This window comes from Aotus nancymaae, unplaced genomic scaffold (assembly GCF_030222135.1).
Source record: "Aotus nancymaae isolate 86718 unplaced genomic scaffold, 86718_ANA_hifiasm-v0.15.2.pri h1tg000014l, whole genome shotgun sequence".
NCBI classification, from domain to species: domain Eukaryota; kingdom Metazoa; phylum Chordata; class Mammalia; order Primates; family Aotidae; genus Aotus; species Aotus nancymaae.
The window spans coordinates 88,505,986-88,650,164 of NW_026988425.1; the positions used below are offsets into that span (position 1 = coordinate 88,505,986).

General features: G+C 38.7%; 1 protein-coding gene across 3 annotated transcripts; it reads right to left on the bottom strand.

Moving 5' to 3' along the window:
• Positions 1–54,480: 54,480 nt before the first annotated feature.
• On the bottom strand, positions 54,481–103,088 carry PCSK1 (proprotein convertase subtilisin/kexin type 1). 3 transcript variants are annotated; one of them, XM_012477576.2, is made up of 14 exons: positions 102,703–103,088; positions 99,104–99,208; positions 95,683–95,793; positions 93,316–93,462; positions 91,905–91,981; positions 85,958–86,046; positions 82,564–82,736; positions 80,643–80,855; positions 78,105–78,205; positions 64,383–64,616; positions 63,314–63,471; positions 61,756–61,889; positions 59,261–59,422; positions 54,481–57,306 (listed from the first exon to the last, which is right to left on the bottom strand). In XM_012477576.2, exons 1-14 carry the CDS (start codon positions 102,880–102,882, stop codon positions 56,929–56,931), a joined length of 2,262 nt encoding a protein of 753 aa, XP_012332999.1. In that variant the 5' UTR covers positions 102,883–103,088; the 3' UTR covers positions 54,481–56,928. The 3 variants fall into 3 exon arrangements, with proteins under 3 accessions (XP_012332999.1, XP_012333000.1, XP_012333001.1); XM_012477577.3 differs by lacking the exon at positions 102,703–103,088 and adding an exon at positions 102,098–102,220; XM_012477578.2 differs by lacking the exon at positions 102,703–103,088 and adding an exon at positions 101,922–102,000.
• Between the last annotated feature and the right edge of the window lie 41,091 nt (positions 103,089–144,179).

Genomic DNA, 144,179 nt, shown 5'->3' on the forward strand with positions numbered 1-144,179 from the left:
GGCTGTTTTATATCACCTTCATTAACTTTGCTGGAATCATTTTCTTTCTTTAAATTGATTCAGCCTTTTAAAAAAAAATTTAAGTAAAATTTTAAATGATAAATAAAATTAGTATTGCTCATCTAGGTAGTGGGTGATGATAAAAATAAATATATTAAAATAAAAATGATTGTGTACATCTAATATCATGTTGCATGCAGAATATTGTGCCTTCCTTTGAGATACCTGGTCTTAAAGGTCCCAGAAACTGAGATGTCAGTCCAAACTTGAGGACAGAGTGATGACATGGAAATCTACGAATGTGACATGATGGGGTGGTTTTATCTCTAGGTGCAAAGCAGGGAGAGGATAATGAAGAAAACTGTTGGGCTCACACTTCAAAAACTGATGACACTGTGTAGGCTCCTTAGCAGCTTCACAAGGACCTGCTGAGCTGTCTCACACCCCACACACCCCACACACCCCCATTGGGGCTTGAATTTGCTGTGAAGGTATCTGCACAGCCTTTTCTGGTTCTGCCCAGCCCTTTTTTTTTCCTTTTCCACATAACTTGGTCTCCTGGCTTGGGTTGCATCTGTACCTTTGTCTCCAGCCAGGTGGTTTCCTTTTGGCCGCTGTCACTCAGCATGCTGATTGCTGCCTTGGCCCTTGTTGCTTGGCCTTTCTCTCTTGAAGGACCTGGGGCTTGAGCTGCTAATTTGATAAGGCAAGCCCTTGTCTTTTTATAGCGTCTCTCCTTGCCATTCCCTGATTCCGTTAATACCCCATTAGCGAAGTGCAAATTATTGCTCTTCCCCTCCCACTTCTCAGTGTGAAGCGATGACACAGTTAACAGGGGCAGGGGCTCAGGGCTCCTCTGGCTCTGTGTGCACTTCCAGGACTCAGTGTGTGCCCGAGTTAGAGAGACCTGTACAATGTGTTCCTGGTGGGACTTTAATACAGGGAGGCTTTTGCTGTTTTCTGCATAGACAGATGAGGAGCTCTATGTTTGGAAAAGAGGCTTGGAAAAAGAAAAACCAGAATGAGCAGCCTTTTCCTGTTGACTTAGACGCCCCAGGTGGCTGGGCAAGTCCCTGACCTGCTGGGAGGCCTCAGTTTCCTCTTGTGTGAGTGAAGTGGATGGGAAGGAATGGGAGCCCATGAGCCTTCTCACTTCTTTTTTTTTTTTTTTACTGACTCTTCCCAGCTGAAACCAGCATCCTCCTGGTTCTGATCTGGACAGCCTCCTGGAGTCAGGTGGGGCCAGGAACCAGGCCCAAAAGCTGAGCCTCCTCCTTTCTGTTGCCGGAGGTCAGCTGTGGGTAGGGAGCTGGACTGCTCAAGTTTCTGTGGTGAGACCTCTGTGTGGAGCAACAGGGTGGGCAAGGGGTGTACTCAGCACAGTGATCCCCCATGGGCGCTGCTGGAAAGGCTGTCTCTTCCAACTGAAGGCAGAATAAGAGAGAACGGGCTGAAGCTCTGCTAAGCCGTGTGGCCCTGGATGCAACCCTTGGCCTCTCTGAGCTTCATTTATTCTCATTTTAAAAATACACGCAAAGGGGTACAGTGAAGCTTCAACAGGAGTGAGCAGCAGGTCCCTTCCAACATCAACATTGTTTGATTTCATGAGTCTGAGACTCTATATTTAAAAAATGATTTTATGGGTCTCAGACCTCACTTCAATACCCGTTCCATACACTCCTCACTGTTAGCAAATTTGTACCTACTTTGTTCAGAAAATTGAGTTGTACTGGGGCTGGAGATTCTTTATAATACTCAGGTGCAAGAAATGTCATATAGCACAGCTTTGTTGTTGCTGTTGTTCATTGTTAATTCAAGTTTAAAATTCTCCTTCCAGAGTGTGGCAAGGGTCAGTAGCAGTCATTATTGGTGGTCCTGCTCTCCAGGGACAGTCAGGCATCCTTGGAGGATTGCTCAGAGCAGAAAATTCTAGGAGAGACCTCTTTTCTCCAGCCTATCACAGTCACTGCTTAGTTGTTTATTGTCTGGGCCAGAAAGGTCCATTTAATGGCTGGAGGTTGTATTCCTAAGCCTGCCCACCCACCTCCAACCTTAGTGCAACTTGGGTGCGGTGGCCTGAATCTCACGACTGGGAAACTTGAGACCTTTCATATCCATAAGCCACCCCATCAGAGGTCCTGCCATCTTCAGGGAACTGTATTGGAAGGGCCTGGCTTTCAGCCTTGTGCACAACTTGCTACCACTGGCCCCTTTCTCTTTTCCAGATAAGTCACCACCATGGTCCTGTCACTCACTTCCTTCAACTACAATGCCACTTCCTCAGGTATGAATATAGCCACACAGTAGGCATAGTAGTGACTATTTGTAGAGTCCCAATTAAATAACCACTTCAAACAAAACCTAGGATGGAGCTGCTACCTCAGTGTCCCAGAAACTCATTTTTCACCCAGAAGTGCAAAAGTGATCCTCACCCTTGGAGGCAAGATCAGGAGCTCACAATACAAAGGCCTTGTTCATTCACTGGAGACTGTGCTACAGTATAAATGCAATATCAAAAATGATATCTCAATCCATTATCGTGCTAAAGAGGCAAATGAGCACGAGCTCTTTCCATTTCTTGCCTCCTCCATCCCTACAAACAGAGCTCCACTCACACCCTGGATTATCTTTCTGCAGTTTCAGAAGATGCAGTGTCTCCTTTTGTTCCAGGCTGACTCCAGTTACACATGCCAAGAGCAGGCTCCACAGCCATCCTCCCTCTTGAAACAACCACCTTTCCTCTTGCAGGGGTGTGTTCTCTTCAGACTACAAACTTACTCATCTCCTTCCCATTCATTAAAAAAGAAATCTACCTTTGACCCCCATGTCCCCTTAGTAATGTCCTATCTCTTCTTCTATTTCATCCAAACATCTTTAAAGAGTTACCTATATTCGGTGTGCACATGACCACTTCATAGGCCATTCACCCTTCACCCCCTGCAATCTGGCTTCTGCTTTTGATAAAGCCACCCATGTTCTAGCTGGAAAATCCAGTGGACGGTTTCCAATCTTTGTCTCACTGTATGTTTCTGGGGCATTTGGCCATGTTGCTGTGTACACCACTCACCGTCCGTGGTAGTCATGTTATACTCTCAGTTGGCCTTGTTTGTTTCTGTTCTTTCTCAACCGTGGGCTCCTCTCCCTCCACCCACCACCTACATGCTGGGGTTACCAACCTGTCTGTTTTAGCCTACTGCTCTTATTACTGATACTCTTCTTGGGTGGATTTTTCTACACTCAGGATTTCAGCTAGCACCTGTATGGTAATGACTCTCTAATTTCATCTCCATCACCAATTTCTCCCCCAATCTTTAGGCTCACCAATTCCATCACCTGCTAGGCAGCTTTGCTTGAGCACTCTTCAGACATTTCAGATTCAATTGCTCAAAAGCTACATGTATCGCTTCCCTCCAACCTAAACCTCTATTTGTTATGTTACCTTCTCTTTACCCAGTGACAAAAGTTATAAAATGTCTGCCTTGACTTTTCTCTTCTCCTCCCTCCTTTTATCCAACTGATCATTACATCCTGATGGATTCCCCTCCTATGCATTTCTCAAACCCACCCCCTCAACTCCACTCCTACCACCACTACCCTATCTCAAATGCACCTTCTCTTACCTGGACCAATATGACAGTCTCCCAACTGGCTTCCCGGTTTCTAGACTTGGCCTGCTCCACTCTCTCCCCAGAGCTACCTGAATGATTCATATATAAAACACTAATCTGACCCAGTCCCTCTCTTGCTAAAGCCATTCTGAATTTACACGAGGAAATTCAACCTCCTTTGCTGTGCCTGTCTCTTGTCTATCTCTTAAACCTCAGCTCCATCATCTGTTGCCTCCTATTTTGACTCCAACTCTCAACAGACAGTAGTTCTCTGCAAACCTCTGTTCCCTCTCTGTTCTCTTTGCTTCCTCTTTTACTAGCAAATATGTTTTACTTCAGCGTGTTAGGTTAGTATTATAAGGGAAGTTTCAAGTTCATTTTGTATTAAATATTAGCGCCTTCATTCTTAGGGAGGGAGGGAAACAGAGAAAAAGCCCATAGCTAAATACACATTTAAATGACGTTCTTCTCCAACATAACCAAAAATTGTACTGGGCCTGAGATATTTGTGTGCCCTGTTTGATTTAAAGCTGTTAGAAAGCATGTCAAACATTTTAGGTTTTTACTCCCAGAGTTGTAAACCCGGCAGAACCTGTCTGTTATGAAGAGTGCACTGCCCTCTAGAGGTTCCCATTAGGAGGAGCACATCAAATCCACAGCGTTGAGGCATTCTGCAGTTTATTGTGAAGTGTTACTGCAGACCTTTACTATTACTGTTCTTTGTCACAAACATGCTTTTCTAGATATCTGATTCTGAGTCACACATTTTTAATTTACTTTGGGTATAGCATTTTGGGGTAAAGCACATGATGGACCTCAAAACACTCAATTGGAGTCAGGAGACATGACTTTTAGTTCCAGCTCTTCCTTTAATATCTGAGAACATAAATTTCACGTCTGTTAATCATGTAGTAGAAGATCACACCTCAAAACTGTGAATCACTAGAAAGCATATTTTGGGAGTAAAACTGCGAAGAGTTTCATAAATTCAGTAAATATTTAGTATGCAAGATACTAGGATAAGAGCTGTTTTGCAGAAGTTAGGAGTTTACATTTGATCTTTACAATGTTAGATGAAAAGTTTTTTTTTTAAAAAGGCGCTTAGGAAACTTCAGGCTTGCAATTTAAGTGGATGAATTTAACCCTGATGCCATGGAACCTTGAAGATGAAACTGAGCTAAAACAAAACAAAACTTCCTTTGATTCCAAGAGTCTTCCGACATGAGAGTGGAAATGAGTCACACAACCACACACACACACGTGCACACACACACGCACATACACACACTTTAATATGCCATTAAGCTCTAATGCAAACCCCATTTAGCCTGGTTTTGCCTTTCCTATTTTCAATCAAGAAAGAAAAAAAGGAAGTCTTTCATTTAATGGTAAGAACCAACTATGGTCTTTATATATTTGCATAATAGTGACTAATTATAGGTAAAATTATATTTTGCGTACTTTATTATCTTACCATGTCAATTGACATCGAGCTTCATAGTATACTGAAGAAAGGAAAAAAATATTAGGACACCATTTATGTTCGTAATTACACTGAGAGTAAGATGCCACAAAGCCCAGGACACAGTTCTGGGAAACAAGATGTCTGAATTCCTGTGATTCCATCCCTGTTTGGAGGGATCTGGGGACACCAGGTGGATCTTCTGTAATGCAGGTAGCCACATCTGTGCACCATGGTTATGATGCTCACTTCTGTGGAGTTCAACGTTGATGTCCTCTTTGGTATCTGCCTCCACCAAGTTCAAAGCTGGCCTGCTGTGCTGGGAATCCAGCAACCTGAACCTTTTTCTTTATTACAGATCCAGACAGCTTTGGACCTGGTTTCTGATATCAAATCAATCGTTTTACTTCTCTCTTCATTAGTTAGTTTACTGTCTGTGTCTTTACAAAGTCCTCTGGGCATTAGCAAAGACATGAACCTAAGAGAATACCTCAAACATTTTGAACACATATAAAACATTAGTACTTGAAATTTTTTTTTTTATGCTTCTATAGCTAAGGAAAACTTTTCATTTTTTTCTGTCTTAGCCTAGTCTACCCAGCATTCCTTGCTGGAGGCACAGCTAGGGTGAAAGTTTTGAAATGAGAAATGAAAGGAGTAAATAGACTTGAGTTTACTAACAGTGTCCATGTTTTCATTCCTGAAAGTTATGACACAACAATTGTTAGACCATAATCATTAAGAAATTCGCAGCATCATCTTCTCTTAGGCTGAAACATTCAACTAATAAACAAAACACCAGACCTATTTTTATTTTAATCTCATATTTCAAATGCATTTATGCACTTCAAATTTCGGTTTCAAATATTGTTAGGGTAAGACTTTGCATAGTTCTTTGACTTATGACTTAATGCTAGATGCCACCTTATGCTGTTTTACTTCTGCTTTCTTCATGCTTTGCTTCATTCATTATCCTATTCTTTCCTTCCTTCTTCTTTGTAATCCTTGTTTATGTATTATTAGAACTTGTAAATTTCACTGGGTAGTGGTTACAATACAGGTAACTCATAAGGCCTAACGGGTATATTTAAATAATAAAAATATTGAACTCTGAGTCTGGAGTGGGAAAAGCTGATCACATCACTTCTCCCCCAAACAACATTGCTCTGAGATTTAGTCTAAAGAGATTCACTTTTCAATAAGTAGAAATGTATTTTGTGGATAGCTTGCTGCTCATTCCAAAGTATATTATAATTCTCTTTCTGGAGGTAAACCCCTGGAAAGCGGGTGCTTGGTGAGCAATGGACACCCTGCCCAGAGGCCACGGGTTCTCGGAAATGCCGCAGAACATCCTGTTCCTGGGAGCCCTTGTGCCTGGTTGTTTGTGCTCTAGAGACTTGGCTTCTGGTGTTCTTGCTCAGACCTTTGGACTTTGGCAAGGCTACTTCTCGTGTTTCTGTCTTGCTCTGTGTGCCATTCTGGCTCTGTAGGTGGTTTGGTTTTTTGTGTTGTGACAGTGGAGGCTGCTTGGAGTGAGCTCCCGGGCACTGGCTCATGGGCACGCTGCTACATTTCAGTAACAGCAACAGAGCCTGCATTTGACTGGGAAATAATAACTATTACTGGAAGAGAAAAGTAGCAAAACATTATTTCCTAATATGTGCGAACATAATGAGGGGCCAGGTCTCCAGCTTTAAGGGTGATTATTAAAGTTTTTGACTATTGTCAGGTACCAACACTAAGTACTTTAGCTGTGCAACTTGATTTGAATAGCATTGCCAGAAGAGCACCATCAAAGCCTTTTGATAACATGCTACCAAGAAAATATGATAACATATGACCCCAAGAAAATTATTTAATCATCTTGGTACATCTATAAAAATAGAACCAAATTAAAAAAACAGTATAAATAATCAAATCTTCCTCACTGGGGTTTTGTGAAGGATACCAACTAGCCCTCATGAAGTATTGTGAGTTTCCTGGAAGGAAGGCCTTTTGTAAGTTCAAGGTATTCCAATTCACTAATTGTTGGTGATAACATTGCACATGATAGATGGGAAATGGGAGAGTGGGAGAGTTAAGTAATTAAGCTAAAATCACCCAGTGAGCTGGGGAAAACCCAAAAGTATAAAGAGATCTAAATTTGTTCATTGGAGGAATGCAGAAATATCTGGACAAAGCCCCAGAGTTTAAGTGACAAGGACACCTAACATAAAACTTGAAGTCCTAGGCATGTAGCCAAATAATACAAATATCCTTGTTAAATGCAAGTGTATCCACACCAGTCAGTCCTTGACCTTGGAGGAAAGCTAAGGTGAGTCCTACTGAGGACAGAGACTCTTCTGTGTTTGATTTGCAGGTATAGCCAGTAGTTGACCCTCTGAGCCCAACGCTGCAGAGAACACAGTAAACCTAGTAAACTGAGTGTGACTGTCTCCCCAGGGTGGCCCTCTGAGAATTCCTCCTAGGTTCCTGATAGAGATAGGTAGACGGGTTATACGTGGAAAGAGAAAAAGTGCCTTGAGCTCTGTGGGTTAGGATCCTGTCTTCAACTCCTAGACACTTAAAAAGTCTTGCCTACACTCATGGCCTTTCAACCAGGAAAGCATAACAGAAGACTTTATAGTAATCAAATGGGAAATACAGGGCAAGATTTTTTAAGCAGTCAGTGTTAAGAGAAAAAAAGAAAGCCATGTCTGTGCTGTCTAACTCAAGGTTATATTTTGCAGCACCTAATGGCAACTATTAAACAAGGACATACTCTTATCTAATTTGCACTGTTATCTTCCCAGGATCTGGAACATTTTCTGTGAGAGTCCACCTTTATCTCTAGAAGCCTCTGGCAAACAGTCCCTTTCAGCTCAGGTCCTTTTGTAGAAAGAACTTGATGCTGAAAGCAGCTCGCCCCTTCTGCCCTCATTCCCGCTCTCCCCCTACCCTCCCCACTGTGGTTAACTTGTTTTTCATCTTTGTTCTGAGTCGCTGTAGGCTGGTTCAATTTTTATTTCTGTTAACTTTTAATGAGTTAGTAATTCAGTGATCTTGGCTTTGAATCTTTGGAACTGCAGGTTGTTAGTAAGGATTGAATCAGCTTGTTGGCTCCTAATAGACTCTGAAATTCAGTAACATTCACAGTGTATTTGTTCATTCCGTTGACTGCCCAGTCCCAGTAGGAGCAATGACCAACAGAGAAGAATCCAGGTAAATCCTCTTTGGTTGCCTAAGAGCTGTTGTCGTTTACTACAGTTGTATAACCTCTTCTCATTGAAGCATTGCCCTTCAAAGGAGGATGTTACTCCCCACTTTATCACTTACTTGACTTTATAAGAAACTTCCACATCTTCCTAACTAGTCAGCATGTAAGATTTGCTCCAAGCTCTACACAGTATATGCTATGACCATTTTCCATTTAGAAATTAACTTACATTACAGCTATAAGTCTATATGCCAAATTTATGATGCTCATTACTAAATGAATGATAATGGACACAAATGAAATAGTCTGTAATTCATATTCAAAATCTGTCATTGCTATGTTTGTCTAAGGAAGCTTCAGTGAGTATACTTGAGATGCATATGAAATGAGGAAAACAATTAACAGAAATAGTTCAGTAGAGAAATCCTGATCCTAGGACTAATAAAACTAGATTTTCTTAAATCCAAACTCCTGTAAGATTATATGCAGAAGGACAATCTGTGTCCAGCATGTCAACAGTCATGATTCTCAGAGGGAATTATTTGCACTTTAACTGCTCTTAGTAATGGAGAGTTGTGTCCTCTTATTTGTCCCCTTGTCATTAGAAAATATAACTTATCATACATTTAATTCAAGCTGTTCTCTTTAAAAACATTATTCTAGAAATCTTGATCACAATCTCCTTTTATTTCTGCCCACTCCCATCCCCCCAACCTCCATCCCACTCCTCCACCCTGCCCCATTTTGGTTTGTTGTTTTGGTTTTTACAAATCGATATATAACTCATTAAGGCTCAGGATACTATGCTTGAAACCTGAAAGCCAGCATGAAGGTCAAATTAGAAATAACAATTTTCTTTTGAATTTGAAGTCTCATTAGTGTAAGTGCCAGGATAACAACCCACAGTCTTCTTAATATAGTGGCTCCCATTTATATGCTGTATCCTTAAACCACCTCTATTATCACTTTCTGAGTGTTTTTCTTTCAAATGGTGCTTGTTTCACTTAAATAAACTTTCTTTAGATTGAACTTTCAGATAATGACTTCAAGTGGAAAACCAGTATCTTCTGTCACAGTAAATGATATCCAGGAAGAGAAATAATGGTGAAAACAAGAAAATATTATTGAATTCTAGCTAGAAACATGAGCCTACCAAGGCATTGAGCCTAAATCTTTCTCTCATTTTGTTAAATGTTAAAGATGTGTTGAATACACTAATGGAGACTTTATGATGAGTACAGGGAACTTTGAAAAGAACTTTCTCACAATGTGATTTAGTGGATTTAATACCTTCTCCCAACCAAAAATTACCTTTACCTTAGAAAAAAATGCCTTGATAAAACCAACTCAAATCCCCTAAGTTTAACAAGTGATGGTGGTAATGTACAATCCTCCACGTGAGACCAAGCTGAACCCATGGCTCTGGTACCCAAGATTCTTCTTCCTCACTAATTCTCACTAATATAGAGTGGCTGCCACCACCACCACCACGATGCCCCTGGACATTCTGGCTCAAGCAAACGCAGGCCTCCTTCCTTAATTCCTCTGGGAACACCTGGGAAGAGCCTGGACTTCATAGAGAAATAGGGTTATAAAAAGGAAATAAGCAGAAAAACCTAACTCATGCTTTTTCGTTGTTGGTTAGGGATTTTTTGAGGCAATGGTACCCCAACTTTTAGCACATATTGAAATCAGCTGGGGGCTTATTAAAACACTGAGTGCTGGGCCCACCCCCACACTTCCCAGTTCTGCAGGGCTGAATTGGGGCTTGAGAATTTACATTTTGAACAAGTGCCTAGGTGAGGCTGGGGCTGCTGATCTGGAAGCCACACTTGGAGAACCACTGTCCTTAGGAGACCCTTTGCTGCCTGGCTTCTTCTGCTTACCTGCCTTTAAGCCAGGTCCATATTTCAGGTCTCTTTGGAGATTTGTCAAGGGAACCTAATTATGAAATGGAAAGGCAGCTAGTCCCATACATAAGATTGAATCGAATTCTCTCTTTTTCTTGTAAGCTAGCATAGATTGGCTCTTCCCTCATAGCTATCCATATGACTCCTTCTCATTCAGATCTCCCAACCATATCTCCTCAATTCTAAGTGGTGTATTTCAGACATTTTCACATCTCTGAAAATGGGATGTGTCTCACAATCATGCTGCAAACACCCTGCGCCTACGGGAATCACGTTGTACTTGTTCATAGTATCATTGCTTTCATTGAGTTATGTGCATTTTTGGTAATGCATAAGTTGATTTCATTGCCATTTAAAATGTCTTTAAAATTATGATGCTGTAATTGAGCATTGAGACAAAAAGTTATTGTGTATGAAGAAAGGCGTGGGAATAGGGCAATGAAGCTTACATTTGGTATTGAAGGAAATATTTTGTTTCTAGAAGAATGATCACAATTTCATATTTTTAAAAAGAGCTATAACAGTTTTATTTTAAAACAGCAACATGTACAATACACCCATACATAGTTTGCAATTATTAACATGATGGTGAAAATCTTTAACCTCACTAAAAAAAAGAAGACATTTATAGATTTTTAAAATTCTTCTAGGCAGTACACAAGAGAGAAATTTGAAGACCTCAGCTGTAGATTGCAATTTCCCAAATGGATCTCACCATATGGGCACCTAGACAAAACAAATTCTTTTTTTTTTTTTTTTTAATAGGATCTGGCACATAGTAGGTGCTCACTAAGTAGTTTTTTTTGGCTTGTTTTTTGTTTTGAAAGGTTTTTTAAGTTTTATTTATTTATTTTTTTTGAAGAAAAAAGGAAGAAAGAGAGAAAGAAAAAAAAGAATGAAGAAGAGGAAGAGAAAGAGAGAGAGAGAAAGGGAATATTGCTTTATTGCCCAGGCTAGAATGCAGTCTAAAAATGGGAATTGAAAACCTCTTTTATGCCAATAATTGTGCTTAACAATGGAGACAGGAAGGAATAAGGGAAGAAAATAACAAACAAGCAGCCAACCAATATTTCATTTAAACCTTTGAAATGCTATACAATTACTGAGGAGTGATTTACTTCCCATTATGTAGTCACTTTTGGAATAGGTGTGATGTGGTACTGATAAGAATGTATGTTTTGTGTATTTGAAGTGGAGAGTTCTATAAATGTTTATTAAGTTTACTTGTTCCAGGTCTGAGTTCAAGTCCTGTATATCGTTGTTAATTTTCTGTCTCGTTGATCAGTCTAATATTGACAATGTGATGTTACAGTCTCCCACTATTATTGTGTGGGAGGCTAAGTCTCTTTATAAGTCATTAAGAACTTGTCTTATGTATCTGGGTGCTCCTGTATTGGGTGCGTGTATATTTAGGATCGTTAGCTCTTCTTGTTGCATTGATCCTTTTACCATTATGTAATGTCCTTCTTTGCCTCTTTTGATCTTTGTTGCTTTAAGGTCTATTTTATCAGAGGTGAGAATTGCAACTCCTGCTTTTTATTTATTTATTTATTTTTGCTCTTTGGTTGGTTGGTAAATCTTCCTCCATCCCTTTGTTTTGAGTCTTTGTGTGTCGTTGCATGTGAGATGGGTCTGGATACAGCATACTGATGGGTTTTGGCTTTTTATCCAGTTAATAATACATATGAGTTTAATACTGCCATTTGATGCTAGCTGGCTATTTTGCCCATTAGTTGATGTAAGTTCTTCATTATGTTAATGCTGTTTACTTTTTGATATATTTTTGGAATATTTTTGGAAAGGCTGATACTGATTGTTCCTTTATATGTGTAGTGCTTCTTTCAGAAGCTCTTGTAAAGCAGGTCTGGTGATGGTGAAATCGCTAAGTACTTGCTTGTTCACAAAAGATTTTATTTTTCCTTCGCTTGTAAAGCTTAGTTTGGCTGGATATGAAATTCTGGGGTGAAAGTTCTTCTCTTTAAGTATGCTGAATATTGGCCCCCACTCTTTTCTGGCTCGTAGGGTTTCTGCTGAGAGATCTGCTGTAAGTCTGATAGGCTTCCCTTTGTGGGTAACCTGACCTTTCTCTCTGGCTGCTCTTAGTATTTTCTCCTTCATTTCAACCCTAATGAATCTGACGATTATGTGCCTTGGGGTTGGTCTTCTTGAGGAATATCTTTGTGGTGTTCTCTGTATTACCTGGAGTTGAATATTGTCCTGCCTTACTAGGTTGGGAAAGTTTTCCTAAATAATATCCTGAAGAGTATTTTCCAACTTGGATTCATTCTCTTCGACACATTCAGGTACACCTATCAAACGTAGATTAGGTCTTTTCACATAGTCCCATATTTCCTGGAGACTTTGCTCATCCCTTTTTATCCTTTTTTCTCTAATCTTGACTTCTTGTTTTATTTCATTAAGTTGGTCTTTGACCTCTGATATCCTTTCTTCTACTTGATCAATTCGACTGTTAAAACTTGTGCATACTTCACAAAGTTCTTGTGTTGTGTTTTTCAGCTCCATTAATTCACTTATATTCCTCTCTAAATTGTCTATTCTAGTTGGGATTTTGTCAAACCTTTTTTCAAAGTTCTTAGTTTCTTTGCATTGGGTTAGAACAAGTTCTTTTAATTCACAGAAGTTTCTTATCTTCCACCTTCTGAAGCCTACTTCTGTTAATGGAATGCACTTGTTCTCCATCAGGCCTTGTTCCATTGCTGATGAGGAACTGTGATCTCCTGTAGAGGGGAGAGGCATTCTGATTTTGAGTATTCTCAGCCTTTTTATGCTGGTTTCTTCCCATCATTGTAAATTTGCGCCAGCCAAAACAGCGGTGTTAAGATTGACAGTGCTTTTCTGCCTGGGAATCTCCGGTCTGGCTCTCTTCTTGAGTCTGTCCTTCAATCAGCTGAATAGGTGACTCTGCCTTCCCAGAGCTCCAAACAACATCGGCCAAAAGGGGACCCAGTCCCAGTCACTCTGCACCAAGAACTGCCGTGCCAGCCACAAGAGTCATGCTGGCGACCGTGGGGCTCCTCCGCTGGGAATCTCCTGGTCCATGAGCAACAAAAATTCATCTGAAAGTGTGGCGTCCTCTCGTTCTCTGCACTTTCACTGAGAGCTACAATCCCAAGCTGCTAGTGATCAGCCATCTTGGATCTCTCTCCCAAAACAAATTCTTTAACCAAAGACAGGAAAATGAGAAAGTAGGACAACTTACTGATTTTTTAAATAAAACGATGTTAAATGTTTTCAGTTTAAAGTTTTGTTCTATATTCTGAAATTAAGGTGCTTTCTACTTTTTTGTGGGGTTGGGAGGAGTTTAGTTTGAAAATAATGATGTTAATATATAATGTGCTCTTTTTTTTCGTTTCTTCATTGCCTTTGAAAGCAACAACTATATGCTTTATGTGCATAAGGAGGCTACCTATACATCGATGAAGCTGAGTTTCATTTTGCTACTGAGAAACACACAAAAGCATGGCATATAACTTTCTAAGCATTGCAACTGACAGCAGAAGAAATTGCCAGATCCTGCTAATTTATGAAATGCATTTCAAAGCCACTGAACTTACATTTTAGGCACTGTAGCACAATTTAATTGGCATTATTTTTCTCAGTGGTCCAGAAAATAATGCTCTTCGTATTTTTAGTGAATACAAATGTTGATGTCTTCAACTTGATCAAACACTGTATTTAAAATTGTACCTCTTCCTGCTGATCTACTTTATCCTGCTTTACTGCACTATATAATTCACCAATTTACTCTAAATTTACCATCAGTGTCCTTGAGCTGGAATATGAGCTCCATGAAGGCAAACATCTTTGTTTATTCATCCTAGGGTCTAGATAAACCAATGTTCAATGCCTATGTGTTGAATGAATTAATGACGGAAGGAATTTGACTGTAACCCCTACTGGAATGTAATTTTACACTTACCCTTGTGACCTTGATAAAACTAATGACCCTGACTTTGTCAGGCTAGCAGCTTTACAGCAAATCTACATTTTGGGTGTGTAGAAGACTGGCCAAGGGACAATATCAAAGACTAGTACCACAAGCCGTAAAGCAATAATGAAGAATGACATAGATAGTTTCTAGTGATGAGTGCCTATGTATAGGAGGAAAGTGGGCATTGGGAGGAGGAAGGAATCAAGGATTATTCTCTTACAGCCATGCATATAGTCAAATGTGTGAAATGAATGGATTAGTAAATGCAACGCTTGACAATTTCTCTAAATATGATTTTTTCTCTTGTAATAATAGTCATATCTTTTAAGTGGTAATCTCATTACCTCTCCAAGACCAAGCAAGACATCAACCAAATAGTGTGAGAAACAAATTCATGTATTAACTTAATCATAGAAGCAAGCAGTGACTCATGTGCCATGCAAAAAACTCAGATTCAAAGGAATGAGAATCAGGTAGCAGGTCGTGTAAATATTCTCACAATCAGACCTTGACCTAGTGAGAAATTAAACATACTCTACTTTTCCTTTAGTCTTCATTATTTTGCTTAAGTTTGTGGGGATGTATTGGCTTAATTTGCTTCTGACAATTTTATTTCTTCTTGGGAAAAATGGAACAAGTGACTAATACCTACCAGGTGCATGGTAGGTAGGCAGAGGTGAATGGAAGCAGAGCCAACACACTTTCTGTGCCAAGTAAAATTCCCCAGGCTGAATTATATTTTAAATTTGTTTGCATTGGTTCTTTCATTATCACTTACACAAATAGAGCTGAAATACCAGATGGTTAAGTACAGAATATCATGATTTAATGACTTGTAGACACAAGGGGTCAGCATTTGAACACAGATGACTTGGTTGAAGTCTTGCCTTGTTCCCTTCTGTTGCTCTATTCTGGCTTGATGTGCTTATCTGTATGAGGGTAGAAAGGGAAATGAAATTATATTTGTATTTTGAAAATCGCTTTCTTTTCCAGTTTAGAATTTTGAGATCTCTCTTTTAGAACGAATCAGTCTGTTGTTGTCATGGGAGATGATATATAGCAATGAGTCTTACCAGTCTCACTGGTCCCAATGGTTTCAGCAAACTTCAGTGACCTCCAGATATACGCTAATTTACCTCTTCTCAAAAAAGCTCCTTAACTTGAAGAGTCCTTAATCTATGCTTGCTTAATAAATATATTGGGTGATACAATATTTTACTGATGCAAATCTGCCAAAAACAGGGGTATGTGGTTAGAGAGATTGTTTCTTGATTCTGAGCTTATTCTGAGCTTTTGCCTTTGCATCAGGCTCCATTATAATTGCTCTATCATTGATCTGTTCTTTCACTTGCTACTCCTAACTCAGTGCAAATCCATGCTACAGTATCTCTTAAGAAGAACTACATCATTCCCATAATTAAAAAGTATTACTTACAGTAAAACTCACTTTTTTGGGTGCACAGTTCCTTAGTTGGGTGTTACTGGCTCAGGGTCTCATGAGGCTCCACTTGAGATATCAGCCAGAGCTGCTCTCCCATCTGAAGGCTAACTAAGGGAGAATCCACATTTGTTCATGTGGCTATAGGTGGGATTCAATTCCTCATAGACTGTTGGACTGGGGACTTCAGTTTCCTGCTGGCTGTTGCTGGAGGCTTGCCTCAGTTTCTTGTCATGTCTCCATAGGACAGTGACCCACATAACACAGCTTGTTTCCATGAAGGTGAGAAAGTGAGAGACTGAGAGCAAGATGAATGTCAGGGTGTTTTTGTAACACATGTAGAAGTGACAGCGCATCATGTTTGTTGTATTCTATTTATTGAAAGAAAAAGTAGAAAGGATTACATAACAGTGTGAACACCAGAAGGCAGGGATTACTGGGGACCATTTTAGAGATTGTTACCATAAAGGCTGTCACAATGGTCCAATTGAGAAATGATGGAGTTTGAATTTGGGTGGTGTCAGCAGGCTGACATCCCCCCATTGCAAAATATGAGTGACATTTAGAAATATAGAATTACCAAAACTTGGTAGTTGATTGGCTATGATAGATAAAGGAATAACAAATTTAAAAGAAGACTCCAGATTTCAGGCTTGAGCTCCTGAGTAGATGGCAGTACTATTTACTTATAATGATACCCTGCAGAAAGGGAGAGATGGCGACTGTAGTTTTGGATATATTATCTTGCAGGTACCTGTGCGGTATCTAATTTGAATATCAGGCTGGGGGTTAGATATTCAGATTTGGAGCTCATTAGAAAGTTGTGGATCAGATGATAGATTTGGCTTTTGTCACCATAGAGATTACAATTGAAGTGTGTCTTAGTTTCTAGGAGCACAAGTTTCCCAAATGACAAGTGAGTTAGTAGGAATGAAGTAAATGAACTCTTTCTATTTCTACCTCTTGGCTCCTGTATTCATATATTCTACCATTGGATTCTACCATTGGATACACAGTACCACATAATAACCATTGATATAAGGTATATACTGCATCCTAAAGCAACATCCAAACCTCATAATGTATCATCTCTAAGCTGGCACCTCAGTTGTGACTTTAAGAGACTGTTCCAATCTCTGTCAGAATAGCAATGTCTGGGATATACAGTATGTGGGAATTGGTGGATTCCATACTCATGTACCAGTTCTGTGACCCCCCTCTGTCATAAGTTGGCTTCTTGGTCTGATGCAATATTATTCAGAATTCCACGTCAGTAAATCAAGTACTCTGTGAATCTTTGAATAGCAGGTGTGAATTGAGGCACTGTGGGCAGAAAGGCAAACCTATACCCAGAAAATGTGCTATTCCTGGATAAGACAAATCATTTCCCTTTTCAGGGTAGATAAGGAATTATTTGCAACTAAATGATGTCTTCTTGAGAGATGGTGGCATACTGGTCATTTTTCAGACAGGTTTCAGCAGTGGCAGTGACTAGATCAGCATTGGTGGGAGGGAGACCCTTCCACTGTGCTCACACAGAGCCTCCATTTGAATATCCATGACTATTCTTTGAGGAGGCCCAATGTGCTAGCCCTGGTGTGGCCAGGGAGACCTGACATTTACCATTAAGTTATCCTGTCCAACCAGTTTTGTAGAGCCCCTTCTCCAGTGAATAGTCTCTGATGGACAGTAATGCATGATACACAGTTTTCCCCTTCCTATAGGTCCATGAACCTGTTTCTGCTCCAGATCTCTTTGTTCCCAATTTTCTAATTCAAATGTTACAATTCCAAATGTTCCATTCTGCACTGCTCAGAAGTCCACGAGAGTGACTTCCTTCAAGCCACTCTCTTCACACAAAGTGGATGACCAGGTGCACTGCTGTTCAAAGCTGGGACCTCTATAAGTGGGGCTGTCATGCAGCAGCAGTCTATTTTTGTTTGTACTAGCATGCCAAGCTGGTCTATTTGTGAATCAGACCTTGATTTCTTTCTCTCCTTCATCTGTGCTGGGTCCTCAGTTATTATATAGAACCATTTTGGCATAACCACATCTTGGGCCTTTAAATCTCCTCCTTAGAACTCTGGTGAAACTACTCTGGTATCTCCACCTCATTAAATGTGAGTCAGACTTATCACCCCACATCAAACTCCTAAGAGTCATCCCAGCAATGGAATAGGACCAATTCTAAAGCCCACAGGAAGTCCTCTGAAGGGCAGTTGGGAGCAAAAGTGAACTAAAACTAGTGAAGAGGCACAGAGACTGATAAAGATGATTTGAAGAGAGTTGTGCAGCCACTAATTTGTCTACTACAAAGTTATAAGGGTAGATGATGTGTAGAGAGGGTGAAGTGAGAAGAGCACAGTACTTAAGACAGAGCCCTCTCTACAAAACCCCAATAGTTAATGATTAATAGAGAAAGTATTGCCTACAAATAAGAAAGAAATTGAGTTGCAAAAGATGATGCCAGACAGTGTTTTAAGTAAAGGATTATTCTACTGAACTGGCAGATGCTGAGTCATTAAGTAAGCTGAAAGTTCAAATGCATTCGTTGGATGTAGTATCATGGAGGTCAGTGATGACCTTGGTAAGGGCAGTTATCAGTGGGATGGTGGGCCCAGGAGCCAGATTTAGAGTGAAGAGTGGGAGGAAAGTAAATAAAGCCAAATAAAGAAAGGTACCAGAAGGGAAGGGAAGAAATAGGATGATGGATGGAAAGGACTATAGGATTAAGGTAATATTTTATTCTACTCTTTGTTTACTTTGATTTTAAGTTTGGAGAGACATGAATAATGCCAGTTTGAAGAAGGTTTGGGAGAGAAAGAGAGAGGGAGAGATAGAGAGAGAGAGATTCGTTGGTGCCATATTCCTAAGAAGACTCTAGGAGAAAAGATTCTAAGTCCAGATGAAGGAATTGCTTTTGATGATAAGGAACAATCTTCACATTGGAACAGAAAGGTAGAGAAAATAATAGTTTTGGGATTTGGCGGTGGGAATTTGAGGCTATATAGTTCCAATTGGATGGTTTATTTTCCCCAGTAGAAGACAGGGTCATTTGCTGAGGGTCTATGTGTTGGAGAAAGTAAGAGGATTGAGGATGGCAGACAATGTCTGAAATAAAGGACAGATGCTATACAGAGGTGGCAGGTGATAACAGCAATGAGGAAGATGACTGTAAGGCTAGGCTCAGCACACCCAGAATTTACAGAAGGTGGAAAAATACTTGTCTGGAACATGAACCCACTTCCAGCCCTGAGGTACTTAGGGAATTGGGAAATATGCCACTTCTATTAAAAGGGCTGTAAAGAAAGTGGTACTCCACATGGGAACTTAGGGTTAGTTATGAGCAGGAAGTGCAAGGAAGATACTTTTGAGAATGTCGAAGAATTGTTTATCATAGTGCTGGGGTTTCTGAAGAGTAGGGAGTTTGGGAAGGATTTGAACATTAAGTCAGGAAGGAGAAAACACAGAAATACACAGACCAACAAAATATTCTACAATTTTTAACCTGTGAAGGTGTATTGAAAAATAAAGACTAAAAAGTAGATTGACCTGTAGTTGTCGGGAAAGGGTGTGCTTGGGAACTGACCATGATTCTGTAAGTGACAGGGAGCCAGTAAACTCCTTTCTGTTGGTGTAACTTTCACCATCAGGACTGAGCTTTAGTAAAATAGCTGCCATGTGGAAGTTGGAATGGAGAGAGGGAGAAATTGGAGGCAAGAAGGAAACAAATAAGCTAGTGCAGTGGCCTAGGTGAGAAATAACATGAGTCTAATCCACACAAACGACCAGGAATAGAAACGTGGTGATGGAGTAAACTGGATAAATGGCATACCCTCGATTGGCAATCAACTAAACTGCGTGATTTGTCAAATTATACTGGAAAGGTCATAATTCCTGACCTCATGTTTGTAAACCAAAAAGTGTCTGAGACAGGTCTCAATCAATTTAGAAAGTTTATTTTGCTATGGTTAACGACGTGTGTTCAGGAGGCAAATGGTTGGTTTCTCCAAAGATAATTTTAAGAGCTTCAGTATTTAAAGGGAAAGTGCAAATATTGGGGAATGAGAAATAAATTGTTAGAACATATGGGTAGATAAGAGACAAACAGTTCCACTGTTTTGAGTCTTTGATCAGTCTTTCACCAAATACACCATTTACATGTGAGAAGGAGGTAGAGGAATAGTCACTTATGCCTCCATCTAGCTCAGTGAATCTGCATTTTACATCAGAGGAAGCATTTAGATATACGTTTGTCTCAGGTGAGCAGAGGGAGGACACAGTTCTGTCCTTTGTCACCCACCTGTGAAGATAAGCTATCAATTTACATTGTCAGGGTAAAATTCAACAGAACTGTTTTAGGGTAAAGCTCTTGGAGCCCACAAGGAACTTCCTAGTGGGTAAATTGTAAGGGACATAAGGGACGTATGTAGCTTTTTTATCTTTGTATCTGTCTTATTTAAAAATAAAGTTGGCAGGTTTGCCTAACACAATTCCCAGCTTGACTTTTTCCTTTGGCTTAGTGATTTTGGGGTCCCGAGATTTCTTTTCCTTTCACACGGTTTTCACTATTCCCACTCCAACCTCATCCTTCCCCATGTGCCCTCAAATATCTTTCTGAGCCATAGAGAATTAATGTTAAAAGGAACAGCACATTTCCTGACATCCATAAAACTAGGGAAGAGGAATAGAACACAATTGCATAATTATCATTGCACAATCACAACTGGAACTGATTCTTCCAGCTTGAAAATGGCTCTTGGTTTCCCCTGGTGACATTTTCAGACCTTCATTATAAGTGAAGAACCTTGGTAACCATGTCATACATTTTTCCATGGCCTGAAACATATCCATTTAATGAGATGATGACCTTTATTTATCTACAAAATGTGAAACCATTAGCTGTTAGCCAAACATACAGAGTGACGTTGAGACAGTAACTTGGGACTTTGAATCTCAGAATTTAGATTCTTTTCTAAACAACATTTGGACAAAGTCAACAAAAATTTTTTCCATTACTAGGGATTTTGATATAAAAACACATACATCATAACTCCGTAGTTGAGTGTGTATAATAGATTATATAACTGTTTACTAATATTCAGTGCCCCACCTGTAAGAAAAATTTTTATTTATCTGACCCTTAGGTTTGGCCATGTGACTTGCTATGGCCAAAGAGATATAATGGCAGTGGCATGCATGTCCACTTCCTGTGGAAGTTTAAGAACCAGTGCATTTTTTTGGCCATACTGTCTCTACACATTGCCTCAGCAATGGGTAATTTAGATTGCATCCACTCTCTCAGGCTAGGTCTCTGGGTGAGGACAAACTGACAGAAAGTAGAGCCTTCAACTGGCACACAAGGGAAATGTATTATAAGCAAGAAATAAACTTTGCTGCTTTAGGCCACAGAGATGTAGGGTGGTTTGTTAACACAGTATAATCAAGCTATCTCAATTTGTTAAGGGTATATGTCTACTGCACACCTGTATTGCATATCTAGAATAATTTTTATGAGAAAGAAATACTGAGGGGAAAGGTAGTGTGGGTGTCATGAGAAAAAACTGGTAGAAAACAGTCTTTAAATTGTCACTAGAAATTGGGGGAAAACTCACTGTTCTTTTTTGTTTAACTATATACTGCTATAAAAATGATCAAATATTTTGTTTTAAGTGCTTAAGGATGGAGAAGGTGGAGAAATTGGAAGTGCAAAATAATAAATGTAGAAAGAAAGGGAAAGTTCTCCAAATTTTCTAAAAGCCTCAAAGAAAAGTTAACTAACAGAAATGCCTCTAACTGCAGAGACCAGAATAACAGTTGGGTGAGTATTTTTGTTACTCCTTGACTGGAATTAGCCTCTAGGTGTGTACCTCACCATGCAATCACATCTTAGAGGAACATTCCAACACTTAGAATATTGAGAGGTCTATCACATCTGCTCATAGTGTGATGGCCAAAGACTGGCTAGAACTCAAGACAGTTCATGAAGAGCCTTTCTCCAAGGTGCTTAAGACTTTATCATGTCAATACATGTCTTTTTAGTTAGAAAGAATTTGTTCTGTGTCTCTTGTTGTGTTCTTCAAAGTGAAATGTGTAATGTGAATTAAACAGTCTGATGAGAAAAAAGTCTACCAAGAGGATAAAATCAGGACCTTACTTTAGTGTTACTTTGAAAAAAATAAGCAAGAGTTATTTCACCTGATTCATGAAATTTGTTTATTTTTCATTGCTTTGCACATGTGTTTGTGGAAGGGGCTTCAAGAAATTGGACATAATGTAATTGACTAGCAATGTACCAGGCAACTGTTTCCAGGGATTTCTGAGGGTTTTAAAAATGCTGTTGCTTGAGAAACTTGGCATCCATGATTCAGTGCCATAGATCTGGTATCAGCTTTTTCTCTATGTAGGCAGTATTTGTTTCCACAAACAGGGGTAACAACATTCCTTTTAACACAATTATCAGAATAGAATAAATCTGCATAAAGGAACCAACATCTTCATAAGAAGCACTTGGGTTTTCTGAACAGCTATGCAGTTAGTGTGGTTTGGCTCTGTGTCCCCATCCAAATCTCATCTCAAACTGCAATCCCCGCATGTCAGGGGAGGGACCCAGTGAGAGGTGATTGGATGATGGATCTCAAACTGTAATCCCCGCATGTCAGGGGAGGGACCTGGTGAGAGGTGACTGGATGATGGGAGGGGATTTTCCCCATGTTTTTCTCTTAATAGTGAGTGAGTTCTCATGAGATCTGATGATTTAAAAGTGTGACACTTCCCTGCTTGCTCTCTTTCTCTTCTGCCACCATGTAAAACGTGCTTGCTTCGCCTTCACCTTCTGCCATGATTGTAAGTTTCCTGAGGCTTCCCCAGTCATGAAGAATTGTGAGTCAATTAAACCTGTTTTCATTATAAATTACTCAGTGTCAGGTAGTTCTTTATAGCAGTGTAAAAGTGAACTAAACAGCAGTCTTACAGGGGCATGGTCAGGATTTGCTGACAATACCAGAAAGAGGCAAAAACTTACAAATACTGATTGATAAAAAAAAAAGTCAATACTTGAAGACTTATTTTTGAACACGCACATAAACAAAAACTAAGACTTAGTTTATTATTACCTATAAAAGCAGGTGAACAATAACCATACTATTTAGATGGGAAGATAGGGAAGTGGAAAAAAAACCCCAAATTTTATCTTCAGCTTAGCTAGGACAGCACTCCAGACATGTGTATATAACTTGCCTACTAAATCACTTCCACTTAGATGTTTAAGTGGCATCTAAACTTATATGACCCAATTGCACTCTTGATCTTCCTCGTTCCTTATCCTGCTGTGATGGTTAACTTTATGTGTCAACTTGACTGGGTTGCAGAATACACACATCACTGGTAAAACATTGTTTCTGGGTGTGTACATGAGGATGTTTCCAGAAGAGATTAGAATTTGAATCTGTAGACTGAATAGAGAGAATCCACCCTCACCAATGTGAGTGCACATCATCCAGTCTTTTGAGGGCCTGAATAGAACAAAAGGATAGAGGAAGGATAAATTCACTCTTGTCTGGAGCTGTGATTTTCATCTCCTTTTGCCCTTGGATAGCAGTGCTTCTGGCTCTCAGGCCTTGACTTTTAGGACTTAACACTATTCCTCTCCTTCCCCTACCCAAGGCTTTCGGCCTCAGACTGAATAACATTATCAACTTTCCTGGTTCTCCAGCTTGCAAACAGCATATTGAGAATCATCTCAACCTCCATAATCGCATGAGCCACTTGTCATAATAAATCCCCTCTTGTCTATCTATCTCTATCTTCTCTCTATCTTTATCATCTATATATATATCTCCTGTTGGTTCTATTTCTCTGGAGAATATTGACTCATGCCTGCTTTTCTTATAGTCTTCCACACCTCAGGATACTGAAACTTCATCCTTCCAGCTTCTTAGGCCAAAAAACTTGTAGTCATGTTTGATTCTCTTCTTTCTCTCATATTCTACATTCAATACATTGGTAAACTCGGTCAAGAATCTGACGACTTACCACTACCTCCATTGTTATCACTAAACTATCACCAGTCTCCTGAACCAAGCAAGAACCCCTGCTCATTTCCCCCTTCCCAATCTTGTCCTTTTAGTGATTCTTTTTCACAAAACAACCAACAGGATTTTAAAAAATTTTCTAAACATAATTTTAAAGTTTTTTTTTTACATAAAGCACACATATACATAAACAGTTACATAATTTCACAAGGTTGTTACTACAATAGCAGCCCCTTACCACCCTCACCACTCCATCTATGTAGCGTCTCAGAGGCAGCTATTTTGAACTCCATCTGATTGGTATTGGCTGCATTTCATCAAATCAATAATGCCAGTGATTCTATGATGCAACAAATGCTGCCAGTAAAACTATGGTACACAATGAGTTGAAACATATCCTGATTATGGAGATGTTGAAATGTAAAAAAAAAAAAAGTGTGTCTCAGAATTGATAAAATATGGTATTTTCATTTCTTTGAGTAACATGCTTATATATGTGTGTGTATGTATATTTACACATGCTTTTGTACCTATAGATGATATATATTATGTATATTATGTATAATATAAATTATATAACGTTATTGTAATATATGTTAGGCATATTATTAAGATTACATATACTTATGTATATATTTCTTTATTCTTGAGCTTAGGCTTTAAATGTTAACTTCCCATTATGGAAGATGAAGGTCTACTATGCTTTTATTTATTTACTTATTTATTTTTTAATCAAACACCTAATTTATTTTTTATTTTTTCTTAAAATTTTTTTATATTACATTTTCAATATCAGAGTATTTTTAGACACTAAAATATATTTTGATCATTTCAGATTTCCAAAATTTTACCAATGTCTCCGGATGATTCTCTTTTCATTCTTTATAAATCTTTTTTTATTATTATTATACTTTAAGCTCTGGGACACATGTGCAGAAAGTGCAGGTTTGTTACATAGGTATACACGTGCCATGGTAGTTTGCTGCATCCGTCAACCCATCATCTACATTGGATATTTATCCTAATCCTATCCCTTCCCTACTCCCTCACCCCCCAACAGGCCCCAGTGTGTGATGTTCCCCTCCCTGTGTCCATGTGTTCTTATTGTTCAACTCCCACTTATGAGTGAGAACATGCAGTGTTTGGTTTTCTCTTCCTTTGTTAGTTTTCTGAGAATGATGGTTTCCAGCTTCATCCATGTCCCTGCAAAGGACATGAACTCATCCTTTTTTATGGTTGCATAGTATTCCGTGGTGTTTATGTGCCACATTCTCTTTATCCAATCTATCATTAATGGACATTTGGGTTGGTTCCAAGTCTTTGCTATTGTGAACAGTTCCACAGTAAACATACATGTGCATGTGTCTTTATAGTAGAATAATCCTTTGGGTATATACCCAGTAATGGGATTGCTGGGTCAAATGATATTTTGGTTCTAGATCCTTGAGGAATCACCACACTGTCTTCCACAATGGTTAAACTAATTTACACTCCCACCAACAGTGTAAAAGTGTTTCTATTTCTTCACATCCTCTCCAGCATCTGTTGTTTCCTGACTTTTTAATAATCACCATTCTAACTGGCATGAGATAGTATCTCATTGTGGTTTTGATTTGCATTTCTCTGATAACCAGTGATGAAGAGCTTTTTTTCATGTTTGTTGGCCACATACATGTCTTCTTTTCAGAAGTATCTGTTCATATATTTTGCCCAGTTTTTGATGGGGTTGTTTTTTTCTTGTAAATTTGTTTAAGTTCCTTGTAGATTCTGGATAGTAATCATCTGTCAAATGAATAGATTGCAAAAATTTTCTCCCATTCTGTAGGTTTCCTGTTCACTATGATGATAGTTTCTTTTGCTGTGGAGAAGCTCTTTAGTTTAATTGGATCCCATTTGTCAATTTTGGCTCTTCTTGCCATTGCTTTAGGTGTTTTAGTCATGAAATCTTTGCCCATGACTATGTCCTGAATGGTATTGCCTAGGTTTTCTTCTACAGTTTTTATGGTTTTAGGTCTTATGTTTAAGTCTTTAATCCACCTTGAGTTAATTTTTGTATTAGGTGTAAGGAAGTGGTCCAGTTTCCGTTTTCTGCATATGGCTAGCCAGTTTTCCCAACACCGTTTATTAAATAGGGAATCCTTTCTCCACTGCTTGTTTTTTGTCAGGTTTGTCAAAGATCAGATGGTTGTAGATGTGTGGCATTATTTCTGAGGCCTCTGTCTGTTCCATTGGTTCATATATCTATTTTGGTACCAGTACCATGCTGTTTTGATTATTGTAGACTTGTAGTATAGTTTGAAATCAGATAGCTTGATGCCTCCAGCTTTGTTCTTTTTGCTTAGGATCGTCATGGCTATATGGGCTCTGTTTTGGTTCCATATGAAATTTGAAGTAGTTTTTTCTAATTCTGTGAAGAAAGTCAATGGTAGCTTGATGGGGATAGTGTTGAATCTATAAAATACTTTGGGTAATATGCCATTTTCATGATATTGATTCTTCCTATCCATGAAAATAAAATGTTTGTGTTCTCTCTTATTTCCTTGAGCAGTGGTTTGTAGTTCTCCTTGAAGAGGTCCTTCATATCCCTTGTAAGTTGTATTCCTAGGTATTTTATTCACTTTGTAATAATTGTGAATGGGACTTCACTTAAGATTTGGCTCCCTGTTTGTCTATTATTGGTGTATAGGAATGCTTGAGATTTTTGCACATTGATTTTGTATCCTGAGACTTTGCTGCAGTTGCTTATCAGCTGAAGGAGATTTTGGGCTGAGACAATGGAGTCTTCTAAATATACAATCATGTCATCTGCAGACAGAGACAATTTTACTTCCTCTCTTCCTATTTGAATACCCTTTATTTCTTTCTCTTGCCTGATTGTCCTGGCCAGAACTTCCTATATTATGTTGAACAGGAGTGGTGAGAGAGGGCATCCTTGTCTCATGCAAGTTTTCAAAGGGAATGTCTCCAGCTTTTGTGCATTCAGTATTATATTGGCTGTGGGTTTGTCATAAATAGCTCTTATTATTTTGAGATACCTACCTAGTTTATTGAGAGTTTTTAGCATGAAGAGGTGTTGAATTTTATCAAAGACCTTTCCTGCATCTATTGAGATAATCATGTGGTTTTTGTCATTGGTTCTGTTTATATGATGGATTACATTTATTGATTTGCATACGTTGAACCAGCCTTGCATCCCAGGGATGAAGCTCATTAGATCATGGTGGAAAACCTTTTTGATGTGCTGCTGGATTCCGTTTGCCAGTATTTTATTGAGGATTTTCACATCAATGTTCATCAGGGATATTGGCCTGAAATTTTGATTTTTTGCTGTGTCTCTGCCAGATTTTGGTATAAGGATGATGCTGGCCTCATAAAATGAGTTAGGGAGGAGTCCTTCTTTTTCTATTGTTTGGAATAGTTTCAGAAAGAATGGTGCCATCTCCTCTTTGTACCTCTGGTAAAAGCTGGCTGTGAATCATCTGGTCCTGGGCTTTTCTTTGTTGGTAGGCTATAAATTACTGCCTTGATTTCAGAACTCGTTATTGGTCTATTCAGGGATTCTAGTTCTTCTTGGTTTAGTCTTGAGAGGGTTTATGTTTCCAGGAAGTTATCCATTTCTTCTAGCTTTTCTAGTTTATTTGCATAGAGGTGTTTATAGTATTCTCTGATGATAGTTTGTATTTCTGCAGAATCAGTGGTGATATCCCCTTTATAAATTTTTAATTGTGTCTATTTGATTCTTCTCTCTTTTCTTCTTTGTTAGTCTGGCTAGCATTCTATCTATTATGTTGATCTTTTCAAAAAACCAGCTCCTGGATTTATTGATTTTTTTGAAGGGTTTTTTGTGTCTCCATCTCCTTCATTCTGCTCCAATCTTAGTTATTTCTTGTCTTCTGCCAGCTTTTGAATATGTTTGCTCTTGCTCTTGCAAGTATTTTAATTGGGGCATTTAGTCCATTTACATTTAATGTTAATATTGTTATGTGTGAATTTTCTCCTGTCATGATGATGCTAGCTGGTTATTTTGCCCATTAGTTGATGCAGTTTCTTCATAGTGTCAATGGTCTTTATAATTTGATATGTTTTTGAAGTGGCTGGTACCCATTTTTCCTTTCCATATTTAGTACTTCCTTCAGGAACTCTTGTAAGGCAGGCCTGGTGGTGACAAAATCTCTCAGCATTTGCTTGTCTATAAACGATTTTATTTCTCCTTTGCTTTTGAAGCTTAGTTTGGCTGGATATGAAATTCTGGGTTGCAAATTCTTTTCTTTAAGAATGTTGAATATTGCACCCCACTGTCTTCTGCCTGGTAGGGTTTCTGCAGAGTGATCCACTGTTAGTCTGATGGGCATTCCTTTGTGGGTAACCCGACCTGTCTGGCTGCCCTTAACATTTTTTCCTTCATTTCAACTTTGGTGAATCTGACAATTATGTGTCTTAAGGTTGCTCTTCTTGAGGAGTATCTCTGTGGTGTTCTCTGTATTTCCTGAATTTGAATGTTGGCCTGCCTTGCTAGGTTGGGGAAGTTGCCAGGATATTCCTGAATGACATCCTGAAGAGTGTTTTCCAACTTGGTTCCATCCCCCCGGTCACTTTCAGGTACACCAATCAAATGTAGTTTTGGTCTTTTCACATAATCCCATATTTCTTGGAGGTTTTGTTCATTCCTTTTCATTCTTTTTTCTCTAATCTTGTCATCATACTTTATTTCATTAGCTGATCTTTAATCTCTGGTATTCTTTCTTCCACTTGATCAATTCAGCTATTGATACTTGTATATGCTTCATGAAGTTCTTGTGCTGTGTTTTTCAGCTCCTTCAGGTCATTTATGTTCTCCTTTAAACTGGTTATTCTACTTAGGAATTCCTCTAACCTTTTTTCATGGTTCTTAGCTTCCTTGCATTGGGTTAGAACATACTCCTTTAGCTCAGACGAGTTTGTTATTACCCACCTTCTGAAGCCTACTTCTGTCAATTTGTCAAACTCATTCTCTGTCCAGTTTTGTTCCCTTGCTGGCAAGATGTTGTGATCCTTTGGAGGAGAAAAAGTGTTCTGGTTTTTGGAATTTTCAGACTTTTTGTGCTGGTTTGTCCTCACCTTTGTGGATTTATCTACCTTTGGTCTTTGATGTTGATGACCTTCAGATGGAGTTTCTGTGTGGACGTCCTTTTTCTTGATATTGATGTTATTGCTTTCTGTTTGTTGGTTTTTTTTCTAACAGTCAGGTCCCTCTGCCGCAGCTTTGCTGGAGTTTGCTGGAGGACTGCAGACACTGTTTGCCTGGGTATCACCAGCAGAGGTGCAGAACAGCAAAGATTGCTGCCTGTTCCTTCCTCAGAAAACTTCATCCCAGATTGGCACCAGCCAGATGCCAAGCAGAGCGCTCCTGTATGAGGTGTCTGTCGACATTGACCCCTGCTGGGAGGTATCTCCCAGTCAGGAGGCACAGGGATCAGGGACCCACTTGAGGAGACAGTCTGTCCCTTAGCAGAGCTCAAGCACTGTGCTGGGTCAGCCACTGCTCTCTTCAGAGCCAGCAGGCAGAAACGTTTAAATCTGCTGAAGCTGCACCCACAGGTGCTCCGTCCCAGAGAGATGGGAGTTTTATCTATAAGCTCCTGACTGGGGCTGCTGCCTTTCCTTCAGAGATGCCCTGCCCAGAGGGGAGGAATCTAGAGAGGCAGTCTGGCTACAGCAGCTTTGCTGAGCTGTGGTGGGCTCTGCCCTGTTTGAACTTCCCAGTGGCATTGTTTACACTGTGAAGGGAAAATGGCCTACTCAAGCCTCAGTAATGGAGGACACACCTCCCCCCACCCAGCTTGAGTGTCTCCGGTCAACTTCAGACTGCTGTGCTGGCAGTGAGAATTTCAAGTCAGTGGATCTCAGCTTGCTGTGTTCCATGGGGGTGTGATCCACTGAGCTAGCACACTTGGCTCCCTGGCTTCCACCCCCTTTCCAGGGGAGTGAATGGTTCTGTCTCACTGGATTCCAGGTGCCACTGGGGTATGAAACAAAACTCCTGCAGCTAGCTCAGTATCTGCCCAAATGGCTGCCAAGTTTTGTGCTTGAAACCCAGGGCCCTGGTGGTGTAGGCACCCAAGGGAATCTCCTGGTCTGCAGGTTGCAAAGACCATGAGAAAAGCATAGTGTCTGAGTCAGAGTGCACCATCCCTCAAGTCACAGTCCTTCATGGCTTTCTTTGGCTAGGGGAGGGAGTGTCCTGACCCCCTGTGCTTTGCTTGTGAGGCAATGCTCCACCCTGCTTCAGCTCACCCTCCTCTGTGGACTGTACCCACTGTCTAACCAGTCTTAATGAGATAAGCTGGGTTCCTCTGTTGGAAATGCAGAAATCACCCACCTTCTGTGTTGATCTCACTGGGAGCTGCAGACAAGAGCTGTTCCTATTATGCCATCTTGCCGGCCACACCCCTCTAGTATGCTTTTATAACATCTTCCTCATTGTCCTCCTTGCCCACTTATATACTTTGATTATATAAGTATCCAACATTGTCATAGTCTAATTGTGCAAACATGTTGATAACTGAAGCTTATAGCATTCTTTAATTACTTCTCTTCCCCTGCCTTTCCTTCACTTCTCTTTCTGCTTTTCCTTGGGGTTATTAATTGCCATTTTTAAAAAATTTGTTTAAGTTACTATAGAATTGGCTGGGCATGGTAGCTCATGCCTGTAATCCCAGCACTTTGGGAGGCTGAGGTTGGTGGATCACCTGAGGTCAGGAGTTCGAGACAAGCCTGGCCAACCTGGTGAAACCCTGTCTCTACTAAAAATACAAAAATTAGCTGGGTGTGGTGACACATGCCTTGCAATCCCAGCTACTTGGGAGGCCGAGGCAGGAGAATCGCTCCCAGTGAGCCAAGATTGTGCCATTGCCCCTCCAGCCTGAGTGATAAGAGTGAAACTGTCTCAAAAAGAAAAAAATTATCTCATTTCCCATGTATAAGTCTCAGACACATTCAGTTCTTCCTCTCAGAGCCGTCTGATTCACTCTAATAGGAAGTGGCTGATTTCTCAGCCTGCTGCAGAGTTGTGAGCTTGGTATTTCTGTCCACTATCTGTCTGGGATTCTTATTTTCTCTCTCAATCAGCTCCTGTTCCTTGGATCCTATGTTTTCTTGGATTGCGCCCTCATATTAAGAGAGTATCTATTATACTACTTTTCTGAAAAGGTGTGCAAAGTAATGTTTTTGAAACCTTGCATATCTAAAAATAATTTCGTTCTACCCACATCCTTAATTGGCTAGGTATGAAATTTAAAGCTGTAAAGAATTTCTCTTAGTGTTTAGGAAGTGTTACTCCATTTTGTTCCTAAAGCCCAGTATTGCTGTTGCATAAAGCCTGTTTTCACACCTTTTTGAAAGTGTTCTTTTCTTTGTGGTCAGAATTCTGAAACTTTACAATGATTTGTCAATAATCACTTCAATTATTTAATTGATTATTTCATCCATGCATCTTCAGTATTCTATATCTCTTTTTAGATATGAGTGTTGACCTTATAGATTATTGTGTTTGTATCTGTTTATTTTATATATTTTTTCTATTTCTGATTTCTCATATTTTTGTTTAATTTTCTATGTTTTTTATATCTTTTACTGACTTCTTGACTTCTGACTTCTGACTTTGTTTAATTTTCTATGTTTTTTATATCTTTTACTGACTTCTTATGTAACTTTCTTATTGAGTTTTTAATTGTTTTATTCTCCAAATTTGCTTTTTAACATTTGTAAGAATTTCTTCTCTTCTCTGTCTGAAAATATCAAATATTTTTGGAGTTTTCTTCTCCTTGTGAAGTCTTTGTTTCTTCTAAGTTATTGTTTGTGCTTGTTGGCTTTGTCTTCTAACCCTCAGATTCGTGGCTGAAAGTTGGAAGATCTGGCAGCCCTTAGCTGCCTCTTCATATTTAACTATGGAGCACCAGAAAGCTTTTTCAGAAGCTTTGCAGCAGGAATTCATTCTGACATGATCTGGCCCTCAAGTGACTCTTTATCTCTTTATTCTGTTTTGTTTCCCTTCTAAGCTCTCTTCCCTGTATGACCTACTATTTTTTCATCTGTTAAACTGTTTCTTTTCATCTTCAATTAGAATGTAAGGTCAACGAAGACAGGTTTTATTTTTGTTCACTGTTCTATCCTCAATGTCTAACAACTATGGCTTGCACATAGTAGTTGCTCAATAAAAATGTATGTAATGAATTAGGTTAAATAATATGAAATTTCTGCTATTCTTCTGGTTTTGAACTTCAAAATGGAAATTTCATACATTTCAAACTAGATAAAAGAGGATCTGAATGGCTAAGGATTATCACCATTTTCCTTGTGATATGAAACTCATTATAGGAGGTATTAATGAGGTATTAATATATTTTATAGTTTATTATATATATGTAATTTAACAAATAGTAAATGGAGAAATGCAAGCTCAGAGAAGTTAAATGTCTTGCTGACTTGCCTAAGATTACACAATATTAGGCAGTACTGTAGTAGAACCAGGACCAGAATTTTGTATGTACCAGGCACTGTTAGATATTCTGGGGATAAAACAGTGACTATAATAGACTTCTAGGGAAGAGATAGCGGGGGATGAGGAGTTGGAGAGGGATAACATGGGAAGAAATGCCAGATATAGGTGATGGGGAAGAAGGCAGCAAACCCCACTGCTATGTGTGTACCTATGCAACAGTCTTACATGTTCTTCACATGTACCCCAAAACCTAAAATGCAATATAAAAAAATTATTATAAAAAAATAATTAGAATAGACTTCTGGGTGTTTCTGGGAGTAAGAGCAACAAAAAAGAAGCAAGCACCTATAACAGGGTATTGAATTAAATTGTTCTTACTTTCTTGAAACCTCAAAGGTTGAAAACTGAGCACAATATCCAATATGGAGCCTCATAAACTAAAAAGAGCAACATGGAGCTGCCAAATACCCCTTCAGGGCCAGACTGGTTCTTTAATTTTCACACCCCCCCCCCCCCCCACCAACAGCATCCAGCCTATATACACAGAAAACTGAAATTCGCAGGGAGAGGGGCACTGATTCACACTAAGGGATAGGCCTGGGAGTCAACAGTACTGTTGCTTTATCCCCTCTCTTCATACTCAAGGCAGGGGTATGAAGAGTTGAGACTGTAAGTGCCTAGCCTGTTTGTTTTGACTACATGGTGCAACTATTGCTTCCGAGAGATATGATGTGGTGGAATTATGAGAGGACATGTAAAGCAAATCCACACACAAAACAATAGAAGAAAGCACTTGTGATTCCTATTTTCCCCATAGAGAAGCTGTGAGTAAACTTGAGGTGCTGTCTTACAGATTCACCTGTTTATGATGTAACTCAAATTGGAGAGTCCCCCAACCAGGTAGACCTAAACGAAGCTAAGTTAATGTCCATAATACATTCACTCACACTTCCAATTCCTGGTACCTGTCTTTATAGTCAAAGGAAGTGAAGAACATCTGTTGAGCAGATGGCATTCTACATAAGGACCCATGAAATACACCTATGTCTTGCAGACCCCGGTTACAAAGGAAACAGCTGTTGACCTGGACCAGCCTGTGTTAGTTTTCCATTAGCTCATAGTGTTCACTGGACCATCTGTAGCATGGAGCTAAGTAAATGGAGTCACTTTTCCATGGCTGGCTCATTTCCATAGGTCGTTATGTAGGAAGGCTGATAAAACATTATTGTGCCAATTAAAAAAAACTCAGGTTCTGGAAAAGTTTCCAGAAAGGTCATCATTAACAAGTCTAGTCAATAAGCTCTCCACCTCCTGTAGATGCTGTACTAATCCTGTGATAGCCCATGGGGGAAGGGAGCTCTACTTCAATTGCTGTCAACTGTTGATGAGGAATGGGGCAGAGGCTTAGCAAATTCACATTTATTTTCTCATAGCACACTTCCTGCCCTCTCTCCCTTTCTTCCTTTCTTCTTCCAGAAACATTTATTGTCAGTGACATGGAGATGAAGTATTTTATAAGGTATCTGGACCTTCAAGGTGCATAATTATACTTTCCTTTCATTATCTTCCCTTAGGAGGCTCTGTGTCTCTTTCACTCATTGGACTATAAATTACAGGAAAGAAGGAACCATTCTGGGTGTTGAGGTCTCATTACCTATCATAGCATCCAGCACATAGTAGGTGCTCAATAAGTACTCATTGGCTGAAAGTATGAAAAAGGAATTTTGATCATAAGCCTAGACAACCAGTCCATACTGATCTTTAAAAGCACTCCAGATTTATAGGCTGAAAATGGGATTAAAAAAACAAAGACAAACAGAAGAAAAAAAACCATAAATCGCAGCAGGATTTATGACCATTATAGAGCTAAAAGTACATATATTTGAATACTAAGGCAGTACACCAGGCCGCCTTTGTTATCTTTGATATAAACTCCTCTAGCTCACTTCCTGAGTTTTTCTTCCAATAATTTGCCCTTGATTAACTTTCTTTTTTAAAACTAACATTTATTAAGGACCAATATTGTGCAGAAATTCCATGCATTTGTTTTCTCCAGTAAATTACATGAAGCAAAGATCACCCCTATTTTGGAAATGGGAAAAATTGAAGCTCTCCTAGTTTAAGTTCTCATGGGTAGTAAATGGAATGGCTAGGATTGGAACCCAGGTTGACTGGCTGCTACAACACACTGTTAAACACCCTGTCAGGTGGCTCCTTTCCTTCAGGGTTCCCTGGCTATACCTTACCCTTTTAAATTCCATTTTGGAAAAAATTCCTGAGAGCTCTGTTTTTCAATCCTTATTTGTTTTACTTTTGTGCATGAATCTGATGACATGTAAGTTACACCCATGACCTTCCGTATTTTGCCACACCTTGGCCAGGGATGGCTCTTCTAGCCAATGGATATCATGGTGGCTGCCCTCAGAAAGCATGAGGACCTGCAGGAGAAGGACTTTGGAAATTTGGACTTCACTGACCCAGAGAAAGAAAAGAATATTTATAGAGCGGCCAGACCCACCAGGGACCGCTGCATTGGTCATAAACATGATACCGTGGGACTTAGGCAGAGAATGAACAAGTCTATTCCCAGGGTTGAGGAGTAGCCAGGGGGTTCTGGCTATTTCCAGATTTAAACACTGTCCCTGTCTCTACATAAGCAATACATCGTTCTGGGGCTCCCCACACACCTTCCTGAGAAGCCTGCCAGATTTCTGTCTTTCCTAAGGCCGCACCTTTGGAACTACTCTTTTATTTCCTTCTTCTGTCACCCTCTTTCCTGGCTTTATGGATATTTTCAGCATGAGCCACCATTGATGCTGACTGAAAAGGCCATCTTTTGCATCATCATCTAGGAAGATTGCTTCCTGGGTGTCTCTTGCATCAATTTATACTTAACCCAATGAAAAAGAGCTTCGCAGATGATAGTACAATGTCCAGACTCATCTAGGAAAGAACATTGCTAATTAGGATATATTAATATCCTCTCTCTCTTGAACTGATTCTCCAATTTTTTTTGCTATCTTTCTAATGAAAGAATCCTTAGCATCTACTTGAATTCAGGCATGCATATTTTTCTGCTATAATACTTTCTCTTCATTTGACAGGCAGGATTGTCTTACAAGGAAAAGCTGAATGCTCTGACAGCTGATTACGTTACATGCCTTTTTTATTCTGCTCCACAAAGAGAACTGGATGACAGTGATGATGACCTATGAAAAGCAATTAAGGCCTCAGGATCATTTCTACTTGTGGGCTGGAGATTAGATGACAGAGGGCATCAAGGGATTGTTTATAATGGATAATAGGTTCTTTGTGCAAGATGCAGGGTAGGACATGAAGTATCTTAGATTCTGTAGCAATGTGTTATTTTTCTTTGCCAGAATAGGTAGACAAATGCAACAGAACTCTTTAGTGCTGGTAGATCAACTTAATCTTTTCTGCTTTTGCCAACAATATTTCACAGAGGACATGTCCATTTGTCTTTTTCAGGAACAGCCAGCTTTCCTCTGTCACTGAGGTGTAGGACTTTCAGAAAATTGCTTCATACCTTGAATGCATTGCAGCCCTGTGGACATTTCCATAGGGAATAAAAGCGGCTATCCCTTCAAAGACAGATTTGTGAATAACTTAACATCTAAGAATAGAATCATAATGCTTAAGAGCATTACCTAAGCAGTTTTGTCATCTACGAGGCTGGTTGTGCTGGATATGGAGCATGTAATTTCTTTTTTTTTTTCTTTTCTTTCTTTCTTTCTTTCTTTTTTTTTTTTTTAAGACAGGGTCTCACTATGTTGCTCAAGCTGGGCTGCAGTGACACAATCACAGCTCACTGCAGCCTCAAGCTCCTGGGACTCAAGCAATCCTCTCAGCTCAGCCTCCAAAGTAGCTGGGACTACAGGTCTGCACTACCATGCCTGGCTAATTTTTGGTATTTTTTGTAGAGACAGGGTCTTATCTACTTGAATTCATTGTTTTTGCTGAAAGAAGATGTTTTGCCTGTTCTGAGTGTGGGCAGCAGTTTTTGCCATTCAGTTTAACATGTGAAGTTGGTATAAAACATGTCTAAAAACATTAAGATTGGGCACCTTGTGTAGAAAACCTGCTACACTTCAAAGCAGAATAATTGCTAGCTACTCAGATACACTTGGTGGGGAAAAGATGAGTTTCCATAACACCAAAGCAATGTCTGTCTGAACCATATGTTTTCCAATCCAAAAACAGGTTTTTGAATTCAAAATGTTCTCCCTCTTTCTTTGTTTTATTCTTGCTAATATGAAAATAGAAAAACAGCAAGAAACATTTAGGACCACATAATAGAGGGCCATTTCCAGAAAAGAAGCAAATTCATTGGGGTATCCCAGAAAATAAACCTTGATATGCCCATGGATATTTGCTCTATTCTGGAATTTTGACACAGAGGATATGTAATGGAAAGCATCCTGGACTCAGATACTTTCTGATTTCTACTCTTCAAGGTGTGAAAGGTAAGGATGGCAAACAAGGAGAGTACTGTACTATGCACGAGACTCTGCACCAATCTGAGTATTCATGTGTCAATGGGTACAATAGTTATTTGTGTCTGCTCAACATCTTTTGAAAATGTTCTCTTATGTCCTGTAGTTTTCCATCTTTTGAGTCTTGTCTCTTTAAAGTATGCTGCAAAACCTGCATCAGAATGTTTTGCTACTTAAGGTACAAGCACATGACCTAGATTTCCTCATTTGGATGCACCCCTACCAAAGACTGATGAGAAAGAGACCAGTGTTAGCATGTGGCCACAGAGAGATAGATTTTCTGGTAGTTGTGGTGGAAGGGGGTGGTTCTGGTTCTTCTGGGGTTGTGGTGCTGGAGTTTCTGGCACTCAGTCTCAGATATGATCAGTGCTGAGCAGTGAGTGGTGGTAGCAGGGCTGTTTTCACTAATACTTTTCCCCGCAGGTAGAAGATGGACATTATTTCTGTATTTCTAGCTGCTTAGCATTTTAAGTCCAATTCTCTGACTCTTCGAGATTCTGACACTTTCTCATATATTCAGTAAGTCTCATTTTGCTTAAATTAGTTAGAAATTATCCTATGATTTTCAACCAAGAGTCTTGACCTGAATAATGGAAATGAGAAATAGTAACAGAGGGGCAGTTTAACCTCAGTTATTATAGCTAGAAAGGGCGTTGGAAATGAAATATTGAATGTGACCATAGAATAAAAGAATTTGATAGAGATTTTCAGGTGTCTTCAAATATAGAAGTTGTTTTCTTGTTTAAATGAAGGGGTGTTTTTACAACTTCCCCTACAGCTGTACAAGAAAAAGCATTAAGGAAAAAAATCTTGAGCATTTACAAAAGTTTGTTAAATAGCATAAAGAAAATAAGCCCTGAATCGTCATCTGCGATAATTTATTATTTGCTTTTTGGTGTATTTTGTTTGAGTTTTTACTATGCACATGCGTAGTTACTCTTATGAGTTTACTATACAATCTAGCTTCATTAAAGAAAAATTAGAAATGTCAAGAGCACAAAACCAAAGGAAAAGTCTCCTGTAATGATTAATTCATGTGTAAACTGGCCAGGTTATGTATTTCCTAAAGTGATTTAATAAAATCTAACTTAGGTGTTACTGTGAAGATATTTTAGCAATGTGGTTAACATCCACAACCAGCTGACTTTAAGTAAAGGAGACTACTCTCTATAACATGGATTAGCCTTATCCTAGCAGTTGAAGACCTTATAAGCAAAAACTGAAGGTTGCCACAGAGGAAGAAATTCTGCCTCAAAACAGTATTATACAAATTCTGCCTATGTTTCTAGCCTACTGACCTATCCTTTGAGTTTTAAACTTGCCAGGCCCCACAATCCTATAGTGTATGTGTGTGTGTATATATATATATCTCCTATTAATTGTTTGCTAGAGAACCCTGACTGTACATACTCCCATAAGACCATCACCCTCTAATATCACATGCCATATCATGGTATCTTTACTAATTTTTTTCTTTTCTTTTCTCTTCTTTTCTCAGACCTCTCAGGGATGAATTTATATTTTTTTCTATACAGAGTCATACAATGCATAACACTATTTCAGCCAGTAATGGACCACATATACAATGGTGGTCCCATAAGATTAAAATGGAGTGGAAAAATTCCTATTGTACAAAAATGTAGCCATCCTAATGTAGCACAATGCATTGCTCATGTGTCTGTGGTGATGGTGATGTAAAGAAAACTACTATGCTTCCAGTTGTATAAAAGTATAGCACATATAATTATGTACAGTATATGTTAGACAATGATAATAAACAACTATGTTACTGGTTTATATATTTACCATACTACACTTAAAAAATTTTTTTTTTTAATTTTTCGAGACAGTCTCACTCTGTCACCCAGGCTGCACCCAGGTGCAGTGGTGAAATTTTGGCTTACTACAACCTCTGGCTCCAAGGTTCAAGCGATTCTCCTCGCTCAGCCTCCTGAATAACTGGGATTACAGGCATATGCCACCACGCCTGGCTAATTTTTGTATGTTTATTAGAGACAGGGTTTCACCATGTTGGCCAGGCCAGTCTCAAACTTTTGACCTCAAGTGATCTGCCCACGTTGGCCTCCAAAAGTGCTGGAGTTGAAGGCATTTCCCACCATGCCCAGCCCCATGCTATACTTTTAATCATTATTTTAGAGTGTACTTCTACATATATATAAAAAGAATTAACTGTAAAACAGCCTCAGGCAGCTCTTTGAAGAGGTATTCCAGAAGAAGGCATTGTTATCATAGGAGATGACAGTTCCACAAGTGTTACTGCCCCTAATGACCTTCTGATGGGATAAGATGTGGAGGTGGAAGTCAGTGATATTGATGATACTGACCTTGTGTAGGCCTAGGCTGTGTGTGTTTGTGTATTATTTTTTAACAAGAAAATTAAAAAGTTAAACAAAATAAATAAAATAGATAAAAATCTTATAAAATAAGAATATAAAGAAAGAATATATTTTTGTACAGGTGTACAGTGTGTGTTTTAAGCCAATTTATTACAAAAGATCCAAATTAAAAAGTTCAACTTTAATTTTTTAAAAAATTAAAATTTAATTACAATTAAAATTTTAATTAAAAAAAGTTAAATTTATAAAGTAAAGGTCTACAAAAAGCTAAACTTAATTTCTTATTGAACAAATAAAAATATCTATTTATGAATTTAGTGCAACCTAAGTGTATAGTGTTTATAAAGTCTACAGTAGTGTATAGTAATGTCTTAGGCCTCACATCCAATTACCACTTACTGATTCATCCACAGTAACTTCCAGTCCTTAAAGCTCTTTTCGTGGTGAGCACTTTATACAGGCATATCATTTTTTAACTCTTTTATACTATATTTTAACTGTACCTTTTCTATATTTAGATATGTCTATATACACAAATATTTACCATTGTGTTACAATTCCCTACAGTGCTCAGTATTGTGACATATTCTACAACTTTGTAGCCTAGGAGCAACAGGCTATACCATGTAGCCTAGATGTATAATAGGCTATACCTTATAGGCTTGTGTCAATATACTTCATAATGTGCACACAATGATGAAATTGCCTGGTGACACATTTCTTAGACTGTATTCCCATAGTTAAGTGATACACGACTGTATATGTGTGCAACTATTTGCCCATTTATTTACAAAAATAGGATAATACCATTCACACTGTATGTTAGTATACTTTTTCCCCTACTCAATAGTGTACCTTGAATACATTTCCAAATCAATGAATACACTTTTTAAAACATCATTTTTATTTATTGCTGCATTATTGACAATAATCAAGACATGTAAACAACCTAAATATTTATCAACCAATGAATCGATAAAGAAAATAATGTGGTGTGTGTATATATATACACACACACACACACACACACACATATACACAATGGAATGTTATTCACTCTTAACAAGGAAGGCTATCCTGCCATCTGTGACAATGTGGATAAACCTGGAGGACATTATGCTACATAAAATAAACCAGATAAAGAAACAAATACTGCCTGATTTCACTTATACGTGGAATCTAAAATAGCCAAATTTATAGAAGCAGAGAGTGGAATGGTGTTTGCTAGGGAATGGGGAGGGGGAAATTGGGAGGGAGAAATTGGGAGATGTTAGTCAAAAGATACAAAGTTTCAGTTACACAAGATGAATGAATTCTGGAGATCTAATGTACAATGTGGTGACTACAAGACTACCATATTGTATACTTTACATTTTTTAAGCAGATAGATCTTAAATATTCTCACCACACCAAAAAAGAGGAAAAAGAAAATAAGAATGGTAACTATGTGGGGTGATAGATATGTTAATTAGCTTGATTGTGATGATGATTTTATAGGGTTTATGTATATCAAAAATTAAGTTGTACATCTTTAATATATAGTTTTGATTATTATACCTTTAAAAAAGCTGAAAAAATGTTCACCAGTTTTATAAGCAAAAAAACAAACAAATAAACCTCATCATTTTTAGTGCCAGTATGTTATCCCATTGTGTGAATAGTGCAATTTCTGAAAATAGCTCTAAAGATACCCTTTAAAAGTCCTAGAATTCGAACTACTGGATGAATAAAATTTATATTTTAAAGACTTTTGGTACATACTGCCAAATTGCTCTAAAGAAAACAAATATCAGCTTAACTTTTACTTATGAGTGTCCTTTCCCCACACTTCAACCAATTCATTTTATTATCATGCGAATTATTTTCTAATTTAGAACTTTAAAAACCTAAAATATATTATTTAAAAAAATCTTTTTGTGTTGGTATATATATATTTTTACCTAATTGAGATTACAGTGTATGTACATATGTAAGTAAATATATATTATACTTTAAAAAATAGTTATTACAAATAATTTCTTATGTTATAAAACTTTCTAATTCATTTTTAGTGACCTAATAACATTCCCCATCACAGATGTACCATAGTTGATCTATGCATTCTGCAATTATACTCTCTCGTTGTTGCCAAAATTTCTATTTCCTTAGGATATTTTCTCAGAATGGGATTATAGGCCCAAAATTAGGAATGTTTATGAGCTTTTGATACCAGTGAATGTTCTCATTATTAGAGTAAGTCTTTATTCATCAATCTTGAATATTGGCTTAAAAAGTGAGAAAAACCTTACAATGTGGTATGTAAGAGCAGAGTAGGCATTGCATTAAAAATGATAATGAGGGTTAATTTTGGTCCTCATCTACATTCATTTGCTATTTCTATTTCTTGTTTTATAAATGAGAATGAGGGACTTGAAACAAGTATTTAGTGAATCCATTCACATTGGGAAAGCATTTCCCAGGTTTCTACATTTGTATTAACTTACACTACAGCATGGGAGAAATAGCTAGAGCAACAAAAATGGAGTTGATAAAGTATATAAATTGTAAATATAAATTTTGATAAATTACAGATATGCACATAGAAACCTTTTTACAATTACCTGTCTTTTAGGGCCAGAGGATCTACTACCACAGAATCATTCCAGATGTCAATTCCTGGTATGAAAGGATTGGGAGTTAACAGAAGAGCCACAGAGAGGTAGAGTTTGCTGTGTTTATATTTGCATTGAAGTTATTTTAAAATATTAGTTTATTCTCCTGCATATAATATTTTTATTTTATAGCATACATGGAATCTATATATTTGATTCTATAGCACAAATTCCTTTCTTCTCAATCAGTCTTTTTGGCCATTTTGTTAAAGATCAGTGAAGGAAAGCATTCGAATCTGGGTTAGCCCTATCCATGGTGACAGTTATTACCTGATTGCCAGCACTGGGATTGGATAGATCAGGTATACAGCAGCCTGTCTTACAGAATGGTGTCTGAACAGGACCATTTCTGATTCAATGTAACCTTCCTTGGTTTTAACCTGTATCACATGGGCTTGTCTAAAAGGAACAGTATCCCTTAATATTGAAAATTTTCTAACACAGCAATTGTCAAATTATCATCTACATACCGCTGGGGATCCTGATTATCTTTTAAGGGTGTCTGCAAAGCCAGCATGATTTACCTAATAATCCTGACATGAATTTGAGCTTTCAAATGAAATTAAAGTTTCAGAAAACTTATATTCATTACCTAAGATTGATGGCTTCTTAATACTTAGAGATTTTGTTATGAAATTGGGAATGTTAACTAATGGAATTTTAAAAATATCATATGATAAAATATGTCAATACTTGGAACATCTGTATAACTCAGTGAATCAATATAGTCCAAATAGCAATGTATGAGGTTACAAAATTATGCATGGATAAAAGCTCTATTCAAAGTTCAAGACAGACCAATGGATTTTAAGTTAAGAGAGCACAAAAAGTTTATTGGTATAGTTTCAGAGTCCACATTCTCTCTTTTAAAAAAACAACTTGTTGAATCTTGGTGTAGTATCACAGAAGAATATCCACAACTATGTTCCTTCCTTTTTCAGCCATATCTATGTGAAGCTACCTTTTCTTCATATACTTCAACCAAAATGTCATTTTGCAGCAGGTTGAATGCTGAAATATATAGCAGAATCCAGCATTCTTCTATTAAGCCAGACATTAAAGAGATTTGCAGAAATATAAAACAATGCAATTCTTCTCATTAACTTTTTTTTGGAAATATAATTATTTTTCATAAAAGTATGCTATTTATGTCAATATACAATGGGTTTATTACTGTAATTTTAGAATTAATAAATAGATATTTATTTTTTTCCATTTTAAATACAGAAAGTTTCAATAGATATAACCCACATAAACAAAATCCTTTGGGGTCTTCAATAATGTTGAGTATGACTAGTATATGAGTCCAAAAACTTTAAGAACTGCTATCCTAATAAATTGTTCTTGGATAATTTTGCATGTGAATATCATGAGGCTCTCCCAAGCAGGGTAATGTATTCAGCGATACATTAGGATGACCTCCGGCTTTGAAAATAAAATTGGGTGCTTTGGTCCATAATAGTCACACAAGTAATTAATTAAGAGAAGTCAGAAAGAAAACACAGCTTTCAAAAGCCCGTTGAGTATTTTGCTCATGTGTGCCCCACTGTTGGATGTGGTTACTGAGGTGTGCTGGTGAGTACAGCTCTCGGTCTCCTAGGGGAGCTATTTGCTTTGCTTTGTCACACACGGGCTCTTTTGATCTCAGATACTAGTCTCTGTCTGGCTTCCTTGTGGTTAACACATCTGACATATGGCTTGTTTCTTTGTCTACCTTTTATTATGTTATTTCATCGGGCTACTTTGAAATCAATATAAGCAATAATTGGCGGGCTACAATTTGGTTTTAAGTGCATTTTCTTATCAAGATACATAGAGTTATATGGCATTCTTATGATCCAGCGCTTCAACTGATGGCATATAATGTAGTATTAAATAAAACTATACAGCCTGGCATAGTTAAGTGTATTATTACCTGACATCAAACGTAAAAACAGAAGAGGGAAAAAGGTATATAAAGTGTTCATAGATAACTAAGCAGCTGAATGAAAATATGGAAAGATATTTCCCTGTTGCTTTTCTAATGTCGCTACGTCACTGTCTCTAAGCTTTGGATTTCTCTCCACACTTCCTTTTTCCCTAGGACTCTGGATTCTCAGCTAGTTTTTGATACCATCTAAGGGTACCATCAGTTTAGTGCTCACACAGCACTTATTAGCTATGCGACCTTGACTGGGTAAATTCAGCTGTTTGTGCTACTACTGTATTTCCCTCTCTGTAAAGTGGGGATAATAATAAGTGTATCTACATCACTGAATGAAGAACATGTGAAACCATCCATGTGTACCAGGCTCAGCATCCTGACTACCACCCCCAGTGGATCCTCCCTGGGTATCAGCTATTATTCTTCTCTACTTTTGCTCATTGGCACTTTCATCTCATTTGCAAAAGAACTATATTAATTAATTCAACAGACACATATTTAATAACTGTTGCATACCAGGCATTGTGCTAGGATGAGGGATACAACGATGAATAAAAACAGTGCTCATGAAAGCAGAGGGCATATTTATGTAGTATTTATGCTATTTCTGGTCTTTATCACGCTGTCTGGCACAAAATAGGTGTTTCATAAATATGTGCCAAATGAGCAAATAACCAACCTTATATTATTATTCTTAATTTACAGATGAAGAAACTGAGACAGAAAGGAAGAAAGAGTCACCCAGGTAGTTGGTCACAGAATCCCTCCCTAGGGATCTAGGAAGAAAGTGCTAACACTGCCAAGTCATGCTGCTTGAGAAGGGTTAATCTGGCTTCCCAATTGCTAAGTTCCAAAGCACATCATGGACCTGCAGATGAACTAAATGTTCAACAACACTTTCTGTAAGTATTCATTGATGTCCACCTTGTTGGACAAGACACTGTGCTAATCTTTGGAATATCGCAGTTAACCTGAGAGACATTAGAGGAGCTTCCATTCCATTCAGGGAGACAGCTATGAAACAACTGGTTATGTGTGTGGTTGCCTTGTGATAAACACTATGGAGACGTATATACCAGAGGTTCTGATTTAAGCTGGTATGATGGTCAGAAAGACTTCCCTGAGGAAAGAATTTGTAAACTAAGTGCTAAAGGGTGAGTAGGAAAAAATTAATTAGAAAAGAAATGGAGGAAAATCATTTCTAGCAGAATAGCGTGTTCAAGAACTTGGAGCATTCGCATAGTAGAGGAAGGCCAGTGTGCTATACCCAGAAGCTGAGTGAGGAAGGGAGATGACATGGAATGATGGGAACAGGTTAGGGCCAAATTCTCCAGAGCTTCAGACCCATGCTAAGCATTTTTTTTTAGATAGAGTCTTGTTCTGTCGCCAGACTGGAGTGCAATGGCACTATCTTGGCTCACTGCAACCTCCACCTCCCTGGTTCAAGCATTTCTCCTGTCTCAGCCTCCCAAGTAGCTGGGACTACAGGCTCACTCCACCACGATCAGCCAATTTTGTTTTGTATTTAGTAGATACTGGGTTTCACTACGTTGGCCAGGATGGTCTTGATCTCCTGACCTCAGGATCTGCCTGCTGCAGCCTCCCAAAGTGCTAGGATTACAGGCGTGCATTTTGGTTTTACCCTAAGTACTCTTCAGTGAGTTTTCAGGAAGAGAGTGATGTGATAAGATATGCAATTTGGAAACATCACAGTTGAAAGAAGATGGCAGTGTGGACCAGGATGGTAGAACTGGAGACAAACAAGTGAGCAGGCTTGAGAGATACTCAAGAGGTTGGGTTCATAGACTTGTGACTTAGATCAGGGAGGTGAGCAGGAGGCAGATCTGAGTTTTATGGGGTATGAAGCTCACGCAATTGGAAAGCTCTTTCAGAAATGGATACTATATATGGGAAGGGCCTAAGATGACTGTCAAGGTCTTAGGCATTTCATATAGACACAGTGACATATGTACAAGGAAGAGGAGGTATCTCTTCTCTGCACCTCTTTTTATTAGGAACCAACACTTTTCTCAGAATCCTCCCCAGAATTCCTTTGACATGTAGAAAATTGGGTAGAAACATAGATAATTCCATCCAATTCTGAGACTCAGTGATTGTGGTGGGAACAAAACATTTTAGGAAGTACATTCTCATCAGCAAGCTGAGAAGACAATCCACATCTGTGCTCTAGTGAAAAGATATAATTATTGTTCAATAAGATACTTTTGATATAATCATGTTGGGACAACAGGGATAAACGAAAGCTCTCCTGGACGAACTGGAACAATGACCACTCCATCTGTTGCGGACGTAAGTGACTGGGTGAGTTCCCTCTCTTCTTCCCACCTCTGAATAGTTTTCCCTGACCTTGTATCACTGCTGCTGGGCTCTGGCTCATCTTCCTCACTGACCACAGTTGGCACCTGTTTTCTATCAGCTGACTGGCACTGCAGCATTTTCCACTGGGGCAAGGAGAAGGCATGAGCTGTAAGTACTCAGAAGTAATCAGGAGCATGGGGGGATTGTTAGCTTTGCTTCCGATGAGACCCAGACTCAAGCTGGGAAATTATTAATGGGAGGTATTTGGCTAGGAGGTAGTGTCTTTCCAAGTGAGCTAAGAGAACACTGGTCCTTGAATATGCTCCAGGAGAAAGGGATTCTGTCTGGAGAAATGCTGATAAATGCACCCCTGAAGAGTCTTAGTGCACACTAGGATATTTAAAAAGCTATTAAGAAGTCCTACAATGGAGAAATGCAAAAAACTCAGGTTTTGTCCACAACTATGCAAGACCAGGGCATCCTTTGTAAACACACACACCCCACACCACTGATAAATATGCTGAAGAATAGACTTGGAGAAACTTTTTAAGAAGAAGACATATTAACATCAAGGCAGGAAGGCCAAGGAATGGGGAGACAAAGAGAATGGCCCAACATACTAGAATACTCCTAGAGTCAATGTGCTGGTTCTTAATATATCTTAGCATTCCTGGGACTGAGCTACACATGAATTCGTGTGATTGATTCTTCATCTAAATGTTGCTTGAGTTATTGCATTGTTCTGTTGCTTTCCAAGAACTTTGGTTCATTTCAAAATAGGTCAAGGAGTGATGACTGACAAGGACAACTTCTCTCACACTTAAATTTATTGTAGTTTCCAAAATTTGAAGTAAAGAAGCAATATAAACTCTATCTAGGTGTTCTTGGAAGCGTGAGATAGCTCACTAAGGCATCAGTTAGCAAAATTTGGAAGTAAAGTGAAATAGAGTCAAAGAGCAAAAAGATAGGGTTGGATAAACCAGTTTTAAAATTGTGGCTTAACTGTGCAACCTTTGGCAAATGATTTAACCTCTTAAATCATTTATGAATTTAATTAAACAATGCACTTTCCAAATCTCAGTGTCCATATATGTAAAAATACTTCACTTGTAGGATAATGCAAGCATTAGAAATAGTATGTCTTATTCATGAATTATTATCATTATGAAAATATAGGAAGTGTGCTTAATGCAAAGAAAATGTTCAGTTAACAAAAGCTATTTCTATTATCTAAAATGATAGAAAAGAATCTACAGTGTAAGATTCCTAAGGCCCAGGAAGGCATACTCTGATCATGGAGCAGAAGGAGCAGAGTGAACAATTTAAACTGTCATGTATATTAATGCTACTGCCTTGCAATTACAAGGCAGTTAGGAAAACATTTATCTTCCTCCTCATGAGTTTAAATTTGTATTTAATAATAAATATTTATTCCATACTATAAATATCTTCTAAAGTGTCATGTCACCTTTTTTGTCTTGCTAATGTAAGGCATAGTTTGGATACTAGAATTCCTGCTAGGTTAAATTTTCAACTCTACTCCTTGCTATCTGTATGACCTTAAGCAAGCAAACAAACCATGTTACCTCTCAGTGCCTCACTTTTTTCATCCTCAAAATAAGGACAATAATATTATTTATCTCATATTTGTTTTACAATTCTTATGAGAATGTTATTAAACAATGCACTATGCTGTGAATATAGTTAAGAAAGAAAAGCTGTTTATTATTATTATTATTATTATTATACTTTAAGTTCTAGAGTACATGTGCAGATTGTGTAGGTTTGTTACATAGATATACACGTGCCATGGTGGTTTGCTGCATTCATTGCACATCATCTACATTAGGTATTTCTCCTAATGCTATCCCTCCCCAATACCCCCACCCCATGCTATTCCTGCCCTAGTCCCCTACCCACCAGGCCCCAGTGTGTGATGTTCTCCTCCCTGTGTTCGTGTGTTCTCATTGTTCAACACCCACTTATGAGTGAGAACATGCAGTGTTTGGTTTTCTGTTCCTGTGTCAGTTTGCTGAGAATGATGGTTTCCAGTTTCATCCATGTCCCTGCAAAGGACATGAACTCATCTTTTTTATAGCTGCATAGTATTCCATGGTGTATATGTGCCACATTTTCTTTATCCAGTCTATCATTGATAGGCATTTGGGTTGGTTCCAAGTCTTTGCTATTATGAACAATGCAGCAATAAGCATACCTGTGCATGTGTCTTTATAATGGAATGATTTATAATCCTTTGGGTATATACCCAGTAATGAGATTGCTGGGTCAAATGATATTTCTATTTCTAGATCCTTGAGGAATCACCACACTGTCTTTCACAATGGTTGAATTAATTTACACTCCCACCAACAGTGTAAAAGTGTTTCTATTTCTCCACATCCTCTCCAGCATCTGTTGTCTCCTGATTTTTTAATGATCGTCATTCTAACTGGTGTGAGGTGGTATCTCAATGTGGTTTTGATTTGCATTTCTCTGCCGACCAGTGATGATGAGCGAGTTTTCATATGTTTGTTGGCTGCATAAATGTCTTCTTTTGAAAAGTGCCTGTCCATATCCTTTGCCCACTTTTTGATGGGATTGTTTGTTTTTTTCTTGTAAATCCGTTTTAGTTCTCTGTCGATTCTGGATATTAGCCCTTTGTCTGATGGGTAAATTGCAAAAATTTTTTCCCATTCTGTTGGTTGTCAGTTCACTCTATTGATAGTTTCTTTTGCTGTAAAGAAGCTCTTAAGTTTAATTAGATCCCATTTGTCTATTTTGGCTTTTGTTGCCATTGCTTTTAGTGTTTTAGTCATGAAGTCCTTGCCCATGCCAATGTCCTGGATAGTACTGCCTGCGTTTTCTTCTGGAGTTTTTATTTTGTGAGGCCTTATGTTTAAATCTTTAATCCACACTTAATTTTTGTACTAGGTGTAAGGAAGGGATCTACAGTTAATTTTTGTACTAGGTGTAAGGAAGGGATACAGTTTCAGCTTTCTGCGTATGGCTAGCCAGTTTTCCCAACAGCATTTATTAGATAGGGAATCCTTTCCCCATTGCTTGTTTTTGTCAGGTTTGTCAAAGATCAGATGGTTGTAGCTGTGTGGCGTTCCTTCTGAGGCCTCTGTTCTGATCCATTGGTCTATATCTCTGTTTTAGTACCAGTACCATGCTGTTTTGATTTTAATAGCCTTGTAATGTAGTTTGAAGTCAGGTAGTGTGATGCCTTCATCTTTTTCTTTTGTTTTTTTACTTAGGATTGTCTTGGCTATGTGGGCTCTTTTTTGGTTCCATATGAAGTGTAAGGTGTTTTTTTCCAATTCTTTGAAGAAAATCATTGGTAGCTTGATGGGGATAGCATTGAATCTATAAATTACTTTGGGCAGTTTGGCCATTTTCATGAGATTGATTCTTCCTAAGCATAAGCATGGAATGTTTTTCCATCTATTTGTGTCCTCTCTTATTTCCTTGAGTAGCAGTTTGTAGTTCTCCTTGAAGAGGTCCTTTACATCCCTTGTTAGTTGTATTCCTAGGTATTTTATTCTCTTTGTAGCAATTGTGAATGGGAGTTCACTCATGATTTGGCTCTCTGTTTGTCTATTATTGATGTATAGGAATGCTTATGATTTTTGCGCATTGATTTTGTATCCTGAGACTTTGCAGAAGTTGTTTATCAGCTTAAGGAGATTTTGAGCTGAAATGATGGGGTCTTCTAAATATACAATCATGTTATCTGCAAACAGGGACAATTTGACGTCCTGTTTTCCTATTTGAATATGCTTTATTTCTTTCTCTTGCCTGATGGCCCTAGCGAGAACATCCAATACTATACTGAATAGGAGTGGTGAGAGAGGGCATCCTTCTATTGTGCCAGTTTTCAAAGGGAATGCTTCCAGGAAAAGTTGGGGGTGTTGTTGTTGTTGTTGTTGTTGTTGTTGTTTGAGAGGAAGTCTCTCGCTCTGTCACCAGCCTGGAGTGCAATGGTGCAATCTTGGCTCACTGCAACCTCTGCCTCCCAGGTTTAAGCAAATCTCCTGCCTCAGCCTCCTGAGTAGCTGGGACTACAGGCATGCGCCACCACACCCAGCTAATTTTTATATCTTTAGTAGAGATGGGGTTTCACCATGTTGGCTAGGCTGGTCTCAATCTCTTGACCTTGTGATCTGCCCACCTCGGCCTCCCAAAGTGCCGAGATTACAAGTGTGAGCCACTGCGCCTGGCCAAAGAAGCTGTTTTGTATTGTAATTATTGGCATCTCGCTATGCTGTAGAAATTTTTTTTTGTTCAAAAACTTACTCAAATTTCTTTCTGGATGTTAGGAGAAATCCTTACCAATTGGATGTAAGACAAAATTAAGCAAATGATTTTCTTTATTCAATATCTTCTTTTCCCTCACTTGTTGCCTCTGGCTTTCCTTGGCCCTGGGGAACTGCTTTTTGAGTCTCAACTGTCACTTCAAGGACTCCTCATTGCAGTTCAGTGTACATTGGTGAGATTAACCCGTTTCCAATGTAGCGTTACAAAAGGAAGGTTCACATTGGATTGGTAATTCCTGAGGCCACACAATCTTGGCCAGAGACATTTTACAGTATTTTTGTCTTCTGCATTGATTCTTACATTTTCTCTTTTATTGGATTTGCAGATAAGAGGTACAAATTTAAATCTCTTTGGTTCTAAAGTCCATTTTCTTTTCGTAACACCACAATAAAAACAATCTCATAAATAATGAAAACTAATATTTACTGAATATTTACTTTGTACAGAAACCATACTTGCCCAGCTGCAGTGGCTCTGTAATCCCAGTACTTTGTGAGGCTGAGGGGAGCAGATCACTTGAGGCCAGGAGTTTGAGGCCTGCCTGGCCAACATTTAGTAGTGAAATGCTGTCTCCACTAAAATACAAAAATGAGCTGAGTGTGGAGGTTGGCACCTGTAATTCCAGCTAGTCAGAAGGCTGAGGCAGAAGAATTGCTTGAACCTGGGAGACAGAGGTTGCAGTGAGCTGAGATCACACCACTGCACTCTAGCCTGGACAACAGAGCAAAACTCTATCTCAAAAAAGAAAAGAAAAAAAAAGAAACCATACTAAATTACTTCCCTGCAGTATCTTATTTAACCCTAACAGCAAATGCATAAAAGGTAGACTTCATTGTTGTAAATGAGTAAATAAGGCTCAGAAAGGTGAGGTGACCTATTCAAGGGCACATAGTTAGAAGGTGGTAGAGCCTGGATTCAGATTCATTTATGGCTTACTCAAGAGTCCACACTTCTAGCCTTTATGTTGTTAATGCATTTTCAGACACTTTTTGCCCTTTAATGATTAGAATATATCATTTCCAGCAACAGATTGAGAAAAACTAAGGTTTGTGGCTATCTGGTTTCTGTAAGTAAAAATAACATCAGCAGGTTCAAGGTAATTCATTCATGTCAAGAAAGCTTAGTAAATGCTGGTAAAGAATGACCAGAGCCAAGGGCATAGATGCTCAAATAAACATGGTGGGTTTGATCCACCTCTGAGAGGCCTGATGGGATGGATAGGATGTCACAAGTGGGCTTTCTTCCTTCTAATTCTCTCTAGCAGCAGAGTTTGAAACAGCCCATAAATTTCTCTATTATTACAAGTCTCTCTTATCCTAACATTTTGAACTCAAAACTTATACTATTCAAGAAGGATTTTCTTATCCAAAACAGACTAGCATTAGGCACCCTACCATGGAATTCTCAAATGACACTCTTTTCTATGAATGTGACTATGAGCTGAAAATCATGCATGATATTGGGGGAGCACTGGACCCTCCCCAGGGTTGAGTGTTGGGCTGAGGCCTGGTGATATCTGGAATAGAGTGATGATGCAAGAAGTATTGTGAAGTATGTAAGACAGAACCAAGGCCGGAGGCTAATCTCCTCTCACCGAGACATCATCTAGCTTTATATCACCTGCCACTGGGGCTACTAGGGACAGGGATGTGGGAATTAAAGGGGTCAGTCATGACAACCCTGCAGGAATCAATTTGAGGATGTTTTCCTCTATCCTTTTCTAAGAACAAGAGTTCCTTTTAAGATTGGGGTACCTGTCCAGATACATAATCAATGAAGATACTCTCAATATGGGGGTATATAGAGATGGAGTGTATATGGATGTGGAGGAAAGAGAAAGTACCTTGTGGCATTCCAGGAAAATTGACTGAAAGTGGCACGCATGGTAGACAGACCCAGTATAAAAACCAGGAAAGAGGCCTCTGCCTCCCTGGCACATGCCATGAGAATGACAGGCACATAATGACTACAGTCACCTCCTTACTGGTACATTAATGATAGAGTAATGCTTATAAAACATGTACATCTATCAACATACAGGCTTATTTAGGCTGTTCTCATCAGGATGACCCTGCTTTGTACTATGAGTTGGCTGTGCTTAGTTCCAGAATGTGGTTTTGATTTATATCTGGTTCATATACATCTATCCTGGAAATCAGGCTTAAGGGGAAGTAGCTCCTAGGGCACACTATCCTCACAGCGCTGGGTCACTGAAAAGCAAGAGCCAAGCCAAACTGTGTAAACACATATGAGGCCTCTGCTTGCATCACATTCACTAATATTCAGTTGGCCAAAGTAGATTGCATGGTCAACATCAGTGGTCCAGGAAAGTATGCTCTGTCCACAGGGGCAGAGGGAACAGAGTGGATAATTCAAACAATCATTCATACGAATGCTATAGCCTTGCAAATTACAAGGCAGTTGGAAAGCATTTCTCTTCCACCTCATGAATTTAAAGTTCTATTTAAGAATTAATGGGTATTCTTTGTACATGTGCATGTATTTGTGTTTGTACTCACAGCATGCACGTGGTTAATCCAATAGTTACCTAAAGGACATTCAAAAGAAAATAGAGGCCATCTATAGAAATTATTTTATACACACACACACACACACACACAACTACATATACATACACACACACACACACACATACACATATATGCAATTCAGCCTTTAAAAGATCTTGCCACTTGCAACAAATGGGTGAATCTAGAGTATATTATGCTAAGAGAAATACACCAGACACAGAAAGAAAAATGCTGCATAATGTCACTTATATGTGGAACTTTTAAAAAGTCAAATAGATAGAAACATAGAGTAGAATGGTGGTTGCAGCGGGGTGGGAGAGGTGGGGGAAAATGGGGAGATATAGGTCAAAGAGTATAATGTTGTAGTTATGTAAGATAAAAGTCTAGAGATGTGATGTACAGCATGAGGACTATAGTTAATAAAAATTAATACATAATGGAAATTTGCTTAAAAAGTTTTCTTAGCATTTAGTTGCTTTTACCACAAAAGAAAAAAGAAAGAAAAAAGGTAACTGAGAAAGTGGATATGTTAATTTGCGTGACTGTAGTCATCCTTTCACTATATATTTATATATCACCACATCACATTGTACACCTTAAATATGTACAATCAATCAATGAAACAAAAATAAAGTTATATCTTCAACTAATCCTGATGGAAAGAGAGTCCTTCTAGAATTTCTGAAAGATCATTCTAGTTTGACTGAATGATTACATTTATGAGAAATGAACAGATTCTGGGGAAAAACCAACCCCCAAGGGGAGAAAGGTCAGGTTCTGAGATGGTGGATGGAAATTCTAGGACTGGAAGTTTGAAGCAGCAGAGAGAAGTCAGCCTAAAGTCCAGATATCAAAGTTGGGAATTGGGGTCCGGCACAGTAGCTCATGCCTGTAGTCCCATCACTTTGGGAGGCAGAGGCTGGTGGATCACCTGAGCCCAAAAGTTTGAGACCAGACTGGGCAACATGGCGAAACCTGTCCCTACAAAAACACAAATATTAGTTAGGCATAGTGGTGTGCACCTGTAGTCCCAGCTACTCAGGAGGCTGAGGTGGGAGGATCCTTTGAGCCTGGGAGGTGGAGGCTGTAGTGAGCTATGATCACGCCACTACACTCCAGCCTGGGCAAAAGAGTGAAACTCTGTAGAAAAAAAAAAAAAAAAAGTTGGAACTTTAGGAGTTCTAATGAGAGAACCTCTGGGAAGGATTTCAAACTTAGCTGCTTTACTATGGCCTGTCAACTAAGTCCTATTTGGTGAACTGTTGGAAATCATTTATGTTACATGTAGTAAGTCCTTTTAGTTTAGTTTAGATAGTTTGTTGGTTTTTCAACATTTCAGTTGAGGCTCAGTCATACAACTTTGCATGTTGCCATGAAAGCGAAGGACTGGGCCAGAGAGGAAAATAAAACATACCTTATGCAGGTAGATTCTTAAATTAACTCCTAAAAAGCCCAATTTCCTAAAAAGGAATTAACTCCTTAATGTAAACTTTCAGCTTTTCTTTTGTGCAGTTCATTTGGGAAACATAATAAAAGAGGGAGATCTTGTTTTTGTTGGAAACATGAGCTTTTTTTCTTTTGACTTAGTGAGAAGCAATTTATTTTTCTGATTGATAAGTATATTTTACATACTCTGGTCAATACATCAAATGTATAATGTGGAAGTTCCCTTAAGAATGCCAGGACCACACACGTTAAACTCAGCTACACATTGTATCAGGCTATTAGACAAATGTCACTTCTAATATCACAATACATACATGTATTTTTTTTCATTGACAGAGGAACATGCCTTTCAAAAAATATTTTATTAGATGAAACTTTCTTATTCTCAGGAAAACTTTTGGTTCTTTAATATAATTTATTATGCTCTCTAAAAGTTTGTTTGATAAAAGCATTGGTACATTATAAATACCTGTAAAGAAAATATAGTTTAAAATTTCAAGGGAAATAGTATATAAGTTTCCTCTTTTACATTTTCACAAAAATCCACACAGGCAACTAAGAAAGACTGACAAAACTGTTTGATATCTGAATAATATACTCCAGGTTGGAAACATTTAATATGATTTTATTTAAATATTAAAGCTTCTCGAGTGAACCTTTGGCTACAATCCAATGAGTTAGTTGGGGTTTTAACCCAGACAAGATTTTGTTAGGAAGAGCCAAAAAGAAAGATTTGTACATCTAGCACTAGATTAGGAATGGGAAAGTGATGAGTTTTAATTCTAACTCTTTCATTTATTACCATTTACTGGCCACTCTGGGCTAATCTAAGAATTCTCTGGTCCTTTTTAGTTTTAATACTTTTTGATAAGCTCCAATATTGGCAATTCTAACACTTTATATCAAACAATATGTGAAACTTCCAAGGAGAGAGTGATTCTGCAAGTCTTTTAGGAGAACCTTCTCTAAGCATCATGGGTATTGCTCTGGAAACATCCTCATTCTATACAAATTCAAATGGTAGAAGAGTAGGTGAAAGTTTCTGTTACCAGCCATACTTCAAGCTAAAGCAAGTGACAGACTCTAGTGTCCTTTTCATGTACTTTTGAGGTCATGAGTGGCCTTATGAAGTTCAAACTTCATGGAAGAATTGCAAACAGCAAACTCAGTGGGAGAAAAACAGCGTTGTAGGCTACTGGAGACTTTGTGAGCATATTGAGAGAAGGAAGCTAGAAGGTTATTAATAAATGAATTAGTATTAGTGAGCATCCAGGTGAGGCGAGATTACAGAAGCAAATTCATAATTATTATTGTACAGATCCTGCCTAACAGAAGATGCCGGTGGTTTTTTTTTTTTTTTTCCTAATGCATTTACACTTTGTACACATTCATTTAGTGTAGGAGTAGACAAAATCAAATGCCTATTGGATACTGCCCAGCAAGGAATCAAGTGCCTGCTCTAGGTAGCATGGAGCAGGGCGCCATGGGGACCCAGAGCTCATCTAATCAGGCAGCTCCTACTCAGCTCCAGCTAACTGTTGCCATGAGCAAAGATGGGTCTGAGAATCAGGTTTTATGTGAAACATCATATTTTCAATAACCACTCACATTTTTAAAACATTTTGCATAACAAACAAAATCTACGTGAGGGGCAGTTAAGGTCTATGGACTGCCAGCTTCTGTCTTCTGATTTGAAGCTTAGGAGCAATTTGGTGAGAATTTGGACACGATCAATTATAGGACTGGAGAAGATTCTTTCGTATCTAGGAATGAACATTCAGCTTCAAAGATCTAGGACACTCTGTTCTAATGAACACAGTTGGAAAAACAAAAACAAAAACAAAACTCATGGTTTCTCCCGATTATAAGTGTTTTTCTGCTATTTCCTTAGGTCTCCATGTGATCAGTGGTTTCCTGTTATTGTTGAAAAAAATTGTGCCTAGGAATTTGCCAAGTCCCAAGTGAAAGGTTTTTTTTTTCTGAGAAAGTGGTATAAGTCAGTTCTCCCAACGTTCATTTTGTAGCGAGAAAGGAGACAGGTGTAGAAAACCTTCAGAAAAAGAGGAAATAGAGAAAAGACCAGGCACGCAGCACAAGTCACAGCCGCCTCTGGATCCACAGATGCCTCTGGCACCACAGACATGGTGCACCAGGCAAAGAAGAATGTTCCAAAATTGCTCAAACCAGAGCATTCAGATTTCAAGGTCTGTTTAGATCAAATAATCCAGCTTTTGCCCAACATGACCAGATTTCGACTCCAGGAATGAGTGGCACTTTGGAATAGAAAGACCTAGGGAATGAGTCTTATAGTGAACTCCATTAGGCTTACCAAATACTTTCTTGGCATCAAAATTTGAAGAACCACATGGCCAAGACAGGGAACAAGCTACAGGAACAGTTTCTGTCTCTTTCTCAGTATTTGCAGATTACGTTTTCAAATAAATTGATATCTCAGGTTTTACCTTTCCTTTTGAGATTTGAAATGGGCTCTAACGTAGTATTCTAATGTAGTGTAAGAGCTTTTTGTCACCAGTGACTCCAGAAAGAACAAAACACTTCATTTGTGTAGACAGGAAACGTGTTTTGAAATACCTATGATCAATTCTGGAAGTTGAACTTCCTGCTTGAGCTCATCCCCTTCACATATAAAGTTTATGGAGAAAAAGAAAAGGTACCACAAAGGATATTATAAGCATAAGAATTCATAACAGAACAACCACTTCAGACACAGGCAAAATCTCAGGATAAAGAAGAAGCATGAATATTTCCAACTTGAGACCACACACTTATTTTAATTTTCCTCATTCAGAATGTCCACCAGAGCTTGAAGCAGCCGGTCATCTCTGTGTTTATAAGGTTTAGTGTTATAAAAAACATCAACATAGTCATTATACAGACTGTCTTCAGAGTCTCTAAGCTGGGAAGGTTTGTTCAGCTTTTCCAGGGCTTCGTAGAAGTTTTCATAAGGGATGTTGGGCTTTGCACTTGGGGACTTCTTTGGTGATTGCTTTGGCAGCGAGTTTTTACTGAAAGCACTTTGTAGGAGTCTCAGCATAGCCTCAGAAGGGGCTCCCTCCTCCAGCTTATCCCTCTGGTCCCCCACGCTGCTGATGCTGGGGCTTTTTGACACCACAGGGTTCTCCTTAGGGTTCTCTTGTGTGGGCTGCTCCTAAAACATAGAATGTCACCCATGAAGAGAAGAAGCTTCATTATTTATGGCCAGGCAAGGTAGGTGCAACCCTAACACAGGCCCACTGCCTGCCTCTTGAGAGGCAATGAGGGGAGGGGAGAGAGTTTAAGACTGGGAGCCACATGGACTTGGGTTTCAATCCTCATTTGCCTCTGGGGTACCTTTGGCAACCTTTTTAATCTCCCTCAACTTCACCTGTCAGGTGGAATAAGAGTACCTCCATTTGTGGTGGTTTTGAAAACTGAGTGAAACAGTATAGGTAAGTGCTCAGTGTATGCTGGTCTTCCTCACTTCTTAGCCTGCTGTCATGGAATCCATTTTGGGAAGCAGAGGATATCAAAATATCTAACAACTCATACAGAAGGCACCCGTCGGTTGCGGTAGCATGGGAATGCCTTCCTGGAGGAACTTGCTCTCAGAACTACCCTTGAGCCACTGAGCTTAAGAGTGGTCAGGGGAGAGACTGAGTTGCGTATCTAGGAATTTATGTTAGAATTATGTATTTGCAAAAATACGTATTGTTAAGTGAAACAAATGAGTTTGTTCCCCTTGAGTATAAAAGGTATACGTGCATGTATATACACATGCATACATTTACATATAAATAAATGTAAGAGATAAATTGAAGTAAAAAGGTTGGGGGGTCCCTTTTTATTGCAGGCACTTTTCTTTTGAGAACTGGGGAAGCTGGAGAGTTCAGAGAAGCCTCTCTTAGTCAACTGCTGTGGAAATGTTTCAATATTCTAACAACAGAAGGGTCCTGTTAATGCTCCTTAAGGAATCTCAGAGGGAGAAACACTCACAAGGTTAACCTGCTTCCCAGACTGTGAAGGAAAGTATTTGAGACTTGGGTCCTGAAGGGAAGCTGCTTTGAAGAATATAAAGGGGCCTGGAACTGAAGCTGAGGCCTTAACAGTTCATGTATAAGTTTCTTGAATATGTACTGTGCCTCTGTATCTTCCAAAACACCCAGCACAGAGCTGGACCTATTCAGAGCAGGGCATTCTGAAAATTCTGAAAACCTACCTATCACACCTGAGGCACTGTGCTAGCTGCTGGGATACAGAGATAAAGAAAATGTGGGCTTTCCCCTCATCTGATAGGAGGAAGCCAGGACCACAGTAAGCTGAGACCAGGAATGTGAACGATTTACTTCAGCTATCCTCTGAATTTTTTTTTGAGAAAAAGTGTAATCTATCGCTCTCCTTAGTGTTGCCAAGCAGTGTCAGTTAATGAATTAATAAAAAGAAGCCTACGTGATTTGGCCATTTGAGCCTTGTTTTCCTTTCTGCAAAATGGATACACGAATGTCTCTCCTTCCTAGGTTATAGGGATTACAGGTTAATGAGACAATGTGGAAAATGCTTAAAAACAAAGTGCATCCCTGTAATCCCAGCAGTTTGGTAGGCCAAGGCGGGAGGATCACAAGATCAGGAGTTTGAGATCAGCCTGGCCAATAAGGTGAAACCTCGTCTCTACTAAAAATACAAAAATTACCCGGACATGGTGGGCACCTGTAGTCCCAGCTACTCAGAAGGCTGAGACAGGAAAATCGCTTGAACTCAGGAGGCAGAGGTTGCAGTGAGCCAAGATCACACAACTGCACTCCAGCCTGGACAACAGAGTGAGACTGTCTCAAAAAATAAAAAAAGACAACTTTTTTTTTCCCATTTGATATCTGTCATAAATGGAGAAAATTCATGTTAGGAAATTTAATAATTTTGAATTCATTAATTGTGATTTCTAATTTCTGGATAAAATATCAAATGAAAAAAGTTTTATCCTATGGAAAGTAAATAGTTTACCACTATCACTTCTTTTCCTCCCCATCGTGTTTGACTTATTTCCTGCTTGGAAGTTGGGTGCAGCTTTACTGACTACATTGTCTACAGTAGTTAAAAAGAGAGCATGGCAAGAACAGAGCCACACAGACCTCCTCCAGATCCACCATCTTCTCCACCCCTCTTCTGTCATTCTGAACGGTGTTATAGGATGTGTACACACGAGGCTGCTTCATATGCTCTGGCTGAGAAGAGGTCCCGTGCAAAATCAGCTTCCAGTTCACAATTCTTCCTTCATTTTGAATTCTTCCAGACTAACAAATAAGCATACCTATATTTAGTATGTGTTTTGAATAGTATAAAACAAACTCATTCAAAATATCTAAAAAAGATTTAATCTTTAAAATCTAAATTTTAAGATTCTGTGCATTTCTTGTGAAAGAAATAATTGGATTCACTCTTGCTATAAAAATTGACAGTTTGTAGGTTCAACAATTGAAAAACCTATTGCTTCATAATCAGGCAATTAATTTAAAAATCAGAACTCTCTATGTAAATCTTCTTTTCCATATTGGATGTATTCTTGAAAAGCTGACTGTATCTTCTATAAATATAATTATATTTCCCAATTATCAACTTATAGAAACATTCCACTGAGGAAAAAGTCAGCCTCTATGTGGTATTACGAACAGCCTCTAGCATTAATAAGCCCTTAAAAATTGTGCCACACATATACACCATGGAATACTATGCAGCCATAAAAAATGAGTTCATGTTCTTTGCAGGGACATGGATGAAGCTGGAAACCATAATTCTCAGCAAACTAACATGGGAGCAGAAAACCAAACACTGCATGTGTTCACTCATAGGCAGGAGTTGAACAATGAGAACACATGGACACAGGGAGGGAACATCACACACCGGGGCCTGTTGGAGAATGGGGGCCAAGAGGAGGGATAGCATTAGGAGAAATATCTAATGTAGATGAGGGTTGATGGGTGCAACAAACCACCATGGCACATGTATACCTATGTAACAAACCTGCACGTTCTGCACATGTATCCCAGAACTTAAAGTATAATAATAAATAAATAAATAGGTCTATAAAGTTCAATTATAATAAATAAATAAATAAGGTCTATGAAGTTCAGTTACAAAAACATTGTACATTTATGGGAATTGTGATAATTTTCAGAGGTTCAACAATTATAAATATGTTAAAATCTAAAATATCTTTAAAAATCGAGAAGAGTAAGATCAGATTTTCCAGACTAAAAATCTAGAGGTCTAAGATCAGATTTTCCAGACTTGACATGAAATTATACCATCTAGATTTTCTTAGTTTCCTGATGGTGAAATTGAGTCAGAAAATAGAGGCCAAGTTCAAGAACAGGCCCATATATCAAGAAAATTTTTTTGCTCTATGAGAGCAGGACATTTTACAACTTCCATTTCTAAATCACAATTTTAGCAGTCTTTAGGAGAAAGCTATCCTCCAAGAAGAAAACATGACAAATGACTATAAAATCTGGATTAATTTAATTTACATTCCAGGAACTTTAAATAATTTCTTTTCAAAAAGTTATCTAGGCCAGATGGGGTGGCTCACACCTGTAATCCCAGCACTTTGGGAGGTGGAGGCAGGCAGATCACCTGAGGTCAGGAGCTCGAGATCAGTCTGGCCAACTTGGTGAAAACTCATCTCTACTAAAAATACAAAAATTAGCCAGGCATGGTGGTGGGTGCCTGTAATCCCAGCTACTCAGGAGGCTGAGGCAGGAGAATCGCTTGAACCCAGGAGGCAGAGATTAGAGTGAGCCGCGATTGCGCCACTGCACTCCAGCCTTGGTAACAAGAGCAAAACTTCGTCTAAAAAAAAGTTATCTAGGCATGTAATAGGCATGTAATTCTACACTGCTTATATTTACTACACTTGTATCTCAGAAGAACACAGAACGAAATCATCATTCATTTACATTCACACCTACAGAGAATGTTGGAGAAATGATGCAAAAATAAATAATTCAGCTATATTTGGCTTTTTTCTAACCTTTACTCCGTCCTTTCATTTTTGTGACTCTGTGTTAAAATTACAGAAGGATGTCAGAGAATGTTAGTCAACCGAATGACAAAGAAATGAGAAATGCTTTTCGGTTTGTTTCATTTCTAAAATTGTTTTTAAAAGTCATATTAAATAAGATATATTGCCAAACATTAAGCTACTTCTAAATAGCCACTGCAGAATAATTGTAAGCATGCCTTTAAGATGTGACTCTGGCAAAATGTCATACCAAAGCTGGTCTGAACATTTAAGTATCTTTGTGAATACGGTTGATTTTGGTGGCTGAATAGGTCAGACGGCTGGCTGCACGCAGACATGGGAACACCTGACTTTGCCCCACGGTCTGTCACATTGTTTATACAAGTACTTTTTCCCTCTTATAGTATGGGTGGTCCCTAGTCTTCCTTTCTGAATATGGTCTACATAACCAAGCAGTCGGGGCTTGAAACACTAGACTTTTCCCTTACGTCCACTAAGAAGGGGTACAATTCTTTAGGGCCCTAATTAATGAAGAAATCAACTTAAAAGTGCTTCAAAGTGTTTAAAAGTAAGCTTCTGTTCTTTCATCCTTTCATTCATACTTACCATGTCTGTAATTCGCAAAGTCCAAGTACCTATAGGGTTCTCTCCCCATGTGTGAACAGACATGAAGTCCCAGTTCTTAAAGCCATTAGGAGATGTATCTCGTTCTCTTTCAGCCAACAGCACAGTGCTAGTTCCTATGCAACAAATACAAGTTAATGAATGTCCTAATAGCTCTGATAGGAGGATACACTCTAACATCGGATTACTGAAAATAAAAGCTGAAAAAGATGAGGTCTCCTAATTCTCTTTCAGTATAAGGATAGAGACATTCACAAGGAAACTATGATCTATAGTACTTAGTTTTTAGTTTTATCTATAGTACTTAGCGCATTGCCTGGCATAACAATGAATATTATTTGCCTCAATAAATATTATGGAAAAAATCATGAATGAATGAATATGTTGACTAAGGTTTATTCAAATAAGGAGAACTCAGAGAACTATATTTACAAATTTAATTAAAGAAGAGAGTCAAAAATCTAAAATATATTTTAATGAAACTATCATTTCTGAAGTGTAAGAGAAAATCTTAAAAATTTAGTAGGTGCCTGACTCCATAATGATTTAGAGAAAAAAATAATCATTTAATTAGTTTATTATATAATCATTAATAATCATAATTATTTAATGTATTAATTTCTTAAAGATATGTTAATTTAACAATCTCTTATATTAAAAGACAAGATTACCACTAAATTTTCGACTCCAAGCCCTCTCTAGATCAATGAATAATAGTTCTATGTGGAAGGGTTAAATAATTGTAGGTCTATCAATTAAGAAAGCATTCCACGAATATTTCAGGTTAATTCCAATACATCTAGAAAGCATAACTTCAAAATTAACAGAGCCTATTCCAAACCTCTAGGAGTTAATATTCAGGAGGAAGATCATAGAGATAGCTCATTTTCCGCACGTATCACCCACAGAAACCGAATTTAGTCAGTTGAGTCCTACTAAGACATAAAGGAGTATTGGGACTGCTCCTCTGGTTGGATTATGGCTTCTGGTTCACGAGCCCTTTCCCATCCACTATCTTATCTGAATTAGTGCCTTTCAGGAAAAGGCAAATGTTTATATATCATATAAAATGGCCTTATTCATGTTACGGTAAATTTGTTATGGTAAATTTGTTAATCTTCTCAATCTTCTCTAATGGATCTGAATTCCCAGTTTTTAGTGCACTCCTTGTATGTTTCAGTTATATCTGTGAGTTTGGTTATCGGGGTAACTTTCACTAATTTGTTGTCTAAGAGAAAAGTGATAGATCAGTAAACTGGAAAAGTAAACACAGTATGAAAATGCATGACTTCAGAAAAGTGTATTAATTGGCATTATTTCAATGGGCCTCATTCTCTGCTTATCAAAGGATCAGTGGGAATGGGCAGGGCAGAGGGAGCTCTAACATCAAGAAAAAGGAAAAATAAACATATTTTTTAAAGGCATGAAAATATCTATTAGGAGACTTTGTTCTATGAATAACAAAAGCAATCGGTTATTTGAGTCATTCAACTTACACTTAAAAATTTAAATGGTTTGGAAGATTTTGTTTTTAATTTACCAGCAGCAGAAGTAAGTGTGACATGAAGGTCTCCTCTTCGGGAATACTCAATTGTTGCTTCAAATTGCACATGCTCCAGGGAATTGATAGCATTTTCTTGTCCTTCACAAGCTCTTGTTGGAATTTCAATGATAACTTCTCCATTAGCTTTCAGAGCTCTAAATACATTAAAGAATCAGCATATAATAAAGTATATCCCAGCTTCCTTGCATTTTATGTGTATCTGTATACATCAGTCTTGACTAGATACTCAACTAAGCTTTTTGTCACTCCTTGTGATGTATAGATTTCAGGATTAGGTATGCATAAATTTTAATGCATAAGAAAATGGTAAGGGGCACTAATACTTAAATACAATGCTATTTGCTGTGGAGTCAAATTCAGGTAGATTTATTGTGGACTTATCAAAAAGACCCTCTTAAAAAAATGATTTTATCTAGAAGGCCTTCTGAAGGCATGCCCCAAGCTTCTCTTCCTTGGATATTTTGTGTGAGTGGGTCTTCAGTATTATTTTGGTTGCCTTGATAGAAATTACAAAACTCTCATAGCAGAAATTGCTTCTGTGGCAAGATGTGATTTGCCAGAGAGAGTCTGTGTCAAAGTGTATGATAAAGAATCCTTCATGGAAGAAAAGCCATGAATCACACAGCACTGTGGCATGAAGCAAGGCTATTTTGGAAGTAGATTTTGAGTAAAAGTGGTTGGCAAATACTGCATTTCATCAACCCTAAGATGCATTTTATAAAATAGTTAAACACTGAATTTGGAATGAATCTTAAAACTGATGGTTGGTTGATCACAGTTTAATTGACAGTAAAACAATGGTGTGCCTTGGACTGGGTGCTATGTGGTAGGTGGACTACAAGAGGAACATGCAAATGTGTTAACATGATTTCTAGAACTCTGATCTGTCAGTGAATCCCCATGGAGACCCACAGAGAACACTGGAAAAGTCCACCTCCATCTACTTCAGAAGGGTAGGTGCAAAAAAAATCAGGCTGAGTGGCAAACACAGTAATGAAATTGTGTCAAGGACACACATGTGTTTAAAATTCCAGGAGATACTTACCGGGGCTGAAAGTCATTGTCCTTTACAACACACTCTTTCTTCTCAGGCACACTCCTCCAGGTCCTGGGATCAGCTAAATCCACCAGAGCTTTGGCATTTAGCAAGCCAAATCCAAATCGACTATTCACCATCAAGCCTGCTCCATTCTTTTTCCATCCAGGGTTATTGGCCAGTGGGTCATACTCAGAGGTCCAGACAACCAGGTGCTGCATATCTCGCCAGGTGAGATTTGGGCTGGAGGGGAAGTGACCCAAAGTGTCTTTCAGAGAAAAAATGAAGTCTCCTTGCAAAAGCGAGTGCTAACAATAAGCATCTCCATTCAGGGATTATGAAATCCCTTTTGCTATTCTACTTATATTATTCTAGTGTCTATTACTGTTCATATATCCTTCATTTGGAATTCAGAATACAGTGCTGAAAACTTCTCCCTGTAACATGTAAGTTATGACTTCTCCCCATGGCAAATAAGCTTTTACTATGAGTAAAATTCAATCCTCAGCATTATAGAAGTATAATACTTTGTCCTTAATTTCTAATTACTTACATTTAACTGAGCAAACATTTTAAATGGTAACACTTTCTTTATGCCCTCTAGTCTCATGGAGTCCATCAAAAGCCTCAGCACTTTCAGCATTATGAACCCACAGATGAGGCCCTGAATTCCTTCTTAGGAAGAGTGAGATGTTAAAGACACAGACTGGTTACCTACTGTAAACATGTATTGCCTTTTTCTTTATCTATCGGAAGTGTCAAGAAACTCTTAGCTATTTGAGTTCACCCTTGCAAGGCACTATACTAATACTGTGAGGATATTCAAGGATGTGGTTCTTGTATTCAAGAAGTTTACAATCCAGTAAAAAGAATTAAGGCTTTTCATAATTCTATCTGCTGAATGCTGTATTCATAGCTTAACGCATTGTGGAAGTTTAGAGGAGAAAGAATTTCCATGGAATAGAAATATCTAGGAAAGCTTTGTGGGGAGAAATATTGGAGCTGGACTTTGACAGGGGGTAGAATATTAAGAAGTGGAGATAGAGAAGAAGGCATGAGGCCACTGGAGCAAAAGCACCAAGGTGGGACAGTGCAGATGTGGCCAGATGACAGCCTGGTTTGCTGGAGCAGGGAGAGGCTGTGAGGAGTACTGAGCTAGAGCGATGAGAACATTGCCTGCCAGAAAGGGAGCTTATACATTATTCTTTAGGCAGTGGGAATCCGTGAGGATTTTTGAGCAAGGAAATAGTAACATCGTAAGTCTCAGTAAGATTAATTTAGCAACACTATAAAGATAAATCAGAGATATAAGGGATTGTTGGATCTATTATATGATGAGGCCTTCCTCGATCAACCTATTTAAAATTTCCACTCTCCCACATCATCCTGAGCTCTCTTATTCTGCTATATGTGCATGTTCTCCTTCCATAACACGTACAGGCTTCTAACATGCTGGGACACTCATTTGCATTGTGTATTATTAATGTCTGTCTCTCTGGTTCTAATTTAACTGTGAGAGGTGGTGACATCATTATCTAACTTGTTCTTTGATGTGTAGCACCCAGAAGAATGCTGAGCACAGGGTATAAGCTCAGCAGATATGGTTGGTTCAGAGACTAAACATGCCTAAGTGCTAACTAGCCCCAAATAGAACTTTAAAACATATTGCTCCTAGTCATCAGTCAGATTCTCAAACTTCTCCTTGACTTTGAGACCTGTATTGTTCTCTGAAGCCAATCAAGCATTATGTAATAAGTAGATGCCCCAGTTTTTACTCTTCAAAGTTCCCGTCTCAGCACTCGGTTGGAGAACAATCATCAGACAAGTCTGGCTCACTTTGCTGCCTTCTCCCCAGAGCCCATCATGTACTGGTTCAGTAATCCCCTGGTGACAAGAAAGGCAGTGGACACTCCTAAACATTGAAGAGTCCGGCGGTTAAAAATGGTGTGTGATTTTTCGGGCCTGACCATAGGCTACTTGAAAGGTTTTACCCGGCACACCTTCCCACGCGGACACAGTGCACAGCTGGTGCCTCGCAGCCTCTGAGAGAAGTTCCCATGAAAGCCGCAGGCCCCGGCCCCCTCATGTTCGATCCATATTGACATGCCTAGCTGGTGAGAGCTTTCCTTTCTAGGTCCCTCGGTCAGGCGCCTCTGCCTAGGCCTCCTGGTGGAGTGAGGAGGGGAAACATCCAGGCACTTTCCTCATTCCGACTCTGCCTGGTGCTTCCACTCATGCGCTCTCTTGGTTCCTCTCCGCCTCACACCCGAGAGTCCATAAAATTGCCAAAGCCTTTTGTTCGGGTCTCCCTCAACAGTGCGGTGACCCTCATGTCTGTGCTGAGCCACTCAACCAGTGTGCCAAGCCATGGGGAAAAGGAGCAGGGCGGGTCAGTGTTTTCTCCGGTTCAGGCTCTTGTTTATATCATAGCAGTACGTGATTAAAGGTTCAGTGCTTTCATTTTTGGCTTGTTGCATTAATGGGTTACTCCACACCTGACACCTCAGCTCGCCTGAGCTGAGCTCCTGACAAACATACCACTTCACCCTGGAGAGGGATTGACAGAGGCCTTGGAAGGACACCAGTTTAGGGATCCTCAGTGAGTCCCAGAATGCTTGCCTCATAATCACCTGGTACACATGTAAATAGAATAGAGCATTTTATTGAAGTGCTTGCTTCCTTCCAGTCTTTTCAAAGGAGTTTTAGGTAAAAGCCTCGTAGCAAGGCAGTCAGTGGGCAACACACCAGTTTTCCATTTGGATCATCAGTGTGCAGGTGCGTGTATGGAGGCAGGAAGGAGGAAGCATACTGAGGAGGCTTAAGGCAAGATACTGATAATCATGATTTTCACATATAGCACACATGTCCTATATTTCTGTAGTAGAGCAGTTATTTTATATGATGCTTGCAGGTTTTATTGTTTTAAAAGTTTCCTTTATCTAGTCTTTGCAAAATATTCAAGGAGCTTGTCATGCAATTAGAAAAGCCTATTTTTCTAACAGAGTTACTCTTCATTTGTGTGCTTGTGTTTTATAAATAAAAAGGAGCTGCTGCTGGGAGGTGATCCAAGATGGCCGCTTAGGAGGAACTCGGGAATGCAGCTCCGAGAGAAAGCACAGAGGGTGAGTGGACGCCGTATTTCCAGACTGATTTTTACTGCCCACAGACCAGGAGATTCACACGCAGAGAAGCCACACGGGTCGCCAGCGCCGCTGGCGCCGCTGGCTTGAACGGCGCAGCCGCTGGGCCGGCACCCTGAGGCAACGGCTCACTGTATAAAGTGAGAGAGTCTGAGTCCCCTATAAGCCAGCAAGGGGAGCTGAAACGGGGAGCCAGGCCAGCGCCACGAATCTCAGAGCCGCGGCTTTAGCCAATGCAGCGGCTCCGGAGGCAGATCAGATGAGACGGTGTCCCCTCTTACCCAGCAAGAAGACCTGAAACACAACTGAAACCGGGACGGTCCAGCTCTGTGGAGGAGGGGCGTTCTCCATAGGCACCCTGCTGTTCTGTACCAAGGCAATCCGCCACTACAGAGACTCCGTCACTACAGGGGCGGGCCAACATAGCGGAAGCAGTTCTAACTACACCCAGAAGTTCACACGGAAGCTGGGTGGAGCCCACAGCAGCTTAGCGAAGCCTCTGCAACCTGAGTGTGACTAGGCTGCCACCTTGTGGGCAGGGAAAACAGCAACCGCACAGGGGAACATCATAAAACAGTAACTCCCTGGGACAGAACACCTCGGGGGAAGAGCAGGGGGTTTATGAGTTCTGCCACAGCAGACTTAAAATTACCAAAAGCAGAAAGACAACAACTACAAAGTCAGCAGGTGGAAAAATCCACAAAGATGGGAAGAAACCAGCGCAAAAAGGATGAAAACACCCAAAACCAGAACACTTCTCCTCCTACAAGGGATCACAACTCCCCACCAGCAAGGGAACAAGACTGGACGGAGAATGAGTGTGATGAAATGACAGAATCAGCTTTCAGAAAGTGGATAATAAGAAACTTCCGTGAGCTAAAAGAACATGTTCTAACCCAATGCAAAGAAACTAAGAACCTTGAAAAAAGACTTGACGAAATGCTAACAAGAATGGACAACTTAGAGAGGAATATGAGCGAATTGATGGAGCTGAAAAACACAACACGAGAACTTCGTGAAGCATGCACAAGTTTCAACAGCCGAATTGACCAAGCAGAAGAAAGGATATCAGAGGTCGAAGATCAACTCAATGAAATAAAACGAGAAGGCAAGATTAGAGAAAACAGGGTAAAAAGGAATGAACAAAGTCAACAAGAAATATGGGACTATGTGAAAAGACCTAATCTACGTTTGATAGGTGTACCTGAATGTGACGAAGAGAATGCATCCAAGCTGGAAAATACTCTTCAGGATATTATCCAAGAAAACTTCCCCAACCTAACAAGGCAGGCTGAGATTCAAGTCCAGGAAATACAGAGAACACCACAAAGATACTCCTCTAGAAGAGCAACCCCAAGACACATAATCATCAGATTCACCAGGGTTGAAATGAAGGAGAAAATACTAAGGGCAGCCAGAGAGAAAGGTCGGGTTACCCACAAAGGGAAGCCCATCAGACTCACTGCAGATCTCTCAGCAGAAACCCTACAGGCCAGAAGAGAGTGGGGGCCGATATTCAACATCCTTAAGGAAAAGAACTTTCAACCCAGAATTTCGTATCCAGCCAAACTAAGCTTCATAAGTGAAGGAAAAATAAAATCCTTTGTGAACAAGCAAGAACTCAGAGAGTTCATCACCACCAGACCAGCTCTACAAGAGCTCCTGAAGGAGGCACTACACATAGAAAAGAACAACCAGTACCAGCCACTCCAAAAACACACGAAAAGGTAAAGAGCATCAACACAATGAAGAATCTGCATCAACCAAAGGGCAAAACAGCCACCTAGCACCAAAATGACAGGATTGAATTCACACATAACAGTATTAACCCTAAATGTAAACGGACTAAATGCCCCAATCAAAAGACACAGACTGGCAAATTGGATAAAAAGCCAAAACCCATCAGTGTGCTGTATCCAGGAAACCCATCTCGCATGCAAGGATACACAAAGGCTCAAAATAAAGGGATGGAGGAAGATTTACCAAGCAAATGGAGAGCAAAAAAAAGCAGGAGTTGCAATTCTCATCTCTGATAAAATAGACTTTAAAGCAACAAAGATCAAAAGAGACAAAGAAGGACATTACATAATGGTAAAAGGATCAATGCAGCAAGAAGAGCTAACGATCCTAAATATATATGCACCTAATACAGGAGCACCCAGATACATAAGGCAAGTTCTTAAAGACTTACAAAGAGACTTAGACTCCCACACAATAATAGTGGGAGACTTCAACACACCACTGTCAATATTAGACAGATCAACGAGACAGAAAATTAACAAGGATATCCAGGACTTGAACTCAGACCTGGAACAAGCAAACCTAATAGACATTTACAGAACTCTCCACCCCAAATCCACAGAATATACATTCTTCTCAGCACCACATCACACCTGCTCTAAAATTGACCACATAATTGGAAGTAAATCACTCCTCAGCAAATGCAAAAGAACGGAAACCATAACAAACAGTCTCTCAGACCACAGTGCAATCAAGTTAGAACTCAGAATCCAGAAACCAACCCAGAACCGCACAGCCTCATGGAAAATGAACAACTTTCTCCTGAATGTTGACTGGATAAACAATGAAATGAAGGCAGAAATAAAGACGTTCTTCGAAACCAACGAGAATGAAGACACCACATACCAGAATCTCTGGGACACATTTAAAGCAGTCTCTAGAGGAAAATATATAGCAATAAGTGCCCACATGAGAAGAAAGGAGAGATCTAAAATTGACACCCTATCGTCAAAATTGAAAGAGCTAGAGGAGCAAGATCAAAAAAACTCAAAACCTAGCAGAAGACAAGAAATAACTAAGATCAAAGCAGAATTGAAGGAGATAGAGACACGAAAAACCCTTCAAAAAATCAATAAATCCAGGAGCTGGTTTTTTGAAAAGATCAACAAAATAGACAGACCACTAGCCAGACTAATAAAAAAGAAAAGAGAGAATAACCAAATAGATGCAATAAAAAATGACAAAGGGGATATCACCACAGATTCTACAGAAATTCAAACCATCATCAGAGATTATTACAAACAACTCTATGCACATAAATTAGAAAACCTGGAGGAAATGGATAAATTCCTGGACAGCTGCCTCCTGCCAAGCCTAAACCAGGAAGAAGTCGAAACCCTGAATAGACCAATAACAAGGTCTGAAGTCGAGGCAGCAATTAAGAGCCTACCACCCAAAAAAAGCCCAGGCCCAGATGGGTTCACAGCCGAATTCTACCAGACATACAAAGAGGAGCTGGTACCATTCCTTCTGAAACTATTCCAAATAATCCAAAAAGAGGGAATCCTTCCCAAATCATTTTATGAGACCAACATCATCCTAATACCAAAACCTGGCAGAGACTCAACAAGAAAAGAAAACTACAGGCCAATATCCATGATGAACATAGATGCAAAAATCTTCAATAAAATAATGGCAAGCCGATTACAACAGCACATCAAAAAGCTTATCCACCATGATCAAGTAGGATTCATCCCGGGGATGCAAGGCTGGTTCAATATACGCAAGTCTATAAATGTAATTCACCACATAAACAGAACCAAAGACAAAAACCACATGATTATCTCAATTGATGCAGAGAAGGCCTTCGACAAAATTCAACAGCCCTTTATGCTAAAAACCCTCAATAAACTAGGTATCGATGGAACGTATCTCAAAATAATAAAAGCTATTTACGACAAACCGACAGCCAATATCATACTGAACGGGCAAAAACTGGAAGCATTCCCTTTGAAATCTGGCACTAGACAAGGATGCCCTCTCTCACCACTCCTATTCAATATAGTACTGGAAGTTCTAGCCAGAGCAATCAGGCAAGAAAAAGAAATAAAGGGTATTCAATTAGGAAAGGAGGAAGTCAAATTGTCTCTATTTGCAGACGACATGATTGTATATCTAGAAGACCCCCTCATCTCAGCCCAAAAGCTCCTGAAACTGATAAGCAACTTCAGCAAAGTCTCAGGATACAAAATCAATGTGCAAAAATCACAAGCGTTCCTATACACCAATAACAGACTTAAAGAGAGCCAAATCAAGAACGAACTGCCATTCACAATCGCTACAAAGAGAATAAAATACCTAGGAATACAACTAACAAGGAATGTAAAGGACCTCTTCAAGGAGAACTACAAACCACTGCTCAACGAAATAAGAGAGGACACAAACAGATGGAGAAACATTCCATGTTCATGGTTAGGAAGAATTAATATCGTGAAAATGGCCATACTGCCCAAAGTAATATACAGATTCAATGCTATCCCCATCAAGCTACCAATGACCTTCTTCACAGAACTGGAAAAAACCACCTTAAACTTCATATGGAACCAAAAGAGAGCCCGCATAGCCAAGTCAATTCTAAGCAAAAAGAACAAAGCAGGAGGCATCACACTACCAGACATCAAACTCTACTACAAGGCTACAGTAATCAAAACAGCATGGTACTGGTACCAAAACAGAGATATAGACCAATGGAACAGAACAGAGGCATCGGAGGCAACACAACATATCTACAACCACCTGATCTTTGACAAACCTGATAAAAACAAGCAATGGGGAAAGGATTCCCTGTTCAATAAGTGGTGTTGGGAAAACTGGCTAGCCATATGCAGAAAGCAGAAAATGGACCCCTTCCTGACACCTTACACTAAAATTGACTCCAGATGGATTAAAGACTTAAACGTAAGACCTAACACCATAAAAACACTAGAAGGAAACCTAGGCAAAACCATTCAGGACATAGGAGTAGGCAAGGACTTCATGACCAAAACACCAAAAGCATTGGCAACAAAAGCCAAAATAGACAAATGGGACCTAATCAAACTTCACAGCTTCTGCACAGCAAAAGAAACAGTCAATAGAGTGAATCGGCAACCAACAGAATGGGAAAAAATTTTTGCAGCCTACCCATCTGACAAAGGGCTGATATCCAGAATTTACAACGAGCTAAAAAAGATTTACAAGAAAAAAACAAACAAGCCCATTCAAAAGTGGGCGAAGGACATGAACAGATACTTTACAAAAGAAGACATACATGAGGCCAACAAGCATATGAAAAAATGCTCATCATCACTGGCCATTAGAGAAATGCAAATCAAAACTACATTGAGATACCATCTCACACCAGTTAGAATGGCAATCATTAAAAAATCTGGAGACAACAGATGCTGGAGAGGATGTGGAGAAATAGGAACACTTTTACACTGTTGGTGGGAGTGTAAATTAGTTCAACCATTGTGGAAAACAGTGTGGCGATTCCTCAAGGACCTAGAAATAGAAATTCCATTTGACCCAGCAATCCCATTACTGGGCATATATCTAAAGGATTATAAATCGTTCTACTATAAGGACACATGCACACGAATGTTCATTGCAGCACAGTTTACAATAGCAAAGACCTGGAACCAACCCAAATGCCCATCGATGATAGACTGGACAGGAAAAATGTGGCACATATACACCATGGAATATTATGCAGCCATTAAAAACGAGGAGTTCGCGTCCTTTGTAGGGACATGGATGAACCTGGAAACCATCATTCACAGCAAACTGACGCAAGAACACAAAATCAAACACCACATGTTCTCACTCATAGGCGGGTGTTGAACAAGGAGAACACATGCACACAGGGAGGGGAGCACTATACATGGGGGTCTGTTGTGGGGGAGTGGGGGGGACAGCGGGGGGGTGGGGAATTGGGGAGGGATAGCATGGGGAGAAATCCCAGATATGGGTGAAGGGGAGGAAGGCAGCAAATCACACTGCCACGTATGCACCTAAGCAACAACCTTGCATGTTTTTCACATGTACCCCAAAACCTAAAATGCAATAAAAAAAAAAAAAAAAAAAAAAAAAAAGGAGCTGCTGACAACAGTGCAACTCATTCCTGACAGCCTTCCTTTGTTAATTTGTGCTCAACAACATCCACAGTAATTAAATTTTTAAAAACTGCATTGGATTGCTAATCAAAGATATGTTTACAGAAAATAAGGGTATGCAATTAAACACTGAATTAAGCACTGCTTCTAATTAGAAGAGATGTAGGTAATGTAATTTGGAGACAAAATTCCAGCGTCAAAAGTCTTCAGAACTATCTGGTTCAGCCTCTAATCATACCTAAATTAGCCCAGATCTGAAAGATTTTCTAACTTGGACTTTCTAACATTTCACAACCTAGGAAGTCAAGAATTTTTTTGTTGTGATTTTTTCCAAAGGTTTCATGCAGCCCTGAAAATCCATTTCTCTTTCTCCAGGCTTTAGCAAAACCAGAAGTTTGGCTCATCTGTTTGTTTAATATTTCTGGTGTGAAAGGATTCAATGGTTCACTTCAGTATTTTCCTCACCTATTAAAAAGTATTCTGATTCTTTTGATCTCTCCTCAGAAGGCTGAGGCTATTTTCTACTAGATTTCTTAGGTATATTCACTACATAATAATAATAATAGTGCCACAGACATTTATGCAAGGAATTCGTTTCTCTCATATTTCCAAGATGTACCTACTAACTATTCTAATGGGTTTCTACACAAACAGAGTTGAAGAGGTTGTAGGAAAACACGGTGGTAAAAGTAACTCTCTATAGCATTTGCTTCTCAAAACTTGGTTAAGGTATTACTAGCATTAAAAAGTGCCTGGGAGATTTGTTGAAAAAAGGAATTCCTAGATTGCACATCAGAAACGTCTAGGCAGGTACAAGGTCTGAATTAGTTGCTGGCAAAAGGACCTGGGAACCTGCATATTAAATAAACTCCCCAGGTGATGATTATGTATGCTGGTGCTTGAGAAACATTGCTTTAGTGAAAGAAAGTATTTCTCTGAACGTATTTCAACCAGAAACCATTCCTTCTCCTTCCCTTTTCTCCTCCCATTCCCCAACACTCTGGCTATATAATATTTAACACAGCATATTGAGTAGTCTGCTTGTGACAGAAAACTTAAGAGAAACTCATAAATGCATGTTCATTTATCAGCCTCAATCTTCTTAACCCTCCTTTATTTGAGGGGATGATAGGCTGCCATTCAACACTGCCTCTCCCTCACAGGGCTGGGGGAGGCTGCAAGGTGTGGTTGCTGATAACATAGGCTTTGCACTCAGACAGACTTGAGTTTGAATCTCTTTGTGGGATCTTGGTTACATATCTCAACCTCTCTAAACCTTAATTTTTTCCATTTATAAGTGAAATGAATAATTTCTATGTCATAAGAATGTTGTAAAGATTTTAATTAATATTGTATATAAAGAGGTCAGCTGTGTCTGGTCTATAGTAAGAACCTAATCAATATTGGATGTCATTATTCTTGATAAGTTTAGGCAAGGGTTCTTCAGTCTCCATAGTTGTTCCTGTGGGATGGCACATGATTAAATGATTTTCTTATTCTTGAGTGCCTTGGGATAAAGCTTGGTCACATTTCTAGAAATTCTGGCATTCAGCTTTGGTATAGACAATTGAATAGAGTTCAGAATAATGTCCAATTGAGAACAGACATCTTAATAATCTCTATGTATCTTGGCATTAAGGATATAAATGTTAAGATAGATCAGTCATATCTATCTTATTGATGAATTGAATCAAAATGAGGAGAATTAAAATCTTATGATATGCACCTGGGAGATCACAGACTCTTAATATCTCTTAAATCATGAACACTGAGAATCTGGTGGAACCTATAAGCCATTCCCCAGAAATATGCCATACACACACTTATAAGCAATTCTGAATTTAGTTGCAAAGAGATTCATGGACCCCTTGAAACCCATTTGAGTGTTTCATAGAAATGAAACCTCTGCTTTAAAGACGGTCCATCAGAGACTGAGATGAATGAGGCTAGATCATTCCTATATCATTTTTTCCTATATAGAAAAAGGAAGGATAAAATTAGCCAGGCGTGGTGGCACATGCCTGTAATCCCAGCTACTCGGGAAGCTGAGGCACAAGAATTGCTTGAACCTGGGAGGTAGAGGTTACAGTGAGCCACGATCATGCCACTGCACTCCAGCCTGGGTAACGGAGTAAGACTCTGTCTCCAGAAGAAAAAGGAAAGGGAAGGATTATTTTCTTTATAGAATCATTTTCTACTATACAGGAAAAGAAGGCTTGAGGTTTTAGAAACCAAGGATTGCACTTTTACAATTTCAGTTCTTACATAAAATTGACATTACATCTGTTCAGCAGATGAATTTTTATACTATATTGGTCACTATACAAGGATGGGCTAGGCATGGCCAGTTCTGTTTACATGCATCTGACAGGTGTTGGATAGAGAAGAAAGGTTCTAGACATAAAATTTTAAGATGGCTTTCTTTTGACAGCTCCCTGGGGTAGTAGTCTGTATTTTGAAATCTTAAATATAATAAGTCTGTTGCACAGGATCCTATAATCCATAGGACCTTATTTTCTTCCAGTTGAGACCCTTCATCACTGACCCCAACAATTCACATTGGATTATCTATATATGCTGACATTTTCAATCTCAACTCTGAGAATCTTAGGAAGGGAAGAAATTTGAAAAAAAGCTCTGGTTTGACCCCTTTATTTTATAGATGGAAAGACTGAGCCCCACATGTAAATTAACTTGCTTAAGGCCACATAGATTGTGGTAGAGCTAGAACTTGAAGCCAGATATTCCTTGCAATTTCCACTGCTTGGACAATTTTTCTTGAAGTTTATTTGGATCTGCTGAAGCCAGTCTCAGCTTGTGTTCATAGATTTTTGTCTTTTGTCCATCTACTTCCTATTATACATGAACTCAGATTCTAAACATAGCTTTCCTGGAGGGCCCAATATCTATATCTAATCGAGCGACTGGATTTCCTTCTTCCCTTACCAACGTCTCCAGATCCTCCAAATAGATGGACTCTCGGTAAGAGCCTTGCTAGGCCTGTCTTGCTTAGCCACTGTAGCCATCTCGTAATCAAGATACCCAGGAATATACCCCATCTCTATAGGAAGCCCCAGGGATCCTAGAGATAAACTGGACTCTCCTGGACAAAGGCTCAGCAACCTCAGGGCTTTTCCAGTTGTGGCAAAAGGCCAAAATGTTCTTCCCTTCTGTTATCACGAACCGACACTACTGAACGTGACATGAGGACACTGCTTTGTTCTCTCTAGAGAATAAGCAATTTCTTCTAGGATAATCTCCTTATTAGGAAGGATAATAGTAACTTACAAGTTTAATCACTTCCTGTAATATGCAACCATAGCACCTGACTTGACATTTCAAGATGCGCTGTCACCACATATCAGAAAGCAGGAATGAGGGCACATAAAACGCTGTGATGTGCAGTGTGAGACAGTTCTGTTTTTTCCTCTGTGTTAAGCATTGGACTATTGGGTAATTACAAGAAAAAAATGTTGTCTGGTTTTAACATTATGCACTAAAATAAATTTCAGAGGGATTTAGAATTTAAACATGGTAAAGGAACCATAATAAAAGACATATAAATAAATGTTTATCTAATTTGGGGTTGTGAGGATTTTTCTGAGCATAAAAGCAAAAGAAGAAGCCTTAAAGAAACAGACTGACAAACATAACTACAGACATATTAACTTCGTTTCATTAAAAATTACATAGAAACAAATTAAAAGGTAAATGTCAAACTTATAAAACATCTAGCTTTTGTGAACCGAGGCCATAAAACAAAACTAAGGCCATAAAGAAGCAACCACAGAAGACAAAAAGCTGAAGGGTATGAAATATTGAGCTTCATTAATAATTAAACACAGGCAGAGATACTGTTTTCCCCTATCAAAATAGCAAAGATCTTAAAAGATAATAAAAGTAGTTTTGGCAAGGGTTTTGGAAACTGACAGTTTCACACACATATTCCTGGAGGGAATAAAATGGTATAGTCATTCAAGGCCGCATCTTGTCAATGTGTATCAAAATCATTAAAACATATTTGCCCTTTGACCCAGAAATTCCAATTCTGAGGAAATTATCAGAGATGATAATTAATTTATCCTGAGGAAGTTATCAGAGATGACAACTAGTATTTACCAACAATGGTGTTTAAGCATGATTAGATGACTTTAACAAAATTTGCATTTATACAATGGAACACTATGAAAAGATAAAAATCCTGTCTTTAAATCTCATGTCCCCTGATGTGGTTGTATCAGCTCCAGGACTAGGCTTATATATTCAAAGAAAGGAGTTTTTTAAAGCTTGTTCCTAATACTGCCAACTGGAAGCTATTTAAACAAAATCCTGCTGGATGCAAATAAACAAAAGGCGTTGTAGCTGAGTGGGAAGAAGATTTGAGGGATAGCATGAGTTTTAAAGGTCAAAGAATATTGACTTAGGCGAAAGTACGTTTAATACATTGTAGAATGGATTTTAAAAACAGAATACAAAATAATGTCTATATTAAGATCCCAATTTTGTAAGATGTGTGTGTGTTAAATCTACACTGAGATGTCAGCTATGGTTAGTGACCTCAAAGTGGCAGGAAAGAGCTTTTATTTGCAGTATTCCAATTTTTTCTGTAACTGTGTATTCAGAAAAAAAATAAATGTTATTAAAAAGAAGAGAGAATCAGCCTTTGTAAAGGTGACTAGAAGCTTTCTGGGCCTTACTTTGCTTCCAGGGCCAGAGCGAAGATGCCAGCAGCCAGAGGTGCGGAGGCCGAGGTGCCTGTGTGCGTCTCCGTGCAGTCATTGTGCAGGTCAGCGCTCGTCTGGATTGCGTCAGGAAGGAGAGAAAGGCGGGGAGAACACGTGAGGGGTGTGAGCCTGTCTCGGGGGTTAACGGTACCAAAGGCTGCATCTGCTATGACCAGGAAACTCAGCTGATTCGATTGCCTGCTTTCTCCTCTAAACCACGGGCGGATGTTTGCCATCTGCTATTTTAGTTCATTCTCCTCTATATGCAACTTTCCTGTAATTCTGGCAGCAAGATGCCTTTTCTGGGGATGAAGTACTCCCACTATGAATATTTTCTTTTCTGAGATTCCCAAACGAAATGCTGTCTATAAAAAACAAAGTTTCAAAATCACTGTGAATCATGCTGGCCCATTAATCATCAGGTCCATTGTGTTTGGTCTGGCATATTTAGAAATTCTGTCTCATACAAAATTCCCTTTTGCCTTCAGATTGACATTCGGCTGCCTCTTCAGCTCAAGGATATGAAGCCATCCTGGTCTTAGCCGTTTGAACTACTTGCACAAAAAATGCTTAGTATGTAGTTTGCACTCACTGTTGACTAGATTTGATGCCATGAGTTGGTGTCCACATTTGCGCTTTGAGGAAAATGCTGGGTCTTTAAAGCGTGCTGGATTTAGTTCTGGGTTCAGATTCTCTAACTGCTACCTAATAGATTTGTCCTCAGGCAAGTCGTTTGACTCCCTATCTGTAAAATGTGACTTATATTCCCAGACTCACATGCTGAGACTTAACCAAAATGTTCTCTGTGAAAGTATTTTTACATGATTTTCTTGCAAGTAAGGAATTACCCTGGCTAACTTTAGGGTAATGAAGAGATTGCTGAGAGGAAGGGAAGAAACTAAAAAGACTTCCTGTCTGCCTTAAGGACCACGGCACTGCTGGTTGGGCCAAGGGATTACTAACAAGACACCCACCCAGGCTCCAGCACTGAAGTTCTAGCTCAAGATTTCGATGTGTGGGAGGGAGGTGTAAAAAAATAATTTGTTCTATTATCACCTCCACTGGCTTCCTGCTTGGAGTTGCTGAATTTCTCAAGTTATAATGGCTCCACTCCTCAGAGGGCTGCGGAAGCAAGCTTGCCCTTTTTACCTGTTGACGCAAGCAAGCCCCCAGAGATGACTATGCTGGGAAAAATGTTTGCGTAAGAAAAAGGTTATGTTACTGGGACTGTCTCAAATAGAATCCACCAGCTGTCTCTCCTAAGGCTGGCTTTCTTAAGGAGGGAGTTTTACAAAGATAGAAAACCTTTCTTCTGCTTCAGTGCAGGGTAGCCCAGAAAAGGAACAGTCTATGAAATGGTGATTCTAAAATGCCTAACAGGCCATTTTCTAAAGGCAGCTCTGGACATCCAGGAAATGACAACAGCCAGGGGCTCTGAAGACAAGCGGGGCAAATGTCTGATATGCCCCTTTCAAAAGCTGTAAAATATGCCTGCCATAAAAACCCCTGGGTAGAATGTCACTGTCTATTACTTGAGTAGCTGAAGAGATGCTCATGAGACGCAGACCCACACTTCTAAGTTGAGACCACAGCTTCGCTGACTAAACTACATTGCCGAAGAGTGATCCCGTATGAAGACGACATTCGTGCTGACAATTTTGTCGAGACGCCATGAATAAGAATCTTGCACACATTCCAAGGTCATTATTATAGGGTTCATCCAACCTCTAATTAGATCATGAGCTGCTATTTCCTTGAGATAGGATCTATATACTTTAGCTATTTGGTTCTTTCTGTGTCAGGAGTTAAACTGAGGGCTTTACATTTTTAAATTAAAAGTGCCTCCTTTTGTTCTCAAAGCTCCTAAATGCCCCTCCAGCATCATGCCCTTGAAGGAAAATCCAATAATTGCCCTTGGCCGTCTGATTCATGGAAGCAAAGGCACAGGCAAGCGAGGGCTGGAGGAACTCTCTGAGCATACAACGTCCAGAGCTGCTTACCCAGATGCTGAGCAGTTCACCTGAAGGGACACTGAGACTATTTTCCTGCAGGTCCTCCGTTCTGAGGACATAGCTGGTATAGACTCTATATTTTTATCATCTGCTACAGGGCAAGTCAGACTATATCCCTGCTATTAAAGGATCAGCAAGTACAAGGGTGATAAAGCCTCAACAACCCTAAAATCTCCTTTAAGGCTGTTTCCAGGGAGGCATCAGACAAGCAGAAAAGACATTTGGAGTCTTGGCTGTGTGTAACGACAGGTTTGGTGGCTTCTCAAGGGTAGGTTTAAAAATGACAGAGGGGAAGATCATCTTGGCAGAAGTGTCATTACCCCTGGAGAGAAAACTTTCTGATGTATGCTAGCCTTTCAAGTGAGTAAGCCTGAGTCTCCCCAGCTGAGACATCAAGCTTAAGCGAATCAATCCTACCAAAGGTCAGTTAGGGGGATCATTTGGCATGCATGCCACGCTCTCCTACCTAAGCAGAGAGAATTAGACAAAAGCAACATACGATTCGCTGGTCGGTGTAATCCCCGCTGCTGTAAGAGGTGGCCAGCGTGGAGGAGCACTTCTCAGCATACCAGGGGGACAGGCCTTGCTGGGAGGCACTGCTGATGGAGATGGTGTAGATGCTGTCTGTGTAGCCATCACAGTCACAATTATCTCCCTGACGCCCCCCGTTTCCCGAAGCCCAGACGAAGATGGACCCCTTCCCCTGTCTCCCCTAAAGGAAAAGCCAGAATGCATATCATCTGTTATCATCTGTTGGGGTCACTGTTATATTCCAATAAAATCCCCAACAAATACATGTGTGAAATTCTCAGAGATAGCTATTTGGGATTTATCTTCAACTCCAGGTCTTTCGGCTTCAATGGTGGAAATCTTACAAGGCTGTGTGTTATAAGCCACTGGACTGTGGCCCTGCCAGTCTCGGCCCTCCTGGGGTAGGACTGAGCGCATGCTTCTCTTTCTTACGCAGATTCATAATCTAGCCTTTTGCACTTACTCATATTTTTCCACCCTTCTCTTGATTTATGTCACTGCACTTGAATCTTTGAACTTCCTCCCTTTCTTTCTGCTTGAATCTTCTGGCTGACTGATAGAATGACAAAATTAGGGATTATTCAGATCTGCCTTGCAGCTGCATTAAAAAGGACTCTTCAATTGAATGGAACTTGTCAAGGCCGCCCTTTCTATGATTTTTCAATTTGTGCTCTCCAGAGTTTCTACTTTTGTTTCATCCTGTGGAGCACAAGGCTTTAGAATCTATGCAGGAATACAGTAAATCCGAGTGACAGAGCAACCCAGTCAAGGCACGGGTATTCAACAGGCACGTGCAGAGCAGAAGGCAGCACGTTTCTGTACCTGAAGAGCATTTCCAGAGCACTTGGAAGAAGTCTAGGTAGTATTTTACTAGTGTAATATCCTGAAAGCTGCAGGAAAATGAGAAAGGAGAAAGAAATGTCCAGAAATACTTTTAAAATAAGTATGCTAAAAGTAATAAATTTCTATTCAACCTCAGACCCAAATAGGGAAAACTCATTTTTTTTTAATTTATTTTTATTTTTATTTTTGAGACCGGATCTCATTCTGTCACCCAGGCTGGAGTGCAAATGGTGCAATCTCAGCTCACTGCAACCTCCGCCTTCTGGGTTCGAGCAATTCTTATGCCTCAGCCTCCTGAGTAGAGGAGATTATAGGCGCCTAAGGAATCTAAGCCGAGACCACAGTTTTACTGTTTAAACTAGGTTGCAAAAGAACGCAACCTAGTTACAGGTGGCTAATTTTTGTGTTTTTAGTAGAGGTGGGATTTCTCCATGTTGGCCAGGCTGGTCTCAAGCTCCTGGCTTCAAGTGATCTGCCTGCCTCTCAAAGTGATCTTCACTTTGGCCTCTCAAAGTGCTGGGATTATAGGTATGAGCCACCGTGCCTGGCCACAAATAGGGAAAACTTTCTTAACCCTTAACTTTCATCCCTCTGAAGAGTGATTTGGCTCTCTAAGTGCATTTAAAATTGTAGGCCAGGCACGGTGACTCACAGCTGTAATCCCAGCACCTTGGGAGGCCAAGGCAGGTTGATCACAAGGTCAGGAGATTGACATCATCCTGGCCAACATGGTGAAACCTCATCTCTATTAAAATCCAAAAAATTAGCCAGGCATGATGGTGCATGCCTGTAGTCCCAGCTAGTTGGGAGGCTGAGGCAGGGGAATTGCTTGAACCTGGGAGGTGGAGATTGCAGCGAGCCGAGACTGTGCCACTGGACTCCAGCCTGATGACAGAGTGAGACTCCATCCCAAAAAAAGAAGTTGTAAAGGACTTTGTTAAGAAATCTACAACAATGTTTTTCTACATAACCTAAGTGTTCTTTCCTTCTCTTCATATCCAAATGGTCAAGTTTCACTTCTTGTGGATCTACATTAAGCATCTTACCTGTTTGACACCATATTCAAAAGCCTTCTGAGCTAGCCGGCCAGGCCCCTCCACAGTTTTCCCATCATCATTAGGACCCCAGCTTGCACTATAAATATCTACATGTCCAGGATTGAATCCAATTGAACTGGCCTCAATAGCATCTGTCACAATGCCATCCAGCATTCTTATGCCTGAGAAACAAAATAAACAAACACACACAAGGTCAGTGTCAGTATGTACATGGACAAAGGCCCAATACTCTTACCATTTGTATTTTTAAAGGACTTTAGGAGTCAAAAACCAGGTGACTGCTAGATGTCCCCAATTTCTGTAACCCAGCTACTGATACCACAGAAAGAAGGAACATGCCGCTGCCCCTATAAGCTTTCTTGTCGCACTTTAGAGATAATACTATGTAGTAATGTAGGCAGCCGTGATTTTTTTTTTTTTTTAATTTTTATTTTTTTATCCCACTCAAGGCTCTGTTCCTAGCAGTACCTCTGGGCATTGAGTTTGAAGTGAAGCAGCATCCTTAGATGAAAGGAAGTGGCTGTGGTTGTTGTCAATTACAAAATGTTTGCCCTCCTTTCCACCCCAACTAAATGACAGAACAGCATTCAGAAAGACCCTAAAGCAGCCCTCCCACAATGCACCTGCTCATAGCCGTCTCACAAATGACTGTGGCTCCAGTGCCACACGAAGGACTTTGGAGAAGAAAGCATGTAGCTTAAAAAGATCTAGCCACAACAGAAAACTAATGAATAGGGAAAGCACTCTTGTTTCTAAGCCCTGATTAAAAATAGCCCAGAGGCCATCCTTTCATGTGTTTGCTAAGAAATATTTTCAAGAAACATGCTTCCTTTTCTTGTAAATAAGCTCAAGGATGAAATCATTGCCATGGATTTCACTCCCGAGGGGGAATCATTTTTCATCAGGACAATGTAGATGTGGTAGCTCTTTGTGCTTTCCAACAGGCTGTCACCTGTCATCAGACTTATGAATTCAAGAGCCAGGAAGGCAAAAGCAATCTGGACAGATTACAGGCAGCTACCTGGTTATTTCTGGCTTCAGGCTCATAATGCAATGGAGTGCACAGCCTTCGATTTTCACAGTTGTTTACTATGGAGCAAAAAGTAAAATGATATGTAATTGACATGATCAGTGAAAGTTGTGTTTGTAAAAAAGAAATTGTTTAAAAATGCATTTAAGGCCAAGCATGTTGGCTCACGCCTATAATCCCAGCACTTACGGAGGCCAAGGTGGGTGGGTCACTTGAGGCCAGGAGTTCAAGACCAGCCTGGCCAACATGGAGAAACCCTGTCTGTACTAAAAATACAAAAATTAGCTGGGCATGGTGGTGCACACCTATAATCCTAGCTACTTGGGAAGCTGAGGAAGGAGAATTGCTTGAACCCAGGAGGCAGAGGTTGCAGTGAGCCAAGATTGCACCACTGCACTCCAGCCTGGGCAACAGAGTGAGACTCAGTCTCAAAAAAATGTATTTAGAAAGAAAATTCCAGGTCTGCTACTTACTAGCTGTGGAATCTTGGGCAAGCCACTTACCCTCTGTGCCTCAGTTTCTTCAACTGTAAAATGGGGATGATAATAGCTCATGTGAATTCAGGATAGTCTATATGCAGCCACCATTTCATAGGCTTTACATGTAGGAACTCATCTAAACCTTACAATCACCATTTGAGATGAATGCTATAATTCTCCTCACTTTATAAATGGAGACGATGAGGCCAGGGAGGGACAATGACTTGCTCAAGGCCACAGAGCTTGAAATAGGAGAGCCAGAATTTCAGTCCTACAAATCTAGCCCCCAAATCTGTTAACCACCAGGATACACTGCCAGTAATAAGTTGTAGAGGAAGTAACTGACACATAGTAGGTGCCTAATAAATGAAGATTATTGGTAAAAAATAAAAATAAAAATAAAAACATTTGGGGCTAGACCATCAAAGAATGGAGTAATGAAAAAAATCAGTAGGCTTGGAATTGTGTTTCAGTTCTACACTGCCACAAACTAGCTGTTGATACCCTGGAGCAGCTTGCTTCTAATTCTTCCTCTACAAAATGAAGTGATCAGATGATTCTTTCACAAACTATAGCTGTTTAATTCATTATGACTTAAAGAGTGAATTATTTTACCAGTTGATTACATAATTTGTGCTTCTGCCTTTATTTTTTTAAAAAATTAACAGAACACTTTGAAGATGTTAGTATCAAAGGAATCAGGAATGACACTTAAAATTCTAAGAGTGTCCTGTGTTCATGACAGATGTATTACATGTCAGGATGTATATTTATTTTGTTTCTAAAAAGGAGTACATAACCAAATGCAAGGTGTACTCATGTAGAGTTTAATGGCATTTTATCGTAATTGACATGTTCTACAATTGATTTTTTTTGCAATCATAGTTTCTGAAAACCGAACTAAACTTGAAGCTCATAGCATAATGTGAATGCCTGCGGCAGGGATAGCATAAAGAGAAGAGACCATTTTTATCTTTTCTGTTGTTCCCTGCAGATCCACTTTCTACTCTTCTCCATCAGAACACGGACTGCAGCAATGGGCTCTCTCTTCCCATTGGGTTCAGCCAACTGAAGACCCCCACAAGAGGGTGGGTATCAAGAGGAGAATGAGGTGCCTGTGCCCCTGGATCCTCTTTGCCTAGAAGTAGCTCTGCTGTTGTACTCAAGGCCTATCCAGCAGCTTTCTCCTGTGACCACAGTTTTCCCTCTCTACTTGCTGGCGACTTTTCCTTCCCTTTGCTTCTTAAGGCTAAAGGTGGTAACATCTGTCAACCACTTGTTAGCCCCTTGTTGGTTTTCTCTAACTCTTGTAAACAGTTTCTTTATTAAAATGTCCTCAGTTGCCCTAATGTAGCTTACCATGTTTTTCCCCATAAGGACACTGATGAAAACAATTAGAGATTCTACTTCCTTGCTATCAGAGATAAAATTTGACTACTTAATGTAATAAGTATGTATTTTTTAAAATTTTAAAGTTGTTCTTTGCTAAAAAGTGAAGGACGTCTATAGAAGTGAGAGGCAGGAAAAGTCTTTGCCTAAATTTACCTACTCCTTCTGTTTCCTAAGCAAGCACTCAATAACAAACCATTCTAAATCAGAACACAGAGAAAATTAGATTTGGTTCATATGCTAGTCAACATTTCCACATTTTTTTTCCTGCGGAGATGTATAGGCTATATTCAGCTATCCATTTTCTAGGAATCCATATCTATTGATTTGTTTGCAAATCATATTCAAGTCCTGTAGCAACATTTGCATGGAACCCTCTTCTTCCTCCAGTTGTTAAAAGGAAAATTTACCCTCCCCCATTTACAATATGAGATGTAAGCCTCACATTAAAATGCCAAACTACAGGGACAATTCTCTGTTTTACCTCCAACTTTGGAATTATATGCAACTCCAACCCCGCATTTGTGATTATTTGCTTGCATGGCAATTTCTCCTGCACATCTGGTCCCATGTCTGAGGATTAAAAAATAAAAATTATAAAACATACAGAAGAACAAACATTTGTTTCGTACATGAATGAATTCATGGGGCACAGATATATTAACTTTTTGTCAGCCTTGTTACTGTCTTTTAAAAAAAAAATCAGTATAAAATAAAGCTTATGTTCAGATGAAGGGCACAAGTACTAGAGCCAAAGTATGTGACTTCAAATTCTGGCCTCTGCCATTCACTAAGGGCGTGACCTTGGGTAAGTTGCTTGTCCTCAAAGGTTTGGTCACATGACAAATTATATGTAAAGCATTTAGAACAGTGGCTGGCAGATAGTAAGAAGCCAGTAAGTGTTAACTATTGATACTATTATAAGAACTCTGACATTCAGAAACAATTTCAAAGAAATGGCTCTGCTTTATACTTTTTGGTAGCTGACTCCTCATTTTTCTCCCTAGTGACTGCCTTGGGTTAGAGTATCCTTGATCAACCTTGGTAGGATATGATAGAACAACATCCCCTATTAAGCCCTCCTCCTTTCCTATAAATATATGGCACACTAAAATGTCTGAAGATTATCTGTTCCAAGAGGAGCTTGAGATATTTGCAAGACATTACCAGCTAATTGGAAAGCCAAGATGCTCCTGAAACCCCAACTGGGGCCAGAAGCCTGAACATGATTGGTTTTGCAGTCAAGCAAAGAGGGCAATTTATGATTTCAGAGTATTTGGAAGAAAATTGCATCTTCAAAACACCAAATTCCACAACTAAAGCATCAAATCTAAAATTCTGAGGATAATTGTCTTTTCCCACCACCCTCTTGACTCAAGAGAGCCAATAAGCCAAAAGGCCATTAATGTGAATTCACTTATTTTATGATTTTATTCTATTGTGGAAACAACACAGAACAGCGTAAAAGCTACTGGTGGCTTGGAGGAGCCTACCAGATATACCAACATAGAGAAAAAGAGAGGAAGGGTTAGCTCTGAGCAATAGTGTTGGCCAGTTACATTTCAAGTCTACTATACTAGCCATCTATTAATTCAGCATAGCATGGAATACAAAATTCCTAAATTGACTGGGCCATCCAGAAGAATTGTTTGACTTCTCTTTTTCCTAAAGTTGCAAAGATGATTTTCTGATCTCCTTCCACAAAATAAGATTCCTGCTCCTTCATGTTAATCCTGGCTAGGAATTCTAAGTCAGGACAATATAATTATCTTTAATTCAAGATATTCCCTGATGCAGCAAACACCTGCTTCTCTTATGTATGCTAGTTCTTTCCTGTTTGGGGAAGTGGTCCTCCTGACTTTTTGTGATTTTTTTTCAATCATGAGGCTCCTCCTCTCAGGCAGCTTTCAAGGACTGATGCAGATTATAAGGAAGAAACCCTACTCTTTCTTAGGAATCATGAGCTTGAAGTCCCATGTGAGTCATATGGGTCTTGCTCTGCCAGGCAGAATTCTATTGAGAGTGAAGCCAAGCGGAGGCGAGCAGCACTAGAGTTGGAAACAGAGTGCTTGGTGTACTGAGAACATACTGTTTGAGTTCTTGGATCTTGCAACATCAGAAACTAGAACATCCCTTGGGTGAATATTTTTTAAATCCCTATCATACTTAATCTTTGAGTTAGAATTCTTTCATTTGCAACTGAAGCTGTCCTGACCACACCCATTCCCTAGGAAAAGTGTGCACATCTGAACACACAGAAGGCACCTTATGCTTTCTGGATGGCTTAACGCTCTTTGCCTTAATAGGAGGAGTAATTCAGTTGTCGTCTCTGAGAAATGTACTTCCAGAAGTCACCACTGCCTTCTTATATATTTTCATGTGTACAGGATGGGAGACAGGGTTCAGGATAGCAAAAGAATCCAGTGCAAGTCTTCAGCCTGAGCCAACAGAATCAACCTGCTGACAGACATCCCCAGGGTTGTTCTTTGTCCTAAAAATAATGCAACGTGACAGCACCTATTATTTATTTCTCCTTGTATATGGAGGACTATTTTCTAGTGAAAGTGGCAGGAGGATCATGGTACAAATATGTGTTGACATGTTTTCCTCCTCTTATTCTTAGGTTCCACCTGCAAACATTGAGAGAAAGAGACTTTATGAAGGTGTTCCTATGTCATTCTTTATAGACCTGCAGCGCTTTCTCTTTTCTAAGTGAGGTGCTGCAGTAAAAGAACTCTCTATTGTCTTAGAACAATGGTAGTAACTGGCATTTAAGCAAAATGATTTGTTTAAAAATTATTCCACCAGATAGTTTAAATACTACCCTTATTCTGGTTAAAATATCCTTGTCACACTTGTTATTTAACTAGAAAAACAATCTGTAATTGGTGTTGAAATACTGAATACAGATTTATGCCAGCTTAATAGTAAGTGTTACCTGCACTGTTAAGATTTTATTATTTAGTGATACCTCTTTTGACTTTCAGAGTAGCATTCAGTTGTGGCTTCTATTAATCTCATTTACATGGTAATAAAGAACAACAGCAATACAGATAGTTTGAAGAGATAATACCCTTGGGATTGGGTATAATACCTTTCCAATTGCTGTAAAGGCCAAGACAAAATGGGGCCATTCATTTTCCAAACCTAAGGGATTTATGTCTGACAACATGCTGGAAGACAACTCTATTTTTTATTATACCTTCTGATAAATGATAAGGGTGCCACCTTTTTGGTTGACAGTCAAGAGGATCCTGAGAGAGAGTTGCTCATTATGTCATTTCTAAATAGCAGGTTCTGAACTGGCTCAGAAAATTGACTTGTCTCTGCTGCTCCCAGCGGATGATATTATTCTTGTCATGTTGATTTCTCACTGAAAGAAGGTCTAACTCAGTTACCAAATGATCATCATCATCATCATCATTACAGCAAACACTTATTTAATTTTTTTATGTACCAATGTCCAAGCCATATATGTGTATATGTCCAAGTCAAATATCCTTGTCACACATGTTATTTAACTCATATATATATACATACATGTATATATATATACACACACACACACACACATATATAAACACAAACACATATGGCTTAAATAACACGTGTGACAAGCATATTTTAACGAAAATAAGAGTAGTATTTAAACTATGTTGTGGAATAATTTTTAAACAAATCAATTTGTTTAAATGCCAGATATACAGACAGAGATATAATCTACTTCATTGAGTTAGAGGTGTTAAGTGAGTTTATATATGTAAGTGTATATATATATATAAAACTCAATAAAGTATTATACATAATATATGATACAATATATATAAACTCAATACCTCACTCTCTCTCTCTCTATATATATATATATAAACTCATAGAGCTCATATAAACTCATAGAACTCATATAAACATATATAAATACAAACTCACTTAATACCTCTAACTCAAGGAGGTAGGTATTCATTTTCAAAAGATGATAAAACCTAAGCACAAAGAAGTTAAATAATTTGCTCAAGATCACCCAACCGTTAAGTGGCAGATCTAATATTTGATCTAAATTTGGCTCCCAAGTCTGCTCTTAACTGTTGGGCTATGCCATGCTCTCTCACTGCTATGTGGAAGGTTCACAGCAGACTATACTCTGGAAGAGCTTTCAGGCACAGAACAAATAGCATCATATGGGCTGCTCCCCTGGGGCCCTTGGAGCTCTCTGAGTTCAGGGAAATTATATTTTATTATAATTGTATATATAAAACAACGATTATAAATGCTGTGCTGTGAGATCCCCTTTGTTTTGAGGAAGGTTTGAGTGTTCCAGTTTCCTGTTGACTGGGAAAACTCCAGAGAATATCATTTCATCAAGAATTTGGCACTATGCAGCCATTACACAAGTTATCACCTACACTGGATCCTGGGACCAGACCCAGGATCTGCCTGGAAAGACCATATACTGCCTAGGAAAGAGCCAGGACCTCCAGCTAAGTCCCCTCAACTGCACCCAAGTGTCTGGGAACAGATTTCCCTTAGTCTTAACCAAGGTGGCAGAATGAAAGTTGTTTCTACTCCATTCTAAGAAGGCTACCACTTTTTTCCAAGTACTTACCATTTCCTCAGGAAGTGTCTGGGAACAGATTTCCCTTAGTATTAACCAAGGTGGCAGAATGAAAGTTGTTTCTACTCCATTCTAAGAAGGCTACCACTTTTTTCCAAGTACTTACCATTTCCTCAGGAAGTTCATTTAAGAAACACAGGAGGAAGGTACATTGTCACCCGTTTTAGGGGAAGAAAATGAAGTGGAGGCAGAGAGAGGTAAGTGATTTCCCCAAGAGCACCCTCTACACTGGGAATTGGCAAAGCCATAACTTCATTACAAGGCTGTGCCCTCGAAGAGTAGATGTCCCTACTTGTCCTACATTATCCTGCTTCAGAAACATAGCAAAAAGTTTGTCTGATGGTCTGCTGTAAGCTTTGAGACACTCCCACTTTCTTCCAAGGGTACCCCTGCCAGTGGTTCCTGTTGTACTTTTACTGGAATGTTTTCATCTCTAAGGGGTATTTGCCGTTAACCCCTTCGCTCAACCTCAAAGAAATAAATGGTACTGAATGAAGTCGTACCTTTGAACTATCCGCAAGCCTCCCACTTTCCCGAAGGAAGAAATAAACACCCAGATGTTGAGGCTAAGTCCAGGTGCCCAGCCTCCTATCCTGGGTTTGTTGGCTTTCTGGAGAAGGGACAATCCAAAGAAAGAAATAACTTTAGGTCAATATTACTGCACCAGCCACTTGGGAGTTCTGAGGGAGAATAAGGGAGGGAGAGAGAGAGAAAGAGAGAGAGAGAAAGAGAGAGAGAGAGAGAGAGAGAGGGAGACTTGTCTGACCCAAGTCGGGTAACAGTCCAAGAGACAGAGCCATCCAGATAGAAAAGAAAAGCACTTCATGTGACATATACCAAGATTAGATGCTTAGCTTTTTCCATCCTTACTTGTAAGCCCTAATTTTGTAGCAGCAAGCCCTAATATTGACCTTGGCTTTGATCATTTTGGTGCAAGTCTCTTCTGTGTAGAGAAAATGAAGAGGAAAGTTCGAATGTCTTCTTGATGTCTGTGACAACACTGGTAAGAACAAAGATGTTTTCTCCTATGGGCATGGACACTTTGAGGGTCCACATGCCCTCAAAGTTTCTTTGGAGCTAGGAGAGAGGTTGAAAATCTCTTGCCTCTGGGTCTTTCTTTGGCCTGTCTCTTTGCAAGTTCTTGCTCTTGGCCTCTGTGGCTCTTGGCCTCTTTCACCATAATGTGGCTTCAGGGGAAAGAGAAATAATCTGGGAGTCGGGTGCTGTCTCCTCTCTCTTCCCTATGGCCTTAGAGCAGCAGGAACTCTGGAGAAGACTGCCAGCTGGCTCAATGCCCTGGAGACCATGCTGGATTCAGGGGCCAGACCTTAGAAGTATTTCTCTTGTCTGGAGTCTGGCCATTCTCTTTGGAGAGAACTGGTGAGGGTGATTGTAGCCACCATCAGAAGTTGTGGGCATTGTTCATATCTATTTCTTTACATATATTTCTTCGCATGACTAACATCAAGCATGTTGCTAAAAGTAAAAAATCCCTAGAGGAATTGAGGGGAGGGTGGGCTCAAAGTGTGTACTCTTTATGTCTCAAACATTCTTTCTAAAGCTTCAACAATTCAGTAACACTTGAGAGGAGAATTTCATAATATAACAAGTTTAATGTAAATATGGTTCTATAAACCAAAGGGAATATAAAAATAGAAACTTTGGTTTCTGTTTTAAGCAACAAAATATTGTGTTATGATGTTGTGCATTAATGTTTTCCGAGGGCTGAAATGTGGATGAAATGTATAGTATGATTTTTCTCAAACAAGATAAAAGCATTGTAAAGTACTTCATTTCACCCAAATGCACCTTTACTCACTTGTTCTCATTTGTGGGATCATATCGGGGAAATGGATCATGGTCATTATCATTAAAATCATAGCTAGCCTCTGGATCCTAAAGAGACAACAAAAATAACACCGTGGCATTATAAAAACAAAAACAAAAAAAGCATCACTTCCCAGGCCTCTTACCCTATGCCTTCTTATCCTGGCTGATAGCTCAAAAGCCTGCATTTCAGCACTTCTGGCCAAGTCACTGAATATTTATTATACCCACAAACCAGGCAGAGATGATGAACACAGCCAGGTGAGCCAGCATTCAATTCTCAGTGAATGTTACCAAGCCTATGGTTCATAGGCAACTCATAGGTTATTGGAGCTGGAAGGAATTAGAGTTTACTTAGTTCAGTCACCCTCAGTTTTCAGATGAGAAAATTGAGGCCCAGAGAAGTTAAATGACTTCCCTAAGGCCATAAAGCTACTTAGTGACACTTTGACACTCATCTCTCTTATTAATATAGGTGCAAAGAGGTGGCTGAGAGTGGGACTCGGGTCCATGGTGATCTCCTTCAGCCTCCCAGGCACACTAAATAAACATGTAATTTAATTCAAGGGAGGGTGCTTGAAATTCAAGACAAGCTTCCAGGTTCCACTCCCTTTTCCAGCCCACCTCCCACATACCATTACTGCTACTTTTCAATACTTTCCATATCTTATAATCATTCCTTATTTCTACTCTGTGCCAGTATTTGTCCTTCTCTTTTCCTTTGCTCTTTAGCTTGGAGTTACAGCTGGGGAATGTTGAATAGGTGGAAAGGATGAGAGAAAAACAAGGGATAATCTTAAAGATGAAACACCAGCCTCCTGATCTAAAGACCTAAGATATATGATGGTGTCCATATTGTATCATAGACTTTAGAAACAATGAAGCAAATTGTTTTTATTTATTTATTTTCCCATTTCTAGAAAACTTTTCCTTTCTCATCTTGGCATATATGCCTTGGGTGGTATTCACTTTGGATTTTCATGGAAGGAACCACATTCATATAATTTTAGAATGTCAGGGATAAAGGCCCATAAAAGAGGTAAGAAGGGAAACTGTGAAAATGATCTCAGGCAACAGGCTTGATTTGATTACTTTAATGCCCCTAACACTGAGCAACTCTAAATCATTGGATTTTAGTAACTTAATTGGTGTAGGTGCTGCCCCTCCTTCTCCCAGTACATATACTTTTGTACAATTTTTGACCCCACTGAATTATTTCAATGCCCACTGGTATAAAATAAGTTCATTTAAGCTAGTGGGAAGTTGGGGAAGGGACAAAACCTTGGCCCATAATCCCAGGGACTGACACCAGAGCAGCATCCCCTTGAAAAGAAGGGAAGCCCCAACTGTGCATCCGCACAAACAGCTCCCCAAGTCACAGTCATGAGAAGGAATACACTTACATAGTTGGCATAAATGTCTGTGTGATTCCACTCCAAGCCATCATCCAGTACAGTGATAACAACTCCTTTGCCCGTAATACCTTTTTGCCAAACAGGTATCACGTGAAGGTCCAGCTTGGGCAGGGCTGCTGTCATCCTGGTATCTTGCTGGTAAAGACAAGAACCATTGGTAAAATCATAATTTGCTTGCTACAAAATGGGCAATTAAGTTCCAACCTGGAGACCCATCTTTCTTTTTCCTTGGGTCACTCTACTCTTTAGAAGAAGCCAATTCGGTGAAATGAGAAGCAAAGTTGAGAGTAGGGCCAAATGAACCCCCAGCATGCTGCTCTTCTCCCCATTGTCCCAATGGACATCACTTGAAAGGATGAATCACCTGCGCTCCTTCTCTTTGAACTACATGGCTTTGAAGAATTTTATCCCTAAATTTCTTTCATTTATAATAACATGCTCAACCCTTTCATCTATGGAAGCTTTATTTGATAGTCTATGTTTTCATCTCCCCCAAAATCCGGATCCTCCATTGCCACATTGAGCTCTCATTATATTGCCTGGTGCATAGTCATTCATGCATGTTTTAGAATTTTTCTTCTAAAAGAAAAAGCAGAACCTGGAATGCTCAGGAGACTGTGATTGCCTCAGGAATTGCAATGTAATTGCCTATTTTTAAGTATGAGTGATTTAGGGGGTAAGTATCTGTGAGAGGAGATTCAGTTTTCCTTTTCAAGTACATTTTCTGATAGTGTGTGGGACTGTACAGAAGAATAGTTGGGTAGCAAGGGAACACAGATATAAGCACATTTCTAAGCATGTGGGAGAGAGATAGTAAAGGAATCCCAGGTACCTGGTGAAAGGGTCAATAAGAAATCTATAAATAACAACAACAAAAGGTGTCAGGAAAAGAACTGTCCTCTTGCTGTTGTGCCCTCCTCCCCATAAAGAGGTTGGGGGGTGAGGTGACAAGTATTTACCAGGCTGATATGAAGCCGAATCATAGGAGGCTGGAACTACACACAGATTGTTGGCTAAAGTCAGAGAAGAAGGCCTCTATGTCAGTTGCGGGAGCAATTATAGAGTGTAGTTGTTAAGAGTGTGAACTCTGGAGTCATGAATTACGGTCCCATCACTAGCAGCCATGGATTTTAGCAAATTATTCTACTTTCCAATATCTCTGTTTTTCCATCTATTAAATTGGCATAATTACTATTTCTACAACACAGATAATCATGAGAACAAAATGAATTAATTCATATCAAACACTCAGAATGGTGTTCGCCACACAGGAAATGCACAAGTGTTAACTGATAAGTCTCTTCTGCTGCAACGAGCAAGTACTTAAGATAGTGGCAAGAGGCCGGGCATTGTGGCTCACGCCTGTAATCTCAGCACTTTGGGAGGCTGAGGTGGGTGGATCACCTGAGGTCAGGAGTTCAAGACCAGCCTGACCAACATGGTGAAACCCCGTCTCTGCTAAAAGTACAAAAATTAGCCAGGTGTGGTGATGGGCTCCTGTAATCCCAGCTAGTCGGGAGGCTGAGGCAGGAGAATTGCTTGAACCCAGGAGGCGAAGGTTACAGTGAGCTGACATCGCACCACTGCCCTCCAGCCCAAAGAAAGAAAAGAAAATGTAGTGTCAAGAGAAACTGATCCCCTTTTCCATTCATTATGCAACAAGAGTATCTAAGCCTTAACTTATGTTTGTCAAGAAAAATAATCTTTTATAAAATTCTCAGCAATAAATCTTTATATTAGCGTATAGTACTACCATACAGACGTAACATTAAACAGAAGAAAGGACACCCTGCAGGTAGAGAGAAACACTTAACAGTTTCTCCACTTAAGGATTTAGTAACTCTCCTAAAGGTAGAATGGTTTGCACGTCTAGACATTTGCAATAGACTTTTCTTGTGTTCCCTCTTTTAGCCTCGTTTAGAGATTCTCATCTGTGTCATGTAAGAATTGTCATTCGGGGTTGTATATGCCACACTGTGTTCACTATACTCTGTCAGTGCTTTAAAGGGTTCTCAAGAATAACTTTAACCAAATGAGATTTTTGCCATGAGTACTGTTTTTTGGAACCCCTAACCTGCAAGACATGATTTTTCTGCATTTACCCCAAATATACTTAAGAAGACAAAAAAGACAACCACTTCTCTCTTCACAGAAGCTAAAGATCTCTGTTCCAGACATCTTTACTCAGCAAAACAGAAGAGGCAGCTCAAGAAGTTCCCATCAGCCCTAATCTCCAGATAATATAGCTCCCTATGAAATTCTCTATCATAAAAAAAAAATCCATGTTGCAAATGTAACAATATAAAGAAGCCAGGTCCCAGGGCCCACCCACACAGTCCTTCTGTAGATACTTACCAAGTACCATTGCTGGTTCCACATGGGATCATTGAAGAGATTTACTGCTGAGTCTCTTAGAGCTGAACGTTTACTTCTTTCTTTTTCATACTGTTGTTCAGCCCATATCACCTACAAGGATTTTTATAGCAAGAAAATCAAAAGTCAAATATCCACCTCTGTATCTTTCCTCTAACTATCCTGCAGTATGCTTTCCATCAGAGTTCAGGCAGCTCTGCAGTATTTTCATTTGACTACAGATCAAAACTGGCACCTCAGTGAGAAGAAGGGATTGCCCACTGGGGAGACGAACATTTCCTCTATTACAGTAAAGTGCACCTTTAGGGGGAGGAGAAGCAGTCAGTGAAATGATAATTCCCTCAAATTATTTACATTGTGGTTACAGTGGAAGCAAAAGTTCAGTCTGCTTTCATCAGCAAATGGACCATAATACTCATTTTTATATTGAGGTTTCAGGGCTCCATGGATGAAAATTTGTCTGCTTTTGTGGGGTGAGTCAACAAGCCAAGAGACTGCTGTTATAATGCTCTTAGAGATTAATTTCTCTTTCTTTACATACAAAAGGTAGAAACTGCAAGTATTTCATAAAATAAGAATGGTGCTATATCTTTGCAAAATTGAAACTCTGCCTCCCCTGTGCTTCAACCTCTGCTTAAAAGTACTTAATATGAGAAACAGATCCTGGGTGATGAATGAGTACTACTGACCACACACACTTACCATTAATTCAGTCTCCTGTATTATGCAAAGAGATCTGACAATACAAAAATTACCTGCCCCATATTTACAGCATAATCCTATTATACTTGAAGCCTTGAGAGAGTGAGGGGCTCCCTTGTAGTTATATTTATTATGAGATAATTCTATGCTTTTATTTTTCTTGGTAGCATGACTATTTCCTACCCAAAGCACATCTTTTCTGCTGTATACATGATGACAATTCAGTGTGTGGTGGAATATTGTTAATGTGAGAGTAATCATAAATCAGTTCCAAAAATGAAAACTGGAAAATAATTTGCAACTGAAGGATAAAACCATCCACTAAGACTGCCCTGGATTTTCAATTAAAGAATATACTGCAAATCTATTAAAAAGAATGGGAAGAACTTGAAAGCTAGAAATTAGTCACTATGATTTATATTTAAAGTGCTTGTATTTTCAAGCTTCATTGTTTTGGCTTAAAATACCTCAATGCTTGGAATGCTGCCCAACATCTGAGTTGATCTCTGGAAGCTGAGTGCTAGGGAACAAATACTAATCTTTGGGGTAGAGAGTCACTTACACTTGGAGATTTTATTAACAGACTTGTAAAGATATACTATAGCTGAATTTCACAGGGCTAATTTGAAGGAATATTATCCTCCATCAAAAAAAAGAGCAATAAAATGAAAACCAAGGGCAATTTGTTAGAAATGGGATATAAGAGGAGACACTCGGCTATCTGATCAGACAAACATCCACTTGTAAAAGACAGTGTTATGATTAATGTCATTAACTCAGAATCACATATTAATTTCTACAAGAGCAGGCTGAATGACATAGAGGAAAATTGATAATGTCTTTCTATTATACATAATAGGTATCATGTACTTAATTGTAAATAATACTTTTGATCTGGAAAGAGCATTAAAGATCATCTACTTCAACCTTCCAATACAAGTTTCTATGGTTCCAGAATGGTTCCTAAAATAAAATTATTCTTGGGCTAATTTTTTACAGCTATACCTGTGCTGGAGACTAAATTCTCAGCTTTTTCTCATAATGTCTTGAGGTTCCTCCCCAAAATCAGCTATCAAGGGGATAGCTGATTCTACTCTAAAGAGTAGAATGGGTCATCTGTTCATTTTCATGTGATATTTTGAGTAAGAATAACAGTTAGGTATGCTCTACCCTGTCAGTTTTCTCCTATGAAAATGAGAAGAGAGATCAGTTTAACTTCCATGTGCATTAATGGGCATACAGTTTGGGCATGCATTTAGGCAAAGAATGAAATCTCTCTCCTGCTTGGCCCAGGGAATAAGCCTAGCCAGAGTGCTGGAAGTTGTTCTGCTTTTCAGAGCCCACACATGATGAGCCCTCTGCCTTGAAGTGAGTCAGGGAAGACCTCAGTGGACAAGAAGCTTCTGTAATAAGGTCAAGGGCCTCTCATTTGGTCTCCCACATCAAGCAGCAACTTGACAAAAAGGGCCAGCCATAGGTGTAGACGAGCTATAGGGTCACTGTCCGTGGTCCTAATACAGAATTGTTAGGATTTGCTTGTTTCTTTTACATTTGAACACTGACCCAGGCTATTCTCTACTCTTATACTTTGCCTTTTTCTTCTTCTTTTTAAAATTCTATCAGTTTCAGAATGAATAAAACAGCAAATTATTTTACAGGTTTCATTAATTCCATCTACTTTCAACAGTTCTATCACCTTTCTGACACTTTATATATATAATATATATAAATATATTTATATATATATATTTTCCTGAGAATTTGAAAGGATGTTTTTAATCCTCTCACCAAGAAGATCTCTTGCCATAATTCTCCAGGGTGTCCTAGGCAACAAAAAATCATGTACACAGATATCAGGCCAATTAGGATAAATTTCTTCCAGTATGACATATGCTTGAGAAAAGGTAACACTGTTTATGCAAATTACAATAATCCAGACATAGTCAACATTTTCTGATGTTTGCTGACCATGAAAATAGACTTCAAAATCAATAGGTACATTAGCTATATATTCAAATTACCTCTACCTTATTTACTTGTATTTATTACATACATTTTCTTCTGTTACCTAATCATTGAACTGGTATACAAACAAGGGTAAAAAGAGATCAAATGGTTTGGATCCAACCATAGAATGCTTCTGGAAGACTTGGATTTACAGTTCTCTCATAAACAACTAGCTGCTTATATAGCAAAACCAAATAGAGATAATAGACTGTTTTTCAGTTACACTGAAGTGTTACTGAAAGTAAGGCTTATGTATTTCTTTGGTGTCCCCACACTGGTGTTAAAGTGTTTGGTACATAATAGGTACCTAATAAAAGGTTGTTGATTGTATTGTCAAACATTTTTATTAGTGCTGCCCCTTCATTTTAAATATTCATTTTTATGCTCTTAGACTGACTTTGTGAGTGTACATATAAAATTAACTTTAGATACATATATATAACTGTATATAAGATATAATTAAAGTACATATTTTTGTGTATAAATTAACCTTAGCTCAACCAATCCAACCCAATTTTGTTATTATTATATGCAATTATAATTTTATAGAAAGAAATTAGAAACATTACAGATAAATAATCTTGGTCACAATAAAAAGAATCACATTTCCAAAATGCTTCTGTTCTTATTAGAAATTAATAAAGAAAGCAGATAAGTTAGAGTATTGGTTTGAAGACAAATGTACAACACTTACACGATCATCATCAGATAATCTCTTAGTGATATGAAGGGCACTCCTTCGAGACCTTCTGGGATGGTTTTTATGTTTGAATAAGTAGTGATTTTCAAGTGGACCAATCTACAAAAGGAAAGAATTAAAATAAATATTCACTTTCCCAAACAAGTATATATGGATTAGCTTAAAACTCAGCTAACTTAAAGATACACAACTTTTATTAAGCCCATTCCTTGTAGCTGAAGTTAACTTTTTAAAAACTTATTTTAAGTTCAGGGCTACAAGTACAGGTTTGTCACACAGGTGAACTTTTGTCATGGGTTTTTTTGTACAGATTATTTCATCACCCAGGTATTAAGCCTAGTACCCCTTAGTTATTTTTTCTGATCCCTTCCCTTCTCCCACCCTCCACCCTTCAAAAGGCTCCAGTATGTGTTGTTCTCTTCTATGTATTTATGTGTTCTCATCATTTAGCTCACTTATGAGTGAGAACATGCAATATTGGCTTTCTGTTCTGTGTTAGTTTGCCAAGAATAATGACCTCCAGCTTCATCCACATTCTTCATGAAGAAGACCCTGATAGAGGTCTTGAGATGACTCTCAGAATATTATGGCTTGGACTCACAGTATATTCACTAGCTCACAGTGGGAGGCTAGTGATGCCTCTATTTTACACACATTGGAGGAAATACATGTTTTTTTGCATGTGACAATATCTTAAAATGCTCATTTAATCAAATATATCTGGTCAAAGAACAATTGTAGTAAGCAGGCAAACACTTGGGATACTATTTACGGTCAGAGCCACTTTCCACTAAAATAAATTATTGTTGTTATAAAATGTAGCCATTTAATCCATGGTGACAACTATTATTAGCTACTATTAGTGATCATTTGATTTTCCACTAATTCAAGGCCTCAGAGAAGAACATGCTACATTTAGGCAGGTGTTCCACTTTAGAGTGTGTATACTTCTCTGGGTAGCTATTGAAATATTTGATTCATTTAGAACTATACTCTTTATTATTTTGAGCAAGTCTCCCTTTACTCAGCACTAAATTTGAAGCTACCAAATCCTCTAGATAATCCTGCATTTTTAATATACAACAGGATATTACAGAAGAACCATGTTCTTTACATTGGTGGTTCTTAACACCTAGAGAATTTTTAAATAGAGATGCTTAGGCCCTGCTCCAAGCCTGAACCTCAGTGAATCTTCCTACAAGCTGTCAATGGAATTGGGGTGAGAAATCAGTAGCCATAGAAAAAGATCACCAAAGCTTAGCCCTGTTTTTTTTTCTGTCAACTGATTTTTCTTCTTGTCACTACCTTAATCCAAGCTTTATCCTGAGGCAGTAAGGTGCCCAATATAGTAATGCTAAATTAGTGTTAGTAATATTAAACAAAAAGAGAAATAAGCAGAACCAGGAAAGCGCCATCAGTCTTCTACAAAGAATTACTATTCTAATAAAATAATTTTTGTTAAATTTGTTTGAAAATCTTTGTTAGTAATGCCTTTTTAACTAAAAATGGCTAGAGGAAAGATAGTATTATAGGTCATATGTAAATATAGATGGTTTTTCCCCACTATTTTTTAATGCTTTTGTGACTGTGCTATCCCATACCCAAAGATCCTCCCAAGAATATTGGTGTGTTGCTTTTTACTATTTAGATTTATGTTTATTTATTTTGAAAAGCAATTCTCACATTGAGTGGCCCAGGTTTAGATACATGCCTAGAGCTAACAGGTGGGAAAGAGAAGAGGGAGTTAGTTTTTGCTTCCTTCCCCATTCTCCTCCTACACAGTTACTATTGCTATTTAACCTTTCAGTAGCTGCTCAAGGAATACACAATTAAACCCCCAGTTTCTACCCCAATAGGACATACATGATTTTCATGATGCCCACAATACTCACCAGCACAATTTTATCTGCTACTCACCCTCTCTTTGAGTCTCAAAAATTCACAATTATCAGGCTTACTACTAAGCTGTATTATGTCTCACTGTTTTCCCACAAGCTGTTTTCTATGCCTGGACTGTCTTCTCCAATCTCATTATGTTCTCCTGACAACATCTGACTCCTCTTCCCGGGCAAATATTTTCTCCTTTGGGCAGTTTTCACTCACCCCTTCCAAATTCCCTTCCACTTTCATTCCTTCAACCAATGAATATCCAGACTCCAAGTACAACTTCTATTATTACACAAATTACAATCAGTTGCAATCATTTATCTCTAAGCTAGTCTCCTCCAGAGTCTTGATTACTTGAGAGCGTTTCTTTCCCTCCTCTTAATCCTCAGCCCCTAACATGGTGCTTGGCACAAGGGCAAGGGCTGGCCGAAAGCTAAAGACTCATCTGCTCCTGGGACACCAGGAACTGCATTGATTTTCCTGCCGAGCATTTCAAAGACAATTTGGTTTATAAAGTTGAGAATAAAGCCTCGAGCAACAGAAGGCGAATTCCCCAGCGGGTTAGATCCACAGAATCGCCAACGCCCCCGCCGATTACTCATTCGCGACTTCAGCGGCGTCAGAACCACCACCTCCAGAAAAAAAAAAAAAAAAAACGCGCCAAAATGTTTTAAACTCCCTCCTCCCCCGCTTCAATGCAGACCAACTTCCCAAGCAGAGGGCAAGGGCTTGATTCACAGCCAAAGAAAGGAAAGCTCTAGCTTAGAAGTCACACTCCCTAGGGTCCCCTCGGAATCGCTCGGCTATGAGCAGTCTCCCACTTAATGTCTTCACGTCCACCCACCTCCAACCAGCTATCTATTGACCAAGCCTCCACTTGGACAGGCAACAATAAGCTGAAATTCCCGAGAAAACGATTACGTACTTGGCTGAAGAACAAGAGAAAAAATAGATCCCTTCCCCACAGTCAGTTCGGCATCTCGACCCTGCAGTGGGACTGGCCGGGCAAAGTTATAAAGCTTGGACTTCACAAGTTCCCAGTGAAAATCCGGAGCTCCCCAGAGAGGCGTGGAGATAGATAGTCCCGTATCTTTCACCCACCATTTCTCCCCGCAGCGTCCCAGGCTACTCCTCGGCCTCCCATCCTCCTGGTCGCGAATCCCAGCAGCTGGCACTCTTCCAATGCCCTGGGCGTGCCCTTAAAGGCTGCCAGGGCGGACAGCCCCAAGCCTGCTTAGCCCCTTGCCTCAGGACTTGGATCTGATGCTGCCATATTGAAAAGAAGGCAACAGCCAGCTCCCGACGCAGACCGCCTGAGTCCCGGGGGATGGAGCGCACTGCTTTTCCCTGGGGCGCTCGGTTGGTGAAAGCTTGAGTGCATCTCAAGTTCCCATAACAAGCTTGGAGGGATTTTTCTTCCAAACCGCGCGGGAACGGATTTCAATTCTAGAGCGGCCAACAGTAAGCATAAGCCCTACCCAGCTGCAGCGGCTTCCTTCTGCTTGGCGGCGCCCAGCCCAAACAGTAAATAATGCAAGCTTTCTCTCTCTCCTAGAGCGCCAGGGGCGAGAGCAGGAGCAGCTCCTTGTTCTTTGCTACACTGGGCTCCGGAGAGTGCAACCTGGGGCTCCCACTTGGAAGACCGCGCTCCAGTCCCGTTCGTCCCCTGGGGCCCCAGAAAGTTTCTTGAAAGTGGAAACTCTTACCTGACCCAAAAGGTCATAGCCCAGCTCCTCGGCGATGGCCGAGGCTGCTTCCGGGCCCCCGGGGATCTCCGCCGCCCATTCATTGACAAATTGCCTTTTCGCTTTTGCACTGTTCAATGCACACCAAGCGCAAAAGAGGGCGAAAGCAGTGCACTGCAGAGTCCAGGCTCTTCGCTCCATGGCTCACACACTCGCTTGAAGACGAGTGAGAAGGGAAGAGAAAAAAGAAGCAAGACAGGAGAAAAGCCAGACAGACTCCCCCTTCCCACCCTCGGGCTCTGGACGGCTCCTGGCTCCTGGTTGCTCTGCGAAGAGCTAGGAGGCGCGCGAGGAGAGGCTGGGCGGCGGCGAGCGCTCAGTGAAGCGCTTCGGTCTCCAGGCTGAGTGGAGCCCCAGCCCTTCCCAGCCAGGATGGAAATGAGTGTTTACACGTCAAATCGACGAAAGCCATCTCTTGACGTCAGATCTACCTGGACTAAGATCTGAATGGTATTCCCAGCGGGGTGGAGAAGCGGCTAAAATAAGCAGCCAGGGATTAGGAAAAGGAAGGAACTATTTGCTGGGATCACTTAAGTCTGCTCCCTATCTGCCCATAAATTCTGTACCGTGAGAAACATCGTCACTTTTCAAAGAAAAGTGCCCCCATTTGAATATAACTACCAAGAATCAAAGGCTGGGAGTGCTTTTTCTCTGTATTTGCTTTATTATCTCATGGGGGTGGGGTAATGGGGAAGTGATAGGATTCTTATAATGACCCTTTGAGTACCAGCACCTGCTATGGAGAACAAGGTTCTTAGGTCTTTCAAATCAGAGAGAGGCTAGGAGGGTAAGCAGGAGAAGCTACTACTGCCCAAATTCTGTTCTAAATTGTCTAAGAAAATGAGCATGTCTCCGAGACAATGTTAAAGCAATACTTTTAAAAATGAATTTTAATCATTCAAACCACCTTAGTTTACAAGTTTGTTTCCTCCTCCCTTTTGTTTCTCAACCTTAATAAAACAGTATCAATAGTTTACTCCAGACATCGCAAACCTAGCGCCACCACCACCCTTTACAGTGTTTAGCAGTAAAATGATTAATCATGTATTATTAAAAAACATTTTTAAGAATTTGTCAACAAGGGGATCTAGGGTCCCAAAGCTGTTGTGTTGATTCAGGGAGGGAAAGAACAGTTTTTATTTACCCCGACTTTCCATTTTTCCCTCAGTAGAGCTCTTCACTTTGGTGCTGAACTGGAACTGTGCCATTACTTTCCCATAAAATGCACAATGCCTTTTTGTGGAAAAATGGTTTCCTGTGGACGGAGAACAAGCAAACATCTAAACGAACCCTCCACCCCTCACCCGAGGGAAATGAATTCAGTCTCCCATGGTGGTGCCTATTCGAATCCTGGGTTTAAACCCTGCAGGAGATACAAGCGCCTAGTATTCAGCACCGAGGTCTGGACAGCGACACACGCAAGACTGCTGCAGAAGCTGGACTCGCTCTTCTGAGCTCCGTTAAGACCTCCACCCTTCTGTGGCTGACCAGCACCAAGCTGTATTCCTTTTCATATGTGCCTTTCCCTCTTTTGAACAGCAAAATAGGAAATTGGCCGCAGAGGGGAGTGTGGTTAGGTTCATGATCGTGACAACTTGTGTCCAGCTCTTGGAAACGTGTTGGACTCAGGCCAAAAGTAAAATCGCCGGGAGGTGAAAGTGAGAGTGTGCCGCATCTGGGAAGATCTTTTTTTAAGCTCAACCGCCTGAGGGCGCGATCTATTCTGGAGAAATAGAAGAGGAGAAGGTTGAAAAGAAAGCATATGAACAGGTGGAGAAAGGAAGCAAGAGATGTTCCTTACAAGAAGCAAATGAGACAAGACTTAGTGGAGGATGGGGCTCCGTAGTGCTAATTTTTCATTTGCCTCCACGTTTGCAGAAATGTGCACTAGAGAATTTCTTTAAACATAAAGCATCTTTACAAAAACAAATGTCAATGTTAATAAGCTATGTGATATGGTTAAGTGTTTTACAATAATATAATTCACATGAGATGAAATGGAATGGGCTCTGATTGATAGCTTTGTTGTCTGTCTGTTTTGTAAATTCAACATGTGTGAATGTTGATGGCTAGGTAAGCTGTCTTTTCCTCAGCCTGAGTTATGGCCTCAAGTTCTCAAGGGTGTTTCATTCTCACAGCAGACAGATGCTAACTGTGCACTAGCAAGGCAGGAGAAGCCCAGGGCAAATGTTTTATAATGGTAGATGTGTCAGAGGAGAAACATATTTGTCCTTTTCTTATTATCGTCCAAGTAAATCAGTTTGGCAGAGTGTTGGCAATAGGATCAGTGTCTCTCTCATTAATGAGGCATTTGTCTTAAATTGAGCAACACATAAACCTGGAATAAACATTTGGTTTATATACCTAATAGGGCAAACTAAACTCTCACAAAAATAAGGCAATCTCCTCATCCACAAAATACATATATCAGTAACTTAATCCACTATTGTCTGACTTTTATCCTATGAACCTCTTTGCCAGAACTTCTGGCATGCAGAAGAAATAAATTTCTGCCGAGATTAGAGGTGCAAGTAGATTTATAATCTATTTTAACTTTTTGTACCAAGGGCTAGTCGTATCCTGATTTGTAGATCATGGTAGTAACCTCCAGGCCCATCAGTGTTATATTTCATATCATGAATTGGAAGAGCCAATTATCACCCTTAAGTTGGTTTTAATAGCATTTGATTCATATGATTAATTTATATAGGAAACTGGATACTCCAGAAACTAAAGAGGACATGTTTCCATTATAAATTATCAAATGAGTGCCATGCCTCTTTCATGACTGCTCACAACTGCCCAGTGATACAGCTAAGCATTCATTAAGGTTTCTTGGAGAAAAAAACAGAGCTAGTATAAGCAGAAAGAATATGCTCGAACAAGATCTGTAGATCACCATATCTCTTTAATCTAAGGAAACAAATGTTTTAAACATTTTGTTACTATGAAATAAAACATATGCCCTTGGGCATACTAAATAATGTGCTCAATATTTATCACAAAGTGGACACAGTGTAGCCATTTGGGCCAAGAAAAAGAACATTTCTAGCCCCACAGAATAACAGAATAATAGTCCTAGATTTTCAAGAGATGTTAAAGAATGGGTAAGAAAATAATGTAGGTTTAACATTTTCCAGTTATTATGTAGACTTTCCTGTTTGCTATGGGTAACAGTTAACTGCACATTAACTCAAAGGTGTAACAAATTAGCCTGTAATAAAACTAGAAAATTTTTGGTAGCAGAACACATTATAGAAGCAAACCTACCTATAGCAGTGTTTCCAAACATAGAAAATAACAACATTTTTGTGGCACACTGGGGTAAACTGGAGGAAATTTGAAGATACCTGTATGGAGCTGGGTGAAGAAATTCATAATATTTTCTTTACATGATACAATTATGATAACAAAATAAAATATAACATTTTGGGCAATACATTAAATTGCATATTAATAAGTTTAAATTGAGAAATCTGAATATGCTTTCACCAATATAAGTTTTTATCTGAAGGCTATATATCATTTCTCATTAAAACATTTTAATGACAAATGATCGTTTTATATTCTTAATAGCTGCTGCCAATGAAACTTTTTTTGCAAGACTCTATTTTAAATAATATAACGTTCTTACTTTTTATTTTCTTAACAAATTTACCATTGGAATTTATATGAGGAAGCATATAGATTCAGAATCCACCTAAACTTTATAGGTAAAGTATGACAAAATAATATTGAAATTGTAAGCTGGAAAATGCACACACCTTTTAGAGAAGTTACCATCCACCAACTTTACCACAAATTGAGAAAAGTATCTAGTATACACAAAGATGGATATTGGGGTGACCACCTAAAGATACACCTGCCAGAAGTCCCTGAATTACTTTCTCATGATATCTCCTCCCACGACCAAATTTTGGTGGGCATGCTATGCTAATTAAGTATTTGGAATATGAACTCCTCTAGCAGATCCACACTTTTCACGTGATGGAAATAGACATGCTTGCAGCAGGTTGCTGAAGTAAATACAGCATCAAGGTGGTAGACATGGTTTGGTTGAGTTCCAAGAGCTCAGCAACAAGCTACTCACCTGGCCTTTCCAAGTGATGAGAAGACCAAATATCTTGAGGGACATCTTTAACTCCACTGGTTGGGATACTCTGACCTATCTAAATGGAAGGGAAAGAGTAACAAATCAAAGTCTATACACTGCAAAGGCTTTAAGGTGGATGAATAATTACGAAGGATTTTTGCTGAATGAACTAGATCAACACAAAAATCTTGAATTTAACATAGAATTGAATTATTAAAATCAAAGCAATGAGTGCCGTAAATCCCACTTGATAGAAATAATGGATCTTTTCTAATGAAAACTGATAATTAAATGTGGCCATATGCAAGTATTTAGGCTCTTTCTTTAACAGGTTTTTTTTTTAAATATGCATTTACTTAGTGAGTTTCAGAGCATCCCTGCTTCTGCTTCCAGGCAATACTCTTGCTTCCTCTATGCTCTTGAACATTGCCATTTTTGTGTTAAAATCTCAGTGTTTAACTGCTTTCTCTGCTCCTGAAGTATGCATTTCTATGAGAATTATAGACTTCAGTGTTGAAAAGTGACCTTGAATATTATACAGCTCCTTGCTTCTCAAAGTCTTGTTCACATACCAGCATTATAGGCATCAGATGGAAACTGGTTAGAAATGCAGACCCTCAGCCCCCAGCCCTGAAATACTGAATCAGAATCTGCATTGTTAATGAGTCCATAGTGATTCATATGCAATTAAAGTTTGAGAAGCACTGATCTAGTTAACACATATACATGACACTCCTCTGTGATATTTTTATCAAGTTGTTAGGCAATTTCTGGTCTCCCAAAGCAACCCATTCTTTGGTTTGGATTGGCAAAAATGGTTACAAAGTCCTTCCTTATAATGATATTATGCATTTCCTCATTACTACCTCGTCAAGCAAGCTCAATTTACCCTCTGGTACCACACTGACAAGTTTCAATCTCTTTTATACATGCTAGTGCTTCATACATTGAAGGCAGATTTTTATATCTTGCCTAAATTTTTTCTGCTATAGGTTAAACATCTCCAACCTTTGTATCACTTTGGCATTCTGCTTGCCCTTGTCTGGATAGAATATTTTAACAGAATTTTTTAAATGTGGCACCCAGAATGGAATAGTGTAGTTGGCTAAATAAAGAGATAATTTATTTTTACAACTTTTTATTTTGAAATAACTTTATAGTTACAGAAAATTCAAAAGAAAAAAAATAACAGTACACAAAGCTCATATATACTGTTCATGCACGTTTCCCAGGGGTTTACATCTTGTGTAACCATAGTACAATTACCTAAATCAAAACATTAACGATGATACAATATTCTTATCTATAGACCTTTATACATTTCCAGCTGTTCTATTAGTACATCTTTTTTTATGGTCCAGTATTCAATTAAGGCTCCCTATTGCATTTGGCTATTATGTCTCCTCCAATCTGGGATATTTTATCTTTGTCTCTGATGACCTTAAAACTTTTAAAGAGTACTATTCAGTTATTTTATATTATGGTCCTTAATTTTGGTTTGTCTGGTATTTTCTAACAATTAGGCTGGGATCAAACACTTGTAGGAATAAGTGATATTATGTCATTTTCATTGGCTTGTATCAGGAGGTACATGATGTCTGCATGTCTAATTACTTGTGATGTTATTTCTGATCACTTGATTAAGATCGTATCACATCAACCAGACTTCTCCACTGTAAAGTTACTATTTGAAAAATAGTATTTCAATGCAAAAATTATTGTCAAACTCATAATGCGGAGAACCATAATGTAGTAATAGTCTCCAAATAAAAATAAAAATAAAATAAAAATAACTTCACTTTTTTCATAGACATTTATGTTTGTGATGCTCATAACTTCTTACTCCACATGTCAGGAAATTTTTCTGTGAGATTAAGTGAAATAATCCATCTAAGGCAGTTAGCAGAAGGGCGAAGACAGAGACATTGCTTAGTTTGCTACTACTATTAATGCTATTAACCTATTACTTTCCACTTAATATATAGACATATTTCCACGTCAATAACTGTTCACTGGCATAATTTATAAAGGTTGCATAGTCTTCCATTAAATGGGTTAAATATACTTTAACTTTTCAAATATTGGGGGACACTTAGAGTGTATCTATTTGCTTGGCTACCATACTTCCAGGTAAAGTTGGTTGATTAAATATATGTGTCTACTTTCACTCACCACTAAAATCCCCCAAAAACTACAGAGAAGGGATTCTTTTAAGCACCTAAACTCTTAAAATGGGGAGAACAGAAGTGGAAGCAATCACAAAAAATTATGAAAGCAGAAAAGCAAATAATTTAGCAGACCTAAGAAAATAAAATGTTAATCCAGCAGCAGGGAAAGCCAAGAACTAACCCTTTCTATGCCTCAGACTCAGGAATTGGCAGGCACCAAACAGCTTCACAATGGGATGAAAATAGATGGGAAAATAAAAAAGATTGCTTAAAGTCTATTTCAGAAGCAATTCCCAAGCTTCCATCATCACTCTTTATTGCTGAAAACTATCACTTTGTCACCCAGCAAAGAGATTGAGGGTGTTTTCCCCAGAGAAATCAGGCACAGTTATGATGGAGGCTTCACCCCCCCGCCACCCCCCAAAGCAGCTGTAAAAGTTTGGTCACCTCGGGCTTGCTTCCTAGCAAGTGCTACTGAGGGACAAATAATAATGGACTGACCCTAACTTCCCCTTGGTTTCTCACCTCCTTCCAGTGAACACAGGGATTAATCTGCTTGTTGTTTAAATTAATATAATCCTAGAAGCAGTTGTAAACAAGTGGAGGAGAGCAGACCTTCAACAATTGTCTCTAATTATGGTTAGAAGAGGGACCAATCTTGATCCCAGATATGACAGGCAAGAAATATATATGATCAGTAAAACTGAAAGAGAAAACAAAGATAGTAAAGCAGAAGTGGCCCACGGCACATTACTTTAAACGTTCTAAGTAAGCTTCTGATATGGAAACTCAGGAAATATCTAACAAAAATCTGGTTTTCTGGTTTCTCTTTAAAAACTAGAAAATGTTGGTCTAGAGACAGTGGTCCCCACAATTCTCAGACACTGAGACAAAGTATCAATTTCTGCAATTATGTTTATCCCACCTTTTTTTCTTATACTAGTGTTCAGAAATCCTTAACTCTATCAAACATAGAGGGAAAATAGCAGAGAGAATTGAGAGTTTGGAGCTTTTCTCTTATGCCTGACTTATTCCATTCAATCAGGGTATCATGTCTCCTATGAGCATGTGTGTCTCTAGCCCATTCCTTAGACCCCGCTGTCCCTCTACTATTCAGACCTGGCCACACTGCAGCTGTAGCTGTTTACTTACCGCAAGAGAGAGAGGCTAAGACCAGCAAGCCCAATGGGTGCCACATCTCAAGCAAACGTGTATTGGCCAGGTCTGAGTTGTTACATGCTAAGGAGAAGAGCTAGCAGGTAGCAAAAGTTAATTCTAAGCTCATGAACTTGGGAAAGAGATGGACTTGTGGGTGAGGGAGATGGGTAGGAGAAATGGCAGCAGGGAGAGGGAGTCAGTTTAAGGCTACTCAAGTTCTTCTGGCTCTCCAGTTAGAATTACTCAATAATTCAGGGTAAGGCCCTACATACACATGGGGGAAATGTCAGGGTTTGGCATTGAGAAAGCTAGGAAAGAAAAAGGTATGGGAAAGTGTTTCATGGGTGCAATGGTTGATGATACAGCTTATGCTTTCCTATTGCTCTACAGCTGGAAAAAGCAGAGGAAATGGCTTTAATTTTATTTGCAAGACTAGTTAAGAGTCAATGGAAGAACTGATACTATTTGATAAACTGCCCAAATGCTAGGTGAACATAATTTCAAAAAGCATTAAACGCAGATATAAGAGCAGACTCAAAACGAAACACCTGGATTTGAATCTCTGCCACTTGTTAGCTGGGAACATCCAGACACATTTTCAATATGTCTTTGCTCTGGTTTCCTCAATACAAAATGAGGGTATAATAGTAATTTACCTGTCGAAGTTATTATCCATAACATACTTACAACATTGTCTCATACAAGTAAATGAGAGTTATTTTTATTGAGAGAATAGCATCCTAGTTACACAATAGTTTGTTACACACGTTTCTCAAATTCTGGAGTGGGGAGGCATCTTGGACAGAGAGATGATTTCAAAGTGTGAAACTGCCTCAATCGAGAATTGAGTCTCAATTCTGGCACTCATTTCTCACCTCCTTTTCTCCTTTTTTCCCTACTCACTAATTTTTAGTGTGTTCCTCTCCCTCTTTTTTTTTCTTTCTCTCATAATCATACACATTCCCAATTGACTTTTCCCATAAGCCTGTTGAGAGAGCCACAGCAGGTTTTATTAACTCTAGTTAACTGAAATGCATGAGTGAAGTCATTTACCCACTGCTCACAGAGTGAACTTCACACATCTGACCTGAGGACCAGATTCTTCCTCTTGGAGCACTTTGCATCTGATTTTTTCGTGGAGGATCAGTAGCGATGGGGTTAAGGGTTCTAGGAAGACTAGAAGTTTTCCCTATCTAAGCACATTTATTGAAAGTGGCACCTTAGAAGAAAAGGGACCATATAAACTCATTAGTATTAATTATACTGCAAATGTATAAAGTAAGAAAGCAGATGTTAATAAGTTTGACATTCAACATCAGCAGAGGTCACATCATGAAGCACACAGAGAAAATAGTCAAAGAGGCACTTTTTAATAATGTGCTTACTCCTTCACTTTGCCTGCCTCCTGATATTAGAAACAGCCTGTCTGTGATTCTGCTCATGGGTGATTGAGTAGTAACACAATTACTTCATTTCAATTTCCCAACTTCCTGTGGGAATGTTTGGATCCAGCCTACAAGAGCCATGATTGTAGGAGTATAATGAGAACTGGTGTTTATATAGCAATTTACAATATTCACAGGGATTTCCATCTATTGGCTTCTCACTACAAAATTATTACAATTCCCACTTCACAGACAAGTAAACTAAGTCACAGGCAGGCAAGGCTACCAGAGTTTGCATAGATAATCTCACAGACCTAACACTCAAGTTCTGCAGTGCTTCTACCTTCCATTTATATGGAACAGTTTGATGTTTAATATTTTAGCAGATAAGTATTTGAGTCCTCTCTGCCCCGTACTAGCATTGTTACCTGGAATAGCTCCTGAATCTTCAGCTTCCTCATGAAACAGAGGAAATAATACGGTTTACTATTTGTGAGAATTGAATGAACTAAATCATGTAAACATGAGAACACAACGTAGCCCATAGTAGGGACTCAATAAAATGTAGCTGTCATTATGATTGGTCTGTCTTCTGCCATTTTCTTTGCTTTGCATTGAAGAAAACTGTCCATGATTTTAGATTAACTTAGAAGACTTATGTTCCTAGGTTTCTGTTATCATAAAATATTATTACTATCTTTAGCTTTGGTAAGACCAGGAACCTGGAAACTAAATAAGTGAAATGGATAGTATCCCTGGCATTAGTGCCCAACGTATTGTGGAACAATCATTTTCAAATGGTTTACTATACGTAATACTTACCAGGAGTGCTCGTTTAAAATGCAGCTTCCTAAGCATTTCTTCTCCCATTCTGATTCTGGAATGGCCTGAGGCCCAGGAATCTACAGACTTCAACAGATACCCTTGGAGGTCATAAGGAGCCCTGTGAAAAGCCCTGAACTGGTGTTGGCCCCTACCCTACTGCTGCTGCTGCTGCTGCTGCTGCTTCACTTTCTTCTCTTTCTCTTCTTCCTCCTGATCTACCTCCTGCTTCTTTATCTCCATTTCCTCTTCTTCCTTCTTTATTGTCATCACCATGATTCTCTTCATTCTCTGTCTTCCCTTCCAATTTTTTCTCATTCTTTTCTGTCTTCTCCTTCTTCTTCTTTTTGTAACCATTTCAAATAGACTACCTGAGGTTATTTTCCACTATTAGGGTAGCTCTTTTATTACCTCTTTAGAAAAAATGCAGCTGAACCTGGGGAAAAAAAACAGTCATGACTCAAAGAAAATATGTCTATATATAACTTCCCAGGAGCCAATTAGGAAGATAGTCATTAGGTTGAGGTGATCCTTTGCTCACACATCACTGTAAGGCTCTGGCCCTCTCACCAAGAATAAAAGAACCCATTCTTGTTTTCAGAGCTTATTAATGCTGGATTAAAATATAATACCCTGAGAGCACATTTTAAAGTCTTTCCTGTGAAGATGCATAACTATATATGGATAGAATGATTGTTCCTACAATCCAAGAATACTTATGTATATCGATCTTTTGCTTCAAGCCAGCCAGGCGCTCCAAGAACAATGTTAACAGTTTCTACATTCCGCCGCAACATCCAACTTATTGCATCTAAATTCTGGGAACCTCGTCAAGAAAGCCAAGTGTCAATTATGAAACTACTTAAGCTAACCAATTGTGATCACCAATTTGGATACTATATCTGTATAGCTTCAAAGAAAGCAGATATTTTGCAATTAAGAACTTTAAAAAGTATAAATAGCCATTGAAAGTGACTTTATCAGTCGTTATCAATTCTTGCTGCACTTAGTGTCTTGAAAACAATACTGATGCCCTGGCCCTAAGTCCACAGATTGTGATTTAATTCATGTGGCATGGGTCACACCAGGTGATTCTGTTGGGCATCACGGGATGTCCATTGATATACATGAACCAAATTTATTTAACAATTTCCTGCTCTCTAAGTCCTTCTGCAAGTCATGGGCAGAGATTAAGCCTAGAAGTAAAATGAAGCAGAGAATCTTAAGAATACCTTAGTCTCAACTACATGCATATTTTAGAGAAAGTGAAATATGAGTCTAGCATTTCTTCTTAACTATCTCAATTCTCTATTTCATGTGGCTAGGGTATACTTGATCTTGTCAAAATATTTCCAGCATCTAACAACATGTAGAACCTCAAGGGCACATTCCAAATGAATCATAGCAATATAAGGAACGAAGGTAAAAGCAAATTAAGTTTGGTCAACAATTTCTTTTGGTTGAATCAGAGTTGTCACAGAAGCAGCCACAGAGGTTGGGAGTCCACCCCACCTTGCCCCTTCTGGAGCTTGTAAAGACTAACTGGACCGACTCACAGAAAGGGAGCATTCTTTGCACTAGTCTGTGAGTCTAGGTTATGTCTTCGCTTCTCATCAAAAATAGATGCACTGAGATCATGACTTGCTAGTAAGCCTCCTATAACAGATTTTTCACTGTATTGCTGATGGAAGTAAGACTCACTTAATTTAGTGTTTGAGTACTTGCTATCTGCCTTGATGCTCTGGCACTTCAAGTAAAGTTTTATTGTTTTCTATGTTTTGATGTTTAAAGAACTTTGCAAATTGAATTCTTCTTTCATTTTATCTCAAGCTGTACAATCTGCTGGTTTCTATAATTTGAAATATCTTCTTTCCTTCTAATATTACCACCAAATCATTGTCTATAACAAAAGAAAAATCCTTTCTCTTATTTGCATTTTTACTTTATGCCAAAACTTCTGAAAATTTTTTCTTAACTAGTATTATAGCTCTTCTATTGAGTTTTTCATTCTCTCCATCATATTGTTAATTTCTAAAAGATAATTTTTATTTTATAAATGTTTCTTTTAATTTGTTCCTATTCTTCTCTCATGGTTACAATATATTCTCATATATTTGAGAATATTAATGTTAGGCGGGTTTATTTGTTTGCTTGTTTTGTTTTTATTTTTTGTTTTTTGGTTTCTTTTGCAAAAATAAGGTGATCACTATGGTGTTTTTTCCTGTATGGTTCAGTCTCTTATCTCATGGCAAAGACATTCCTCAAATTTCCAGTTATCCATGTTGCTAGATCACATTTGAGAGTGAGAAAAGAAAAGCTGTAATCATTTAAATGGGAACTGGCAACTGTGAGTTTCGCTGCATGATGGCCTGGACAGGTAGAAGAGTTGAGAAGTCCTCAGTGCCAGAGTCGTTAAGCCTTTCCTCCTGGGTTAGTTGGATTCCAAAGAGAAGACTTCCTGACCTGCAATCTTCAGCAAAAAGGGCCAGCTCTCAGAGGAAAAGGACAAGAATCCTGAGGACCACATTCACCGTGCCTCACTTAGTTCCATGTTTTGTGTGAAGTCTCCACCCTTAACTGCATCTGCTGTCTCTGGGAAAACGCCCTCAGTCTCTTTGCTGGGTGACAAAGGGATAGTTTTCAGCAATAAAGAGTGATGAGGGAAATTGGGGAAGACTGCTTCTGAAATAGACTTTTAAGCAATCTTTCTTATTTTCCCATCTATTTTCATCCCAATTTCAAGCTATTTGGTGCCTGCCAATTCCTAAGTCACGGGAATTCTGAGGCATAGAAAGGGTTAGTTCTTGGCTTTCCCTGCTGCTGGATTAACATTTTATTTTCCTGGGTCTGCTAAATTATTTGCTTTTCTGCTTTCATAATTTTTTGCTATTGCTTCTTGCCTGTACTCCTGTTCTCCCTATTTCATAAGTTTATGTCCTTAAAAAATCCCATCTCCGTAGTTTTTGCGAGGTTTTAGTGGGGAGTGAAAGTAGACACGTATATTTAATCAACTAACTTTACCTGGGAGTATAGTAGCCAAACAAATAGATACACTCTAAGTGTCCCCCAATATTTGATAAGTTAAAGTATATTTAACTCATTTAATGGAAAACTATAAAACCATTACAAATTATGCTGATAAATAGTTAATGACATGGAACTATATCGATGTATTAAGTAGAAAGTGATAGGTTGATAGCATTAATAATAGCAGCAAACTAAGCAATGTCTCTGTCCTCACCCTTCTGCTAAGTACTTTAAATGGATTGTTTCACTTAATCTCACAGAAAAATTCTATAAAGAAGCAACTGTTATTGTCCATTTTATAGATAGAGAAACTGGGGTTTAGAGAGATTCAGCAATTTGCCCAAGGTAACAGTGTTTTTGGCCCAGATTTGAGAAGACTATCACTGGACTCTAAATAAAAGAAATAGAACTTACAGGCACCAATGAATTCTTTGTTCATAAGCTGTATCAAGCATCAAAAGGGTATGAGAACATTGACAAGGATGCATTTGACCAAGCATGGCCTCTGGTGTTCTCCTTCTTCCCAGGAATGAGATGGTGGTCAGCAGCTTGTGCAAGTGAGATATCTGATAGGTCTTTAGAAACCCACAAGAGTGGTCGGGCTTGTTTTCTTTCCTGCTTTTCGGGCTGTTTCATTGTCCAAAGATAACTTATTCTACCACGAAAGGTAATACTTCTCCTAGTTAATAATCCTGACATCCAGGCCTTTGTCTGGGTTCTGGGTTAGGAGATTCTTATTGTGGCACACTGAAGTGATTTAACTTTATTGTGAGCCTGAATTTCAAGAATTTCCCATTTATATGCATTTAATAGCTCTCTATAGACAGGTCAGCCACAGCCTGTTTTATACAGTTAATAAGTGAAGTTTGAAGGATATTATTCAATTCATGTAAAATAAAGAGAAACATATTTTTTTAACCCATATAAAATTCTCTTTTGAAATTTCAAGGAATGTATCTCCAGCTGTCCTTAGGATGTGTGTTAGAGTAGTGGATACTATTATCAGTTTCACTGTCTTACAGCCTCTCCTTGACAGCCTAATGTCCATGATTAAAACATTTACCAATGCCCATGGAGAAAGGAAACTCTTTCTTTTCTTTTCAAAGAAACATCTTGCCCATTGGACCCTAGACTGAGCATATATAGAGACTTATGATGGTAAATTCAAAACATGCAGAGTGAGTTTGGTTGAGGATTGAAAAATAAAGGCAATGTGGTGAAATTCCATCTCTACACAAAATATAAAAATTAGCTGGACATGGTCGTGTGCACCTGTGGTCCCAGCTACTATGCAGGCTAAGATGGGAGGATGGCATTAAGGCCAGGAGTTCAAGACAGTAGTGAGCTATGACAGAAAGAAAAAGAGGCTTTGTGTAGCGACCTTATCTTCTGGCCCTGAAGGAAAGACCTGGACTCCCTGCCCAGAAACATAATGTGTCCCTTTTGAATGTTCTCTAGACCTCCATGGGCTGCCATCTGAAATGGTTTCTGTTTAGTCAAACAGAAACTTTACCTCTCTTATCCTCTTCATATCATTGCTTCATAGATTTTTTAAAAATCCTCTCTTCTCTCAAAGTTCCACTCTTCTATTTTGGGAACGTGCCATGGCTTACTCTAGAATCCTTAGGTTCCCAGTCAGGCCTTGTTTTGTAAATTTCCTAAGTCTTGTGCATTTTTTGCAGATCCCTGGCATTCTCTTTTCTGCCTTTTGTTGATGCTGGGTTCTGAACAAAAATAAACCCAATGTCAGTCCCATGGCTTGTGTGAATCTGTGTAAGGCCAGGGGTAATGGGGGTGAAGTGTTGTACTTGGAATTGCAAACTAATCTTTCTCTTTTGAGGCAGGGTCTTACTCTGCACCCAGGCTGGAGTGAAGTGGCACAATCTGGGCTCACTGCAGCCTCAACCTCCAGGGCGCCAGCAATCCTCGCACTTCAGCCTGCTGAGTAGCTGGAGCCACAGGCATGTTCCACCACTCCTGGCTAATTTTGTTTATTTTTCGTAGAGACAAGGTCTCATTATGTTGCCCAGGCTGGTCTTGAACTCCTCAGTTCAAGCTCAGACTTCCAAATGACATAGTGACTTTCTTTAAAGTGCTGTAATTACAGGCATGAGCCACTCTGTGCCTGTGCAGCTTCGCAATAATTCTCAGTTTCTGAAAAAAAAAAAAAATCAGAGAACTCCATAGATTACCTTTCTGAGAAAACCCTCAATTTGGTCTACATAAGAATCCTATACTCTGATTGTTAATATAACCTGACTTCATTGTGGTACAAGAACTATTTGTTCATAACCCTGTATTACGTTGCAAACTGCTCTACCATTAACATAACATTAACATTACTTTAAAAGATATCATGGCCCATTGTATCTTTGTAATTTGGGGGCTTTCTTCTGTGTTTGCAGAGTATGTTTGTGGCAGGATGAAATTTTGAGATATTAACCAGGGTTCCCCAAGCTCCTTTCCTATTCAGTCAGCAGCAGGAATTGCTTCAGAGAGGATGCAGGGTTTTAAGCCAAGAACACACACAAAAAATAAGCAGTCAGTGCTCAGCCTTTGAATCGCTAAAAATAAAATTTAAACCTCACTGCGGAGATGGAAATCTATAAAGTCGAGGTCATTGATATTCAAGATCCAGTTTCTTTTGAGCAGCAAGAGGCCAAGCCCCAAAGGAAGTCAGGCGTAAGGTTTGTGCCATAAACAATGGAATGGAAAGAGAATAAATAAAGAGTCAGGCTGCTGTATCCTAGAGACTAGACAAAGGTTGCTTGGGCTAGAGAAAAAGAGGTACTTTGAAGAAAAAGCATCTGTGGAATATGAGCATGCCACTTTGGCTTCTGTCCTCATCAGGCCAAGGTCTAAAGAAAGAGGGTGACTGAGTTTCCTGTCATTTGGGGGATTTGGAAGGAAAGGTAGGATTCTAAGTGTTCAACAAACAGAAAATCACAAGCGTTGGCCAGTTAGAAGAGATGCCCAATTCATCCAAATAATCATTCTGGTGTATGTTGGTTCAATGACAGACCTGGAGAGGGCACAAACGGCTGGTTCCCATCTGAGAATTCAGTGTGGCGGGAGTTCTGCATAGCTGCTGCACAGCATGGTGGGAAAGGAGGAATTAAAATGAGCCCAGGAATGAGAAGCCATGAGACAAAGCTTTGAGTTTCTCTCAGACTTCCAAGTGATATAGTGACAGCGTTGTGAAAGTGTGCAGGCCCTAGGGGCCTTGGATGTGGCTGAGAGAGCACCAGGGGGCTTGAGGAAGCTTGAACCCATGTTCGGACCCCAGGCAGTGGCAGAAGTCATAGGCATAAGGTCCAATTTCCAGAGGGTAGGAAGTTAAATAGCAGCTGATGGCAGCAGAAGGCACAGAATAGCCACTGACTACATACACCCAGCACACACACGTGTGCACACACACTCATCCACACGCTCACACACCACACACTCACACACATCCACACGCTCACACACCTCACACTCACAGACACCAACACACATGCCTGCATGAACCCTCTGTGGAATTTAAATGTTACTCAAGGGCAGAAAATAGACAAGGGCAGAACCTTAAAAATGCCTGAGTTTAAAATGAAAATGACTAAGGAATAATTTGACTGGGTTTACTTGGAAATACTTGGTCAAAGTTTCTGATTTTAAAAGCAAACATGAGTTACAATAAAAATGACATTTATTTATAGAAAAATAAAGATACATGTTACCCGTTAGATGCCTACACAAGCGTGTGCGAGTTGTGTGCATGTGTATGTGTGTGTGTAAAATTTATCACTTACAGTTTTAATATATGTGATATCAACTGAGGTGACGTCAGTGACATTCCAATTAAATTGGCTCTAAAGCTGTACACTGTGTGTTGAAACCAGATGTCCACTCTGATCTCTCTGGAAAACATACAACAACAGCTCTGCTACAACAGCTTTCTGTCCTACATCAGTGATTTTCAAACATTTTAAATGCTGGAGACATCATTCTGGATGGAACTCTCATATATTTTAAAAGAAAAAGATAAAACCAGGGCCATTCTGGACAAGCAGAGATGAGGGACAAGAACCAGCTGAGGGTATCTGTCTGGAATATTTTTATGCTGCTGAAGTGCCTTCACAAAGAAAGGCATTTTGAAAGCTACTGCCGTACTCATTGCTGTCCTAGGTGAATTCCAGAAAGTGTATTAACATGTGTGGGGCTATAAATCTTAAAGTCTCAGGTTTGACTCCAAATGGAACAGGAAATCTATGCATAAAATATTTCTAATTATGTCCGTTGAGGTTTTGAGGTCATGTAAGTGTTTGTGATGCTGGATTTAAAGGATAAGTGAAAGCTAGTGACCAAATATTTGCTCTGGCATATGAAGACCATCCTGTCAGCTATCCAAAAAGCAATTTGCTATATTTCATTCATTCATTCACTCAACAAATGTATGTCACACTTTTATCAAGTCCTACACACTGTGCTAGCTGCAATGGAAGCAGTTTCCCTGGACTTTATTGACTGTTATAGCTTTACATGAATTCCTTGAACTATAATGCTTCCACGGCTTGCAGCCTTTTCAGATCAGAACAACCTGAATGCTTGAATGTATTTCTGTTAGTGTGCAAATTCTTGAAGCTCTTGGTGGGTTTAGTCACTTTCAAGAAGATCAATACAGAAACTCTAAATATCTAGAACATGCCCAGGTTTACCATATTCACATAAGGGAGGAGGCTAGTCTAATATACTGGACCATAAAGATCATATTACTGATCAAAAAATGTAGTCAAGCAGAGATCGTCAAACACATTTCTATTTGCTGCTTAACTGGATCATGTCCCATTTAAAAAATGCAACCATTCCCAGACCTAAACTCCATGGATAAATCATGAAGAAAAATGGTATTTTAAAAAATAGTTAGTGCTTTATTTGTATCAAGTTTATACACCTAGCTAGATAAATTACTTCTGCTAGGCTTATTATGAAAAACAACAATCCTCTGCCCTCCCCAGTCTGCCCCATTTCCAGCTTCTTCAAGAAATCTTCCCACTTTCATAGCTTTCAGTATTTTGCCTTAATATCTCTAAATAATATCATTTTCCTTTTTCTTCATAGTTTTTAGTTTTAGGCATTGTGTAGTCTAAAAATGTCTCTCTCTTTAACCACCAATGCACTCTTGACACACACAGTACCTTCTGCCCTTCATAGTTATATCACAATTCTGTTTAGACATATATTCAGTGTTCACATCAGGGGTCCTCAACCCTAAGGCCATGGAACAGTAATGGTCTGTGACCTGTTAGGAACCAGGCTGCCCAGCAGGAGGTGAGCATCCAGTAAGCAAGCATTACTGCCTAAGCTCTGCCTCCTACTCCACATCTAGTTTGCATGTTCCTATGAAAACCTAATGCCTGATTATCTGAGGTGGAACAATTTCATCCTGAAATCATCTCCCTATCCCTGCATCTCCCCCTCCCCCGATGCCTGCCATCATCCATGGAAAAATTGTCTTCCATGAACTCAGTCCCTGGTGCCACTTTGTGAATATACTTTGCATAGCCTAATTATGTAAACCAGGTTGGGAACCACTGGTTTACATATGCTATGATTGCCTTTTTTTTATTACTTTGTCAGGTGTATTTTTGCTTAGTTTTCTACCCGTTTATCACCACTTCATCCCTAAATTCTCACCCATTTGTCCAGTCTTATTTCATTATATTCAAATGCATTAAGTAATTCATCAGTGCCATCTTCCTGGGAACATTTTCCAGAGCCTGCTGGCCTAGCTTATCTGGACAGGACCCTCTTTACATCTGGTGCACTTTCGTGGGAGAACCCTTCATCATCATCAAGGATTCTCTTCACCACTCTCTTAAGATGGAGTCAATATTCTGGACCCCATGTCTCCTGCCATCTTGGTATTTTTCCTGTTTTTATGCAGCACTTTTTAGCAGATTTCTGAGAAACAGTGCATGTCTGAAAATGCCGGAAATATACCCCCATATTTGATTTCTCAAAGAACTAAAAATAGAATTACACTTTGATCCAGCAGTCCACTAATGGGTCCATCTCCATACAGGACATCTCCATAAAGGACAGAAATCATTTTATCAAATACACTTGTATGTTCATCACAGAGCTATTTACAACAGCAAAGTCATGGAATCCACCTAAGTGCCCATCAAGAGATGACGACTGGATTTAAAAAATGTTGTATCTATGTATCCATGTATCTGTATCTGGAGATAGATCTATAGATCATGGAACACTACTTAGCCAAAAAAAGGGAAATTATGTCTTTTGTAGCAAAATGGGTAGAACTGGGTGTCATTATTCTTAGTGAAATGACTCAGAAGCAGAAAGTCCAAAATCTCATGTTCTCACTTATAAGTGAGAGCTAAACAATGGGTATACACAGACATAAAGATTGAAACGACAGACACTGGAGACTCCAAAAGGGTGAGAGAGAGGTGAGGGTTGAAATACGACCTACTGGGTATAATGTACACTATTCAGGTAATGGAAAGCCCAGACTTCACTACTAGGCAATGTATCCATATAACACAACTGCATTTGTCTCCCAAATCCATATAAATAAATAAATAACCCTCATATTTGAGGGTTTGGCTAGATATACAATTCCCATATGAAATATAATTTTCCCTGAATAATTGCAGATGTTGCTAATGCCTTATTGCTGACAGAATTTTTGTTGAGAAGTTCACAACTATCTTCTGCATTTTCTTTCTGAGGGTTTTTTAAAAATTAAAAAGTTCACCCCTAGTGGTCTGAAATTTCACAATGATGAGGTTCAGCACAAGTCTATTTTCATCCTCTGTGCTGGACATTTAGGGTATCTTTCAATCTGGAAGCTCATTTTTATCTCTGAGTCCCAAGGTATCTAATCTTAGCAGTCACTCAATAAATGATGATTGAATCAGACTAAACTGATTTAGAGTTCATATTAAGAAAATTTCCTCCTCCTGGGATGCCCTGCTTCTACAGCATCTTCAAATAGTGACATTCTGCCCATCCACCAAGATCTGACCTATGCCCTCCTCTCTGATTCCTCCAATCTTTCCTTGCAGCCCTTAAGTGCACCTACCATTTTGCTCCTGTGATACCTGTTTAATCGCTTATACAAATTGTACATAATCTTAGACTGTACACTCCTGGAGGGCAGACATCTAGTCTTATACGTCTTTGTGTACTATCTACCACCTCCATACTACCTCCAAGAATCTAACCCAGCACTATGCAATTTTTAATGTCTGTTGAATGAATGAATCAACAAATAAAGGAATATGTAAAATAAAACTAGCGTACTTTAGAAAATATCCTGTCACACAAACCTGACAAAAACAAGCAATGGGGAAAGGATTTCCTATTTAATAAATGGTGTCAGGAAAACTGGCTAGCCAAATGCAGAAAACTGAAACTGGACCCCTTCCTTACACCTTATACAAAAATTAACTCAAAGTGGATTGAAGACTTAAACATAAGACCCAAAATCATGAAAACCCTAGGAGAAAACCTAGGTAATACCATTCAGGACATAGGCATGGGCAAAGGCTTCATGACTAAAACACCAAAAGCAATGGCAACAAAAGCCAGAATTTACAAATGGGATCTAATTAAACTAAAAGGCTTCTGCACAGCAAAAGAAACTATCATCAGAGTGAACAGGCAAGCTATAGAATGGGAAAAAATTTTTGCAATCTACCCATCTGACAAAGGGCTAGTATCCAGAATCTACAAAGAACTTAAACAAATTTACAAGAAAAAAAACAACCCCATGAAAAAGTAGGCAAAGGGGGCCAGGTGCGGTGTTTCATGCCTGTAGTCCCAGCACTTTGAGAGGCCAAGGCAGGCGGATCACAAGGTCAGGAGTTCAAGACCACCCTGACCAACATGGTGAAACCCCGTCTCTACTAAAAATACAAAAATTAACTGGGTATGGTGGCACATGCCTATAATCCAGCTACTCAGGAGGCTGAGGCAGAAGAATGACTTGAACCCTGGAGGCAGAGGTTGCAGTGAGCCAAGATCATACCACTGCATTCCATCCTCGACAATAGAGCAAGACTCCATCTCAAAAAAAAAAAAAAGGGCAAAGGATATGAACAGACACTTCTCAAAAGAAGACATTTATGTGGTCAACAAACATATGAAAAAAAGCTCATCATCACTGGTCATTAGAGAAATGCAAATCAAAACCACAATGAGATATAAAATTCCCACATTGAATTTTAAACTCTATTGGCATTGACTTAGGCAGTATTGTTAATGTTATCTCATGCCAGTTAGAATGGCGATCATTAAAAAGTCAGGAGACAACGGATATTGGAGAGGATGTGGAGAAATAAGAACACTTTTAAACTGTTGGTGGGAGTGTAAATTAGTTCAACCATTGTGGAAGACAGTGTAGTGATTCCTCAAGGATCTAGAACCAGAAACACTATTTGACCCAGCAATCCCATTACTGGGTATATACCCAAAGTATTATAAGTTATTCTATTATAAATACACATGCACACGTATGTTTATTGCAGCACTGTTCACAATAGCAAAGACCTGGAACCAACCCAAATGCCTATCAATGGTAGACTAGATAAAGAAAATGTGGCACATATATACCATGGAATCAATCGTATGCTTCCATAAAAAAGGATGAGTTCATGTCCTTTGCAAGGAAATGGATGAAGCTGGAAACCATCATTCTCAGCAAACTGACACAGGAACAGAAAACCAACCACTGCATGTTCTCATTCATAAGTGGGAGTCGAACAATGAGAACACATGGACACAGGGAGAACATCGCACACCAGGGCCTATCAGCGAGTGGGGGGATGGGGAGGGATAGCAGGGGTCAGGAGGTAGGGGAGGGATAGCATTAGGAGAAATACCTAATGTAGATGACGGGTTGATGGATGCAGCAAACCACCATGGCACATGTATACCTATGTAACAAACCTGCATGTTCTGCACATGTATCCCAGAACTTAAAGTATAAAAATTAAAAAAAAAAAAAACCTGTCACAGAAATTCCAAGTAACTAACGAATGACTTCAGCTAATGAACAAACATGATTCCTACAGTTAAAAAGACAAAAAATCTGTTTATTTCAGTTAAGGAAGAATGCTCCATATTAAAGTTCTAGCCACCCTGAAAGAAAAGAAAAGAGAGAAGAATTTAGAAAAGGATCCAGATGCATCAAGACCAAAAACACAACAATAACAACAGTAGAAATTGGCCTTGGTTAGTTCTAATGAGCGGGATTTTTGTCCTGCAAGACCTGCACACTTTCCTCAAGATTTCTTTCTAAATATCCACAGATAAAAATTGTTTATTTTGCCTAACTCTCCAAATATATCTTTTTCTTTTTCAACTGTTGTGTAAGATGAGGTCTTAGAGTTACTGTAGCCTATCTATGTGTTGTCCTTAAAATAGCTCCAAATAGAAACCTACTACATGGCAGCCATATAATCTATGTTACCTCATTAATCCTGATAACAGTCCTTTGAAAAATATCATTATGCCCATATCACAGACAAGAAAACTGAAGCCAGAGAGATAAAATGACCAGTCCAAGGTCTGAAATTAGTGAGTTCCTAAGCCTATATTTGAACCTAGGTCCAAAGTCAATTTCCCTTTAGAATGCTACATTGCTACTTTTATGTTATAATAACACAAAAGAGGTGCTGGTATTGACTAGCAATAGTCCCAGCACTATAATTATATTTTCCAGAAGTTCAGTCATCTCATGATGTCGTAATATTCATAGTAAAAGTAAACACTTTTGTAGAGACAGGCGTCCAGTCATGGCCATACACATCAAGGCAATTGCTGAGTGTCTGTCCCGCACACTCTGCCCTGTGCTGAGTCTAGTGGGAGCTACACAGTACTGGAAGACCCAGTCCCCTTCCTTGGTGAATTAAGCTGAACAGAGAATTGTTTCTTTTCAAAATTCCTTTATTTATTAAGTGTTTTACCAGTGGCAATTGGAATGGTTTTAGGTGGCTGACTCATTTATCTCAGAATTAAGTAATATTGAATCTCAAAAAGAGATGTATTCCCTCTTCTATCCCTCCAAAAACCATCAAGGATAATGACTCAGTTTGGTGCTAATATGCTTTTAAAACAAATGCTAATCTCTTTTGCCAATAAAATGAAAGCAAGCATTTGGCTCAGAGCCTTTGGCAAGCAACAGAGAATTTATTTTATTGGCATTTCTATTTATGGCAATTGATGCTAATTTTCTATTTGTGATAGTGATAAAATTTTCCTTTCTAAATAAATAGGATAAAAAGGGAGTCAATTAAAATAAAGGTATTTAAAAAATAATGCAGGCATATGGCAATAATACATATTAAATAACACAAGGATATGGCAAGAAAGTTCACTCTGGAAAATGAAAGACTGAAACACGACCCAGAGGGAGTAGGCAGGGTCTTAGGAAGCCAACCCCACAGCCTCTCCTGGGACTATGCTCATTCCAGCTCAATTGCAGGGAAAAAGCTGTCTCCAACTTCTGTGAAGAATGAAAAGTCAAAAATTCTTTTCAATAGAAGAGAAATTGTGCACTAAAAAATTATTCATATAAGCTTGTTCTCAGTAATTTTGTGGTATCATAAATAAACAGAGTGACCAACGGGTAATTTTTATTCCAGGCAAACTATAAATGTCTTCTGGAAATAAGAGTTGTTTATACAAGAAACAGATAATAAACCTTGGCAACATGGTTCCAGTAATTAAAAAGAGTTTCCTTTGAAGAGATCAAACCAGAATAAGCAGGAAATCCATTTGTTACTTAGTTGCAGCAGCTAAAGTGGTTCTTACCTCCTGTACAACCTTTCTCTTCTCATGAGCTTGTCAACAATGCCAAGCTCTATCCACTCAGGACCTCAGTCCTGCCATTCCCTCAACTCCCAGCCCTCTCCTCCCTGGCTTTTCACATAGCTTAACCCTCACAGAGTCCTCAGTTGAACAGCTTAATTCCATCTTCCCTCCATATTTTGCTTTTTTGCTGCATGCTGTTTTTCTTCATAGCTCTTACCATAGCTTGGAATTATTCATGTGTTGATTTGTTTTTTTTTTCTGCATCTTCTTTTATATTTTAATGTCTCTGATGGCAAACTCTGTATCTATTTAGAGATGGTCATATCTCCAGCACCTGGCCCAGGAGGCCTTCAACATGGCATTGCTGAAATGAAGAAGGGATGAGGCACTGAGCTCCTGAAGATGGAGAAAGAGGCAGCTCTGTGGGGAGGAAAATGACAGCTAATGACGCTCACTCCAGAGATAAGGCAGAAGAAAAAAAAATCCCTATGTCCAAAACAGAAAACAAAAGTGAGGAAGAAGAATGGGTATAAGTTGACAGAATAAACTTCCCCTCATTCTCATTATTAGTAAGACAATAGGGAATGGTGGGGATATCTAATGACCTGAAGAAAGCATGACCCAAGCCCTGTAAAGACAGTGGATGGAACTTAGCTCCATCTAATACTTGTGATGAAGGAAAAAGAGGCCAATATGACAAGACTTTCATTTTTTTTTTCAAGGAAAGCTTGAAATCTAAATTTTTTAGCTGGCGCAGTGGGTTGCTCATATTTCGGTGCTGGGAATCAACAAGTTGGACGTCCTCTCAGAGACCTAATTTGAAAGTCAGTAATTACAAAGATGACAGGTGGATAAATTTACAACGATGGGAAGAAACCAGCGCAAAAAGGTTGAGAATACCCAAAATCAGAATGCTTCTCCCTCTACAGGGGATCACAGTTCCTCATTAACAAGGGAACAAGGCCTGATGGAGAATGAGTGTGTTCCATTAACAGAATCAGGCTTCAAAATGTGGATAATAAGAAACTTTGGTGAGTTAAAAGAACATGTTGTAGTCCAATGCAAAGAAACTAAGAACCTTGAAAAAAGGTTTGACGAAATCCTAATGAGAATAGACAATTTAGAGAGGAATATAAGTGAATTAATGGAACTGAAGGATACAATACAAGAACTCCGTGAAGTATACACAGGCTTTAACAGTCGAATTGATCAAGCAGAAGAAAGGATATCAGAGGTTGAAGACCAACTTAATGAAATGAAATGAGAAGACAAGATTAGAGAAGAAAAAGGAATGAACAAAGTCTCCAAAAAATATGGGACTATGTGAAAAGACCTAATTTACATTTGATAGGTGTACCTGAATCTCATGAAGAGAATGAATCCAAGCTGGAAAATATTCTTCAGGATATAATTCAGGAAAACTTTCCTAACCTAGTAAGGCAGGACAATACTCAACTCCAGATAATACAGAGAACACCACAAAGATATTCCTCAACTCCAAGACACATAATTGTTAGATTCACCAGGGTTGAAATAAAGGAGAAAATTCTAAGGGCAGCTAGAGAGAAAGGTCAGGTTACCCATAAAGGGAAGCCTATCAGACTCACAGCAGATCTCTCAGCAGAAACTCTACAAACTAGAAGAGAGTGGGGGTCAATATTCAATATCCTCAAAGAAAAGAATTTTCAACCCAGAATCTCATATCCAGCCAAACTAAGCTTCATAAATGAAGGAAAAATAAAATTTTTCGCAGACAAGCAAGCACTCAAAGATTTCATCACCACCAGGCCTGCTTTACAAGAGCTTCTGAAAGAAGCACTACACACAGAAAGGAACAACCAGTATCGGTCATCCCAAAAACTTACCAAAAGGTAAAGAGTATCTCCATAATGAAGAATCTATATTAACTAAAGGGCAAAATAGCCAGCTAGCATTAAATGACAATATTAAACTCACAAATATCAATATTAATCCTAAATTTAAATGGATTAAATGTCCTAATCAAAGACATAGACAGGCAAATTGAATAAAAAGTCAAAACCCATCGGTACGCTTTATCCAGATCCATCTCACAAGCAAGGACACACAAAGACTCAAAACAACGGGTTGGAGGAAGGCTCACCAATCAAACGGAGAGCAAAAAAAAAAAAAAAAAAAACAAAAAACAGGAGTTGTAACTTTAGTCTCTGACAAAATAGACTTTAATAGTAACAAAGACTAAAAGAAACAAAGAAGTACATAATGGTAAAAGGATCAATGCAATAACAGGAGTCAATGATCATAAATATACATAAATATATATGCACCCAATATAGGAGCACCCAGCTACATAAGACAAGTTCTTAATGACTTATAAAGAGACTTGGACTCCCGCACAACAATAGCAGGAGACTTTGACACCACATTGTTAATATTCGACGGATCAACGAGTTAGAAAATTAACAGGGACATTTATGATTTGAACTCAGACCTGGAACAAGTAAACTCAGTGAACATTTATAGAATTTTTCACCCCAGGTCCACAGAACATACATTTTTTTTTTTAGTATCACATTACACCTATTTTCAAAGTGACCACATAATTGGAAGTAAATCACTCTTCAGCATTTGCATAGCATTTCACAGACTTAAATGAAATATTGGTTGGCTGTTTGTTATTTTCTTCCCTTATTCCTTCCTGTCTCTGCTGTTAAGCACAATTATCAGCATAAAAGAGGTTTTTAATACCTATTTTTAGATTGTATTCCAGCCTGGGCAATAGAGCAAGACTCCTGTTCTCTCTCCCCCTTTCTCTTTCTCTTTCTTTCTTTTTTTTCACAAAAAATAAGCTCTATTCCACTTCTTCACTGACATTCTGATCACCTCTTCTTTCTTTAAAGCCTCTCTTCCCTTAGCTTTTCTGACTCATCTCTTTGGATCTTATCTACTTCTACTCCTTAAAAAAAAAAAAAAAAAGATTTACTATAGGAAAAAAATGAGTGTTCCTGAATAAAACTGTTGTGCTGCTTTTCATTAGACAGTTAAGAACTTGTTTCTTTGACTTCCAGGAAGATCAAAGTGAGGCCATTCCAAGAATACCTCAATTGGTCTTCCTTTGGCTCTCATCTTTCAAATCCAGTACTTTTACATTGCCACTAGAATTACCTTTTGGAAAGAACCTGAAAGCCAAAAGATTAGATCCTGTGTTCCCTCTTCATTCAAGCCCTTATCTATTGTTTATCATACTTGCCCCTGTCTCTCCTGCCTTCACGACCTCTTATTCACTCTGTTTCAACCAAGGGATCATCATCCCTTCAACACATGCTGCTTATTCCCACCTCCACCACATTGCTGATGTCATTTCTTCCACCTTACAATGTCCTTTCTTCCCAAAAAAGAGAAAAAAAAGAAATCTAAATGCTCCTGTGAATTCTGCTTATTTTAATGCTGGAAACTAAATCGAAGTGTTTAAAACTTTGCAGGAGCCAATATTTAGCGAGCTAAACATACATATCTGGGCTGCCACTTTGTGATCCATACTCTGATGAAAACCTCTATTACTTTTGCAGGTTTTTCTAGAGGCAAACTCTCTTACAGATATACAGTTACAGGAATATATAACTACTTCTCAGCACCCACTCCTATCACTTGGAAATCTAGATGGTTTAACATTCAACTTTTCCAACAATACAAGAATATCAGTACTATTTTTCTGAATTCTATCTTACAAATCCATGTTGGTTCAATAATCTGCCTTTAATATGCCCAATTTATTTCATTCACTAATTTACTTAAACAGTTGAGTGCCTATGCTGTACCAGGCACTGGCATAAAATTGCAAGTGATATGGACATGTTCTTGGCCTCCTTGGGCTTCTGTCTCATGAGGGAGGATTCAGAAAGGTAGTGATATGGTTTAGTTGTGTCCCCACCCAAATCTCATCTTGAATTGTAGTTCCCATAATCCCCACTTGTTGTGGGAGGGACCAGGTGGAGATCATTAAATCATGGGGCAGTTTTCCCATCCTGTTCTCACGATAGTGAGTTCTCACAAGATCTGTTTATTTTATAAGGGGCTTTTGCCCCTTTTGCTTGGCATTTGTCCTTCCTACCATCATGTGAAGAAGTATGTGTTTCCCCTTCTGTCATGATTGTAAGTTTTCTGAGGCCTTCCCAACCCTGTGGAACTGTGAGTCAATTAAATCTCTTTCCTTTATAAATTACCCAGTCTTGGATTTGTCTTTATTAGTGGTGTGAGAATAGACTAATACAGGTAGACAGCAGTTATATTGCTACCACCCAGAGATTATTAGCACCCTCCCTGATTTTTCCTCCTCCATCAGTCCACACACCAATCAATCCTGACATCTGACTGATTCTTAGATCTCTCAAAGTTCCCCATTCGTTTTTGCTTCATACCCATATCTGCTTCTCTAGCTGGAGTCAACATCATTCTCATTTAAACTACCAAAACAACACTCTAATTCACCTCTCTCTCTTTCTACCCTTTGGGCATCTGCCATTGTCTGCCCTCAACACAACTGTCAGAATAATCCTCTTTCAAAATGAGCTAAATCATGTCATCCTTCTATTCAAAACGCTCCAATAACTTTCCATGTCAAAGTAAAGCTCTAAGATTGACTAACGAGGCCCTAGATCTGGCTACATTCCCTCCTAATCTCCTCCCATGTTCCACCTCATCTATGTTGCTCCAGCCATCCTGGATGCCTTCCCAAACATTCCAAACTCACTCCTACCCCAGCACCTTTGCCCTTGCTCTTCTTTCTACCTAGCATAGTCTTCTTCCCACTTGCACACTTTGCACAAGCAAATCTCTTGGAATTCTTCACTCTTTTTTCTCTTCCAATCTGAATTACACTTTTCAAAGGAGTCTGGATGGTCTGTTGTCTTCCTCAACCCAGAATGAACTGTCACTGTCCTCCACTTGGACGCCACTGCACCCAACACCAGGGGACACACACCTGATCAAGACCACATAGGAAGGCAGCTGTAATTTTTCCCTATTCAGGGTTTATAACTCATTTGTGCAGTTTATAGTTAAGTTTTAAAACTCATTTCATCCCTTTTACATTCCTGATTTTGCTTTGGAAAATTAATGAAGGATAATGTGTATTTACAGAAAAGGAAATCCTCAGGATAAGTCTTGCTGCTCTCTGATTTCATGGGTTGACAGCTCACCCAGTCTGTTGTCATATAGAGCAGAGATTGGGGAACTATGGCCCCGGGCCAAATCTGTCCAATCACCTATTTTTGTACAGCTGCAAAGCTAAGAATGGTTGTTACTTTTTTAAAAGGTTGAAAAAAATTGAGACTAATAATAATATTTTGTAAGACAGGAAAATATTACAAAATTCAAATTTCCATGTTCATAAATAAACATTTGTTGGAATGCAGCCACACTCATTTGTTTATATATTGTCTATGGCTGCTTTTACACTATGCTGGCAGAGTCAAACAGTTGCAAAAGACACCGTATGGCCTGCAAAGCCTAAAATACTGTCTGGCTCTTTACAGAAACTTAGATCTAGAGAAGTGATTACTACACTTCGAGGTTTCATGAGTCAGTAAAATTTAAGGATGGAGGAGGAGGAGGGTAAACACATAGTTGCCAACGTTTGAGTTTTTGTCAAGGAAAGACACAAAAAATCTTGTTATATGTCATCACCCACCACCATTTAATAAAAGAAAGAATAGTATAACACAAAAAAGTAAGAATGGATATCATTTCAGAAAAAAAGGAATCTTAGGCAGTTACAAGCTCAGGCCTTCAACATTCATTCTAACTACTTTGAGTCTGAGGTCTAGTTTTCTTCATGTGTGGGAAATGGGCCTCATTGTGTAACGCTTTTAATCTTTAATTTTCTTGATTTAAACTTTTAAGGGATGTCATAAGAATTTTTAGAATTAATTTTTTTAGTATTGTGAATTACTTCAATAAGCTGACAAGTTTGTAGGTTCCCCAACTTTCCCACGTCATCTTTATCCAACTCACAATCTCAGATCTCACCCTACTAAAAATGCCCATGTCGTGGGAATGTATGACAGTTTTCAGCGTTCAGCATCTGTTGCTTCTTATTATTTACTACCTTTATTTATGCATTCTAGGTACCAAGTGAGTTTTTTTTTAATTTCTTTATTTTTTATTGCATTTTAGGTTTTGGGGTACATGTGAAGAACATGCAAGATTGTTGCATAGGTACACACGTGGCAGTGTGATTTGCTGCCTTCCTCCCCATCACCTATTTCTGGCATTTCTCCCCATGCTATCTTTCCCCAACTCCCTACCCCGCACTGTCCCTCCTGTATTTCCTCCCAACAGACCCCAGTGTGTTTTAATGTCCTCGAATGTGGAGACTAAATGTGTAAACTTTTTCATGTTTTGGTATCTAATGTGATGCCAAGAGTAAAGTGAGTGCTTCTATACTGTATACAGTTCATCCCCGTGATTGAGCAGTACCCTGGCTCTCAACACTCTCCCTTCTGCTTAATCCATGGAAAATACTAAGGGTGAGAAATGAATAAAATCATCAGTCTTTTCTACTTACCAGAAATAAATGTCTGCTTTCCAGGACTGGTTAGGGTGCTCCAGTCTTGGCAATACAAACATGACAGAAGGCCGCCTTGTGTTAGGGAGACGACCACCCTTTTTATATCATTCATTTCTTCTGTGGTCGTATAATGTAATGTAGATCTCAAACTCAGAAGCATTTTGCATGCCAACCATGTGGCACAAAGTCAGGTAAAGTCCCTGTCAAAATCGGACACTGGGTTAATAAAGCCTGCCATCCTCCATAAATAACATCAAGAGGAAAATTAATATAGTAGTTGAAATGTACAATTTGCTAACTTAGACAAAAATGGGCCATGATGGCTTTAAAAAAATTAAGTGTAATAATTACAGGATTCAGCTGTTTAAGCTTTAATTCGACAAAGGACCAGAGAGTCCTTAGAACTCCCATGGAGTTTTCTCTCTTTCTCTCTGCTGGAGCCAACCCTGCAGAATAATTAAAAATAATTTCTGAGTAGCCACACATGTAGGCAATCAGACCCAATATAGGAAACACCTGCTTTTACTTAATTCTGGACTGCTTACTAATAGAACATATTTGTCTTGGGACACTGTGTTTGCTTGTGTAATTATGCATAGCACATTTTCAGATTTTACCGCAGATTGGTTCTGAAATCAGTTTTGAGTGTGTGTAGGTAAGCAAGACACAAAAACCCTCCCTCATCTTCTGTTCAAACAGACGTAAGCAGAACAAGGCTCCACCTTCCCTTCTGCCCACACTATGCGGTGCAAACAGGAAGCAGTGAACAGCTTTGATCTTTCCAGGCTTAGCAACCGGTGTTCTTTAGTTAACAGTTCTAGACCTATCCAGCCAGAAGGGGTGGAGAATACACAGGTCAGCAGCTAGACAGATAGCACTGACAAATAGCCTTGATACCACAGAACTAGAAGAGGCTTGGATTCGGTGGGATGATCCTCTTCAAGTGGTCAGAGTTTCAATGTCATGATATTAGCTGCACTTTGACAAGGGTTTTCATGACTTAACTCAGAAGAAGACTATTATGAGAGTCACAAAAGAATGAGAAGAGTCATTTGAGGGCATGGAGAACATGGACACAGAGTGAAGAATTGTAAGGAGAATATGATTAGAAAAGAAATAAAACTCAAATACAGGGAAGGGAACATGGCATACTGGGGCCTCAGGGGGATGGAAGGCAAGGGGAGAGAGAGCATTAGGACAAATACCTAATGCATATGGGGCTTAAAACCTAGATGACAGGTTGATGGGTGCAGCAAACCACCATGGCACATGTATACCTATATAACAAACCTGCACATTCTGCACATGTGTCTAACTTAAAGTAAAATTTAAAAAAACTGGGGTCTGTTGGGGGGAAATAGGGGAGGGACAGAGGGGGGTGGGAGGTTGGGGAGGGATAGCATGGGGAGAAATGCCACATATAGGTGAAGGGGAGGAAGGCAGCAAATCACACTGCCATGTGTGCACCTATGCAATAATCTTGCATGTTCTTCATATGTACCCCAAAACCTAAAATGCAATAAAAAATAAATAAATAAATAAATAAAATAAAAATAAAATAAAATAAAATAAATAAATTCTAAGTACAAAAAAACCCCTCAAATACAAAGAATCAGATTAGAATTAAAAGTGACATTCCATAGCTTTGTTTGCCTATGTAAATTGAAATGAAGTGGAGAACAGAGACAATGGACTGGAAAAAGTCATACTTGCATAAAGTAGCTGCATATTTACGGTAAAAGTATTTTTAGGCTTCAATTATCTCATGTTTTCCTCAATTTTACACTTGTTTGGGGTGGACAGAAATATGTGAACATATTAAACATAGTCATGATTTCTGTATAAACTATATGTCCATAGACCATACATTTTTTAGATAAAAGCTTTATTGAGGTATAAATCACATACTATAAAATTCACCATTTTAAAGCATATTATTTAGTGGGCTAGTTACATTGTGTGCAGCTATGTTATAGTGTGTGCAGCACACACTACCTAATTTTAGAGCATTTCGTCTCCCTCCCCCAGAACCCCAAACCCATTAGCAATCACTCACTCTCCATTGCCTCCTCCTCCAGCTTCTGGCAATACTAGTCTGCTTTCTGTCTACAGACATTGGAGATATTCTACATAAACAGAATCATACAATATGTAGCATTTTGTGTCTAGTTTCTTTCACTTAATGCAATGTTTTCAGGTTTGCTCCATGCTGTAGCATATTTCATTACTTCATCCCTTTTTATGACTGAATAATGTCCATTTTATGGATGTCTCACATACTGTTTTTACCCATTCATCAGCTGATGAACACTTGAATTGTTTCCACTTTTTGTGTATTGCAAATAATGCTACTAAGGACATGTGTATGCAAGTTTTTATCTGGATATGTTTTTGATTATCTTGGATATATAACAGTAGAATTGTTGGATCATGTAGCTCCTCTCTATTTAATTTTTTAAGGAATTTTCTAGAACTGTTTCCAAAGCAGCTGCACCATTTTTCATTCCCATCAGGAAGGTTCTAATATCTCCACATCCTCACTAACACTGCTCATTGCCCATCTTTTTCATGATAGCCATCCTAGTGAAGTGGTTAGATTAGATAGAATGATTCTGAACAAACCCTTGAGAATGGCCTACCAAGGTAAAACAGGCCTTGGTCTCTCATTTTGTTTTATCATCTGATCCGTGTTATTTGAGGGTTCTAAACTAAATTTATTAAACTAATAATATATTTTTATCTTAATTTGAGGGTAGTTTTCCCTTCTGAACCATTAGTCATTGAAAATCATAGGTCATGTTTTGATACTTATCATAGGCATAAGTCATGTTTTAATACTTATCATAGTCACAATACAAGCGTGCTTTTATTTGAGAAGTCAAGTTTTGTGCTACGTGCTGATATACATCAAGTGATTAAGTCCCAGCTTGAAGTAGATAAGTGCTCCATTTGCCTGAGCATGACCAACCCTGACTATAACTGCTTACTAACCAAACAGAGCAGCACAGGTGCACAGCCCTAATAATGGCCTATTAAGCCTTTTCCCCATGGCAGTACAATGAAGCAGTATAGCATGGAGTCTTAAAAAGAGCCTTGGCCTAGGAATCAAGGGATCTGGACTCCAGTTCTGTGAATGAACTGTACCCAACCCTGTTCCCCAGCACTGATGCTTCCCAACCAGGTTAGATGTATCTGCTATTTGCTTAGCATAATCTTCCTTTACTTACCCTAACAGTGCAGATTTTTACGTTATTGCTTTCTTAATTGATTGCTTTTGGCTCCTGGATTCTAAGCTCTATGAGGTCTGGGAACCATTTGTGTTTTGTTTACCATCGCTTCTTTGGCACTTTAGCACAGCACTTCACATAAAGTAGCTAGTTATTAAATATTGTGGAGATCCTGTACAAGTCACCAAACTACAATTTCAACTGAATATTAGTATAACAGGTTATCATTAATGTAAATAGTACCTCTCCTCTACAGATAAGGATTCTATCTACAAAATGCAAAATAGGCATACTAGCAGTACATACTTTATCAAATATAAGTTAAAACACTTAAATTGGTGGCATACAGTAAACAATCAAATATTCATCATCATTATTATTTTGACTCTCATTCCCAGGTGTCAATTTATCAGTAAAAATTTAAAAGGGTTAAACGAGAGTCTCCATAACATGCCTTTCTGCACCAATATTCTGATATGTTTGCAAGATGATATGGTTTGGCCCTGTGTCCCCACTCAAATCTCATCTCAAATTGTAATCCCCATGTGTCAAGGGAGAAACCTGGTGAGAGGTGATTGGATCATGGGGGATGTTTCCCCCATGCTGTTCTCATGATAGTAAGGGAGTTCACACGGGATCTGATGGTTTTATAAGTGTTTGGCAGTTCCTCCTTCCCTATCTTTCTCTTCCCCGCCGCCTTGTAAAGAAGGTCCTTGCTTCTTCTTTGCCTTCCACCATGATTGTAAGTTTCCTGAGGCTTCCCCAGCCATGTGGAACTGTGAGTCAATTAAGCTTCTTTCTTTTTTAAATTACCCAGTCTCAGGTATTTCTTTATAGCAGCATGAAAATGGACTGATATATATGATAACATACATCCAATATATTTATTATTATTTCATTTCTGGGGCAGGTGGTATGGTGTCCCAGGTAGATATATGTATACAGCAGCTTGATGACAATATAAGTATTCAATTTTTTTCAAGGAGACAAAATTACATTTGATGGCAGCTATTTTTCTCTAAATCATTTGTAATTTGAAACTCAGCTTCATTTCTCTCTTGTATAATACATTGATGGTGCACAGTGAATTAGGGTAGGTTTGGAAAAGTTCCAGAAAATGTCAAGTGTTCTTTCCAGTGAAATCAAATCCTGTGGGTGGGTTGTTTTTTGATTTGCAAAAGGTCATTATCATCGAGCATTTCAAATTCACAAAGTTAAACTTCAGAACATACAGGTTCTTGGGGAAACCACATTGCAGGGAAACCACAGGTTCTTCCTGGTTTTCTAACTATGCTCTGTACCTCTAAGCTTAATTTCCTGATCTTATCCAAGATGTAAACAATATTAATTCCTGTCCTTCTGAAAGTATTTTCTTAAAAATAATAAACTTCCATTTAGAGAAAATGCCTGTTTCACAGGTTCAGTCTATTCTGATTGATGTAAATTTGTGTTAACGGACTATATAAATGGCTTTGTCGGTCATATTTGGATTAATAAGGTATAGAGGGTGGATCCCAGTTAAACCCCACAGATCGATTTCAACTCCCTCCATCTGTCTTTGTGCTTCTCCTTCTTCTCTGCCTTCCCTACCCATAACTAAATTCTCCTTTTCTTCCCCTTTATCTTTCTTTCTTTCACCATCTGTGTTTATTTAACTTTGATTTTATCTTCACCTCTTATTATTTTTATGAACCTCTTGCCTCTTTAACTTCTCTATTTTGACATGAAGACACAGAAACCAATGGAGTGAATCAGAAGGAAAAAGGAGAACATGGAGAAGAAAATTTTGGAGGAGGATGTAGAAGCAAAGGAGATGATTATGACTGAGGGTGAAGTGAAGGAGGAAACAGGCTACCAAAATACTTTGAGAAACACGTGTGATAGATTTTCTGGGAAGACTAGGTCTTAAAGTTTTGTTTAGGTTTGCACTGGTTTTTGTTTAAGATACCCACGCTAGCTGTGAACACACTTTCACTGACACTGAGGGGAAAAAACTACAGAAAATGTTCTGGTGAAAGAAACATGCTACCTGGCTTTTTAATAAACTTATCTTCTTTTTGAAATAAACTACTACAAACTTTTTTCTGTGTTATTTCCCTCTATTACTTAGAAACTCTTGTTCAGTCAAAAACGACAGTATTTACTGTCTGTGACATATTGAAATACGGCCTCATACGAAGGGTAGTTATTTAATTGGATTCAAGGTCCAGGCCCAAGATATGTACACAAAAAATATTTTAATAAAAGTCCTGGGTTTTACATAATCCATTCTTACATGATATTGTCAGTGTACTTGAGATTTTTCTCAGCTAGTTCTACTGAGGTCAAGAAGCATTTAGCCAAAATACCACTGAGCAAATTGCATATGACACGGCTTTGAGCCATTTGCAGCCCAAACATTTAATACCTACAAATAAATCTTGATTGAAATGACAGAAAGAGGCAACCATTTTTAATTTCCTTTTTTAAATGGCCCTTTTATTGTGAAATGTAATACAATAAAAATAGTCTCTTCCCCAAAAAAGTACATAAGCATAAATGTATAAAACCTAACGTATAATGGTAAACACCTGGGCAGTCATTATGTAGCTCAAGAGATACAACCTTGTTAGCTACAGATTTGTAATGGCCTTGACATCCGATACAGCAAGTCCTCCCAACTTGCTCTTCAGAAGTATTGTAGTTCTTCTTCACTCCTTGTTATTCCACTTTAATTTTAGGCACAGATTTTCAAGTTCCTAATAAAAATCCTGCTGGGATTTTGATTTTGACTGCATTGGATTTATAGATCAATATGGCAAGAATTTACTTCTTTATAATATTGAGTCTTCTAATCCAGGAACACAGTATATGTATCAATTATTTATTTAGGTCTGTTTTTTCTCATAATGTTCTATAATCATCTCTGTATAAGTCTGGCATATCTTTTGGGAGATTTTTCTAGGTATGTGATATTCTGTAATAGGGTAAATGTTCTCTTTATTTAAATTTTATTCTTTTTATATTCTGTCATTTAGAAATAAAATTGATTTTTGCAGTTTTGTATATTATTTTATCCTGCAAATCTCAGCTATCCTTTCAATCATAATAATGTAACTGTGAATTCTTTAGATTTTAAAATATATAAAATCACACAAGTATAAATAATGATAATTTTGGCTCTTTATTTTTCATCCTTATACCTTTTCTTTTCTTGCCTTCCAGCAGCAGGTAGGGCTTCTAGCACAATGTGGAATGAAAGTGTTGATAGAAGACATCTTGTCTTGAAAGGGAAACTTTCAATATTTCTTTTTTATTTACCAAATTATTTTTTAAATTTTATTTTCATTAATGCATAATAGATGTACATATTTTCAAAGTACATGTGATAAGTTAATGCACTCATATAATTTGTAAAGATCAAATCAGTGTTATTGGGATATTCATCACCTTAAATATTTGTCTTTTCTACTTTCAACATTTTGGCCACTGAACAGAATGTATGTTGTAGGTATTTAGAGATATTCTTTGTCCAATTAAGGGTGTTCATTTTATCTTTAGGTTACCATGGGTTTTTTTAAAAAATTGTGATGGATATGGAATTTCTCAAGATCTGGATACTAAGTTGCTCATTTTTACTGGATTCTCATTGGTTCTACCTTTTCAGTGAACTTACCTAGGAATGGGTACAGCCATGCATATACATAGATCTATATCTATTTCTATATCTATTCATCTGTGTGTGTATATCCATAAGTTTATAACTGATACCTCCAATTGCAACCCAACACCACAGAATTCCTTCTAGCTTTCATCCTTTCCTTATTTGCAATCCCTTTTTCCAAAAAAAGACCCCTGGACCAAATTAGCCACAGTATACATACTTGTTTTCTCTATGAGTTTATAACTGATACCTCCAATTCCAATCCAATACCACAGAATTCCTTCTAGCCTATATCCTTTCCTTATTTGCAATTTGTTTCTCCAACAAAAGACTCCTGGACCAAATTAGCCACAATATATGTGCTTGTTTTCTCAGTCATAGAGTACACATAAAGTAAGTTTAGAATTTCTAACACCTACACCTGTGAAAAGTAAATTCACTAACTAGAGTACTATCTATGTAGTTCATTTTGTCCTTAGCTTTAGAGTTATTATGAAAATATTATTTTACAAAGTTACTTAGTTTTGTCCTTCTCTCCCCTCCCATCTCCTTTACTGGGATTATATGGTTGATTAGTATTTTAGTTAGGTACATTTGTTCCTGTTTTTATTCCACTTGGGATTGCTTCCACATCTGAGATGAATTTAATTTTTCAAAACTGGAAATACAATAAAATTTTGGAATAAAATGAATGTGAAACATGACCATGGTTCTACAAATCAGAACTGTATGAAAGAGCACACTCAGAGCAGAGCCACGAGTCACCTTCTGCCCTGCCTCGTCCTTCATGCTTGCCTCCCTATTTCAACCCACACTTTGTAGACAACCTATCTCATTATTTCTTGTTTTATTCTTCCTGGGTTGTTTTTTGTGTTTGTGCGTGCGTGTTTTTTTTCTTTTTCTTTTTTTCATAAACAGGCAGACAGATTAAGGTAGCTTACTGTCAATATGCTTTAATACTTTGCTGTTTATATACTTGATAATATCCTGGAAACTACTTTCTATCAATTCATGAATATCTTCCTCATTAATTGCATTACTCTATAGTACTCCATAATTTATCCAACCACTCTTCTTTATATAGAAACTTATAATGTCTCTAATATTTTGCAGTACATACAATGCAATAATGAATAACCTTGTGAATATGTATTTGTATTGCTGGAGGTATAGATTTCTAGAAGTGGCATTGCCTGATCAAAAGGTTAGGTGCCTATACAGCTTTGCTAGAAATGATCAACTTCTCTTAGAATGGTTGTACCAGTTTGCACTTGCCATAAAAATTTATAATAGTGTTTTCCTACACCTTTGCAAAAGAATTTGTTGTCATACATTTTAACAAGTGTTCATCAGATTGGCAAGAAATGTAATTTCAATGTTTTGGTATTTATTTATCTAATTATTAGTTATTTTGAACATCTCTTTATATGCATAAGAGCTATTTTCATACCTTTTTTTCTGTGAATTGTCTTTCATGTCTTTCCCCCATTTTCTATTGGTTTTTGGCTCTTTGTCCCTCAAGTTTTAAAAATTCTTTTTACATTAGAGATGTTAGTCCTTGGTCTGTGATATATGTTGAAAATCTGTTCTGTTAGTATATAAGTTGTCTTTTAACTTTGATATGGTTTTTGACATGCAATGTTTGTTGTTATTGTTGCTATAAAGTTTTTAAAATTATTCCTTTTATTCCTTCTGTATTTTGAAAAAGTTAGAAAGACTTCCCCTATACTAAGAATAAAAGGTAAATTACCCATGATTTTCTTCTAGGATTTGTACGGTTTTAGTTTTTACATTTTAATCTCTAATCCTCTTGGAGTTCCTTCCTATGTAGGGATCCAATTTCATATTTTTCCAAATGGCCACCCAGTTTTCTCAGTATTATTTATTTAAAAGTCCATTCATCTAAATGCAGCATGATACCCGGGATTGGATTCTGGACATTGATGGCTGAATCTCCATGTTCTCCTTGGTAATATGTGGGTAATTTTTTTTTAAATCTGGTGTGCCCTTACTTGAGACAGAATGGTCATTATTAAAAAGGTCAAAAAACAATAGATGTTGGTGTGGATGTGGTAACAAAAAGGAACACTAATGCACTGCTAGTGGGAATGTAAATTAATACAACCTCTATAGAAAAACAGTACAGGGATTTCTCAAGGAACTAAAAGTAGATCTACCATTTGATCCAGCAATCTCACTACTGGTTATCTACCCCCCCAAAAAAAGTCATTAAATTAAAAAGACACCTGCATGCCTATGTTTATTGCAGCACGATTCACAATTGCAAAGATACGGAACCAACCTAAGTGCACATCAACTGATGAGTGGATAGAGAAAAGGTGGTATATATACACACCATGGAATACTACTCAGCCAAAAAAAAAAAAAAGCCTCCAGCGCTTTACAAGTTGGTGCAAAAGACATTATTTTATAGCTAAGTGAAGTAACTCAAGAATGGAAAACCAAATACTATATGTTCTTATTTATAAGTAGGAGCTGAGCTATGGATACACAAAGGCATTCAAAGTGGTATAATGGACACTGGCAATTCAGAAGTGGGGAGTGTGGAAAGGAGTGAGAATAAAAAACTGCATATGAGGTACAATGTACACTACTTGGGTGACAGGGGCACTAAAATCTCAGACTTCACTACTACACAATTCATCCATGTAGCCAAAAACCACTCGTGCCCCTAAAGCTACTGAAATTTCAAAAAAAGTACTAAAAACATTCTGGTGTGCAATTTAAATGATATAACCTATATACCATGGTAGGTCCTTAATAAATGTTAGTGGGACCACAGCCCGAGAAGCATTAGGCTTAGGTGTGCCTATCTCTTTTAATCCCATTGTAATGGCTACAAATATGCAAAGATTATAACCCAAGTAGAGCCATAAATCACCACACTTATAAAACAACTTTACATTAGTTACAGAGCAATATGTCAGATAAAAATGCCCAAGATTTCAAAACTAAAAGTACCATTAAAGTTTATTTTAGCTAATTTGAATATGTAGCTTTTGAGACAGATTTTGAAGAAAATTAGGAGTGAGAATGTAAGAGGAGCAGTTGTATGTGTGCATTCAGTGGTTCTTGTATGTTATTAAGTTACTGAAACCAACACATCTTCTCCTACTACCTGACAACATGGAAAGAAAAGGTAGAAAAATGTATCTTTCAACTGGCCTTCCACAGCTAGTTGGGGGGAAAAAAGATAAAGGGGATCTCTTCTAGAATAGTCGCCTTTGAGCTCCAGTTAAACTAAAAATAATACGTGCTTGACTTACACATAAACTTAAATTTTGTGCCAGCCCAGCTACTGACTTAAAGAAAAAGATTCATTGCTAAAAACACATTTAATATTTATAACTATTATAGAAGAACACTGTCTCTAGGTCTCTTGCTCCAATACTGAAATAGACAGCAGGTGACAGGGAGACCACAGCTATGATTCATTCACGAGTATTGAGTATTGTGTCTAAAAGTAATCTTTGTGGCAACTCAAACACGGAGTGATTTCAAATTTCTAAATAGATTGTAAAGTGCATCAGCGTGATTAAATGCACTCCCACAAGAACGAGTGTTTGTTCTCAATATCATCATGTAGCCTATACAACTCTAATTTGAGAGTCTAGATGTTCAAAAACACCTGTCACAATACATTGAATATGATTATGTTTTATTCAGTGGGATGGTTTGTGAAAAGCTAGGCCTCTTGACTGAATAATAAAATATGAGTGGCCTCCTTTCTCCATTAGGAATTTGACTGCCAAGGTGATGTTTTCTTCCTATTGGCTAAGAATTTTTAAAGATTAGAAACCAATAGTTTACATTTTTAGAAAACTTGATTATTTTATTCCAGTTGGATTATTCCTCAGGTTGTTGACTTTGAGGGGTCAATTACAAACTGATATGAGAGTTACCCTTGTCTCTCACCAATGGAGAAAATAGGATGCATTGTAAGAGAACTGTCAAAATGATGTATGGATAATGTACACATATGTATATGCATATATACATATGATTTACATCAAATATTGTTCTAGTTGGATAATGCAGTGTGGTCTTTTGAAAAGCATCTCTGTAAAGGAGAATCCCATGCATAATAGAAAGGGAGAAGAGAAAGAGAGAGAGAAACATATATATATTTTTATAGAAAAATATATATATATTTCTATAGAAAAATATATGTATATATTTCTGTTTGTAGAAATTGTCCAAGGAAGATACATACTTAAGGGACACTAAAATTATTGTAAACATGATATATATAAAAAGCCAAAATGTAAGCATCACATTTTTAAAATAAATTAATTTATATTTACTTTGTACTATTTCATTATATTTCAGACTTTTTTTAGTGTGGCCCTGTTTGGCAGGTCCCAAGATTCCAGGCTCATTTTCCCCACTCATTTCCTAGGTGAAAACAAAAAACGATCCTTAATAAACAAATGCTCACACACACACACACACACACACACACACAGAAAGAGACAAAGAAAACTGATTTTTACTATGGTAGAAAGGATGACTCATACTGAAACCAC

Bases quoted from the DNA above. Each gene is read 5' to 3' on its own strand.
- PCSK1 (XM_012477576.2), bottom strand. From the start codon at position 102,882: ATGGAGCGAAGAGCCTGGACTCTGCAGTGCACTGCTTTCGCCCTCTTT. The intron at 86,047-91,904 runs GTGAGTAAAGGT...TTTAATCCTCAG, and splicing joins GATCCCACAAATGAGAACAA to ACATGGGACCAGATGTGCAG. The intron at 57,307-59,260 runs GTCTGTGTGGCT...TCTATGTTTTAG, and splicing joins AGATGGTGGATCTGGAGGAG to GAGCAGCCCACACAAGAGAA.